This window comes from Nicotiana tabacum, chromosome 24 (genome assembly GCF_000715075.1).
Source record: "Nicotiana tabacum cultivar K326 chromosome 24, ASM71507v2, whole genome shotgun sequence".
Lineage (NCBI taxonomy): Eukaryota > Viridiplantae > Streptophyta > Magnoliopsida > Solanales > Solanaceae > Nicotiana > Nicotiana tabacum.
The window spans coordinates 47,840,200-47,984,378 of NC_134103.1; the positions used below are offsets into that span (position 1 = coordinate 47,840,200).

At 37.7% G+C, this 144,179-nt stretch overlaps 4 protein-coding genes and 1 long non-coding RNA gene across 11 annotated transcripts; 4 read left to right on the plus strand and 1 right to left on the minus strand.

Moving 5' to 3' along the window:
- The first annotated feature begins 38,597 nt into the window (after positions 1 to 38,597).
- Positions 38,598 to 39,267, plus strand: LOC142178133 (uncharacterized). Its single transcript, XM_075247464.1, has 2 exons — positions 38,598 to 38,748; positions 38,873 to 39,267. The coding sequence occupies exons 1-2, from the start codon at positions 38,598 to 38,600 to the stop codon at positions 39,265 to 39,267; spliced, it is 546 nt and encodes a 181-aa protein (XP_075103565.1).
- A 26,211-nt stretch (positions 39,268 to 65,478) lies between these two features.
- On the plus strand, positions 65,479 to 84,423 carry LOC107820569 (uncharacterized). The gene is made up of 4 exons (XR_012706557.1): positions 65,479 to 65,635; positions 70,263 to 70,329; positions 76,597 to 76,947; positions 84,224 to 84,423. It is a non-coding gene; the product is annotated as an uncharacterized LOC107820569 (long non-coding RNA).
- A 6,814-nt stretch (positions 84,424 to 91,237) lies between these two features.
- On the plus strand, positions 91,238 to 99,673 carry LOC107820583 (coilin). Of its 6 annotated transcripts, XM_016646925.2 has the most exons (17): positions 91,238 to 91,602; positions 92,772 to 92,836; positions 92,923 to 93,249; positions 93,338 to 93,511; positions 93,802 to 93,847; positions 94,178 to 94,250; positions 95,459 to 95,560; positions 95,671 to 95,772; positions 95,855 to 95,920; positions 95,993 to 96,167; positions 96,644 to 96,675; positions 97,796 to 98,248; positions 98,392 to 98,463; positions 98,548 to 98,688; positions 98,788 to 98,941; positions 99,044 to 99,091; positions 99,205 to 99,673. In XM_016646925.2, exons 3-17 carry the CDS (start codon positions 93,075 to 93,077, stop codon positions 99,387 to 99,389), a joined length of 1,998 nt encoding a protein of 665 aa, XP_016502411.1. In that variant the 5' UTR covers positions 91,238 to 91,602; positions 92,772 to 92,836; positions 92,923 to 93,074; the 3' UTR covers positions 99,390 to 99,673. The 6 variants fall into 6 exon arrangements, with proteins under 6 accessions (XP_016502411.1, XP_016502382.1, XP_016502389.1 ...); XM_016646896.2 differs by lacking the exon at positions 93,802 to 93,847; XM_016646903.2 differs by lacking the exon at positions 93,802 to 93,847 and having other exon boundaries at positions 99,053 to 99,091.
- Positions 99,674 to 105,459: 5,786 nt separating this feature from the next.
- Positions 105,460 to 109,782, minus strand: LOC107800181 (protein-tyrosine-phosphatase MKP1). Of its 2 annotated transcripts, XM_075247808.1 has the most exons (4): positions 109,659 to 109,782; positions 109,493 to 109,568; positions 106,285 to 108,930; positions 105,460 to 105,985 (listed from the first exon to the last, which is right to left on the minus strand). In XM_075247808.1, exons 3-4 carry the CDS (start codon positions 108,796 to 108,798, stop codon positions 105,908 to 105,910), a joined length of 2,592 nt encoding a protein of 863 aa, XP_075103909.1. In that variant the 5' UTR covers positions 108,799 to 108,930; positions 109,493 to 109,568; positions 109,659 to 109,782; the 3' UTR covers positions 105,460 to 105,907. The 2 variants fall into 2 exon arrangements, with proteins under 2 accessions (XP_075103909.1, XP_075103910.1); XM_075247809.1 differs by lacking the exon at positions 109,659 to 109,782 and having other exon boundaries at positions 109,493 to 109,646.
- A 6,825-nt stretch (positions 109,783 to 116,607) lies between these two features.
- LOC142178134 (uncharacterized) lies at positions 116,608 to 117,162 on the plus strand. Its single transcript, XM_075247465.1, has one exon. It carries the CDS (start codon positions 116,608 to 116,610, stop codon positions 117,160 to 117,162), a length of 555 nt encoding a protein of 184 aa, XP_075103566.1.
- Positions 117,163 to 144,179: the final 27,017 nt, after the last annotated feature.

The window sequence follows — 144,179 nt, forward strand, 5'->3', positions numbered from 1 at the left end:
TTGAGTTGACTTTGGTCAACGTTTTGAGTAAACGGACCCGGGTCTGTGTTTTGATGATGCCGGTAGGTCCGTATTGTAATTTGGGACATGGGCGTATGCCCGGAATCGAATTCTAAAGTCCCTAACTGGAGATATGAAATTTTTATGAAAAATTAAAAGTTTAAAAGTTTAATGATTTTAAGATTTTGACTGATGTTTGGTTTTGTTGATACCGGGTTCGTATATTGGTTCTGGAGCTCGGTACAGGTCCACTATAATATTTATGACTTGTCTGTCAAATTTGGTGAGAAACGGAGTTGATTTGACGTGATTCGGACTTTCGGTTGTGAAAATAGAGGTTTTAAAGTTTTCTTGAAAATTTCATTTGATTTGGTGTCTTATTCGTAGTTCTAGGTGTTATTTTGGTGTTTTAATTGTGCGAGCGAGTTCGTATGATGTTCTAGGACTTGTGTGCATGTTTGGTTTAGAGCCCCGAGGGCTCGGGTGAGTTTCGGATAGGCTACGGGATGATTTGAACTTAGAAAATTTGTTGGTTTTCACTTCTACTGGTTTCTAGTATTTCCTTCTTCGTGGTCGCAAATATACTCCCGCGATCGCGAAGGGTAAAATGGGCTGGGGGAGATTTTGTTGTACATGATCGCGAACGCGGAGCATTAGGGGGCCTGCTCTATGCGAACACGACCAGCCACACGTGTAGCGTTAAATAGACAGGGCAGGGGAGTTGAGGTAACTCTACGCGAACGCGAGCCCAGTCTCGCGAACGCGGAGGTGAGGCGGGCTAGACCTTCGCGAACACATGGAGTTACTCGCGATCGCGTAAGCCAATTGGGCCATGCTCTTCGCGAACGCATCAGGTTTCACGCGAACGCGATGAACACCTGACGCCAGTGACTTAAAACAGTCCCAATTACGGGATTTTGCCATTCTTTCAAAACTAGAAGACCTAGAGGCGATTTTCCCAAAAGATTTTCTTCTCCAATTTGTTGGTGAGTGATTCTAACCTACTTTCTTTCAATTACCCATTACATTTCATGAGTTTTCAACCTAAAATCTAGGATTTTCATGGTGGAAATTGGGGGTTTGGATAGAATTAGGAATTTTTGCATAATTGGAATTTAGACCTCGAATTGAGGTCGGATTTCACAATGAATTATATAATCGGGCTCTGGGTGGGTTTTGACCAAGCGAGCCCGGGGTCGATTTTTGACTTTTGGGGGGGAAGTTTGGGGAATCTAAATTTATGCATTGTAATTGATTTTTTTAGAAATATTTGATATTATTGAGTCGTTTGTGGATAGATACGAGTGATTTGGAGGTGCATTCTAGAGGAAAAGCGGTAATTGAGCATTGAGTGGCCTTTGGAGCGAGGTAAGTGTCGTGTCTAACCCTGATTTGAGGGGAATAGGACTTGTTTGTCTATTTGCTACATGTTTAGATGTTGGGGAACAACGTATATGTGAGGTGACGAGTTTTTATGCGTTATAGTCGGGTCAAAGCATGCGGGTGGGGGCTTGGTTTCTTGCAATTATAGCTTCCTTTATTCATGTTATCCATGTTTAGACTAGTATTGTTAAATTGATTGTTCTTATCATGTTTATGGATCTTCTGGTGATAATTGAGTATTGATTTCGGAGTTGAGGTTGGTATTGTGGAACCAAATGTTGAAGTAAGGCTTGTACTTGTTATTCTATCTCCTTGTTGTTATTTGTTCATTGCATTATGGTAAGGGAGAGTGTTATTGCACGAAGGGTGATGTCGTGTCATATTGTGAGTATTAATGCATGAAGGGTGATGTCGTGCCATATTGTGAGTGTTAGTGCACGAAGGATGATGCCATGCCATGTTGTGAGTGTAATGCACGAAGGGTGATATCGTGCCATCTTATGAGTGTTAATGCACGAAGGGTGATGTCGTGCCGTATCTATTGATTTATATTGTGAGGCTGAGAGTAAAAGCACGAAGGGTGATGCCGTGCAATTTTCTTCATTGTGTTTAGTTGTTTTTCACTGGTTAAAAGCATGTTAACTGTTCTGGTTATCATTTCCGCTGTATCTCCTATATCCTGTGCCCCTTTAGCATGTTCCCCCTTTCCAATAGTACATGTTTAGTTGTTACTATTGTTTTCTTGTACATATACTGTTATTTGCACATGTTTATTATGTGGGTGTCTTGTCATAGCCTCGTCACTACTTCGTCGAGGTTAGGCTCGACACTTACCAGTACACGGGGTCGGTTGTACTGATACTGCACTTTGCACTTCTTGAGCAGATTTTGGTATCGGTCCTAGCTGATCGTGAGGCTTAGCAGCTTGGATTGCTGTCAGGAGACCAAGGTAGATCTGCTGGCTTCCGCAGACCCTGGAGTCTCTTCCTAGTTTTTATCATTTACTGTTTCCTTACTCCAAAACAATGTATTTTTCCTTTTCAGACTCTGTTTGTAGTAAATCATAGTAGCTCGTGAGTTGTGACTCCAGATCCGGGTGGTAGTAATTAATGAAGTTTTCATATTATTCCGCACTCGCTGTATTTCATTTTAGCTTATTTGTTGTTATTTACTGAATTGAATAAGAATTGACTTAATAACTCTCTAACGTCGGCTTGCCTAGCAAGTGGAATCTAAGGCGTCATCACGGTCATGATGGTGGGAATTTCGGGTCGTGACATGTTGTTATCAGAGCACTAGGTTGCCCAGGTCTCACAATTCATGAGCGAGCTTAGTAGAGTCTGGGGGATTTGTACGGAGACGTCTGTCTTCTCTGTCGTGCGATTTTGTTCTCACAATGCTAATTGAACCCTTCTACTCTTATTCTCTCACAGATGGCGAGAACACGTATCGCATTTTCAGTCGAGCAACAGCCAGAGCCTCCAGTGGCAGCTCCTTCGAGGGGAAGAGGTCGAGGACGAGGCCGTGCCAGAGGCCGAGGAAGAGGTAGGGCTCATCCTAGAGCCCGAGCAGCAGCACCAGCGGTGGAGCCTCAGGTAGAGTTTGATGAGGAGGTTCCAGCCCAGGTTATGCCTGTCAGACCAGGTCAGGTCCCGGAGGGGTTCGTTGCCACCCTAGTGCTTCAGGACTCTTTGGTCCGTTTGGTAGGACTTATGGAGAGTATGGCCCAGACTGGCGCATTTCCCATGGCACCAGCCGTCTTTCAAGCTGGAGGAGGAGCCCAGACTCCTACTACTCACACTCTGGAGCAGATGGCTCCCTAGTATCAGACTTCAGCCGCTCATTCCGTCGGAATAGTTCAGCCGGTTGTTGCGACACAGATCGGTGATGGGTCAGTTATGTCTTCTGAGGCTTTATGGAGATTGGACAGGTTTACCAAGCTCTTTCCACTTCACTTTAGTGGTGCACCTTCAGAGGATCTCCAAGAGTATCTTGACAGTTGTCATGAGGTGCTACGGAACACGGGTATAGTGGAGACCAATAGGGTCGATTTTGCTGCATTTCAGATGACTGGTTCCGCCAAGAAATAGTGGAGAGATTATTTATTGACCAGACCAGCGGGGTCGCCTGCTCTTACTTGGGACCAGTTCTCTCAGCTCTTTCTAGAGAAGTTTCTCCCTATTACACTGAGAGAGGAGCACCATCATCAGTTCGAGCGTCTCCAGTAGGACAGTATGACTGTTACTCAGTATGAGACCCGTTTTGTGGATTTGGCCCATCATGCTCTTCTTCTGCTTCCTAGCAAGAGAGAGAGGGTGAGGAGGTTTATTGACGGACTTGCTCAGCCTATCAGATTGCATATGGATAAGGAGACTGGGAGTGAGATTTCTTTTCAGGCGGCTGCCAATGTCGCCAGGTGAGTCGAGATAGTTCTTGCTCAGGGAGGTCAGGGGTCTGACAAGAGACCACGTCATTCCAAGGGGTTCAGCGGTTCCTCATCTGGAGGCAGGGGTACTTTTGGTAGAGGCCATCCTCCCAGGCCGTTTCATTCAGCCCTACAGGCATCCCACGATGCCTCAGGTGGTCGTGGCCCTCATATGCCTTATTCCGACCAACTAGCCTATAGTGCACCACCAGCTCCTATTAGTGCACCTCCGCTCCAGAGTTTTTAGGGTAGTTACACAGGTCGACAGTGTTAGTTTTAGGATTAGCAGTCACAGCAACTGAGGTCATGTTATACTTGTGGTGATCTGAGGCACATTGCTAGATTTTGCCCTCGGGCATCGAGAAGATGACAGCATCGAGGTTCTCGTGCCATGGTTCTGGCACCAGTTGCTACATCGCCTGCTCAGCCAGCCAGAGGCAGGGGTCAGGCAGCCAGAGGTAGAGGCCAGACTGTTAGAGGTGGAGGTCAGGCCTTTAGAGGTGGAGGCCAGCCAGCTAGGGCCCGTCCTAGAGATGTAGTTCAGAGTGGTGGGGCCCAGCCCCGATGTTATGCTTTTCTAGCAAGGCCTGAGGCTGAGTCATCTGACGATGTTATCACATGTACTGTTTTAATTTGCAGTAGAGATGCTTCAGTTCTATTTGATCTGGGTTCTACTTATTCGTATGTGTCATCCTATTTTGCTTCATATTTGGTTGTGCCTCGTGATTCTTTGAGTGCTCCTGTGTATGTGTCCACACCTGTGGGAGATGCTATTGTTGTAGATCGTGTTTATCATTCGTGTGTGGTCACAATTGGGAGTCTTGAGACTAGTGTAGATCTTCTATTTCTCGATATGGTTGACTTTGATGTATCTTGGGTATGGATTGGCTGTCACTTTATCACGCTATATTGGATTGTCATGCCAAGACGGTGACCTTAGCCTTGCCGGGGTTGCCTCGATTAGAGTGGAAAGGGACTCCTGGCCATTCTACCACCAGGGTTATCTCTTACATGAAGGCTCCGCGTATGGTCGAGAAGGGGTGTCTAGCTTATTTTGCTTATGTCCGCAATTCTAGTGCAGAGGTTCCTTCCATGGATTCAGTACCCGTTGTTTGTGAGTTTCCAGAGATGTTTCCTGCAGACCTGCCGGGGATGCCACCCGACAGGGATATTGATTTCTGTATTGATTTGGCTCTGGGCACTCAGCCCATCTCTATTCTGCCATACCGTATGGCCCCGCCAAAGTCAAAAAATTTGAAGGAAAAGTTACAAGATTTGCTTGATAAAGGCTTCATTAGACCTGGTGTCTCGCCCTGGGATACATCTGTGTTGTTCGTGAAGAAGAAGGATGGATCGATGAGGATGTGCATAGATTATCGGCAGTTGAACAAAGTCACCATCAAGAACAATTATCCATTGCCGAGGATTGACGATTTATTTGATCAGCTTCAGGGTGCCAAGGTGTTTTCAAAGATTGATTTGAGATCTGGCTACCATCAGTTGAGGATTAGGGCATCCGATGTCCCTAAGACAGCTTTTCGGACTCATTACGGGCATTATAAGTTTCTGGTGATGTCCTTTGGGTTGACAAATGTCCCCAGCAACATTCATGGATTTGATGAACCAAGTATTCAAGCCTTATTTGGACTCCTTTGTGATCGTATTTATTTATGATATCTTGATCTACTCCCGCAGTCGAGAGGAGCATGAGCAGCATCTCAGGATTTTAGTTCAGACTCTGAGAGCCAGCCAGTTGTATGCTAAATTTTTGAAGTGCGAGTTTTGGTTGGATTTAGTCGCTTTCTTGGGGCACGTGGTATAAGCATAAGGCATTCAGGTAGATCCTAAGAAGATTGAGGAAGTTCAGAACTGGCCTAGACCCACTTCAGCTACAGAGATCAAGAGTTTCTTGGGTTTGGCGGGCTATTACCGTCGATTTGTGGAGGGGTTTTCATCTATAGCAGCCCCATTGACCAGGTTGACCCAGAAGGGTGCCCCGTTCAGATGGTCAGACGAGTGTGAGGCAAGCTTTCAGAAGCTCAAGACTGCTTTGACTATAGCGTCGGTGTTGATGTTGCCTACAGGTTCAGGATCTTATACAGTATATTGTGATGTGTTACGTGTAGGGCTCGGTGCGGTATTGATGCAGGAGGGCAAGGTGATCACATACATGTCACGGCAGTTGAAGGATCATGAGAATAATTACCCTGTCCATGACTTAAAGTTGGCAGTCATTGTTCATGCGCTGAAGATTTGGAGGCACTATCTTTACGGTGTGTCGTGTGAGGTTTTCACGGATCATCGGAGCCTTCAGTATTTGTTCAAGCAAAAGGATCTCAATTTGAGGCAGAGGAGGTGGTTGGAGCTATTGAAAGACTATGATATCACTATTTTGTACCACTCTGGAAAGGCCAATGTGGTGGCCGACGCATTGAGTAGAAAGGCAGCGAGTATGGGCAGCCTTGCGTTCATTCCAATAGGTGAGAGGCCGCTTGCCTCAGATGTTCGGACTTTAGCCAACCAGTTTGTGAGGTTAGATATTTCAAAGCCCAGCCGTGTTCTAGCTTGTACAGTCACTCGGTCTTCCTTGTTTGAGCATATCAGAGATCGATAATATGACGACCCTCATTTGTTAGTCCTTAGGGACACAGTGCGGCACGGTGGTGCTAAGAAGGTTACTGTCGGAGATGACGGAGTTTTGAGGATGTGGGATCGTGTTTGTATGCCTAATGTGGATGGACTTAGTGAGTTGATTCTTAAGTAGGCTAACAGTTCCCGGTATTCTATTCATCCGGGCACCGCCAAAATGTATCAGGACTTGCGGCAGCATTATTGATGGAGGAGGATAAAGAAGGACATATTTGCTTATGTAGCTTGGTGTCTAAATTGTCAGCAAGTAAAGTATGAGCATCAAAGACCTGGTGGTTTGCTTCAGCAGATAGAGATTCCTGAGTGGAAGTGGGAGCGTATCACTATGGATTTCGTTGTTGGCCTCCCACGGACTTAGAGGAAGTTCGACGCAGTTTGTGTCATTGTGGACAAGCTGACTAAGTCAGCGCATTTCATTCCTATGATAGTTACCTATTCTTCGAAGTGGTTGGCAGAGATTTACATCCGCGAGATCGTCCGTCTCCACGGTGTGCCCGTGTCTATCATTTTTGATCAAGGTACGCAGTTCACCTCGCACTTTTGGAGGGTAGTACAGCGTGAGTTGGGCACGCGGGTAGAGTTGAGTACAGCGTTTCATCCTCAGACGGACGGGCAATCCGAGCGCACTATTCAGATCTTGGAGGATATGCTTCGCGCATGTGTTATTGACTTCGGAGTATCGTGGGATCAGTTCTTGACCCTTGCAGAGTTTGCCTACAACAACAGCTATCAATCGAGTATTCAGATGACTCCCTATGAGGCATTAAATGGTAGGCGATGCCGGTTGCCAGTTGGGTGGTTCGAGCCGGGGGAGGCTCGGTTGTTGGATACAGATCTAGTACAGGATACCTTGGTTAAGGTCAAGATTATTCAGGATCGACTTCGCACAACTCAGTCTAGGCATAAGAGTTATGTCGACCGTAGAGTTCGTGATGTTGCATTCATGGTCGGAGAGAGAGTGTTGCTTCGGGTATCACCCATGAAGGGTATAATGAGATTCGGAAAGAAGGGCAAATTGAGCCCTAGGTATATCGAACCTTTTGAGATTTTGGAGAGAGTGGGCAAGGTGGCTTACAGACTCGCATTTCCACCTAGTTTAGAAGTTGTTCATCCTGTATTCCATATGTCCATGCTCCGAAAGTATCACGGCGTTCTGTCCCATGTGTTAGATTTCAACTCTGTCCAGCTGGACAAGGATTTGACTTACGAGGAGGAGTCGGTGGCTATTCTAGCCCGGCAGGTTCAACAGCTAAGGTCTAAGAGTTATCCTTCAGTTCGAGTGCAGTAGAGAGGTCAGCCTGTTGAGGCAGCTACTTGGGAGTCCGAGTCAGATATGCGGAGTAGATATCCATATCTTTTCACCAGTCCAGGTACTTTTCTATGTCCGTTCGAGGACGAACGGTTGTTTTAGAGTGGGAGAATGTGATGACCTGATAGGTCATCTTATGTTTTAAAACCTAATTTTGTAATCATAAGCCTTAAAAATCTTACTTTTACCCTCCTCGAGTTGTGTGCGCAGTCCGGATGTGTTTCTGGAATGCTTTTATGTTAAAAATTGTGAGCAATATGAAATTTTTCTTTAAAAACCATTTGAGTTGAGTTTGGTCAACATTTTGAGTAAACGGACCTAGATATATGTTTTGACGGTTCTGTTAGGTCCATATCGTAATTTGGGACCTAGGCGTATGCCCGAAATCGAATTCCGAGGTCCCTAGCTCGAGATATGGAATTTTGATGAAAAATTAAAAGTTTGAAAGTTTAATGATTTTAAGAATTTGACTAATGTTTGGTTTTGTTGATACCGGGTCCATATTTTGGTTCCGAAGCCCAGTATAGGTCCACTATAATATTTATGACTTGTCTGTCGAATTTGGTAAGAAACAAAATTGATTTGACGTGATTCAGACGTTCGGTTGTGAAAATAGAGGTTTTAAAGTTTTCTTGAAAAATTTCATTTGATTTGGTGTACGATTCGTAGTTCTAGGCATTATTTTGGTGTTTTGATCCCGTGAGCGAGTTCGTATGATGTTCTAGGACTTGTGTGCATGTTTGGTTTAGAGCCCCGAGGGCTCGAGTGAGTTTCGGATAGGCTACGGGGTGATTTGAACTTAGAAAGTTTGATGGTTTTCACTTCTGCTGGTTTCTGGTATTTCCTTCTTCGGGGCCGCGAATATACTCCCACAATCGCAAAGGGTAAAATGGGCTGGGGGAGATTTTGTTGTACACGATCGTGAAGGAGGAGCATTGGGGGGCCTGCTCTACGCGAACACGACCAGCCACACGCGAACGCATAGCGTTAGATAGACGGGGCAGGGGAGTTGAGGTAACTTTACACGAGCGCGAGCCCAGTCTCATGAACGCAGAGGTGAGGCGGGCTAGACCTTCACGAATGCGAGGAGTTACTCGCGATCGCGTAAGACAATTGGGCCATGCACTTTGCGAACGCGTCAGGTTTCACGCGTACGCGATGAACACCTGACGCCAGTGACTTAAAACAGTCCCAATTACGGGATTTTACCATTCTTTCAAAAATTTCAAAACTAGAAGACCTAGAGGCGATTTTCCTAAAAGATTTTCTTCCCCAATTTGTTGGTGAGTAATTCTAACCTACTTTCTTTCAATTACCCATTACATTTCATGAATTTTCAACCTAAAATCTAGGATTTTCATGGTGAAAATTGGGGGTTTGGGTAGAATTAGGGATTTTTGCATAATTGGAATTTAGACCTCGAATTGAGGTCGGATTTTGAAATAAATTATATAATCGGGCTCGGGGTGAATGGGTGAATAAATTTTGGTCCGAACCTCGGGTTTTGACTAAGCGGGCCTGGGGTCGATTTTTGACTTTTTGGGGGAAAGTTTGTGGAATCTAAATTTATGCATTGTAATTGATTTCTTTAGCAATATTTGATATTATTAAGTCGTTTTTGGATAGATACGAGTGATTTGGAGGTGGATTCTAGAGGTGAAGCGGTAATTGAGCATTGAGTGGCCTTTGGAGCGAGGTAAGTGTTGTGTCTAACCCTGACTTGAGGGAATAGGACTTGTTTGTCTATTTGCTACATGTTTAGATGTTGGGGAACAACGTATATGTGAGGTGACGAGTACTTATGCGTTATAGTCGGGTCAAAGCATGCCGGTGGGGGCTTGGTTTCTTACAATTATAGCTTCCTTTGTTCATGTTATCCATGTTTAGACTAGTATTGTTAAACTGATCGTTCTTATCATGTTTACGGATCTTTTGGTGATAATTGAGTATTGATTTCGAAAGTTTGGTATTGTGGAACCAAATATTGAAGTAAGGCTTGTACTTGTTATTCTATCTCCCTCTTGTTATTTGTTCATTGTATTATGGTAAGGGAGAGTGTTAATGCACGAAGGGAAATGTCGTGCCATATCGTGAGTGTTAATGCACGAAGGGTGATGCCGTGCCATATTGTGAGTGTTAATGCACGAAGGGTGATGCCGTGCCATATTGTGAGTGTAATGCACGAAGGGTGATGTCTTGCCATCTTATGAGTGTTAATGCACGAAGGGTGATGTCGTGCCGTATCTATTGATTTATATTGTGAGGCTGAGAGTAAAAGCACGAAGGGTGATGCCGTGTAATTTTCTTCATTGTGTTTAGTTGTTTTTACTGGTTAAAAGCACGTTGACTGTTCTGGTTATCATTTCCGTTGTATCTCCTATATCTTGTGCCCCTTTAGCATGTTCCCCCTCCCAATAGTACATGTTTAGTTGTTACTGTTATTTTCTTGTACATATACTGTTATCTTCACAGGTTTATTATGTGGGTATCTTGTCATAGCCTCGTCACTACTTTGTCGAGGTTAGGCTCGACACTTACCAGTACATGGGGTCGGTTGTACTGATACTGCACTCTGCACTTCTTGTGCAGATTTTGGTACTGGTCCTAGATGATCGTGAGGCTTAGCAGCTTGGATTGCTGTCAGGAGACCCAAGGTAGATTTGCTAGCATCCGCAAACCCTGGAGTCTCTTCCTAGTTTTTATCATTTACTGCTTCCTTATTCCAAAACAGTGTATTTTTTCTTTTCAGACTCTGTTTGTAGTAAATCATAGTAGCTCGTGAGGTGTGACTCCAGATCCGGGTGGTAGTAATTAATGAAGTTTTCATATTATTTTGCACTCGCTGTATTTTATTTTAGCTTATTTGTTGTTATTTACTGAATTGAATAAGAATTGGCTTAATAACTCTCTAACATCGGCTTGCCTAGCAAGTGGAATGTTAGGCGCCATCACGGTCCCGACGGTGGAAATTCCGGGTCGTGACAAAAACTACTCCATATAAATATAAAACTCTTTCACATTTAAAACCCTATAATTATAGTTCTTTAAAACACTATAGCTAGATTTGAATAAAGCGAATTTTTTTAAAATAAATGTAATATATATATAGTACACATCTATGTTTATCCAGAGAACAAAAAAGAGTTGAAAATTGAATAAAAGTTTAATTACATATATAATGAAGTAAATCTACATACTGGAGAAAGAAATATCACAAAAATCAGTCAATATTCGAAATAAATTATTTTTTTCGTTTTGAAAAATGTTTGTTTCAAGAGTCAATTTGTATAAATGGACATCAAACAAATAACAAAACTTTGGCTATACAATTAATGTCATTTAATTCAATTTAGCACCTTCTAGGAATTGAAGGGTATAAGCTGAAACATTTTCATTTAGCTGCAGTCAAGCCAACATTGCAAGGGTATAATATTTTTTTCATTGAAGAATATTAGTTTTGAATCATTAGATTATGTGAAAGGTTTTTTTCTCGAATTCAACAAGAGGGATATTGGTTTCTAATTAATAGTTTCTATAGCGATTTTCAAGTGTAACAAAAAGTATATTTAAAAAAAATTGGTATGACATGATTTTTTTTTAAAATGTAAACAAATTATTTCGAAATGGGATTATTTTTTAAAATATAATATAATTTTAAAAATAAAAGATAAGATATTTTTGAATTATAATAGAAGTCATATCATGGATAAAATCAAGAAACCAAAATCTTATGAAATATTTATATAAATATCCTGCCAAATTTATTGTTTAATTTTTATAAGTAATATACATAGATGATATACCGATAACACATGATTATACATATATTATATATGAATTATATATAAATTACACATCCTTCAATTTTTAATTTAAGTGGTTGAGTGAGCACATATTTAGGTTGATTAGATAAAGTCAAAAGAAAAATATGTGTAACGACCCGACCGGTCGTTTTGAGCCCTAGCGCGTTGTTCAACAGTTTGAGGCCATGAGTAGCTTCACTTCAGGTATTATGACTTGTACGTGTGGTCGGAATTGAATTTCGGGAAGTCCGGAGTTGATTTAGAAAGAAAATTCTCATTTCGGAAGCTTTAAGTTGAAAGAATTTACTAAGGTGTGATTTCGGGTAAACGACCTCGGAATCGGGATTTGAAGGTTCCAACAGGTTCGTATGATGATTTTAGATTTGGGCTTAAGTCCGGATCGGGTTTTGGATGACCCGGGAGCATTTCGGCGCCTATTGTGAAAAGTTGGCATTTTGGAAGGATTTCATAAATATGGGTTGAAGTGCATTTCAATGTTATCGATGTTCGTTTGGGATTCTGAGTCTGGGAATAGCTTTGTATGGTGATTCCGGTATTGGGAGCGCATCCGGACGTGGATTTGGAGGTCTGTAGGTCGTTTCAAGGTCATTTGGCGAAAAAATAGAAATTTGAAGTTTTTGGAAAGTTTGACCGAGAGTGGATTTTTTATATCGGGGTCGGATTTCGATTCCGGAGTTGGAGTAGGTCCGTAATGTCAAATGTGACTTGTGTGCAAAATTTGAGGTCAATCGGACGTGGTTTGATAGGGTTCGGCATCGAATGTGTGAAGTTTGAAGTTCTAAAGCTTATTAAGCTTGAATTGGGGGGTGCGATTCATGATTTTGATGTTGTTTGATGTTAGTTGAGGCCGCGAGCAAGTTCATATGATGCTTTTAGACTTGTGTGGACATTTGGTGCGGAGCCTCGAGGGCTCGGGTGAGTTTCGGACGTGTTCGGATGGTTGATAAGGCTATAGTTTTCTGTTTTTTCTTTGCTCGTGTCTCAGGTATCGCAAATGCGAGGATTGGTTCGCATTTGCGAGAAAGGCTTCGCAATTGCGAAGAAGCCTGATCTGGGCAGGACTCGCATTTGTGAGATTTCCAGTCGCATTTGCGACCAGCCTGCCTTCGCATTTGCGAGCTTTTGGTCGCATTTGCGAGCTTTTGGTCACATTTGTGAGCTTTTGGTCACATTTGCGACCTTGATAGTGGGGAGCTCATCTTCGCATTTGCGATGATTTTGTCGCATTTGCGAACCAGGTGTCGCAAATGCGACATCTGCGACCTGTGCAATAGTTTTTAATGCAGGACTTAGCTCATTTCCCTCATTTCCCACTTGGACTTAGGCGGTTTTTGAGAGCATCTTGAGAGGGGTTCCATCAACATCAAAGAGGTAAGTGATTCCCGTGTATTTTGAGTTAAATACTTGGATTATACCTAGATTTTAACATGGAAATTCATGAAAATTTGTAGAAATTTAGGGTTTTGGTGGAAAACCTAGAAATTTGTATTTTTTGGATTTTGACCACGAATTTGGGCACGAAACTGAGAATAATCTATATATTTGAGTTCGTGAGGCTATGGGTAATGTTTATCTTCGAAAATTTTTGGAATCCGGGCACGTGGGCCCGAGGGTGATTTTTATCGACTTTTCGAGCGGAGTTGGGAATTGTTGTAAATTGGATTATAATGAGTATTAGAGTATATATTTATGGATTTACACATTAATTGACTAGTTTTGGAGCGATGGGCATCGGTTTGAGTTGTTGGAAGGGCTTTGGAACCGGTTATGGAATTTCGGAGCGAGGTAAGTCTCTTTTCTAACCTTGTAAGAGGGCATTAACCCCATAGGTGAATTGAATTAAAAGGTGCTTCTATTTGTGGGGGCTACGTACGCACGAGGTGACGAGAGTCCGTACGTAGCTACTAATTATGCTATTGTCCGGGTAGTCTAGGACCCGTATCATGCTATACTTACAAATGTTTGTACCCTACTTGTTAATTTAATTGCTTAAATAATATTGAAACTTGGTAAAGGAATTGTAAAAGGTTAAACTTCATTTTCTTGACCGTTAATGAGAATTTGGTATTCCCTTGAATAAATGCCCCTTAATAAATCTTGAATTGGTTGTTGTAAATGTATTTTCTCTTTTGTGGAGCGGGCCGAACGCCTCGGTAGCAGATAGATGCATCTATGGTTCGTGTCGTTCGACCCTCGGCAGTGCACAGTTTAAATATTATGTTGGATCGGGCCGTACGACCTCGGCATGATTTGCGCAAGATAAATCTTTGGAACTAATAATAATTGATATTGCTTCATTGGCTTGAGATATAAATTGTTAAATGACGAAAAATAAATTTGGAAACTTCTTATTATTAAAGGAATGGTTTACTTACCTCTTGTTTATTGGGTTTTCAGCTGTTTTATACAATCCATGCTTAATTATAATATTGGTATCTTATTGTTAGCCCATAGTAAGTGTCGGAGTTGACCCCTCATCACTACTTTTGTCACGACCCAAAATCTATTAAAGGTCGTGATGGCCTGGACACCGCTGTCAGGCAAGCCAACCATAAATACTCGATTTGATTCTCGTTTTAATATTTTGAAATCATATTTTTCCTTCCATTAAACAGTAGAAGATGAAATTTACAGAGTAAATGATAATATTTTTAACAAATTTCAATACAAAATAACTCATAGTCACCCCAAAACCCGATGTCACAAGTGCATGAGCATCAACTAGGAATGTAAAATAAAATACAGCATATGTCCGGAATACAAATTTGGACAGGAGAAATATAAATCCTCTGAAGGAGACTCTGCCGGCTGCAGGTCGTAATGTGGAATGCAGCTCACGTAAGTCCCCGTATGCATACACGCCTCTGCTCTCACAAGGCCACTAGTCACATATGTACCTGCACAAAAATGTGCAGCAAGTATAGCATGAGTACGTAATCAACGTATATCCAGTAAGTATCTAGCCTAACTCTGGAGGAGTAGTGACGAGGGGTCGACATAGACACTCACTAGTGGTCCAATAATATCAAGTACAGTGAAGAGGCAAGTAAATATGAGGCAAGGTAAATAACTGAGGTAAACAAGTAATAAATCACGTGGTACAAATTCCCCCTCTTTACGAGGAACACAAGCTCTCCATTAGAAATTCCCTACTTAATCGGAGCATATATATATAGTGGATCTCATCAGATAGATCGTCATAACCCAAATCTCAGAATCTCAATCACCATACGGAGCTATTCCCAGACTCAGAATCTCAAACAGACATCGATAACATTGAAATACGCCTCAACCCATTTTAGGAAATTCTTCCAAAAATGCCAACTTCCATAATAGGTGCCGAAACGCTCCCGGGTCATCCAAAACCCGCTCCAGGCATACGCTTAAGTCCAAAATCATCATACGAACCTGTTGGAAGCTTCAAATTCCGATTCTGAGGTCGTCTACTTAAAATCACACTTTAGTCAAGTCCTCCAACTTAAGGCTTCCGAAATTAGAATTTTCTTTCCAAATCAACTCCGAACTTCCCGAAATTAAATTACGACCATGCGTACAAGTCATAATACCTGAAGTGAAGTTGCTCAGGGTCTCAAACCGCTGAATGAAGTGCTAGAGCTCAAAACGACCGGTCAGGTCGTTACATTCTCTCCCACTTAAATATACGTTCATCCGCGAATGTGCTAAGAACTGCTCTGGAGTTGTCTGAAATCGTTGTTTAGCACCTCGTGCACCTACCCGTGCTACCATAACCCATTTGAGCACATTTGCTCGAGCAAACCTGAAAATCCTCCCTTTTATCTAGTCAAATAAGCCTTAGAGCCAAATTCCAACATCCGAAATCCTCTACCATGTCTGTTTCCAACATATGAACGTTGTATTAATTACTACACGATGCACTAATACATGCTCGCATACCTTCGCAGAATCCACACCATGCACCGCATAATTCACATGACCATAATAATATCCCCTGATAACAACAGCCGAAAACCCACAAATCTGATGCTCACAACACACCTCATGACTCATATAAGTCATGTTCCAAATCTTGCAATACTGCCACGACAGAGAAGATGTGTAGACCTCAAAACCATCTACTGAATCACAATTTATGGAGTCTCTCCTCTCGACAAGAACCATGACCTCATTATGGACTGAATAACAATATTTACTCTTTAATATGCTTCATATAAATCTGATCGCTATGATCCCAGGTCCAATAATCTCGTCTCACCCAGTACAAGTTGCTCAGGCAGTAAGCCACCTCAGACACTGTCAAAAGTCTCATATAATGCCACAATGTGCCAACAAGCTACAAACTCGAATGTGATACATAAGGAATGAACTTAGGAAAGAACTACTCAACCCACGTAACTAATTTAAACAACCGAAAGGATGTTATGAACCTTCCTCAGGAAATGAGAAGCAGAACACTCAATAATAGATATGGGAAACTGTACTCAATAACACAATGTTGCGGCATGCAACCCAATCTACACATGATACTGTTGCGGCGTGCAACCCGATCCAACCATGATACCCGTGGCGGCGTGCCACCCGATCCAAACAACATATCTGTGGCGGCGTGCCACCCAATCCAACCATATACCCATGGCGGCGTGCCACCCAATCCAACCATATACCCATGGCGGCGTGCCACCCGATCCACACATAATAATCTAAAGAAAACACATATCGAGCCGTAATGCTATACTCACGAAATTCTCGAATATCAATCATAAGCACGCCAAGTGCATAATACAAATCTTGGGGAGACGGGTAGCGTCACGTGCTATAAAACCCAAGCACAACTAAGGTGCGATATAACTAAGAGCCATCCTTCTCACATAACACCACAAACTATACGGGATCTCAATACGAGTGTGAATACTCAAACCGTCTCACAGCCCACATGGCACAATAGAGTATTACATGAAAGAGCTGATGGCAGAAATAACATCCAAGGCCCGAAGACCCTTCCGAAAATAACGCTATGCTGAGATGAGCACATCCGGCCTGATATAGAGCCCACATTCACATTTAGATCCATCCACAGACCTCAAACCGATTCTGACCATACTATGCTTGGCTAAATAGCCTCTCAAGGACCCACAATGACCTATTTACGACACATAAGAACACCTGTCAAATCCGGAACAAACTTCCACATTCCACAACCAAACGAACCGAGCACCCTTCAGGCATAAATTCTCACATTAGCGATAGTACCATAATCTCCACAATTGGTTTTTGTTTTTAAAATCTTTAACCAATCAAGTGACTACATGTCACACTTATACAATTTTCCCATGGAATACACTCCCTCGACCCTCCGCACCAGGTAACAAGTCTGCATATCCATACCACCGGTCACACTAATGTTGTAAAGCAAATCAAGAAGCTGCAAATCAGTACACAAAGCTTCTTACACAGGACACCGATCTCATGTGATGCTAAGGTCAATACCAACTTACTCTAAACATCTGAATTTTTCCCTGCTTATTCGAGCTCGTGACATTCTTGTCGACATCAACTGCAACCTTGATCCACAACTTCCAATTCCCGTGCTGCTCACTGCTCCTAACATACCAACACGCAAGAGTACAAGAATTTCATCATAACTCCTGAACCACCAATACGGTACACACTTCATCATATAGAAACTTTTCACTTAACTCATTTCAGGATAACCATTGCCACATGTGACTGAATTTCCATAACCGCAGAAAAATACAAATCTCGAGTGGTGGTCTAAACCACCATAATTTTTCCGGGATCCATCTACACATAACAGGCCATAATACTCAAATGCCTTCAAATAAAATCAATTACGGCGGTCGTTAAACCTCGCACGTACCGCCACAAATCAAATGTATAACTCAACACGCTGAGGGAACTTATCATTGCCACCATCATGCCAATTCAACCATAGCTAACCGAATCCGACTTCTCCTAATTTACTCTGGACTTGCCTTAGAAACAATAATAGTTCCATTCATTAATGTAACGAAACCCAGCAACACTCATCCCGAGTGACCCAAACCACGAGACCACATCGTCTCAATACCCATGAACCGTCTCATATTCTCCTTAAGCGCTCAATAGCATAGCCAACTGTTACACCCGTTCTGCAAGACCTTCCGTGAATCCGGAGCTACTTATTCCCTTCCTCCAGTACTGCACTGCATACCCAATGATAACATAGAACATTCCAAGTCCTTAGGCACTGTACTCAAATTATTGAACCCACCAAGACCACTGTTGAGAGTCATCCACTCTGCCTTGGTCTCGAGTATAAGCCAAACTCTAGCGCTTTGCCAGTACGTGAACATCCTATCAAAGAAGCACCCAACTGAATTATTGGTGCTGTTGGGAAATCTGCACAGATAGGATCGCATACTTGGTCACCTGATGCTATGGAGGGTCCCACTCCAGTATCCGCTTTGATTCATGCAGCTACTATGGTAACAGCTGGCGTTTTCATGATAGCAAGGTGCTCCCCTTTATTTGAATACCCACCTACGGTCGGAGTTTACAAGCTGCTTTGATAGAAGCAGGTTAAGAAAGATAGCTGAAAGTGCTAGCATAAGGAAGAGATCTTTTCCCTTATACATTACTTCCACCAGAAGCAGAAACTCTAAGTCTTCTCAAAACTGAACATGAACTGATAAGGCCCAAGTTTAGCACACATTCCTCCAAATCCTTTGCTCAAATTACCACTAGTGTTTTCTTTCCTTAGTCGTAATAACCCACCAATATGTCGATAACCAGAAACCTCCCAAGTAAGAAACCATGCAATCCAATCGTAGATAGTGGGGATCTCCCACTTAGCTTGAAGCTACAATTACATAACCCCGAAACCCACCAATATTCCTCCTTCCTCATAGACATAAGCCTGCACAATCGACCTGCCAAATTTCTCGAAATCCTCCTGTTAAACATTTTGCGGACATTCTGAATCACTAGCCACATTTACATATTCGACCTCTTACTGGATAGCCAGTAGAATTCTTCATAGAAGCTCCATCAACATCACGAAATCAATAAACCATCCTGAGCCCGTGCTCGTTCACCAGCTGTGCAAGTTTGTTCACTCCCCATTAACATCAACTAAAGGTGCGATAATACATTTCTAATCCGAAGTCATGTTGCATCCCTCTTCATATCAAGCAACTCCTTCCTGTCGTATCCAATCTTCCTCAGTATAGCAGCCAATATTCCAAATTAGTCCGTAGACCCAGTCACTATCCACCATAAATCCCAAATCACTCTAAACTTTCCCCAAGGCGTGTAGCTATCCTACCACAGAACTCATATGATACTCTGCCACTCTCCCACTTTGGCCAAACCCTCTTCTTTAAGCAACTACTCGACTTCTGTTTTCTTACACTTGGCCTTCTAGAAGTTTAACCACCACAAGACACCTCCCACGTGTCCTTCCTTATCCTTCGATGCCCAGTTGTTGCCCCAATTCCAAATCTGTCTCTGTAATGCCCGAACAAATGAGTCGCTACCAACCCTAAACCTCTTAGAAGGTCATCTTCCTCGATCCATCAATACTAAAAATACTAATTCGATTTCGAAATCGCTACACTCCATTATCTCTGACAACCGTATCTCAGGCACCATTTCACAACACCCTGCCCCGAAGGCAAATTGAAGAAGACCATAACATCGGCGAACCTTAACGCGTTCAACACGGATGACAACACCACATCACAGATGAAAATTCCACCACACTTGAAAATACCAAGTCTCGTCACTCCATCAACCCAAACCTGAACATTCTCAGTTCGATTGCCTTTCCTCTGCCAGAAATAAAATATTGAATCTCGGAATCATGCACTGAGTAAAACCTCCTTTCAGGTCATTCACTGCCTTGACGCATAGACAGGCATCCTACCATTACACAAACACGGTGCGATAACAACGCACGAATCATCATAACAATCAATGCTAAATCTCAAAACCATAGGAAATACTGGTTCTGAGCTGAAACGACAGGACGGCCTTCTGCAAGGCGATGGTAATAGCCCAATCAAACACGCAGGCAGAGACATCCTGCACCACCTCTGTAGAACCATGACAATTCCTCCATTCCCAATCTATAACAAGCGCTTTACGTCGCATAAGATTGAATAGGAAAGAAATAAGGGTACAAGCCTCAAAAGAATCAATTCGCACGATGAGGAATCAAGAAGGGAAGTGCTCCTAACAGCCTTGTAGCCTCTCGAAGATAAGTACAGACGTCTCCATACCGATCCCTAAGTGAACCTAGTGCTCTGATACCATGTTGTCACGACCCAAAATCTATTAAAGGTCGTGATAGCATCGGACACCGATGTCAGGCAAGCCAACCATAAATACTCGATTTGGTTCTCGTTTTAATATTTTGAAATCATATTTTTCCTTCCATTAAACAGTAGTAGATGAAATTTATATAGTAAATGATAATATTTTTAACAGATTTCAATACAAAATAACTCATAGTCACCCCAAAACCCGGTGTCACAAGTGCCTGAGCATCAACTAGGAATGCAAAATAAAATACAGCATTTGTCCGGAATACAAATTTGAACAGGAGAAATATAAATCCTCTGAAGGAAACTCTGCCGGCTGCAGGTCGTAACATGGAATGCAGCTCACGTAAGTCCCCATATGCATACACGTCTCTACTCTCACAAGGCCACTAGTCACATATGTACCTACAAAAAAATGTGCAGCAAGTGTAGCATGAGTACGTAATCAACGTGTACCCAGTAAGTATCTAGCCTAACCCCGGGGGAGTAGTGACGAGGGGTCGACATAGACACTCACTAGTGGTCCAATAATATCAAGTACAGTGAAGAGGCAAGTAAATATGAGGCAGAGTAAATAAATGAGGTAAACCAGTAATAAATCACGTGGTACAAATTCCCCCTCTTTACGAGGAACTCAAGCTCTCTATTAGAAATTCCCTCCTTAACCGGAGCATATATATAGATATAGTGGATCTCATCAGATAGATTATCATATTTCAAATCGGATCAGGTAGACCGTCATAACTCAAATCGGGAAAACTCACAGATATACTGGCTTTTTGCCAAATATTATGCACGAATCCATGAGGATATGATATAGGAAATGCCGAGGCGTACGGCCCGATCCAACATAATAATAAAATTGTGCACTGACGAGGGTTGAACGACCTGAACCATATGATAAATCAATTAACCTGCCGAGGCGAACGGCCCGATCTCATAAGAAGTGAAATGCAATTTCCTGCCGAGGCGAACGGCCCGATCCCATAAGAGTAAGAAGCTTGACGGGTCCTTGACCCCACTCACGAATAAACGTGTGAGTTGTAATTTCTTTAACAAAACCCTTTCAATGAAGTGTATATATCGCGGAAACATGCCGTAAGAGGAGTAGAATTATTCGGTGACTAATCATGAACTCGTGAAGTCTCTACAATAACAAGTCTAGTCTCAAGTAGTAACGTAAAATAGAGGAATTTAATAAGCGAGAGACCGCTCAAATAATACAGTTATAGCATGATGTGAACCTAAGTCTACCCGGACAATAACATGAATGTAGCTACGTACGGGCTCTCGTCACCTCGCGCGTACGTAGCCCCCACAACAAGTAGCATAAATCAATAAACAACACTATGGGTAATTTTCCCCTCATAGAGTTAGACAGGAGACTTACCCCGCTCCGAAGTTCCATAACCGGCTCCAACGCCCTATAACACCTCAAACCGATGTCCGTCGCTCCAAAACTAGTCAATTAAGATGCAACCCAATCAAATGTACTCTAATACTCATAATTAATCAATTTATAACAATTTCCAACTCCGCTCGAAAAATCGATAAAGCAACCCTCGGGCCCACGTACCCGGATTCCAAAACTTTTCAAAGCGAAACACTACCCATAGCACTACGAACTCAAATATACAATTTATTCTCAATTTCATGCCCAAATTCGTGATCAAAATCCAAGAATACCAATTTCTAGGTTTTTCTTCAAAATCCCAAATTTCTATAAATTGTCATGCTTGAATCCATGTAAAAACCATATATTTAACTCACAATGTGAAGAAATCACTTACCCCATTATAGTTGATGAAGATGGCACTCCAAAATCGGCTCTCATGGACGAAATGAAGTGAAAATGAGCCAAAACCCCATTTTATAAAAACCTCACTGCCCAGCGATCTTCGCACCTGCGGTGCGTTGGCCGCATTTGCGGTACTTGGTCTGCTTCTGCGGAGGCCTTCAAGCCCAGGGAGGGCCGCTTCTACGAACGGGAGCTCGCTTATGCGGCAAGTGTGCCGCTTCTGCGCCCAATCCCGCACCTGCGCCTTTCCTCCTCGCACCTGCGCATTCACGGGTGCGCACAAATTTCCGTACCTATGGTCCCTGGCCAAATGCTTCATAGCCGCTTCTGCGACCGAACCCTCTCACCTACGGCCCAAAGCTCGCAGGTGCGATTACACCAGAACTGATGTAACCAGCAGCCCTTTTGAGTTTCCAACTCAACCCGCGCATCGTCCGAACGGCATCGGGGCCCCCGAGGCCCCGTCCAAACATACCATCAAGTTTGAAATCATAAAACGGACTTAGTAGAGCCTTTAAATCATATCAAACAATGCTAAAAACACGAATCACCCTCCAATTCAAACTTAGTGAACTTTGAAACTTCAACTTCTACAATCGATGCCGAAACCTATCAAATCACGTCCGATTGACCTCAAATTTTGCACACAAGTCACATTTGACATTACGGGCCTACTCCAACTCCCGGAATCGGAATCCGGTCCGATATCAAAAAGTCCACTCTCGGTCAAATCTCCAAAACCTTCAAATTTCTAACTTTCGCCAAATGACCCCGAAATGACCTACGGACCTCCAAATCCACTTCTGGACGCGCTCCCAATACCAGAATCACCATACGGAACTATTTCCAGACTCGGAATCCCAAATGGACATCGGTAACATTGAAATACGCATCAACCCAATTTAGAAAATTCTTCCAAAATGCCAACTTCCATAATAGACGCCGAAACGCTCCCGAGTCATCCGAAATCCGTTCCGGGCATACGCCTAAGTCCAAAATCATCATTCGAACCAGTTGAAACCTTCAAATCCTAATTCCGAGGTCGTCTACTCAAAATCATACTTTAGTCAATTCCTCCAACTTAAGGTTCTGAAATTAGAATTTTCTCTCCAAATCAACTCTGAACTTCTCGAAATTAAATTCCGATCATGCGAACAAGTCATAATACCTGAAGTGAAACTTCTCAGGGTCTCAAACCACTAATGAAGCGCTAGAGCTCAAAACGATCGGTCGGGTCGTTACAACTTCTTCGAGGTTAGACTGGATACTTACTAGGTACGCTACTCATACTACACTTGCTGCACATTTTTGTGCAGGTATATATATGTCTAGTGGCCTTGTGGGCGCAGAGGTGTGGTTAATGTGGGGAATTAGGCAAGCTGTATTCTATATTATGATCCGCAACCAGTAGAGTCTCCATCAAAGTTATTTACATCCTTCCTGTCTAATTTGTATTTCGGACAGATGTTGTATTTATTTTACTCCCTAGTTAATGCTCATGTACTTGTGACACCGGATTTTGGGAGTGGTTATGGGTTGTTCAGTATTTTAGTTGCGAAAATATTATCATTTACTTTGTAAGTTCTATCTTTTACTATTTAATTGAAAGAAATTACGATTTAAAAATACTAAAATAGGTAATTAAGTTAATTAATTATTGTTGGCTTGCCTGACAGCGGTGTTAGGTGCCATCACGACCTTTAATGGATTTCGGGTCATGACAATATGAAAGAATTTCAACCAAAGACTAAAAATATAAATAAAGTTCTTATGTAGACAATTTATATTAAAACTTATCCTTTTATAGAGAAATAAATTAATTTTTTCGTAAAAAAAAAAAGAAGAAAGAAAGACCTAAAACACAAGATTAAAGAAAATAAATATAGAAAAAATGTATGAAAAATCTAAAAACCTGAAATAAGAGATGGCAACGAATTTCTTCTTCTTTTTCATCTTTGTTGAGTGTAAAAATTTTGGAAGCTCATCTCATCGATTTCAAATATTATTTTCAACTCAAATACAAAGATTATAAAATAAGGATATCTTCGAATATTTTTTAAATTTACATTGTGTGTCGTTTTAAAAAGATCACTATTACTAACAAACTGATATGATATTCAAATTTGAATTTAAATACAATTTGAGTAGTTTGCATTGAGGTTAAGCCAAGTATGGTATCGAGAAAAAACTACTTATCAATTTTAAGACAACATATGCAATGTTATTTAATTACAATCAACTAATTTAACATTTAATGATTCAAAGAACAAAAAATCTGTATATATAGGATATTCAAAATTCAAAATCTGTGGCAAGAGATATCGATAAACTCAAAATGGAGTCATGCTGAAATAATATTTTTTCGGCTAAAGAATCATTTAAATTTTTAGATAGCCAATTAAAGTAGATTTTAAATTAAGGCTAATATCTTCACTTGTATCATTATAAAGACGATCATTATTGAACAATATATAAAGTTTTAGAAATTGATATTTCAAAATAAAAATATTTTTTGAAAGATATCAGCATACCAAATAAGAGTTCAAGTCGTAGTAAAAGAGTCATGTCATAACCAAAGAGTCGTTCATATTGTGCCAACCTTTGTGCTTTGCCATACATACGAGTTATTATTTCGCTTTGTGGCTATTTTTAGGTTCCAATGACACCAATGAGAATGGTGAAAAAATAAAATTATCACTGCGAAATTTGAGAAAATGTTAGTCTTTCTTCATGTAGTGCTTCTTAATTAATATCTAACGATTATCTATAATTATCTAGAAGGTTTAAATTTTAAGGTTATTTACACATAATTCAAATAACTCAGATATTTAATATGGTTAATGTCAAATATCAAAATGGAGTCATACTGGTAAAACAATTCACTCGCTAAAGAATTTTTTATATTTTTAGATAGCCGACTAAAATGAGTTTTGAATTAAGGATTGTAAGCATTTAAATTTTATCGGGTTTAAATTCATAAAATAATTTGGACCATATTAAACTCAAGATACTGGTCCAAACAAATATTGTGGCTAATAAATTAGGCTAATTATTTAAATTCAATATATATATGTTGGGCTAGTCCATCTAATTGGACTACAAATTAAATGATAAGTCCACTTCATTAGCCCAAGGTCCAAATGGCTATTAGTCCATCTTAAAGTAGGCTCATGCCACATGTCAAGTGATGTGGCGATCCAAGATAAATAAACGAGCCAACAAAATCATGCCACGTGTCAAATGATGTGACAATTCAAATCAAATAAATGAGCCACTGAAATCGTGCCACATGTCAAGAAGGGTGGCAATCCAAGTCAAATCAACAACCAATAGAGTTGTGCCAAGTGTCTAGATGGTATTGGTCAGTTCAAACGGACCAATCAAATCGCAGAGCCTCACCACTCCCTACAATTATAAATAGAGGTCTTCATAAAGCTAGAAGACACCAGAAGTGATAACAAGAAGCAAGTAGAGAGCTCGTGGATCAAACACCATAAATTTCGCTACAAGCTACAAGTTCAAGCACTTAAGCTACAAGTTCAAGTTCAAGATCAAGATCAAGAATGAAGCCAAATCAAATACCAAGGTGTTCAAGATCAAATTACTTGTTTGTGATCAAATCCAAATTCAAGCTCAAGAAGGAGATTCAAGACCAAGCTTTACAAGCCCTTGAATCAAAATCAAAATCAAGCTCATAAAAATAGTTTATATTCTTGAAAAATCGGAGGAATACCATAGAGATTGTAACACTTTCATTCGTTGAAATCAAATACTACATTCATTATGCAATTTTCCAGTCTTGATTATTTATTTTTCTTGTCGCGAAAATTTGTTATTACAAATTTCTGGCACGCCCAGTGGGATGATCTCTACCCTTCATCTCTTCAGTTACCAAATTTCAAGAACACAGAAATAGCTCCTAAGAAGATCAACTTCAAACTCATTATTGCTGCAAATTCCAAGTTTTCCTCTGATGTTGAAAACTTGTTGGATGCTACTGTGGAAAGCGTAGGACCCGTCACGAGGAACAAAGCAAACTTGCTGGGACGACAAGAATTTCAAATGTCGTCTGCATCAGTTCCTATCTTTGATTTTCGATCCTCAAAGGGGGAAATATCCTTTTCAACTGAATTCGAAGAAGGAGCGAACATTGCTGAAATTGTTGAAAAGGCATTGGCTCTACTTAGCCAGTCTAGATCTAAGAATCTCATCACACAAGATGATGATGATGTCTTAATCACTGGATCTGCTCCAATCACTCCATGTGAGTTATTCCACCCAAAGTATGGTGTAAGAGAAAATCCATGTTTTGCTCCACCATCCACGACGGTTATCCAAGCGATGGTGACTAACACTTCAACTGTTGAAGAACAACTCGCAAATTTAACAAAGGCAATTGAGGGGTTAATGAAGCATATGCAAGATCAAGATAATCAAATTGTCAAGCTGACAGATAGAATTGAAACCATGATGGAGGGAGATTCAAGTCATGTACTTGGAAAGCTCCCTATAATGCAAGATAAAGTAGACTCATCTGCAAGGCAGACAACGACTCCTAAAGAACTCAGATTTCATCTGACGGGGTTATTCCCATTGACCAATTGAAAGACTTCATCATGGGAACCATCAAAGATAAGTACTGCGAGAATTGATAGTTTGAAGATACCTGCAGGTTATCAGCCCCCAAAATTTCAACAATTCGATGGTAAAGGAAATCCAAAGCAACACATTGCACACTTCGTCGAAACTTGTAATAATGCTGGAATATATGGAGATTATCTTGTCAAGTAATTTGTTCGTTCCTTAAAAGGAAATGCTTTTGATTGGTACACTGATCTCGAGGCTGGTTTCATAGATAGCTGGGAGCAACTTGAACATGAATTTCTCAATCGCTTCTATAGCACAAGGCGCAATGTAAGTATGGTTGAACTCACAAACACGCGCCAATAGAAGGATGAACCGATTGTTGATTTCATCAATCGATGGAGGAATGCAAGCCTCAACTGCAAAGACAAACTTAGTGAAGCTTCTGGAATAGAAATATGTATGCAAGGAATGCATTAGGGACTTTGCTACATCCTACAGGGTATCAAGACTAAGTCTTTTGAAGAATTGGCTACACGTGCTCATGATATGGAGTTAAGCATGTCTTCAAGTGGAAATCAAGGGCCACCTGTTTATGAACCTCGCAAAGTGAAGGATAAAAAAGAAATAAAGAAAGGAGGAAAGTTTGTGTCGAAGTCTGAGAGCAAGGAATCAATGAATGTTAATGCCTCGCCATTAAAGGTCACTACAAAAATAAGTAAGAAGCAAAGTGTGAAGACAATGTCCTTACAGGATAAAGTTGGCCGAAAGCTAACTCTGAAGGAAATGCAAGCGAAAGAATATCCATTCTTGGACTCTGATGTCCCAATAATTTTTGAAGAACTCCTTAAGTTGAAACTCATTGAGTTACCTGAGATGAAGCGGCCAGACGAAGCTGGAAGGACTAATGATCCAAATTATTGCAAGTGCCATCGGTTGATTGGCCACCCTATTGAAAAGTGCTTTATCTTCAAGGAGAAATTCATGGACTTGGCCGCTGAAGGAAAAATCTTGCTCGAGGATGAGAAGGAAAGTTCGAATCAAGTCTCTGTCACTTTTGATTCACTTGATCCCATCGTTCTTTGCAATTTTATTGAAGTACATGAATGTGATGGCATCCAAACTGCATCATCACCAAATATGATTAAATTTGGTGACTTTGAACCTATCGATGTGAGCAAACCATTGTTTCTCCCTATAGTGAATAAACTAATAGTGGAGGAAAGATCTCAAGAGGAAAGTGAATCATGAGATGGTCAAACTGATGATGAAGGTTGGATTCGTGTGGCTCGGCGGAGACGCTGCAAGACAAGTAAACAAAGGGAGTCAAGTAAGCAATTGACTAGGGGAAAAATGGTGAAGAGACCCAAGAAGAAAATGATAAAGAAGAATTGGAAGAAAACAAAAATGGTGGAGAATCACTATCAAAGGCTATGTCGTCCAGTAACATTGGATGAATTCCTGCCAAGCTGGTTATGCATGCGAGCTTCATGTGAAGATATCAAGGCCTCATGTTGTAAGATAGATGAAGAAGAGACAAAGAAGGAGGATCCATCATTGTTGCCACCTCCCTTGCTTGAAAAACTGACTGAGAATTCTAAAGAAGTGGACATTTGTTATGCAAAAATCACATTTACTAATGATGATCTTTTGCTTGGTGAAACATACCATAATCGTCCCCTATTTGTGGTTGGCTTTGTGCGAGAACAGAGAATAAGTAGAATCTTGATCGATGATGGATCTGACGTCAATATTCTCCCAATTCGTACTGTCAAAGAGATTGGCATACCGATGGATGAACTATGTGAAAGTCGTTTGATGATTCGCGGGTTCAACCAAGGGGGGCAAAGAGCTATAGGGGCTATCAAATTGGAAATAAATATGGGAGATTTGCATTCGAGTGCATGGATGCACGTGATCGATGCAAAGACCTCATATAATAACTTGTTAGGAAGGCCATGTATACACGAGAACAAAGTGGTTTCATCCACCTACCATCAGTGCTTGAAGTACTGTGAAGATGGGGTCGTAAAGAAGATAGTTGCTGATGATAAGCCCTTTACCGAGGCTGAATCATACTTTGCTGATGCAAAACTATACTTAAAGAATTATGTCTCGAAGGAGGTTAAGGTTGATGACGTGACGCCAACCAAAAGTGTTTCAAAGAAGGTTGATGTCGCAACTGGCATGTCACGACCCAAACTAACCCTATCGTGATGGCGCCTATCGTGGAACTAGGCAAGCCGACTCATTTTCCAAAACAAACTGATATTTTTATTTCAATGATAATCTCAATGCTATTTAACATAAAACCTTCGTAAAGGAGTTCAAATCAAAATAAAAGTGCGGAAAAGAAAAGCCCGACATCGGGGTGTCACTAGTCATGAGCATCTACTATAATTTGTCTGGCAATATCGAGACTAACATAGTCTAGAAAAATAGCTAAATACAACTAAAGGAAGATAAGAGGGAGAAGAGCAGGGCTGCGATCGTCAGGCAACTACCTTGCTATCCCCGAGAAAATCTGTAATCGGAATAGTTAACAGCCGCTACCGTGTCCAGCTACACCTGGATCTGCACACAAGGTGCAGGGAGTAACGTGAGTATGCCAACTCAGTAAGTAACAACAGTAAATAAAGACTGAGCAATAGTGATGATCAACAAAGCATATAAAGTTTATATAATGAAATCTCGGTAAAATACATCATGTTTTAAAAATCAGTGTTTGAATCAAATCATCTCGTTTAAAACCCAGTTCCAGTAAAAATCATTTAAAGATATTTTTCAACAGTTTCAAACAGAGGCTCGAGCAAAAAAATGATGAAATCATAAACAGCACCTCGGGCAAAACATCACTCATATACAGCCCATCGGGTAAACCTCACAGCCACTCGTATACAGCCCCTCGGGCATACCTCACAATCACTCGTAAACAGCCCATCAGGCATACCTCACCATCACTCATGCCTCCCAGTCACTCAGCACTCGACACTCGCACTCGGCACTCGCACTTAGTAGATTCATGCGCACACTGAGGGTGTGTACAGACTCCGGAGGGGATCCTTCAGCCCAAGCACTATATCAAGCCAAATCATGGCGTAAATCAATCAGGCCCTCGGCCTATATCAAACATGCTGCGGCGTGCAGCCCGATCCCATAAATATCCTCACAAATCAGGCCTTCGGCCTCTCTCAGTCAAAACCTTTCAAGTCACTCGGTCTCTCAGTAAAATAGGGTATTCAGCCCAAAACAGCATTTATATGCATCAAAATAGAGTAATAAAAACTGAGTTATGCAGTAAACAGGTATAACCATGACTGAGTATAGATTTTCAATCGAAAACAGTGAAAGGGCCCCTAAGGGTCCAAACAGCACTGGCACAAGGCCCAAAACATGGCATTCAGCCCAATTTACAGAAACTCTTTCTAAAACATATAAGTACCATATAGTTTCAACAAAATATGCAACTTTATAGTTGCCACGGGACCAAGTCACAATTCCCAATAGTGCACGCCCACACGTCTGTCACCTAGCATGTGCATCACCTCAAAATAGTAGAACGATACGAAATCTGGGGTTTCATACCCTCAGGACTAGATTTACAATCGCTACTTACCTCAAACCGGTCAAATCTCTACCCCGCGATGCTCTTTCCTCTCGACTCGGCCTCCAAATGCTCCGAATCTATTCACAATCAGTACAATACCATCAATATATGCTAATGGAATGAATTCCACAAGAAAAACTATCAAATTAGCCCAAAATCCGAAATTGGCTCAAACCCATCCCCCGGGCCCACGTCTCAAAATCTGATAAAATTTACAAAACTAGAAAGCCCATTCACTCACGAGTCCATACGTACAAAATTTATCAAAATCCGACATCATTTGGTCCTTCAAATCCTTAAATTAAACTCTCCAAAATCTCAAGCCCTAACCCCTCATTTTCACCCCTAATTTCCACAATTTACATGATTAAGCAACGGGAAATCACCACATATACGAGTATTAAGGCTCAAGCAACTTACCTCACTGAAAATCTTTGAATCTCCTTTCAAAATCCCTCCAAAAGCTCCAAAAACCGACTTGAAAATGGTGGAAATGAACCAAAATTCGCGAAGTGTGCTATCTATACATTCTGCCCAGGCTTTCGCACCTGCGGCCAAAATCCTCGCACTTGCGAGAATCACTTAAACTCTCAGCCTCCGCACCTGCGCCCAGGTCTCGCACCTGCGAGCTCGCAGGTGCGGCCAATCCTTCGCACCTGCGCTCCAGCCTTGGCCTCCCATTTTCCGCATCTGCGCCCCAGGTTTCGCACCTGCGGGCTCGCAGATGCGACAGACTTCTCGCACCTGCGCATCCTGCCTAGCATAGCACTGTCTGCACCTGCGAACTTCCCAAGCGCACATGAGGCCTCGCACCTGTGACTCCCCTTCCGCAGGTGCAGAAACACCAGCAGAATTCACACCAGCAGCTCTCAAACACCAAAAACCAATCCGTCAACCATCCGAAACACGCCCGAGGCCCTCGGGACCTCAACCAAAAATACCAACAAGTCATATATCAATATACAAACTTAGTCGAACCTTCGAATCACTCAAAACAACATCAAAACACCAAATTATCCTCGGATTCAAGCCTAAGAACTTCAAATCTTCTGAATTCCACAAACAACGCCGAAACTTACCAAACCATGTCCGAATGACCTCAAATTTTACACACACATCACAAATAACACCACGAACCTACTCCAACTTCCGAAATTCCGTTCCGACCCTGATATCAAATTTTCCACTACCGACCAAAATCGCCAAATTTTGCCAATTCAAGCCTAATTCTACCACAGACCTCCAAATCATATTTCGGACGCACTCCTAAGTCCAAAATCACCTAACGGAGCTAACGGAACCATAAAAATTCAAATCCGAGATTGTTTACACATAGGTCAACATCCCGTTGACTTTTCCAACTTAAGCTTCTACTTTAGAGACTAAGTGTCTCATTCCACTCCGAAACCAGTTCGGACCCGAACCAACCAACCTAGTATAACATAATACAGCTGAATAACACATAAAGAACCATAAATAGGGGAAACGGGGCTATAACTCCCAAAACAACCGGTCGGGTCGTTACATGGCAAGGCAAAGGTTATGGTTGAAAAAGATCAAGTGATTTATGATAGAAGCAAGATAAATGAGGCATCTTCAAGTAAGTGTCACGACCCAATATCCTCTCCGTTTGGGTATCGGGATGGCACCTAGTCTTAGGGACTAGGTAAGCCTAACATTAATTGAAACAACAATATTATTCAAATAGAAATCTCTTACGATTTCCCAAAAACCGGTAGTACAAGTCATAAGCTCTACAGAGTCTCTACTAGAAAACTTCAAAAAATACAATTGTCCAGAAATAAGAATAAACAGTGCAAAAAGAAAACTTGAAGGTGACTCTGAAGCCTACGAACACAGTAGCAGGTTTACCTTAAGTCTCCACAGCAACAGTTCACACAGCTAGCTAACGAACAAGTACCTAGATCTGCATAAAAATGTGCAAAAGTGTAGAATGAGCACACCACAGCGGTGCCCAGTAAGTATCAAAACTAACCTCAGTGGAGTAGTGACGAGGAACATTCAAGACACTCACCGGTCTAATAAACTGAACAGGCATAAGTACATGAACAACAGAAGTATGATGTCTACATAAAGACTATGCAATATGGCTCACAATATAGTAATGGCAATAAGGAAGGAAACAACAAGTATCAGCGGAATATCATGAAAATGATACAGAAAAGTGAATGGAACATAACCTAAATCCGAAATCACAAATACAACAAGGACAAGTAATAACTCAGCGGCTACAACCGCTTTTACATCAGGTTTTAGTCAACAACTCCACGAGGTACCGAACCTCGGACAAATCACAACTCACGGGTCTCAATACCTGAACCCTAACCCTTGGAATCCTGTTCCCTCGTAACATCTCATAACCTCATTGACGACTCATGTGCCAATAGAGCCATTTTCACATAGAAGGCAAGTAAACAAGGGTGAGCATCCATGCTTAACAATATCAAGAAAACCTCTTATCCGATAAGAGTGCTCAACTACGTGTATGCTTGTGCAAGTGTCCTAACATAGTCCATACTAGCAAATAAGCATAAGGAAAAAAAAGAACGGACATCACGTAGAATATTTTCTCACAACTTTCACAAGATAAAGCTCACGCATGTAAGTGTACTACTACACAAACATCAACAACAAGAATGCCCCCAGACCATCACAAATCATCACAAATCAATCCCTGACACAACCCACCTTGTCTCGCCACGTGTGCAATAATAAAGTAAGTGCCCGCCTTATCTCGCCACCACACGTGCATAACAATGTTCCCACCTTGTCTCGCCACATGCGCAACCCACATATATATATATATATATATATATATATATATATATATATATATATATATCCCGCCTTGTCATGCCACATGTGCAAATATCAATAGTAATAATAGCACAGCAGAAACCTCGTGCAACCCCATAACAACAACCGCACGGCAGAAACCTCGTGCATCACAATAATAACAACTGCACGGCAGAAACCTCATGCATTACAATAATAACAACTGCACGGCAGAAACCTCGTGCATCACAATAATAACAACCGCACGACAGAAACCTTGTGCATCACCACAACAAGTACAACAGCAACAAAGGGCAATAATACAAAGTACGACAAGTAAATCAACTCAAGAACTTTAAATCACAAGAAACGGTAGAACCAATTCATAAGGAATAACCACAATAAGGAATGCTAGGCGTAAAGAGAACAGCTCAATGAGGGAAAAACTAATATGTAACAATGATCCCACAATACACATTTCAATAATAGGGAAGCTAACACGAGTCAGATAATTCCAAATAAAACAAGTCGACTAAGATATACGATATCTAAACTTCTTTTAAGGTTGAGAAATTACGAAGGATATTCAACAATTCAATTAAGTATAAGCAGCGTAAGGATAAGCATAATCTCAATTAAGACTGGTCAATTATAGGATGAGATAATAATAATTCCAAATAAAGATAAGCAGATATGAAAAGATGGCATGATAATAGAAGAGGTAAAATCTTCAGTTAAGTTAAATAGAGTGAACCCTAAAGCAATTAATTCTAATTAAAGCAGGTAGAGGTGAAACTAGTAAATAGGAACTTAATCATATCAAGAACAATTTCATACTCGGTGAATATAAGGACCTAAGAATCCTAAAAGGCCAACTTTTCACAAATAAGTCCGAGCACGCACTCGTCACCTCGCGTACATGGACTACAATCAACATAGAAGACTCAAATCCTAAGAGAAAAATCCCCCACACAAGGTTAGGCAAGATACTTACCTCAAACCAAGCTCAATCAATCGGTCACAATGCCTTTCCCACGAATATCCGGCTCTGAATGGCCCAAATCTAGCCAAAAGCAAGTACATATCATAAATACAACCATAATAGACTCATCTAATTAATGAAATCAATACTTTAACAAAAATTCTGAAATTCGCCCTAAAAGGTCGACCCGGGCCCACGTCTCGGAATAGGGTAAAAGTCACAAAATAGAACACCCATTCACTCACGAGTTCACTCATACCAAAATTATCCAAATCCGATGTCTAAATCACAATCAAAACTCAAAAATTTGGTTGAAAAACGTTTCTCCCATTTTCCCAACTTTTCAACCCAAATCTGAAATTAAATGGAGAAAACAACTATAGATTAATGGAATACAACCAAAAACAAGTTAGGAATCATTATCCCAAAGCTTCCTTTGAAAATCCCTCAAAATATCGCCAAATTCCGAGCTCTCAAGTCCAAAAACGAAGAATGAAATCAAACCCTCGAATTTCTCTTTTCTGCCCAGGCGTGACCGCACCTGCGACATAATTAGTCGTATATACGCAACCGCAGGTGCGCATGTCCAACCGCACCTGCGCTTCCTCTCACTTCTGCGTCCCAGAATTTGCTTCTGCGTAGCCGCCGATGCGCACAAATTCTCCGAACCTGCAGAGACTGCCTAAGTCCAGCTTTTCTCGCACATGCACCTCCATCTTCGCACATGCAATCATCGCACATGCGCCCAAGGTCCGCAGGTGCGATTACACCAAAACGCAGACCTCTTCACAATCACGAAAAATCATCCAAAACTCGTCCGAAATATACCTCTGGACCCCATCCAAGCATACAACCAAGTTCCATAACCTAACACGGACTCGCTCGAGGTCCCAAATCACATCAAACGACTCTAAAATCACGAATCACCCTCCAAATTCAAACTTAAGGAACTTGAAACTTCAAATTTCCACAATTGATGCCAAAACCTATCAAATCACGTCCGAATGACCCCAAATTTTGCACACAAGTCATAATTGACATTACGGACCTACTCTAATTTTCAGAATCAGAATCCGACCCTGATATCAAAATTTCCACTACCGGTCCAAATCTCCAAAAATTCGACTTTCGTCATTTCAAGCCTAAATAAGCTACGGACCTCAAATTTACAGATCGGACACGCTCCTAAATCCAAAATCACCCAACGGAGCTAACAGAACCGACGAAACTCTATTCTGTCCGTTTTAGGGACTAAGTGTCCCAAATCACTCTGAAACATCTGGTAGCTGAATTCAACCACGCACGCAAGTCTATACACATAATACGAAGCTGCTCAGGGCCTTATGGCACCGAACGGGACTTAAATTCTCAAAACGACCGGCCGGGTCATTACAGTAAGAAAATGACTCCCATTCTTCGCTATGTCCCAAAGGCAACGAAGGTTGAATATCCATCTTCTGAACTGCAAGGTAATGTGTTAGGAGGCTTGACGCTTCCTGTCAAGCGAATTGATGCAATTAAGGCATCCACAAAGTTGCTTAAAGGGTTTGTCAAATCATCAAACCCTAATTCGCTTCTAAATCTAGCAGTTCCTGCAAAGCGCACAAATGATGGCTTTGACCCAAATGCCTACAAGTTGTTAGCAAAAGCTGGATATGATCTAAATGAACCATCCAAGTTGGGAAAGCTCCCACCTGAAGCTTCAAACCCTACACAAAAGATGATGATGGAGAAAGGGTACCCCCTGAAGCAATCACATGAAGGTTTGGGTTACAAACAACCCCCGCCAATACATATCTCCATTAAAAGGGCAAGTTGTAACTACATTACTGCTAAAGAAGTGTCTACGACGCTTAACGAGAAGCCTTCTATGTTTGATCAACTTACAAAACCAAGGACCTCAGTATTTGATAGGTTGGGACCATTGAAGAAAGAAAATAAGCGTCATGGAGATAATAGAAGGATTGGAGCACCTATCTTCGCTAAAAGGGAGATTTTGACCACAGACTGCCCAAAGTCTGATTCCTTCTAGAATGAGGCGAGAGACCAAACTTGTAGTTTCGCGCGGAGAGGTCCTCAAAGCAAAGGCGCATACTATAGTCCACACTAAAGAATGGGAGGAAGATGAAGAAAGTGTGGGGTCATAATATCATATCACCATTCATGACAAACAAAATACTTCATTTTATAAGGAAGTCGAGGAAAAGTGCCTTGATATTCATGTATGTCATCACATATCTTTCAAAGATGGTGATCCTCAAGAGGATGAAGACGCTAAAGATGCACCACCTGATCTTGAAGAAGGGGTAAATATAATGGTTGATGCACTAAAAGAAGTCAATCTCGGAGTTATTCAAGATCCAAAGCCCACATATGTAAGTGCCTCTCTAACTGGTGATGAAGAGAGCAAATATATTGAACTACTTAAAGAGTTCAAAGATGTATTTGCTTGGAGCTACAAATAAATGCCAGGTTTAGACCCCAAGGTGGTTGTTCATTATCTTGCTGTCAAACGAGGTGCCCATCTTGTGAAGCAAGCACAACGTCGCTTCAGACTTGAACTGGTTCCCTTGATTGAAACCGAAGTTAACAATCTTATTGAGGCTAGTTGTATTCGTGAAGTTAAATATCCTACATGGATTTCAAGCATTGTCCCTGTAAGAAAGAAGAATGGTCAAATCCGAGTTTGTGTTGACTTTAGGGACCTAAATAACGCTTGTCCTAAGGATGAATTTCCTCTTCCTATCCCTGAGCTCATGATTGATGCCACGACTAGATACGAGATGATGCCATTCATGGATGGTTCATCTGGATATAATCAAATTCGCATGGCACCAAAGGATAAAGAACTTACTGCCTTTCGCACCCCTAAAGGTATATATTGCTACAAGGTAATGCCTTTTGGTTTGAAGAATGATGGTGCTACATACCAACGTGCCATGCAAAATATTTTTGATGACATGCTTCATAAAAACGTGGAGTGTTATGTTGACGACTTAGTGGTAAAAGTCAAGGAAGAAAGATGATCACTTGCAAGATTTGAGGATGGTATTTGAACGGCTTCGGAGATACCAACTCAGAATGAATCCGTTGAAGTGTGCCTTTGGAGTTACTTCTGGGAAGTTCCTAGATTTTATTGTTCGACACCGAGGAATCGAAATTGATCAAACTAAGGTGGATGCTATCTTAAAAATGCCTGAGCCTAAGGATATTCATGAATTAAAAAGCTTACAAGGTAAGTTGGTATATCTTAGAAGATTTATTTCAAATATGGCTGGAAGATGCCAACCGTTCAGTCGCCTCATGAACAAGGGAGTTCCTTTTGAATGGGACCAAGCTTGTAGGAATGCTTTTGAAAGCATTAAATCCTATTTGATGAAGCCTCCAGTACTAGCAGCCCCCATACCTGGAAATCCATTAATATTATACATTTCAGCACAGGAAAGGTCAGTAGGAGCGCTTCTGGCTCAAGGAAACAATGAAGGCAAAGAAAATGCACTTTATTACTTGAGTAGGATGATGACGCCAAATGAGCTCAAGTATTCACCTATTGAGAAGTTATGTTTGGCACTTGTCTTCTCTATTCAGAAGCTGAAGCATTACTTCCAAGCTCACGCTGTGTGACTCGTCTCAAAAGCAAATCCTATCAAGTTTGTCATGTCTAAACATGTCCTAAGTGATCGATTAGCGAGGTGGTACCTCCAATTTCAACAATTTGAAATTCCGTATGTTCCTCAAAAGGTAGTAAAAGGACAAGCATTAGCAGACTTCCTAGTTGACCATCCGATTCCAGATGATTGGGAGTTGTCTGATGAATTACCTGATGAAGATGCAATGGTCATAGAAATTCAACCTCCTTGGAAGATGTATTTTTATGGCATTGCACATTGTGAAGGAGCTGGTGCTGGAATAGTGTTTATCACTTCTCAAGGAGAAGTTTGTCCATATTCTTTCACTCTGACACAATGATGCTCCAATAATGTTGTTGAATATCAAGCGCTCATACTTGGGCTTGAAATGGCTGTGGATATCAAACAATTGCAACTACAAGTTTTTGGAGACTCCAAGTTAGTGATCAATCAGATTTAGGGTAGCTATGAGGTCAAGAAGCCAGAGTTGGTGCCATATCACAAATATGCTCAAAGATTGGTAAGTTGGCTTGGAGAGGTAACTATTCAACACGTGTCGAGAAAGGAAAATAAGAGAGCTGATGCATTAGCAGCCTTAGCTTCTACATTATCTTTGCTTGATCAGACACAAGTCGTTGTTTGCCAAAGATGGGTAGTTCCTCTACCAAATGACTATGAGGAAGAAGAAAGCGAAGTTGAGCATCTTGCTTCCGTTCTTGAGGTTGAAATTGAAGATTGGCGACAACCATTAATCGATTATCTTTGTTATGGGATATTGCCGGAAAATCCCCGAAGGAAGATAGAAATCCGAAGGAGAGCCCCTCATTTTCTTTATTATAAGAATACACTCTACAGACGATCATTTGATAGGCACTCCTACATTGTTTGGGGGATGATGAATCCCTTCAAGCCCTGCAAGAAGCACACTCTGGAGTATGTGGTGATAATCAATCTGGGCCAAAACTTCATTTTCACATAAAAAGAATGGGGTATTATTGGCCAACCATGATGAAAGATTGTTTAGATTACGCTCGAAGGTGTAAATCTTTCCAATTCCATGCTAACTTCATACATCAACCACCTGAAGGATTACACCCAACTGTTGCTTCTTGGCCATTTGAGGCTTGGGGTTTGGATGTTGTTGGTCTATTGCCAAAGTCTTCTGGTGGACATCTATACATTTTGGCCGCAACTGATTACTTCTCGAAGTGGGCTGAAGCTGTTTCACTTAAGGAAGTAAAGAAGGAAAATGTGGCTAACTTCATTTGAGTCAATATTATCTATCGTTTCGGCATTCCTCGATATATATTGATGGACAATGGTAAGCCATTTGATAACAAGCTGATGAATAAAATATGTGATCTTTTTGGCTTCAAGCAATGCAATTCCTCCATGTACTATGCTGCTGCCAATGGACTTGTTGAAGCATTTAACAAGACGCTCTGCAACTTGTTGAAAAAAGGTTGTCTCTAAGTCTAAGAGAGATTGGCATGAGAGAATGGAAGAAGATCTTTGGGCATATAGGACTATATATCGCACACCAACGCAAGCAAATCCTTACTCACTTGTTTATGGAGTTGAAACAGTCCTTCCACTTGAGCGCCAAATCCCATCGTTGTGGCTTGCCATTCAAGAAGGACTCATTGATGAAGAAAATGCTCGGTTACGCCTTGAAGAACTTGAAGTTCTTTATGAAAAGAGGCTAGAAGCTCAACAAAGCCTTGAATGTTATCAAGCTTTCTTGTCTCGATCTTTTAACAAAAGGGTGCGCCTTAGATCTTTCCAAGTGGGTGACCAAGTTCTTGTGGTCAAAAGGCCTATTATTACCTCTCGTCGATCCGGGGGAAAATTCTCTGCTAAGTGGGATGGACCATATATTGTACAAGAGGTATACTCAAGTGGCGCTTACAAGATAGTTGACTCAGAAGGTTTGCGGATTGGCCCCATAAATGGGAAATTCATGAAGAGATACTATCCTTGAAGAAAACAAATACACTCCTCGACGCACAAGTATAAATTGCATGTTACTCCTGGTCAGCAAGAGTATAAACTGTGCACAGCCCAAAACAAAAGAGTCCGCTAGGTTGAAAACCTCGAAATAGGTGGCCTAGGCAAAAGTTAGGACATTTAAAAAAAGAAGACTCACCTTTTTCGAACTACGGAATGACTTGATCCTCTTCACCGAGGAACGTAGGCAGCTTAGAGTTTCATTCTAAGTTCAGTCATATGAGTTCAAAAAATACATATTACCCAAGGCATTATTCAAATGATGCATGATGGGATATAATTCACTTGATTGACACTTGAAAATTAGGTGCACATGTATTCTTTCGTTGAACTCTCTGTCTAATCTTGATGGCTCAATGGGGGCAAGTCCTCCATGTCAAATTGAGGTTTTTTAATGAAATGATTGTAGTTTCTTTATAAGAGGCAAAATATTCAAGTTGAAGGCTCCAATTCTTGGTCAAGTTGATTTTGTCAAGTCTATTACATCATCAATTTGAAGTATTCAATCCCGCCAAGTCTTAAAGTTGCAGTATTCAAGTCCGCCAAGTCTTCAAATCCTTAAAGTATTAAAAAAATCACTTGTTATAAACTGCATAATGACTTGATCCTCTTCACCGAGATTAGTATCTTCGAGACAATTATAGTCTTTAGCAGGCTGCAAAGTTTTCAAGACCGTCAAGTCTTTGAGCTGAATTCTTCAAATTTGCTAAGTCGTCAAGTTGAATTCTTCATATTTTCTATACCATTGATTTGAAGTCTCTAGCATGCTAAATCTTCAAGTTGAAGTTGAGTTAAATTCTTCTAGTCCGCTAAGTCTTCAACTATCCAAGGCTGTTACGTCTTCAAGTTGAATTCTTCAAAGTGGCTACATCTTCAAGTTTAACTCTTATACTTTAACCTTCAAGTTGAATTCTTAAAATCTACCTAAATCTTCGAGTTGAAGTCTTCAAGTCCACCAAGTCTTCTGAATTTTTCAAACCTGCTAAGTGATGATGAGACCTTTGAATTCGAAAAATTTTCAAGTTAAAGTCTTCAAATTCACCAAGTGTCACGGCCCAAAATCCCTCCGAAGGAGTCGTGATGACACCTAGTCTCTAAAACTAGGTAAGCCTAATATTAACAGAAATAACAACAATATTTAGCTAACATCGAATAATTTCGAAATGGAAATCTTTATACAAAGTTACAATCCCAAAACCGGTAGTACAAGTCATAAGTCTTTCTAGGAGTAATTATACAAAATGAATACATCATTGTTCCGAAATAAGAGGAAACAATGGAAATAAATACAATAGAAGGTGACTTCGAAGCCTGCGAATGCCCAGCAGGTGTACCTTGAAGTCTCCAGCCTTACCAAGCATAAATATCAAACCAACTCGAACCAAAGTACCTGGCTCTGCACAAAAAGATGTGCAAAAGCGTAGCATGAGTACACCACAGTGGTACCCAGTAAGTATTAAGCCTAACCTCGGTAGAGTAGTGACGAGGCCAGGTCAAGACACTACCGAATATATATAACCTGCAGGATATGACTTAAATCTAACAAGAAAGGACTATCAAAGTAATACCAATAGCAGAAGGATATCAAATTGCAAACAGTAGTAACGATAAGAGGAAAACAGGAATGGCAACGAGAATTAACCAAGTAATTAAAAAACAACATAGTTGGGGTCCGGATGAAGCATAAATGGCACCTTATGCCCACATATTTCCATCTCGCTTTGCACGGCAAAATTCACGTGCTACTCAGTACATAATATCCGTGTCAATTGCTAATTAAGATGTTCAAGAGATTCCATTTATATATAATAGTACAGTTTCTAGACCAAGTAGGAAATCAGTGAGAAAGATGAGTTTATTTTAGAAATTATTTGAGTGAAGAAAAATATAACATTTTCAATGAAATACAACATCGAATAAGCTATTGAATTTAATGTAGAGTTTATTAAATTAAGATATAATAAAGATTCCTTTTTAAGAGAAGTAAAAACCTCACACAGGCTAAGGTTATTTAGTTGAGAAATCCATTGAAATATAACCACTATTAGAAATAGTAAATACCGAAATATACGGCGAGTCTTAACCTAGAAGTCACACAAGGTAGCATGATATTAGTTCTTTTATTTTAAATCACTACATTACTAACAACTCAGCAGGGCAGGAGGTAATGACTCAACGTAGTAAATTCACTTAGAAAATCAATTCACCAGAATAATAGTATTAGGAAAATAACTCGGGAAATGACGGCAAGGCAATAAGTCGATGACAATACCTCGATCCTCAGAACAGAGTGAAAACTAGGAATACAGATTATCAGAGTCTCGTACGAAGGAACTGAGTCAATACAGTAAATAGGGGATACCAAAATACAAGATAGGTTGCGGCGCACAACCCGATCCCACCATATAATGTCAATATCATAAGTCACCCTTATTCCACCATATCAATTCATCCTTATTTCACATGTTGCGGCGTGCAACCCGATCCCACCGTACAATATCAATATGATAACAATAAACATAATATGTTACGGCGCGCAACCCGATCCCACCATATAATATCAATATCATAATTCACCCTTATTTCACCATAACAATCCACCCTTATTTCACATGTTACGGCGTGCAACCCGATCCCACCGTAAAAAAATAATATCACAAATATAAATATCCTCCCTATTCCACTACCTCCCTTATTTCACCTGTTGCGGCGTGCAACCCGATCCCCCGTACAATAATTTAAATCAACAACAATTCAATAACTCAATTTACAAGAATTTCTACAACCAAGAGTATGAGTACACGGCAACAAGGGAACCATGTAAAAATCAAATGAATACAACAACCTATACAAAATAACAGGTCATATAAGGCACATGATAACTAAGCAGGCAATCACAACACTTTGGACATGTAGCAGATGTGCACATAGTCATAGAAGAACTCAACAATTAAGAGGTAACAAGACAATAAGGAAGGCAATGACTTCAACCATGGCATATAAGGGCCAAATAATGAGTAAGAGGTAAATAAATGCTAACCACATCATATAGATCATGTAAGAGTAGTCTAACAACGAGATACCACATGTTATGACAATTTAATCAAAAGCATGGAAAGAGACTAGACAATCTAAACCGATCAATACCAAATATAGGCTGTGTACCCACTTGTCACCTTGCGTACACGACTTTCACATAACAAGATAACACAATTAACTCAATTCCTAAGGGGTGGTTTCCCCCACACAAAGTTAGACAAGACACTTACCTCAATTCGGCCAACTCAATACTGAATTTAGCTTTTCCTTTAACAATTCACTATCGCTCGGCCCAATCTAGCCAAAGACGACTTAAATACATCAAACAATGCAAGAGAAAACAACTTCAATTAACAAAGTTATGATCCTTATACAATTTGTAAAAAGTCAACAAAAGTCAACTTCCCGGTCCCGCACCTCGAAACCTGACAAAATTTACAAAACCCGAATACCCATTCCGATACGAGTTCAACCATACAAAAATTATCAAGTTCCGATACCAATACATTCTTCAAATCAACATTTTACATTTTTGAAAGATTTTACAATTTTCCCCAAATTTTCCTTTAGGTTCTCATGTATTTGATGTTAAATATAATCACAAGATACAATTGAAAATTGATTAGAGGCACTTACCCAATGATTTGATATGAAAATCCTCTCTCAAAATTACCCACTCTCGGACCTAGAGTTCAAAATATGATAAAATAAAGCTAAGATTCGGAGTGCCCGGCTATTAGCAGGCTGCAGATGTCGCATTTGCGACATGGGGTTCGCAAATGCGAGCCCCGCAAAAGCGGCCATTACTTCGCAAAAGAGAAAATTGAACAGCCTTGTCTCTATCGCAACTGCGATGGAACAGATCGCAAATGCGAAAATGGGGCCTTCGCAAAAGCGGCCCAAACGTTCGCAAAAGCGAACTTCAACTGCCCAGTTCACCATCGCATTTGCGAGGCTAGCTCCGCAAATGCAAAGCCTGCCAGTCCCCAGCCTATTCGCAAATGCGATCCCAAGTTTGCAAAAGCGATGATCGCAAATGCGACCCTCAACTCGCAAATGCGAGATCAGACACCAGCAAATTCTAAACCTTCTGCCAAACATTCTGAAATGCATACGAAACTCATCCGAGCCCTTGGGGCTGAAACCCAAACACACACACAAGTCTAGAACCACGAATCGGATGCCAAAACATATGAAAATCGCCATGAATTTCAAGAACTTCTAGAATCGCAACTAATCATCCGAACCATATCAAATCAACTCTAAATGACACCAAATTTTGCAGGCAAGTCCCAAATGACATAACGAAGCTTTTCCAACTCTTGGAATTGCATTCCGACCCCGATATCCCCAAAGTCAACTCTCAGTCAAACCTCTCAATCTTCCAAAACTTCAACTTTCCAATTTTTGCCAAAATACCTCAAATTACCCTACGGACCTCCAAATCCTAATCCGGGCATACGCCTAAGTCCAAGATCACCACCCGAGCCTATCGAAACTATCAAAACTCCAATCCGCAGTCCAATACTCAAAAGTCAAATCTTGGTCAATTCTTTCAACTTCGAGCTTCTCAAATGAGAGTCACTCCTAAAAATATTCATTTTCGAACTTCTCAAAAACCAAAACCGATGATGCACGCAAGTCATATTACATTGTGTGAAGCTGCTTGTGACCTCAAACTGCCAAACCGGATGCAATTGCTCAAAACAACCAGTCGGGTCATTACATCTTCCCCCATTTAAACATACGTTCGTCCTCGAACGTGCCCGGAGTCATTCCAAAGCCATCAAACTACTGCATGAGCTCACCATACATACACCCGAGGGTGATTCCCTATCACCCAAACCTATGTAGGACTGACAACGCAACTTAATAGTAAGGACCCGTAAAACGTTTAACCAAAACTCGGGGTTTCGTGGTGCCAAGATAGATTCATGCATTACTATAGTAGAAATTCTTCGTGGCGGGCTTGCGAGTCGCGGTTCGGACTTTTTGGATTGAACAGTACCCTACGGACTGAGAGGAAAATGTTTCGCAGAAGAACGCGTTTCTGCGGCCCATTATGCGGCCGCATAATCACTCTGCGGGCCGCAGAGTGAAGCAGTAAGTTTGGCCAACTTGAGGTCCGTTTTGCGGTCTATTATGCGACCGCATAATCAATATGTGGACCGCATATCGGTCGCATAATTCCTCTTGAGTTTCTGCGGAGGGAGTTCTGCGGTGCATTATGCGACTGCAGAACAAGTATGCGGATAGCATAATGGTCGCATACCTGAGCCGAAAGTTTAGGCCCCAGAGGGCCATTTCTTCGGTCACTTTGTGGATCGCATAACCATTATGCGGTCGCATATGCGACCGTAGACCTGTGTCGGCCACCATTTTTCTTAATTTAAAAAAACCCGACCTTCATTCCGTTAAAACACCCATTTAGTCTATTTTGAAGCTCATTTCTGATATTTCTAGTGTGAGAGAGAGAGGGTTCTAGAGGGAGGGCCTAATTCCCATCAATTAAATTTCAACCATCACTCAAAGCTTGGAAATATTCAAGTAGAGCACCAGATTCTTCATCCAAAAAGGTAAGACTTCATCACCCCAGCTCTTAATTTCAAACATAGCTATAATGGGGTATTAGTGTGATACTTCATGGGTATGAGGGTGGTTCATCTTGCATGCATGTGATAAAGAGTGTGGGAAAAATAAAAAATAAACTAGAACCATGAACGTTTTCCTAATTTTGGGTTCAATTTGTATATTGCTAAAATAGATTGAGGTTGCTAAGGGTTCCGGATAATTGTAGAGTCTAAAGAAGCGCAATTGAGGTATGTATGGCTAACTCTCTTCTTCTTAGAATCGAACTCCTGGTGTCCGAATAATTGGTGTAAGTTCCAACTTGATTATACTAGAATTGTTTGCCTTTGTGTGTTTGATTGAAAGATTCATGTTCCCTAATTGTTTTAGATGGTTACCATGTCATCATGTTATTTGAGAACGTAATTATGTTTTTTCCAAGCTTCTTCCCTTATGTGTGAAATGCCTTATGTGATGGTATTTATCGACATGAATGATGATGTTATTTGGACGAATAAAAAGGGAAAGACTTGAATTGTAAAATGTTCCCAAGTGCCAAGAACTAATTAATAAATGAGGCTTTTGTGCCATGTAACGAAAGATGGGAAAGAAATGTGAATTGAGTGAACAATTGAAAGAGGTTATGTCTCAAGTGAGATGGCTTAGCCGATCGGGCCGAGATCGGATGCCATGTTGTACACATGGTGGCAATTGTGTTGGAATTATTGATTTACATTATGGATATAGATATGTCTTACTTGAGATGGCTTAGCCGGTCGGGCCGAGACCGGACTCCGTATAAAAACACGGTGGCATTGTGAGTTGTGGCTTTGGCACTAAAGATTATTAACCTAAAAAGATGGAAAGATTGAATTGGAAACTATGTGACCCTTACTTGGTGTTTTCTTTGTATTTCTGTGAAGTACTTATTGATTATTATGACCGCCTTCTCTTTGTTTCACTGTTCATTCTACTAAGATTGGTGTTTGCCTTACATACTAGTACTATTCGACAGTACTAACGTCCCTTTTACCGGGGGCGCTACATCTTTGAATAGATGTAGGTGGTTCCATCGAAGATAGTGCCGATCGCAGATAGTGGTGCTCTCTTTATCTCCTCATAACAGTCATGGTGAGCCTCATTTCTCCCAGGGGTCATGTAGTCCTTCTTTTGCATAAGTTTTCATATTTTGAGGTATAGCCGGGGCCTTGTTGCCGGCATTGTCATATTGCTCTTTTGTACTCTTAGAGGCTCCGTAGACGTTTATGTGGGTCATGTATGTATGTTGGGGTGGTCGTTGAATCGAGTTGTATTTTAGGAACCCAACTATGGCATATTGTATATAAGAAAAAATGAACTAGCAACGTTTATATATTTTTATAATTGATCTCTCCCTTGTTTTAAAATGGTAATGCGATCCCTTTTTGGATTATGAATGAGTCGGGTAGGAAAGGTTTAATAGGCTTGCTCGACCGGGTTCACTCGATTGAAAGCCGGTCGCGCTCCCCGAGGTTGGGGCATGACAAACTTGGTATCAGAGCCTAAGGTTTTAAAGTTTCCTAGGATGTCTCGGAGCCGTGTCTAGTAGAGCCCTTCTTATCGGTGTGTTGTCGACCACATCTATAATTAGGGGGCTACTTGGACATTTAAGAATGATACCCTTCATTATTGTTCTTTATCGTGCGATGGAGCGGAACGTGAGGTTGTTTTCCCCTAACTCGTGCATTGTTCTAACTTTCAGTAAATGGCACGTAAGAAGAGAGCGAGAATTGGACAAGAAGCCAATGCCACACCAGGAGTGGCTGTTGATCCCCTACTTGATAATACGGGTGAGGATAATCCCCCTACTATCACACTGCCTGATTCGTCTACTCCAGAATAGACTACCCCAGTTGCTACACCCATGGAGGGTGCCACAATCCCTCCCGTTGATATACCTGTTCCATCTCCAGCCCCAGCTCCAGGTCCCAGTATTTCTGATGGAGATCTTAGAGGAGCTATTCAGATGCTGACTCAGTTAGTAGCTTCTCAGGCCCAGAGGTCAAATGTTGCACCCACCTTATTTAGCTCGCAAGAGGATTCTTCTGGTTCCAGGGTAAACAGGTTCCTTCAGTTAGACCCTCCAGTGTTCATAGGTACTGATCCCGGGGCAGACCCTCAGGATTTCATTGATAAGATGCATAAGACCCTCCGAGTTATGTGTGTTACTGAAGTAGAGGGAGTAGAGTTGGCCTCTTATCGTCTGAAAGGGGTGGCATATTCCTGGTTTGAGATGTGGAAAGATTCTCGTGAGGAGGGGAGCCCTCCGGCGAGATAGAGTAAGTTCGCGGATGCCTTCATAGACCATTTCTTGCCTGCCGAGACTAAGACAGCCCGTGCTGTGGAGTTTAAGACCCTTAAACAGGGTAGTAGGAATGTGTGGGAGTATCACATGGAGTTCGTGCGCCTGTCGAAGTATGTTGTCCATATGATACCGACTTTGGAGGCAAGAGTGCATCGATTTGTGCAGGGCCTTAGCCCTTTGGTTATTAATAAGGTAGCCACAGCTGCTCTAAATTCTGACATGAACTATGGAAGGATGGTGGCATTTGCCTAAGCTACGGAAGCTCGAAAGTTAAAGCTCAGGATGGAACGGGAAAGTAGTAGTAGGGCCCGATCAGCGGGCAACCTTGGGGATTCATTCGGAGGTGGGAGATCAACTTTTCGGGGAGGATCATCAGGGCCGTCCCAGTCTTATGCTCAGTCTTCAGCTAGTGCCCCATCATCAGGGCATGGTCAGCAGCAGAGGAGTCGCTTTAGGCCCGGTCAGGGCAGCAGGGGGTCCCACCACCAGGGCGGATCAGGAGGGAGATTCCAGCAGCAACAAAATGCCCCATGCCCTAAGTGTGGGAGGATACATTCGGGAGTCTGCTACCTGGACATGCCAGTATGTTACGGATGTGGAATGAGAGGCCATATTTAGAGGGAGTGTCGTGCATCCCGTCAGGGTGCAAGCAGGGGCACATCTCAGTCATCCAGTCCTACAGCTGCTACATCTTCAGCACCCCCTCCAGCTCGAGGCTCTCCAGCACCCACATGGCGTGGTGCAGCTAGGGGTGGTGCACAGAGTTCGGGAGGAACCAGCCGATTCTATGCTATGAGTGGTCGACAGAGTGCAGAGGCTTCGCCAGATATCGTCACAGGTATATTGACTATTCAATCTCATGATATGTATGCCCTTATTGATCCCAGATCTTCTTTGTCCTATGTTACTCCTTATGTTGCTACGAGCTTCAGGATAGAACCAGAACAGCTTTATGAGTCGTTCTCTGTATCTACTCTGGTGTGCGAGTCCATTATGGCCGCACGGGTTTGTAGGGATTGTGTTGTCACAGTGCGTGGTCGGGATACCATGGCCGATATTGTTGAACTAGGGATGATTGATTTTGATGTAATAATGGGTATGGATTGGCTTTATTCATGTTTTTCCAAACTCGATTGCCGAGCCAGAATCATGAGGCTTGAGTTTCCTAACGAGCCAGCTGTTGAGTGGGAGGGGAATAATGTTATGCCAAAAGGTAGGTTTATTTCTTACCTTAAGGCCACAAAGATGATCAGGAAGAGGTGTATTTATCATTTGGTCCGAGTTACGGACACCACTGCTGAGGTACCTACCCTTGAATCTGTACCAATTGTGAATGAATTCCCCGATGTATTTCCGGATGAGCTCCCTGGAATTCCTCCAGACAAAGAGATTGATTTTGGGATTGATATGATGCCAGACACGCAGCCTATATCCATTCCACCTTATATAATGGCGCCGGCAGAATTAAAAGAGCTAAAGGAACAACTAAGGGATTTGCTAGAGAAAGGTTTCATCCGACCGAGTGTGTCACCTTGGGGCACACCGGTTCTCTTTGTCAGGAAGAAAGATGGATCGTTGCGCATGTGTATTGATTACCTGCAACTCAACAAAGTCACAATCAAAAACAAATACCCATTGCCTAGAATAGATGATTTGTTTTACCAATTACAAGGTGCTAAGTACTTCTCCAAAATTGATTTGCGGTCCGGGTATCATCAATTGAAGGTAAGAGAGCAGGATATTCCGAAAACAACTTTCAGAACCCGGTATGGGCACTTTGAATTTTTGATAATGTCTTTCGGGCTAACAAATGCCCCGGCAGCGTTCATGGATCTTATGAATCGAGTCTTTAGGCCGTTTCTTGACTCTTTTGTGATAGTATTCATTGACAACATCCTTGTATATTCACGAAGTCGAGAGGATCACGCTGACTACCTCAGGGCAGTTCTGCAGACTCTTCATCACCACCACTTATATGCAAAGTTCTCGAAATATGAATTTTGGCTTGAATCTATTACATTCCTGGGTCATGTCATCTCCGAAGAAGGAATTAAGGTTGATCCTCAAAAGATTGCAGCGGTGAAGGATTGGCCTAGACCTACTACTCCAACAGAGATTCGCAGTTTCTTGGGTTTGGCCGGGTATTATAGGAGGTTTGTGGAGGGTTTCTCCACTCTTGCCTCTCCATTGACTAAATTGACGCAGAAGGCGGTTAAGTTCCAGTGGTCCGATGCTTGTGAAAGGAGCTTCCAGGAATTGAAATCAAGATTGACTTCGGCGCCGATATTGACCCTGCCAGAGGGTACTGAGGGGTTTGTGGTGTATTTCGATGCTTCAAGGATCGGTCTTGGGTGTGTATTAATGCAACATGGTAAGGTTATAGCATATGCTTCAAGGCAACTTAAGAATCATGAAAAGAACTATCTAACTCATGACTTAGAGCTTGCGACGGTAGTTTTTGCATTAAAATTTTGGCGTCATTATTTGTATGGAGTCCATATAGATGTGTTCATGGACCACAAAAGTCTTCAATACATTTTCAAGCAGAAGGAATTGAACTTAAGGCAGAGAAGGTGGCTTGAGTTGCTCAAAGATTATGACATCGACATTTTGTATCATCCGGGGAAGGCTAATGTGGTGGCAAATGCTCTTAGTCGAAAATCTATGGGTAGTTTGGCTCACTTGGAGGCATGTCAAAGGCCCTTGGCCCGGGAGGTTCACTAGTTGGACAGTTTGGGAGTTCGTCTTGCGGACTCTAATAAAGGGGGAGTGATTGTGCAGAATAGGGCGGAATCATCGCTTGTGACGAAGGTCAAGTAGAAGCAATACAATGATCCAGTGTTGGTGCAACTGAAGGAAGGGATTCATAAACACAAGACTATGGCTTTTTCTCTTGGCATAGATGACAGTACAGTACGGTACCAAGGGCGGTTATGTGTTCCAAATGTAGATGGTCTTCGGGAAAGAATCATGGCAGAAGCTTATACTTCTAGATATTCTGTGCACCCAGGTTCTACTAAAATGTATCATGACCTCAAGGAAGTTTACTGGTGGAATAACATGAAGAGGGGTGTGGCGAACTTTGTGGAAAAATGTTCACACTGTCAACAGGTAAAGGCCGAGCATCAAAGGCCCGGTGGGTTAGCAAAGAGTATAGAAATTTCAATGTGGAAATGAGAAATGATTAATATAGATTTTATGGTAGGGTTACCATGCACTCCGCGTAAGTTTGACTCAATTTGGGTGATCGTGGATCGACTCACGAAATCAGCACACTTCTTACCAGTTAAAGCCACCGACACTGCGAAACAATATGCTCAATTGTATATCAAGAAAATAGTCAGGCTTCATGGCACTCCAGTTTCCATCATTTCCGATCGAGGGGCCCAGTTCACAGCTGATTTTTGGAAGAAATTTCAGCAAGGTTTGGGTACGCAGGTAAATCTTAGCACAGCTTTTCATCCTCAGACTGACGAGCAAGCAGAGCGGACTATTCAGACACTTGAGGACATGTTGCGTGCTTGTGTGCTTGACTTGAAGGGTAGCTGGGATGATCATTTGTCGCTCATAGAATTTGCTTATAACAACAGCTTCCATGCCAGTATTCAGATAGTGCCTTTTGAGGTCTTGTATGGTAGAAGATATAGATCGCCGATTGGGTGGTTCGAGGTTGGAGAATCTGAACTAATAGGACTAGACCTTGTGCATCAGGCTATGGAAAATATTAAGATCATAAAAGAGCGGTTGAAAACTGCTCAGAGTCGTCAAAAATCCTACTCGAATGTTCGTCGCAGAGACTTAGAGTTCAAAGAAGATGATTGGGTGTTCTTGAAGGTATCTCCCATGAAGGGGATCATGAGGTTTGGAAAGAAAGGGAAATTAAGTCTGAGGTATGTCGGGCCGTATAGAATCACTCAAAAGATAGGTCAAGTGGCGTACAAGTTTGATCTACCACCTGAGATGTCATTAGTGCACCTGGTGTTCCATGTGTCCATGTTGAAGAAGGTAGTTGGAAATCCGTCCGCTATCGTGTCGGTTGAGACCGTCGAAGTTAGTGAAGAATTGTCGTATGAAGAGATTCCAGTTGCTATCCTTGATAGACAGGTCCGGAAGTTGAGGAACAAAGAAATTGCATCCGTGAAGGTGTTATGGCGAAACCAACAAGTCGAAGAAGCTACTTGGGAAGCCGAGAATGAAATGAAAGAAAAGTACCCTCATTTGTTTGAATAGCCATGTAATAGTTCTATGAAGTTGTTTCCCCTAAAGTTTGCATCGCTTGTTCGGCTAATATAAAGACACTCCTTTCTAGTTATATGTCCCCCATGAGGCTTCGGTTGGTGTTATTTTGCATTCTGTTGTGTCATTTAATTCTATATATGTTGCTAAGGTGTGTTTCGGGGGCTCTCTGGCAGGTGGATAGGCCTAGATACAAAGGAAACTCTTGCGAATTTTTTAGGAAATTAGGAAGTTAGGCAAATTTGTGGTTGATGGTATGTGGCATAACTGAAACTGTGTTAAGTAAACCTTGATCCTCATTCGAGAACGAATGATCTTAAGTGGGGGAGGATGTAAGGACCCGCAAAAATTTAAACCAAAACTCGGGGTTTCGTGGTGCCAAGATAGATTCCTGCATTACTATACTAGAAATTCTTCGCGGCAGGCTTGCGAGCCGCGGTTCGGACTTTTTGGATTGAAGAGTACCCTACATACTGAGAGGAAAATGTTTCGTAGAAGAACGCATTTTTGCGGCCCATTATGCGGTCGCATAATCACTCTGCGGGCCGCATAATGGCCGCAGAGTGAAGCAGTAAGTTTTTCCAACTTGAGGTTAGTTTTGCGGTCGATTATGCGACCGCATAATCGATATGCGGATAGCATATCGGTCGCATAATTCCTCTTGGGTTTCTATGGAGGGAGTTCTACGGTGCATTATGCGACCGCAGAACAAGTATGCGGACCGCATAATGGTCGCATACCTGAGCCGAAAGTTTAGGCCCCTGAGGGCCATTTCTGCGGTCACTTTGTGGATCGCATAACCATTATGCAGTCGCATATGCGACCGCAGACCTGTGTCGGGGCACCATTTTTCTTAATTTAAAACCCGACCTTCATTCCGTTAAAACACCCATTTAGTCTATTTTGAAGCTCATTTATGATATTTCTAGTGTGTGAGAGAGAGGGTTCTAGAGGGAGGGCCTAATTCCCATTAATTAAATTTCAACCATCACTCAAAGCTTAGAAATATTCAAGTAGAGCACCAAATTCTTCATCCAAAAAGGTAAGACTTCATCACCCCAGCTCTTAATTTCAAACATAGCTATAATGGGGTATTAGTGTGATACTTCATGGGTATGAGGGTGGTTCATCTTGCATGCATGTGATAAAGAGTGTGGGAAAAATAAAAAGTGAACTAGAACCATGAACGTTTTCCTAATTTTGGGTTCAATTTGTATATTGCTAAAATAGATTGAGGTTGCTAAGGGTTCCGGATAATTGTAGAGTCTAAAGAAGCGCAATTGAGGTATGTATGGCTAACTCTCTTCTTCTTAGAATCGAACTCCTGGTATCCGAATAATTGGTGTAAGTTCCAACTTGATTATACTAGAATTGTTTGCCTTTGTATGCTTGATTGAAAGATTCATGTTCCCTAATTGTTTTAGATGGTTACCATGTCATCATGTTATTTGAGAACGTAATTATGTTTTTTCCAAGCTTCTTCCCTTATGTGTGAAATGCCTTATGTGATGGTATTTATCGACATGAATGATGATGTTATTTGGACGAATAAAAAGGGAAAGACTTGAATTGTAAAATGTTCCCAAGTGCCAAGAACTAATTAATAAATGAGGCTTTTGTGCCATATAACGAAAGATGGGAAAGAAATGTGAATTGAGTGAACAATTGAAAGAGATTATGTCTCAAGTGAGATAGCTTAGCCGATCGAGCCGAGATCGGACGCCATGCTGTACACATGGTGGCAATTGTGTTGGAATTATTGATTTACATTGTGGATATGGATATGTCTCACTTGAGATGGCTTAGCCGGTCGGGCCGAGACCGGACTCCGTGTAAAAATACGGTGGCATTGTGAGTTGTGGCTTTGGCACTAAAGATTATTAATCTAAAGAGATGGAAAGATTGAATTGGAAACTATGTGACCCTTACTTGGTGTTTTCTTTGTATTTCTGTGAAGTACTTATTGATTATTAGGACTGCCTTCTCTTTGTTTCACTGTTCATTCTACTAAGACTGGTGTTTGCCTTATATACTAGTACTATTCGACAGTACTAACGTTCATTTTGCCGGGGGCGCTACATCTTTGAATGGATGTAGGTGGTTCCATCGAAGATAGTGTCGATCGCAGATAGTGGTTCTCTCTTTCTCTCCTCACAACAGTCATGGTGAGCCCCATTTCTCCCAGGGGTCATGTAGTCCTTCTTTTGCATAAGTTTTCATATTTTGAGGTATAGCTGGGGCCTTGTTGCCGGAATTGTCATGTTGCTCTTTTGTACTCTTAGAGGCTCCGTAGACGTTTATGTGGGTCATGTATGTATGTTGGGGTGGTCGTTGAATCGAGTTGTATTTTGGGAACCCAACTATGGCATAATGTATATAAGGAAAAATGAACTAGCAACGTTTATATATTTATATAACTGATCTCTCCCCTGTTTTAAAATAGTGATGCGATCCCATTTTGGATTATGGATGAGTCGGGTAGAAAAGGTTTAATAGGCTTGCTCGACCAGGTTCACTCGGTTGAGCGCCGGCCGCGCTCCCCGAGGTTGGGGCGTGACATTAACTGAAGATCTCACTTTATCCTTAGTCTGTAGCCTTAGGACAGAACCCACCCCTCAACATGAAACTTATCATAGGACCCGAATCTTGCATCATCACACCGTATAAACCTGATCAAGCTGAATCGAGTCACACTCCAACCCAGAGTACGTTCACATGATGTTCCACACAACTCAAATGCCCGTAGTAATAACTTATGACCACCATAGCTGCTCAAATAACATTCTGGATGTCGGCAATACACTTCCCATTGAATAGAACCTTGTTCTGAACCTCCACAACGCTGCCCATGATAAAGAAACATGCGGGAACTCATAGCCACCCATGAAGTCAACAAGTAAAAAAGCTCCCTCATCCGTACACTAAGCAAGCAGCCCAAATGGCAACTTATCACTGAACCACATAGATTCTCACACAACACGGTCCGTACACCCAACCAGCAATAACTCAGTTATGCAGTACAAATAGAAGGAAATCAAGGTATGAGGATTATCTAACAAGTATAACATGTGTAACAACAAAAGTATAGTTTCATTAAATCACCCCACAGAGGGAAAACAAAACACCAAATAAACACAAAGAAAGGGTATCCCACATAACATCCGCTGCGGCGTGCTGCCCGCTCCCAGATACTCATCAAGCCAAAGTGCTCGGGTTCACTGATCACATAAATACTGATATCAAGCACAGTAGAGTGCACAAGTATAACTGTGGGAAAATGAATAGAAATAATAAAACATGGAAGAAAGCAAGCACAACTAAGATGCAATGAGAAAATCAACACCACGAGGGCCATCTCGCCCACATCGCCATAAGGCCTGAACGGAATTACAACATGCGTGGAGAATAATCATACAACCTCACAGCCCATCATAGCATAAGAGAGTAGCACATAACATAGGCCAGGGGCACAAATGATATCTATTCCGCCCGGTAACATAACCATGATATCAACTTCATAAGAGTACCCAAACTTGATCCGATATAAAGTACACATTCTCGATGAGCTTTCGAATAGCCCCCAAACCAAATCCTGATCATTCCCAAATAGGTAAATATCCTCCCAAAAGTCCATAGTAACCTATCAACAATTTATACCATCAGTTATGCCATTCTCAATTTTCTCTATCCAAAGCCTCCATGGTCGCTTCTGCGGTTCCTTTGTCGCTTCTACGACCATCGCACCTACGCAAACCAGCCGCAGGTGTGGTCATACCAGAACCAACAACAACCATCAATAACAACATGACACCTAACAACATCAAAACGACGAATCGCACCTCAAATCAAAATCTACGAACTTGAACTTTCAAATTCTATATCTTGTGGCGAAACACATCAAATTAATCCGGAATGACTTCAAATTTTGCACACAAGTCATAAATGACATAACGGAGCTATTCCAATTTCCAGAATCGGATTATGACCTCGATATCAAAAAGTCAACTCCCCGATCAAACTTTCAAAAATTCCCTTCACAATCCGCAAATAAGAAATAGTCCGCATATGAGGACATCCAGCCCCAAAACCTCATGAATACCAATATTTCCACACCCGAACTCAAATACGCTACTCGAATGACTGATACATCACTCACATCCAATCATCTTACTGAAGCATCCATATAGATTTTTCGGCCGTGTAACAAAACCTGAACCTCAAAGGCCTCAAAACCCAGTAATCACCATGCCACTAAGCCACGCACCCGCAACCCAAAACTCAAGGTTGATATCCAATAATGCCAATATTCTATTAACTCTAGTATCCATCCAGGAGAAAACCATAATGTACAATATATTCCTTATGCCCATAGCAGACCGCCGACTTAAGCCGTTGCCGAAACCATCGAGAGCTCTCCGAGATCCGCCCGCACACAACTAAGACATTAGGCCGCATCTCCCCAACTCAAACGGGTCACATAAACCGTCCAACCCAAGAGTACTGCCACAAATGCCAATATAGAATTCCTATTCAAAAGGACCAATTACTTCCATTGCTATGCTGACCCAACACCATAGAGCTGATCCATTTCTTCGGATACTCCTTGTTTTTCCTCCGGGGTAATACTTCTCCCTGTCGATATGCAATGATCCCAATCAAAGCCTAGATGCAGATAATCCTAGCATAAACCACGTAGCCCAGAAGCTCATAAACCACCGCATTTCCTCTGAAGCACCACATAATGCCGCAATCAAGATGCCCACGCTGAATAGACCTTTTGTGAATCTGAAGTTATTCCTCTGATCCCCTTTTGATACTGAAATGTAGATCCATTAATGACGCAGAAACACCGTAAGCCCCAATATCACCCCATGCAAGATATCAGATCTTAATCATACACAAATTTTGGGGAACCTTCCAATACCATATATACACATCTCAGGCCAATACTGATGTAAATCTGACTCTGCAATCTGAATGCCGCTAGTGGACTCCCCCACTTGGCGCGAAGCCATAGAAAACAACATCTGATGATCCGCAAAACTAACCTTCACAGCTCGTACAACACCAATCACAAGGTACTCCAAGTCATCTACTAAGCACACGTCCATTCTCGTGACAGTCAAACTCGCTTCCTTTAATGCCTTGAATGATAACATGTACCTTTCACTGAGTAGAAATCCCATACAAACCACATAGTCTCCAATACCACCAACTATCCTCAATTAACATCCACCTCATGACCCCACCACGATCTCGATGACTAGTCAACCAATTAAACCTTCCCAAGCTCGTACTCATCAACCAGATGTCGGGATCCGCTGCACCTCCATGTGAACAACTGAATAGTACTTCAATACCTCCGCATCTTCAGTCTAGACGACACGTTGAGATAATGTTTGAGCATCCCTGGCTCCCTCGTAGCCCATCTGCAACATCACGAACTGCTGGCAAATAGCTGATACCGAAAGCGCAATACCATACACGAGGGAATGCAAAGGAACGTAAGGTATATGCTTCGAGCTGAATCAATATCGCACGACAATGAATGAAAAAAGTGGGATTTCCTAATAGTTTTCGTAGCCTCTCGACGATAAGTACAGACGTCTCCGTACCGATCCGCAAGACTCTACTAAACTTGCTTACGACTCGTAGCACCTATGAACCTAGAGCTCTAATATCAACTTGTCACGATCCAAAATCCCTCCAAAGGAGTCGTGATGACACCGTCTCTAAAACTAGGTAAGCCTAACATTAACAGAAATAACAACAATATTTAGCTAACATCGAGTAATTTCGAAATGGAAATCTTTATACAAAGTTACAATCCCAAAACCGGTAGTACAAGTCATAAGTCTTTCTAGGAGTAATTATACAAAATGAATACATCATTGTTCTGAAATAAGAGGAAACAATGGAAATAAATAAAATAGAAGGTAACTTCGAAGCCTGCGAACGTCCAGCAGGTGTACCTTGAAGTCTCCAGCCTTACCAAGCATAAATATCAAACCAACTCGAACCAAAGTACCTGGCTCTGCACAAAAAGATGTGCAGAAGCGTAGCATGAGTATACCACAATGGTACCTAGTAAGTATTAAGCCTAACCTCGGTAGAGTAGTGACGAGGCCAGGTCAAGACACTACCGAATATATATAACCTGCAGGATATGACTTAAATCTAACAAGAAAGGACTATCAAAGTAATACCAATAGCAGAAGGATATAAAATTGCAAACAGTAGTAACGATAAGAGGAAAACAGGAATGGCAACGAGAATTAACCAAATAATTAAACAACAACATAGTTGGGGTCTGGATGAAGCATAAATGGTTCAAGTAGGGAAAATGATGTTAACTCAACCAATCGAAATGTTTCTAATACACAATTCCAACAATACCAATCCTCGTAATCTCATATCATAATCACAACTTCCAAACCTTTAACACACATGGCACCTTATGCCCACATATTTCCACGACAAAATCCACGTGCTACTCAGTACACAGTATCCGTGTCACATGCTAATTAAGGTGTCATATATATCATACAGTAATAGTACAGTTTCTAGACCAAGTAGGAAATCAGTGAGAAAGATGAGTTTATTTTAGAAATTATTTGAGTGAAGAAAAATATAACATTTTCAATGAAATACAACATCGGATAAGCTATTGAATTTAATGTAGAGTTTATTAAATTAAGATATAATAAAGATTCCTTTTTAAGTGAAGTAAAAACCTCACACAGGCTATGGTTATTAAGTTGAGAAATCCATTGAAATATAACCACTATTAGAAATAGTAAATACCAAAAATCACACAAGGTAGCATGATATTAGTTCTTTTATTTTAAATCACTACATTACTAACAACTCAGCAAGGCAGGAGGTAATGACTCAACGTAGTAAATTCACTTAGAAAATCAATTCACCAGAATAATAGTATTAGGAAAATAACTCAGGAAATGACGGCAAGGCAATAAGTCGATGACAATAACTTGATCCTCAGAACATAGTGAAAACCAGGAATACAGATTATCAGAGTCTCGTACGAAGGAACTGAAGCCAATACAGTAAATAGGGGATACCAAAATACAAGGTATGTTGCGGCGCACAACCCGATCCCACCATATAATTTCAATATCATAAGTCACCCGTATTCCACCATATCAATTCACTCTTATTTCACCTGTTGCGGCGTGCAACCCGATCCCACTGTTCAATATCAATATGATAACAATAAACATAATATGTTGCGGCGCACAACCCGATCCCACCATATAATATCAATATCATAATTCACCCTTATTTCACCATAACAATCCACCCTTATTTCACATGTTGCGGCGTGCAACCCGATCCTACTGTACAATAACAATATCACAATATAAATATCCTCCCTTATTCCACCACCTCCCTTATTTCACCTGTTGCGGCGTACAACCCGATCCCCGTACAACAATTTAAATCAACAACAATAATTCAATAACTCAATTTACAAGAATTTCTACAACCAAGAGTATGAGTACACGGCAACAAGGGAACCACGTAAAAACCAAATGAATACTGTACCTATACAAAATAACAGGACATGTAAGGCACGTGATAACTAAGCAGGCAATCACAACACTTTGGACATGTAGCAGATGTGCACATAGGCGTAGAAGAACTTAATAATTAAGAGGTAACAAGACAATAAGGAAGGCAATGACTTCAACCAAGGCATATAAGAGCCAAATAATGAGTAAGAGGTAAATAAATGCTAACCACATCATATAGAGCATGTAAGAGTAGTCTAACAATGAGATACCACATGTTATGACAATTTAATCAAAAGCATGGAAAGAGACTAGACAATCTAAACCGGTCAATACCACATATAGGCTGTGTACCCGCTCGTCACTTTGCGTACACAACTTTCACATAATAAGATAACACAACTAACTCAATTCCTAAGGGGTGGTTTCCCCCACATAAAGTTAGACAAGACACTTTCCTTAATTCGGCCAACTCAATACTTAATTTAGCTTTTTCTTTACCAATTCACCATCGCTCGTCCCAATCTAGCCAAAGACGACTTAAATACATCAAACAATACAAGAGAAAATAATTTCAATTAACGGAGTTATGATCCTTATACAATTTGCAAAAAGTCAATAAAAGTCAACTCCCCGGGCCCGCACCTCGAAATCTGACAAAATTTACAAAAGCCGAACACCCATTCCGATACGAGTTCAACCATATAAAAATTATCAAGTTCTGATACCAATTCGTCTTTTAAATCAGCATTTTACATTTTTGAAAGATTTTACAATTTTTTCCAAATTTTCCTCTAGGTTCTCATGTATTTGATATTAAATCTATGATATAATCACAAGATATAATTGAAAATTGATTAGAGGTAATTACCCAATGATTTGATATGAAAATACTCTCTCAGAATTGCCCACTCTCGGACCTAGGGTTCAAAATATGATAAAATGAAGTTAAGATTCGGAGTGCCCGGCTATTAGCAGGCTGCAGATGTCGCATTTGCGACATGGGGTTCGCAAATGCGAGTCCCACAAAAGCATCCATTACTTCGCAAAAGCGAAAATTGAACAGCCCTGCCTCTATCGCAAATACTATGGAACAGATCGCAAATGCGAAAATGGGGCCTTCGCAAAAGCGGCCCAAACGTTCGCAAAAGCGAACTTCCACTGCCCAGTTCACCATCGCATTTGCGAGGCTGGCTCCGTAAATGTGAAGACTGCCAGTCCCCAGCCTCTTCGCAAATACGATCCCAAGTCTGCAAATGCGAGATCAGACACCAGCAAATATTCCGAAACGCGTATGAAACTCATCCGAGCCCTCGGGGCTCCAAACCAAACACCCACACAAGTCTAAAAACATAATACGAACTCGCTCGCACGATTGAAACACGAAAATAACCTCTAGAACCGCGAATCGGATGCCAAAACACATAAAAATCACCATGAACTTCAAGAACTTCTAGAATCGCAACCAAGCATCTGAACCATACCAAATCAACTCCAAATGACACCAAATTATGCAGGCAAGTCCCAAATAATATAACGGAGTTGTTTCAACTCTCGAAATTGCATTTCGAGCCCGATATTCCCAAAATCAACTCTCGGTCAAACCTCTCAATCTTCCAAAACTTCAACTTTCCAATTTTTGCCAAAATGCCTCAAATTACCCTACGGACCTCCAAATCTAAATCCGGACGTACGCTTAAGTCCAAGATCACTACCCTAGCCTATCAGAACTATCAAAACTCCAATCCGAGGTCAAATACTCAAAAGTCAAACCTTGGTCAATTCTTTCAACTTCGAGCTTCTCAAATGAGAGTCACTCCTAAAAAAATCCTTTTCGAACTTCTCAAAAACCCGAACTGATAATGCACGCAAGTCATATTACACTGTGTGAAGCTACTCGTGACCTCAAACTGCCGAACCAGATGTAATTGCTCAAAACGACCAGTCGGGTCGTTAAACTAAGTCAAGTTGAGGCCTTCGAATTCTCCAAAAGTTGAAGTCTTCAATTCTGCAAAATTTTCAAGTTGAATCATCAAGTTAAATCTTCAAATTCACTAAGTATTCAAGTCGAAATCTTCAAATCTGTGAAGTCTTCAAGTATAAGCTTTCAAGCCTGCCATGTCTTCAAGTTGAAATCTGCAAGTTAAATTCTTCCGAGAACCAAGTCTTCAATTGAAAGCCAATAAGTAGCCCCCATAATAGTCTTGAAGTCTTCAAATTGATATAGCCTTCAATTCTTTAATTGGAAATTTCAGTATATCTCCAAGTGTATGAAAAAATATTCTTCGACTTTGAGGTTATCTTTACTAAAGTGGTATCTTTGGAAGTGATTTCTTCTTCTACCTGTAAAAAAAAGAGAAATATATCTATATAAAGGAGATTATAAAATTACCTATGAAGATTGAAATTGAAGAGATATTCCTAGTTGGTCAGTTTTTTTCATGCTTTATACAATCTCTGATTCGTGCATCTCGAAATGAGGATGAGTTTTCGTTCCTTTGCACCAAAAGGTCAATGTTTTTGGCGGTAAAGTAAAATCTGCATGTTAGACTCTATAATGATCTTCGCTGGTTTTTGTCTTAGATAAAATATAGTCTTCAGCTTAGACGGTATGATGGTCCTAGCCTCGGACAAAGTAAAGTCTTCAGCTTAGACGGTTGTCTTCGCCTTTGCAAAATATAGTCTTCAGTTAGTCGGTGTAATAGACTTTGCCTCGTATAAAGTAAAGTTTTTGGCTCAGACGGTGTAATGGTCTTCACCTCAGACAAAGTAAATTTTTGTCTCAGGCGGTATAATGATCTTCACCTCATACAAAGTAAAATCTTTGGCTCAGATAGTGTAATGGTTTTCGCCTCAGATGAAGAAAAGTCAAATTTGTAAATAAAGTAAGATCTTTGGCCCAGACGGTGTAATAGTCTTCACCTCAGACAAAATAAATTTTTGACTCAGACATTGTAATGATCTTCACCTCAAATAAAGTAAAATCTTTGGCTTAGACGGTGTAATGGTCTATGCCTTATATAAAATGAAGTTAAATCTTCAAACAAGATAAAGTCTTTAGCTTAGTCGGTGTAATGACTTTTGCTTCAGACAAAATAAATTTTTTTGGCTCAGACGGTGTAATGATCTTCACCTCAGATAAAGTAAAGTCCTTGGCTTAGACGCTGTAATGGTTTTTGCCTCAAATAAAGTAAAGTCAAATCGTTTCAAATTTTCTACTCTCTTGAACTCTACGAGCATGAACAAAAAAAAAAGAATGTCCAAGATAGTGGAAAGAAAAGAAGTTGTCGGTTGTAGTTATAAAGTAGATGATATCCAAAATGGCCCAACTCCTCATTACTAGTCTAATCTGAATAAGAAAATGGAAAGCATAAAGATTAAACGAAGAAGAGAAGTTAGCGAAGGACGAAGTTGGATCGTGAAACCGAATTCCTATTGACTAAGACAACTCCAAAGGCAAATAAAACTCCATATCTTTCAAGTTGCAGCAAAAGCTTTTGGATTACATGACTAGTTTCACTAGTTGGAGACAAAATTGCTTGACTATTTAAAATAAAATACTTATGGACCCTTGACTAAGCCAAGATAATCAAGCAAGTGTAATATTTCATACAAAGAAATTGGTTCAGACCATTAAAGGGGCTTTTGCAAATAAATTACTAGCAACGGAACAAAGGAGATAAATGATGCTCATCTTTTATTCTTACTAGCACGGTTCTTAAGAATTTTATAGCAAACCACATAAATGATTGAAAATATTACAGATTGTTTGTGTGCATAAAATAGAAGAAAAAGGGGAGTAGCTGCATGGAATAAAAACCTCAACAACAACAACAAAAGGAAGAAAAAAAAAAGACGAGCATTACCTAAGAAGAGCCGTGTCGAGACTGCCTTTGGTTATAAACCATGACGCAGAAAATAGATGTTGCTTAGTATTTGTATTTATAGGCGTGGATTCAATAGAGACCCGACGAGTTGATCTCCTTAAAATAAGGATTTGAGTTTATCAGATTGGACACTGTTGAAAGAATTACAGTATGATTGAAACTCAAAGACTCTGGAATCTATCTGTGCGACTCCATTCAAATTCAAATTCCATGGAATTAGGCATCAATTTGGAAGATAGTTACGTGGAGTTGGATGTGTTAATAAGATGAATTCAACTTCTGTTTCTTAGCCTTTTAGAAATTAAGTTAAAAAAATAGCTAAAATCATCAGATACTTTCACGTGGGGCCAAATATGTATTGACCTTAAATGAGGCTTTAAATCTTGAAACAAGACTACTAATTCTTTGATTATATAATCAATCAAACTCTCTCAAAGCAATTGCAAGAAGACAATTAAAAGTCTTTTGTCTTATTTCAAGGCTAGTCTTTGAGGATTAACAAGCTTATACCTCAATTAGCCTTGAAGTATGGGGCATTTGTAAGTATTTAAATTTTATCGGGTTTAAATCAATAAAATAATTTGGACCATATTAAACTCAAGATACTGGTCCAAACAAATATTGTGGCTAGTAAATTGAGTTAATTATTTAAATTCAATATATATACGTTGGACTAGTTCATCTAATTGGACTACAAATTAAATGATAAGCACACTTCATTAGCCCAAGGTCCAAATGGCTATTAGCCCATCTTAAGGCAGGCTCATGCCACATGTCAAGTGATGTGGCGATCCAAGACAAATAAACGAGCCAACAAAATCATGCCACGTGTCAAATGATGTGACAATCCAAATCAAATAAATGAGCCAATGAAATCGTGTCACATGTCAAGACGGGTGGCAATCCAAGTCAAATCAACAACCAATAAAGTTGTGCAAGTGTCTAGATGGTATTGGTCAGTTCAAACGGACCAATCAAATCGCAGAGCCACACCACTCCCTACAACTATAAATAAAGGTCTTCATAAAGCTAGAAGACACCATAAGTGATAACAAGAAGCAAACAGAGAGCTCGTGGACCTAACACCGTAAATTTCTCTACAAGCTACAAGTTCAAGCACTCAAGCTATAAGTTCAAGTTCAAGATCAAGATCAAGAACGAAGCCAAATCAAATACCAAGACATTCAAGATCAAATTACTTGTTCGTGATCAAATCCAAATTCAAGCTCAAGAAGGAGATTCAAGACCAAGCTTTACAAGCCCTTGAATCAAAATCAAAATCAAAATCAATCTCATCAAGATAGTTTATATTCTTGAAAAATCAGAGGAATACCATAGAGATTGTAACACTTTAATTTGTTAAAATCAAATACTATATTTGTTACGCAATTTTTCAGTCTTGATTATTTATTTTTCTCGACGCGAAAATTTGTTGTTACAAGGATATAAAAATAATTATTATTAAAAAATAAAGTTTTAGAAACTGAAATTTTAAAATAGAAATATTTTCAATAGATATCAACACACCAAATAAGAGTTCAAGTAATATTTAATTGAGTCACGTCGTATCCAAAGAGTCCTTCATAGTCTCAACCTTTGATTATTTTGCCATAAATATGAGTTATTATTTTGCTTCATGGCTGTTTTTAGGATCTAATGACACCGACGAGAATGGTACCAAAAAAAAAAAAATAGAATTATAACTAGGAGATTTGAGAAATTGTTAATTTCATGTAGTGTTTCTTAATTAATATCCAATGATTATCTATATTTATCGAGAAGGTTTAAATTTTAAGATTACTTACATATAATCCAAATAACTCAAATATTTGACATGGTTAGTGTCCGCGCATCCGCACGGGTGCTAATACTAGTACACCTAAAAACACGTTGTTCCTTGAGCCCATTTAATATTAGGACTTTTTACCTAAATAAGTAAGAATTTAATGTATAATATTTAATTGATTTAGAACCCCTAAATATTAGAGAAGAGCCTAAATGACAATTTTATCTTAAGTGAAATTTATTTTCTAAGGATTAAAAAAACGAACGGCATTCCGCTAAGAGCCTTCGCACTTTTAATATAGTATAGAATAGATATAAAACATAATGTGGCTATTAGGATACTAATAAGGGTGTAAATCAACATAGTTAAAATCACATGGAATGATGTGCATTTACACATTTTATTTATTCTCGTTAATCACGATTCTTAAAAAGAGAAACAAAATATCAAAAATTGCATATATATACTACTAGAATAGTGCAAAGTTCCCACAAAATATTATTAGTTCCCACCAAAAATTTGACAAAATCAGTGAAAAAGTGGGTACAAGAAAATTTTACCAAAATTTTAATAGTTCTCACAAACTCTCCGTGGAAACTATTTAGCGCCTAAATCTGTGAAATTCGTTTCCCACCCATTTATGTGGGAATATTATTGGAAATTAATTACATGAAATTAAAAAGAAATTCTCAAGGAAAACGGTGGCAAACTAAAAATAAATATTGATATTTTTAATATACCCACCGATTCTCTTGGAAAGTAAATATTAATATATTTTTTATTTTTTGCCAATAAGGATTTCCCACATTCTTAGGTCACAGACGCTTTTCTGTCTTTTCTCATTCAGTCATTCTTCATTCTCCTCTCCCATTGTCTTTATCTGTGAACTTAAACATCAGTTTCGTCCAGCAAGCTTGCGGTTCCGGGAATCCCTTCACTCTGACGAGTAGGTAAGTCGATCTCTCTTACTCTTTCTCATTTCCCCTTTCCCTGATTTCTCCCCAAAATATACCTAGGGTTCCGCCACTGTATCGAACCCTAGATTTTTTTATGCTTCCTCTATTTCATTTATGTAACTGAAGGCAATTCCGTGATCCTTGGGGCTGTAAAGGAAACTCAGCAATAGTAGGAAAAGGATTTTGGGGGTTTAGAAACCAAATCTTTGTAAAAACCAAATTCCTGTTGTAGAATTAGTTAAACTCGTTTCCATATTCTTTCTTTTGTTTCATGTTGCTTTTCCTCTTAGAGAAGGGCTTGACTGTGGCTTAATTAACAATTTGATGTTTTACACTAGATATTTAGGCTTAAGATGTGCATAGTTAGTTGATTGGATAAAACAATTTTAAGATGTTTAACCTAACTCGTGTGTTATTTTATTTGGAGGTAAGTTTATTTCAGAGTAATTTTACTCTCGTTATGTTTCAATGGACCAGCATTCTATGTTTGTCTTGCATTTGAAAATAGAAATAAGTCTTAACCGCCTCTGTTAATATATATATATATATATATATATATATATATATATATATATATATATATATATATATTAATTCAATGGTGTTACCGTTGAATTAAGAGGATAGTAGATACCCACTTGCTGCTATGAATTAGATGTATTCTCATCTCTGGCGATGTCTTTCTTTCTCTATTTGATCTGTAGCTATTATTTGCTTGCTAATCTCATTTTGAACTCAGAGCCTGGAATTATGTATTCATCATTTTAAGTTTCCTCTGTAAATCTTGAGTAGCACTAGTTTCACATATAATTTTATCTGCTTTTACCATTCCTTTAGGCATCTGATAGTTTTCTTGATAAGTAATAAAGAATTTTATTAATTAAATAAAAAGGACTAAGTGCCAAACATAGTTACAAGTTATGAAAATTTCCAATTATATCTAACAAGGCATTCACATCCTTTACCCAGACAAGGGGATCTTATAATTCACACCAAACAGAGTTTATTTTACCAGGAAGGTAAACTAGTTTGCTGCAATTAGTTTTGGCACAAGAATTGAATTAATATATATATATATATATATATATATATATATATATTATATCAGTAATGGCACTTGCTTCTGTAGAAAAATTTTAAGACTAAAGTGATCCCAAGTAAAAAGTTACAACATTCTAGTACAGACTCAGATAGTAGTTATAGTGGTTGAGTTAGATTTATTGAGCTTATTATTGATAAACATCACATGACAGCAGATTTGGTAATGTAGTTTGATGTATTAATGTTACAAAATTTCCTTAAACAGTATGAATAGTGGCAACGTTGCATCATGATGGTTGATAACTGTGGTTGATCATACATGCTGTGGTTGGTTGCTCTTTAAACTTTGTCAGCAAACAACTCTTGTGACATTTTCTCCTTTTATTCTTTTTGTGACTTGTCCTGCTGTCAGATTAAGTAGACTAGAAAAGGTACACAACACAGACCTGAAAAACAAAATATTTTCTCCATAATGAAGGGTAAACTAGCGACACTACACCCTTATTCGATTAACACGTCAACTTGCTTTATTCAACAAATTTCTGTTCTCCACTATGCATTTGTGGGCATTGAGGGAATTGTTATGCTTTCTGTTTGCTAGGACTGTGAGTTTATAATTTTTTGTCGTGATGATTAGAACTTCATATTTTTCTTTCCAACATACTCTGAATTAGTCATTCTTCTTTTCCCGCTGTAATTTGAAATCTGGTACATACATACATACATACATACATACATACATACATACATACATACATACATACATACATACATATATATATATATATATATATATATATATATATATATATATATATATATATAAAATAGAACTAACTACAAGGAAATGTGTGGATGTTTTGACTGCTTTTTATTATAATATGAAGCCTGAAGGGGCAACTGAGCTCCTTTGATTTTATTTTGTTGCGCCAACTTATGTTCTAGGCAAAGAGGAAAATGGTACAAGCCAATGTTGGATATATCTTTATTGAACGTGTAATGTGGTCAGAGAGCAGCAATGAGATTATATTCAACATCCTAAATCTCATATTGAAAAAGGAACCCCTTGATCACCTGATGAGATAATTAACTAAGAAATATCATTGATGTACTTGTTGTAACAGACTAACAGTAGAGAGCTTTCTGTCAGAATTACACACAGCTTTTGTAACTCATATTCTTCTTCTTTTCTCGGTATAGAATATCTGGTTCATGTCTGCTCTCTACTGTGTGCTTTTGTCATGTGTTAGTTAGGTAAATGCTCTTTTCAAAATCTATCTATATAGAATAGGAGAAGCAAAAGTATTATATTAAGACAAATGTCATAACCATAAAAAGCCAAGTGGCATTGTTAAGACAAAATAAACTACCTTTCTAACTTTTTTTTTTGAATTTTAAATTTTGAATTAATTGGTTACTCTACTTGAATTAACAAATGTAGATATCTTAATTGTCTATAAAAAACGAAAATATAAAAAATAAACTACTCATTCAAATTGGGGAGTAATTTCAAGTTGGAGTTTTAAAATAAAAAACAAAAAATAAAAACTACCAATTCAAATGTGGGAGTAATATATATAAAGAGAAGTAAATAATTATATGATCCAAGTGGCATAACCATAAGACGACAAGTGTAGCCAACAAAGTTGGAGTTTTAAAACTATTTTAAATTAAAATCAAAATTAAAAAAAACCCAATTCAAATCTATCTACCTATATAGAATAGGAGAAGCAAAAGTGCCATAATCTATCTATATAGAATATGATATCTTCTATCTATATAGAATAGGAGAAACAAAAGCACTATATTAAGACTAATGTCATAACCATAAAAAGCCACGTGGCATTGTTAAGACAAAATAAACTACCTTTCTAACTATTTTGTTTTTGAATTTTAAATTTTGAATTAATTGGTTACTCTACTTGAATTAACAAATGTAGATATCTTAATTGTCTATAAAAAACGAAAATATAAAAAATAAACTACTCATTCAAATTGGGGAGTAATTTCAAGTTGGAGTTTTAAAATAAAAAACAAAAAATAAAAACTACCAATTCAAATGTGGGAGTAATATATATAAAGAGAAGTAAATAATTATATGATCCAAGTGGCATAACCATAAGACGACAAGTGTAGCCAACAAAGTTGGCACCTGGACGACATGCCTGCCTCCCACTTCAAGGGTAATATTGTCTTTCCATCTAATTTTTATTAGCTTCGCTTGGATTATATCTACCACTTTGGAAAACCTGGCAATCACCGCTTCTTTGGCTTCTGTCTTCTTGCTCTTCTTGTTCTTATCAGTGCCAGGCAGACACCTCCTTGAGAAACTTGGCAGATGCAGGTTCTCTGTATCAAAAACCAATCTAGCAATAGCAGGCACCTGGACGACATGCCTGCCTCCCACTTCAAGGGTAATATTGTCTTTCCATCTAATTTTTATTAGCTTCGCTTGGATTATATCTACCACTTTGGAAAACCTGGCAATCACCGCTTCTTTGGCTTCTGTCTTCTTGCTCTTCTTGTTCTTATCAGTGCCAGGCAGACACCTCCTTGAGAAACTTGGCAGATGCAGGTTCTCTGTATCAAAAACCAATCTAGCAATAGTTTAAAAGCTCCAGCGTCTGGAATTGCAGCTTCCCAGTTCCACCTTTTTGTTCCTTGCAGTTCCTGATCTTATCTTCGCACTTTCGCCAATTTTTCTCTTTGGCTCATTGTTTCTTGTGAGTTTTCTTCTTCTTATCTTCTGTTTCTCTATTTAAATCTTTCATGGCATACTAAGGCTTTACTGCACGGAAAGTTTAATGTGTCTATCACCTTTGTTCTTTAGGTGTTCGACGCAATTCCTGAATGAACTACTATTGTTTTAGGTTTAACTACACCTAACAAGAGCTCCCTTCTCTTGTTCCTTTCGTGCACCCCAAATCACTAAGCTAAAGAAATTATATCGTTTTTGGATGACAAACAACTAAATGAACGTTGATGTGTTAAAGAAGAAGAAAGAAAGAAAAGAATAAATTGTGAACAATTTCTGACGGTAGGTGTGCTAAATGGAAGAAGACAAAATTCTACCTTACATTTGAATCACGTGGTTAGAAGTGAATGATTTTTTGGTCTTAATAAAAGAAAAGCGGAGCTCCTACGGCATTTGGGGCAGTTCAAAAGCAAATCAATTCCCCAAATTGAAACTTCTATTTCGTCGAATGGATCGAAGGAAGATTATGATAGGTTCAATATGTGTCCATCGCCTTTGTTCTTTAGGTGTTCAAGGCAATTCTTGAATGAATTAGGCTTTTTTTTTATTTCTACTATTTTTGGGGTTATAGCTGGTTTAACTAAAGGGCTCTCAAAAGTGTACGAATTGAACTAAGCTATCCATGCCTTGCGTCTTTTTCTCAAAAAGAAGAGAAATTTCAATATTAAGTTTGCGATAAGCTCTTTAATTGCCTGTTTTCGCCACTTGGTCTTTGTGGGTGTTGCTGGATTTTGTAGAAACATCAAGTTAAGCTCATTGAGCAGGTTGTCTTCTCGGATCCCTACAAAATGTCACAATATAATCACTGCACATCTCCTTATGTAGATGCTGATGCAAAGGCAGTTCGCAACAATAATGGTTTAAAGATTGAAGTTGCTGAGCTTAAATCCAAGTACGTTTGTGATTCTATCAGATGTTGCCTTATAGTCCATCTAATTCATGTGCTTGACTATTATTTGTATTGCTGATAATTTGATTGTTTTATTTGACTATACAACTGATGGTTATGAAATTTGTTAGGAAAACACGAATGGAAACCAATAGAATTTAAGTAGATCCTAATTTATGGTTTTACTCTCCTCTGTGCTAAGCCACAGACTATACATAAAGACTTTTTGACTACCATAGGAAATCACCACATGCAATGACAAACATATTAGATATATTGGGACATATAATCTTTTCTGCCTATCGAGTATGAAACAAAAATCTGATTCTTCTTTTTGAAGTCGATATGTTAGTTAAAGCAGATAGTAGTTTAATATTTTCAGCATGTCTGCCTAGGATTTACTGGATAATTTGGTTATTTCAGCTTTCGATTAATATTACTGCCTTATTAGCTGACTCCTTGTATATTCCTTTTTCCAAAGCGACTACGAAACCAAAAAGTGCTAAATCACCAACTGGCTTTTGATTATCACTTGATCGACTACTAGCTGTTCAAGCAACTTCAAAGAAAGAAAAAGTACACATTACAGTTTACAAGCTTTCTGAATACTCCTACCAATCTGAATGTTTAGATGAAAGCTTTAGTTTATTTTGTAATTCTAATCTAAACATTGATAAAACTCAAAAGCAGATGTCACTTCTTTTTACTTAGGTACTGTTGTTTTAAAGTGTTTAATAGTTGAATCATTTGTACAATATCAGGTATCTATATCATTGATACTAAAATTGTTTTCTGCAAATACCTTCTACACAAACACACTGACCAATATATTCAAAGGGTATTATTTTTGTTAGCCAAAGTTAACTGGTTTAAGATGTCCCTAGAGCCCACAGACAGTTGTAGTTTCTACTGGATGTCTTATTGCGCTTTGACAAATTTGAAACATTTGAAAATGAAGACTTCTCTTAATTATTTACAACTATGTATCAGCGGATGCCACAGGAAAGCTAGACGTTTTTGGATAACATATGAATTAGAAATAAAAGGATTAGAAAGAGTAGCATTTTTTTAATAGCTCTGTAGTCTTTTATTTCACTGTTAAGTAACATCTTTGTAGCAAATCTGTATCTTCTATTTCTCTTCTAGACACAAAACTTATTCCTTGCTGATAACAGTATAGCTTTGTTGATGTTGGGCCCGGGCAAAACCCGGGCTACGCCTCCACTAGTATATATATAAAGAGAAGTAAATAATTATATGATGCCAAGTGGCATAACCATAAAACGACAAGTGTAGATTTTTAAGACAAAGCTCCAACAAAGTTGGAGTTTGAAAACTATTTTAAATTAAAATCGAAATTAAAAAAAATAAAAAATTGCCAATTCAAATCTATCTACCTATATAGAATAGGAGAAGCAAAAGCATTATATTAAGATAAGTGTCATAATCTATCTATATAGAATAGGATATCTATATCCTATATAGAATAGGAGAAGCAAAATTACCTTATGTTTATGTTTATGGTTATGTTTATGCCATAACCATAAAAAGCCAAGTGGCATTGTTAAGACAAAATAAACTACCTTTCTAACTATTATTTTTTTTGAATTTTAAATTTTGAATTAATTGGTTACTCTACTTGAATTAACAAATGTAGATTATCTTAATTGTCTATAAAAAAAACGAAAATATAAAAAATAAACTACTCATTCAAATTGGGGAGTAGTTTCAAGTTGGAGTTTTAAAATTATTTTAAAATAAAAAGCAAAAAATAAAAACTACCAATTCAAATGTGGGTATATATATGATACATTGCATAGTCGCTTTTAAAATAACTAGTATCAATCAACGTGCGTTGCACGTTAATAATGACACGTGATGATTTAAACATTTATTTATATGAAGGAACAATAAAATTTAATTATTTAGAGAAATTTTATGTATAATAATACAACAATCATCTAAATGCCGAAAAATATTATTACATTGGCATAATACATGAATTTACAATAAAAGGACATCATCATAACTTACACAAATGTTCTTTTTTAGGATTTAGTTTTGATTGTGCTTCTTTAGACACTTGTATAGCATTTTGATTCTTAATAACATACTAACATTTTTACTTTGTGTTCTAACGCTCTTTTTATTGAATAAATTTATGTACCCTAAGATTTTTTTAACTTGAATAAGAATTTTACTCATATGATGAATTTAAAAAATAATTGAATTGGATTCTCTTGCTAAATAATTAATTAAAAGATTTAATTATTAGTTTTAGCATAAAAAATAATTTATTCTATGTTGACTCAGATCTTAATATTAGTTCATCTCTTGTTTTGAATATTTAATCTTAATTATAATTTTATCCACCATAAATTTTATTTTCAAAGAGTAAAATATTAATATGACATTTCACTTTTAGATCTTTATGTCTGTAGAATCATTAGTGGTATTGACTCTTACCAACCATTTTTTTCTCTTTCTCACACATTTATATTCTTAAATATTTCCTTAGTTGTTGTTTAATAATTGGGTATTTTTTAATATTACACGAAAAATGATAAAAAATATATTATTTGAGTAGAAAAATAGTTCAAATATAATATAAAAATATATTATCGTGGGGGTATTTTTTTTATCTCAATTTCAACTCTTTATGCGGTCCATTTAATATTAATTTTTTTTTTGGTATTGGATATTATGGAGTAATAATGTATTGCCAATACAGAGGATTATTATGAAATTGATTTTATTAAACCTTCCTACATATTTTTTTTAGTAAGTATTCAATAGACCAAATTTTATTAATTTTAAAATCTTAAATATTAAAAATTAGTATAGAAGGTATTGTAGTCAGTTATTGCAGTTATGTCCTTTCCTTATGAGTTCTTCCGTTTAATATTTTAGGGCTACTTTGGTATATTAATATTGTATTTATGTTTTTATAATAATATAGGCTCTCTTTTTTCTAAATGGATTTGGACAATATAATACATTCTCAAATTAAATTAGTAATAGGACATTATAATACGTTTTCAAATTAAATTAGTAATAGAAATTTTTAAGAAGCATATCCTAAAAGTAATAGGATTACATGACTAAAGATATTTACTTGTTCAATTTTATATGAATTAGACACCCCGAAAGTAATTATACTAATAGGATTCCTAACGTCTAGTATTATGTCCTAAAACTAATTGGATTATAAGGCTACAACAACAACAACATACCTAGTAATATCCACACTGTGGGGTCTGGGGAGGGTAGTGTGTACGCAGACCTTACCCCTACCTTGTGAGGATAGAGAAGATGTTTCCAATAGACCCTCGGCTAATAGGAGTATAAGGCTAATATCTACGATTATGACCTTTTATTATGAGTTATTATATTTAATATTATAAGGTTATTTTTATAAATCGACAAGTTAGGTTACTTATCATTAGGACATGACATTAGCTTTGAGTCACGATGTAATTTTTAAGAATTTTTTATTTACATACTATATTTCAAAATACATGAAAATAGAATAAGGAAGGATAGATTAATCTCGGTATGTGCATTGTGTATGTACCCCATCAATAACTATTCAATGTTGAAAACTCACGTAAATTTTACATTAAATATGTTTGATTTATGAGATGAAAAGTAAATAAAATTTTCTGTAAATGTTAAATGCTGATTCTATTTAAATAATTAAAGATAGAAAAAATCATGAAGATCAAACAACAAAATAAAATAAATTATTTTTAAAACTAATTTTAATTATAATCGACATAAAAACAACTTTTATGAAGGAACTGTATTTTGTTCAAAATAAAAAAAAACATTCCTTCAATTTCTAATATAAATAAAGAAGGTAAAATATATATACTATTATTAGTTTTTAAAACGTTGAGTCAAAGTGGACTCTTGAGTTTATAATCTTTCGATTTTTTTAACTTCAAATTTTTTCAAAGCCTTTCCATACGTATTTAGACCATTCTCTCTTTAAGTTCTTCCAATACAAGGTTAAATTTAATGTTTTATTTAAGAATTCTTACCTAGTTCAATAAGGGAAGATTTAATAACCAAAATTTAGTTAATTTTAAAGTCCTAAATATTAACGTGTAGTATTATATCCTAAAACTAATAGGATTATAAGGCTAATATCTAGAATTCCGGTTATGTTCTTTTATTATGAGTTATTATACTTAATATTATAAGGTCATTTTTGTAAACCGACATTGTATTCATGCTTTTATAATAATTTAGATATATAAAGAGAAGTAAATAATTATATGATGCCAAGTGGCATAACCATAAGACGACGAGTGTAGATTTTTAGGACAAAGCTCCAACAAAGTTGGAGTTTTAAAACTATTCTAAATTAAAATCGAAATTAAAAAAAAAAAAAGTTGCCAATTCAAATTGGAGTATTAAAATTATTTTAAAATAAAAAAAAAATAAAAAAAAAACTACCAATTCAAATTGGGGAGTAATTTCTTCCTAATATATATATATAAAGAAAAGTAGATAATTATATGATGCCAAGTGGCACCATAAGACGACAAGTGTAGATTTTTAGGAAAAAGCTCCAACAAAGTTGGAGTTTTAAATTATTTTAAAATAAAAAATGAAATTAAAAAAAATAAAAAGTTGCCAATTCAAATTGGAAGTAGTTTCAAGTTGGAGTTTTTAAATTATTTTAAAAAAATAAAATAAAGAAGTCAAAAACTTTCAATTCAAATTTAGGAGTAGTTATTATACTAAACTGGTAATTTATTAGGAATTCATGTCAATTTAGTAATATGAAGTAATGGATAATACAATTTGATAAGCAAAAGAAATAAATATAAGACTTATAATTAGAATTATTATGAGAAAAATCGTACATATACACATAACTAAAATCATAATAACCAAACAGTCATAAAGGAAGAATACTAAAAAAAAAACGCGATAGCGTAAAAATTTATATACTAATTAAATTTCTCATGTAGGAAATTTTAGCTAATAAATAGAACTCATAATTCCATAATGAAAAATACAAAAATATAAAGAAACTATTAGGATATTATACATAAGATAATATATTATATATAAAACACAAATTATTAATTATTAAAAATATTAGTATATTTTTTATAAACATAATAAAAGGTTTATCTCTTTATACTTTTTTATGAATTCAAAATTATAATTTGTAAAATAAATTACATTATTTAAATTTTCAGTGGAATACAAAATGAGAAATCTAATCAAATATTATCGTACAAACATTCAAGAAAATTATTGATAAATTTAGACAATTGAAGAATTTTGAACAATATAATATAAGTATTAAAAAAATATTTCCGGAATAAGAAAATATATACTTATGTTATATTAAAAGAGAAGTAGTATCAAAATATTAAGCCAATTGACAAGTTAATAAAAAGAAACATTAGTAAATGTATCGTACCAAGTACTTGCTAATTTAATAAAGATTAAACAAAGAATAAACAATTTATTTGATTACTGTATGATGTGTATCCTTTGATTTTGTATAGATTTTGTTATATTTTTGTAAACTACATAAAGTAATAAACAATATTTATTAAAATAATATGATATATTAGATTATATAATTTTATAAGATTAATATTCTGTCAAATTATCCGAGCATCGTGCGGGTTCTAACACTAGTAAGATATTAAATTGGATCTTAAGGTCAGATTTGTACAAGTTACAATTGAATGATCTTTTTTAATGTTTCTTTGGACTGAATCAAGCTGTTGCAACTATAATACTTGTGTTCGCATTGAATGTTGCAACCATAATACTCATGTTCACTTCTCCTATTATCAAAAGATATTTCTCTAGTTCGAAGTACTATGTGGCAGAATTTATGATAGTTCAACCGTAATCAGCAATTGATATTTTGAATTTAATACTCCTTGAGTCCTTGTAAAACTTGTCTTGCTAGGTTATCATTTCTTTGCTATAAGGAGATATTGATATAGGAGGCAGTTAAGCTTACACCCAATATACTTTGACCATTAAGAAACTGAAGTAAGTTCTCTATCTGATATTATATTCTAGTCCATTTGCATGTTGTGTTAATTTATTGAGAGACATTGCAATCTGTTAGAATTTTGTAGAGTGAGAATTACATCTTTACCAATTCCTTTGATTACAAGACTTAATATTTTTTTTAAGAGCCATGATATTGATACATGATAAGTATGTTAGAATCTTGATTAGACTTGGTATTTCTAAAACTGATTTCAAGCCCCAATTGCATTTCAGGACCAAACAAATCGAGAAACCCTAAGAAATGATGAGCTCAGTAGCGAAGCATGTATCCACCATCTTCAATCGACCGAACGTAGCCTTATTGAATCCACTAAGTTGGGAGCAACAACTACAACAATGGCGGGGCATACGGGTGAAGGTGCAGAACAACAACCTAGACCAAGCACTGTTCTTGATGCAGAGGAAAATGCAGTCCAGCGGAATGGAACGCCTCATAAAGCGTGAACAGCTTCACCACATCAAGAACTCGGAGAAGCGCATCTTGGCTCGTAAGCTCCTTGAACGTAAACTCCGTTCTCAAGACCTCGCTCGTAAGCTCAAATCCATCCTCATCAAGAAAGTCAGGTATGAAAAACAAAAAACGAATGATTTTCGACTTGGAGCGAAATAGATATAGAGGTTTCATATTGGCTCGTGGTGGATGTAGCCCTTTGGTTATGGGTTCATCCAAACCTAGTATTTTCGACTTGGAATATAAATATGTATGTGCATACCTACTAAAGTTTCAATAAATATAATATCTGAATCCATAATTTTAGAAGTGCAATGAGTTCAATGCTAAAAAATTTAAAAGTCAAATCCATCAAGTTTAAATCCTAGATCCTCCTTTGATATAGCTGAACCCACTAGTTTGGGATTGAGGGTGTAGGTGTTGTTTATGATGTTGCTAAAGTAAGGAAACGTTACTGGGAAGACTAAGAGTGTTGTGGACTTTATTAGTGCCAATGATGGACCGTGTTGGGGAGATAGCAAGCTGGTGTTATGATAAGCACAAGCTAGATGACATGAATTGATTGCTGCTATTGACTAGAATTCACAGAGATAGTTCTATTCCTGAAGGAGGGCATTGGAAAAAGTAGAAAATAGCAACTTGAGAACTTGTAGCTGACTAAGTTGTGCTATGATAGTGTAGGAAAGATTGCAATGCTCTAAATGGATCATGTTGGGAATGGAGCAAGCTGCTTTTATGTTAATCACATGCTAATTGCCAATGAATTGATTGCTGATGATGACTAAAATTTGCGGAGATAGTTATTTCCCTCAATGAAGGCAAAAGAGAAAGAGAAAGAAGTTGACTAATTTTTGCTATGATGTGTAGAAAAGATTACATTTATCTCAGTGCGAAAGAGTTGGCTTCTTAGTAAGCTTCAACTGCTTAGAGCGCATTGTTGCATATGAGTGGCTTACTGTGAGGAGTTCCAGTTTGCCCTACCTTCCGCACACAAGGTTTATTTTTGCTTATTTGAGATGGGTGAAATTGTTTTTTTTGAGAAGGTAAAATATTTGTATATTAATATATAGATTTCACTAAATTTGTGAAGTGACCCATAATTACAGAATGAGTGCCCAAAAGGAAAATTAAAATACTTATAATCCTTGGTCTTCTCACAAGGAATCTAGTACATCAAAAATGGATTCATGATCCTCCAAAAACTTTCCTTTACACTAAAAATAGAAAAGAGCTAGACATTTCATCTTCGTCTTCTGGATGTTACTGGATTTGTCTTCAAAATATCTTGGATTTCTCTCTTCCCAAATTGTCCACCATATGCATGCTGGGACAATTCTCCATCTCTCTTTATAACTAGAAAGGTAGCCCTCTTTATTCCAGCAAGCTAGAACATCAAGAATTCTTCACGGCATTGAGATGGGTGAAAACTGTAACTGATGTTTAGTTGCCAAGGAAGTTGATGGCTCATATTACTCATTAGTGAACAATCACCAATTTTCTGTACGTGAATGAAGTTATCATGTTTTTTTTTTATGAAGTTAGAAATTTCATTGATAAGTGTTAGACATAATTAAGTAAATAAAAAGTGTGTTCTCTCTAACAACTTATATCACTATAGGAAAAAAGGCTTTTAGCGAGGGAAAATTCGGTTGTTGAAAGTCCTGATCCTGTCGCGATTAGTCATTAACGGCCGAAAAATATTTGGTCGTCATCGGTCGTTAAAAGCTTCGACGTTAAAAGTTTACAACCGGATTTCGATCCGGTCGTTAAAAAATATTTGGCGACAACAAGAAATCCGGTCATTCTACCTACTTCTAGCGACCAAATTTTTCCTTCGCTAATTATTATTCCGGTCATGAAAATCCATTAATTACGACAACTAATCCAGTCGTTAAAAGTGCATCCGATCATTATATGGTAATTACTGTAAAGATACATAAAAACTAAATAGTAATTCTTCTTTCATATACATTACACTTGAGCAAATATGGAAAAATACAAAATTATCAATATTCATATAAAATTTCATAGATAATTAATTACAAGAGATAAAACCTCACATTACCAAAAATGTACCAACCTAAATTGTACGACATTGTAGCATTACAAATTAAAATATCTTTAAATAATGCCTAAGAAAACCAAAAACATGTCCCTTTTGTGCTTCAACTTGATCTTTAACATTTTCGGTTGTTGCTTATACTTGCTCTGCACTTTCTTCCTAGGCAGATTCTTCAAACTTCAAAATCTTGATCGGTCAAAAGAACAATGGTGAAATAATATACCAAGAAGAATTACATTTTCTAGAGATGAATATTCTACAAAATCCAATAGTCACTATATAGTTCTAATAAAAATTCTTATCGTGATATCAGTTTGCAACTGTGAACATATATTGCGACATCAACTGAGCTTCAATCCCGAACTAGTTAGGGTCAATTATATGAGTCTTCTATATTCACTCCATTCCATTTTCACCCTTTTCTTTCTTATACTCAAACAATCGAGAATATATGATCTTCCCAAAAAGAAGAAAAGCTGGCTGAAGGAGGATGCTTTTGAAAATTCAAAAAATTACCGTTGGATAAGGAGGAGGCTGGGGTTTAAATTTAGCTCCTACTATACAGGAACCAGCTTCTCTTGCAATCTGTCCCTGCAACAAAAAAAAAATCCATCCGAGCTTGCCAGAGGCATCAATCTACCTACATCTGGTATAAAATGAGGACCATCCTTACAATAGTTTGAACTCTAAAATATACCATCCTGTAGGAGCCCAAAATGTACCAGTTGAAGACTTAAAGTGCACCATGCGTATTTGAAAAGTCACGGATACAAACTCCACTAATGCTTTTCTTATTTTATACTCAATTCAACCTTCATCACAAACTAATTTTCAATAATTGTAAAGGTGTACATATTAAATATTCATTGAGTTTAAGTCATAGCAAACAACCTTGCAGGTTCACAACCAGTATATTCACTTAGAACATGAAATTTGCATACGCCATAAAACATCTTGTTGGAGATAGAGAAAATAAAGAAAGAGATTACAAGTTTACAGGATATAGGGTAGTGAAAGATTTGGAAGACTTATCAGTTTTTGAAAGCTAAAAGCATATGCTATAAGTTTTTGAGTTATTTGAGAAGAAACTCAAATTATCACAACACAATTCTGAAATTCTTTTTTTTTTTTGATTTTGCAAGTAGCTACAAAGTTAGTAAAGGTTCTAAAACTACAATCTAAAGTTAAGGCCTCATAAGTGATTCCGGCCTGTCACCCTATAGTTTCCTAGAATATATTGATATATACAAGTCTGTCTCCTGGTAAAAATTAAAGTATCTTTAAATGTCCATTTTAGTTTTGTAAACTACACCTCTCATTCCTAAGATGTTTTTTCTCAAAATATAATACATTTTAAAAAGAAAAGTATTAACCAGCATGTGTATCAAATGTGCACGTGTTCTAAAAGATTAACAACAAAGAGACATTACCGGCAAAGCAGGAAATTCTTTGGAGATGGAGTTCCATAGTAAGACTTCTAATATCGAAATACAAGTAGCAAATATATGAAATACTCATATCCAACTTAAGTTACTCAAACCCTGCAATTACCAAGAAAGTATTCAGAACACATTGATCTAGATCAAAGTTCACTAGTTAATACAAACTATAAGCACATTTAATTACATGTAAAGCCGTTCTCAGACAGTTTTTAATTGCAAATGATATTAACATGCTTCTAATTGGCACCCTGATTACAAATACTTGGAGAATTATCACTGTTGAACACCTTGATTATAAATCGATTAAAAATTAATTTTGAGGATTATTGTCAAACATCCACGCTCCGAAGCCTGAAATGACTTATCAAGGGTTTAGACTATGACAACTCCAATATAATGTAGAGAAGTTATGAATCTAAACTAATGGAGAAAATACCAACTACTGAACAGAAAAAGAAACCAGTGACATGACTATCAAAACTAAACTCGTGATGAAGTCACTACAGTAACATGTAATTAATTAGTCACTCTGTATAGCTCAGTCACTAGTTAATACGAAATATATACACTATGATTTATATAATAGATTTTTACACTTAGCTCAATATTTGGTTGTTGCGCAAGCTCTGTTGACTTAAGTGAGACTGATTTTTTTTTCTTTTCTGAAATTAACAGCTTACCCATAAAGTGATTATGTACATGCAATTGACTACTGAAAATTCTGTATACATGTCATTAAAAAATTAAGCTTGCTAGAATTTATGAAGAAAGATGAAATCTATCTCTTCTCTTCACTCTATAAGAAAACACATTCCTCCTTCCCTGTCTTTCTCCCCCTCCAGTGGCACACTAGTTTTTTGTACTTTCGTATATTTCATCTCATTTTTCTCTGCGCATGAAAAGTGGAGATTCACACAGTGATACACTGATTTTGTTTTCTTGCCCTCCTCTACTTTAGCATATTCAATATATAGTTACTTTTTCAAAAAAGAATTTCACACTCTCCTTAGAGCATCATTAGATAACGATGAGATAGTACTGAGTAGGCAGAGGGAGATTTGTGTTCCTAAGTCAGTTTTGCTTGTTCTAGGGCTTCTTTTATCTTTTATTTAGAGGGATGGGCTGGGAAAATTTGAGGGAAAGAATTGGCGCTTCTTTTTATTTTTTTTATTTTTTCCTATTCTAGTTTTTGCGACGGGAAATCATTACTTGCTTAAGACCGGGTATTATCCCCTGGCTATTGATGAGCAGAAATTGATTTTACTGACCGGAAAATAATTTGGTCGCTATAAATATATTTATAACGACCAGATTCACATCCCTTCATTAAGAAATGGTCGTTAAAAGTCAAATTTCTTGTGGTGAAATTAAGCTTTTAGATAAGATGGTCACACACTTCAACATGATATCATAGTAGCCAGAGGTCCTGGGTTCGAGTCTCATTGCCACCAATATTAAAAGAATTTTCATGTACTTGGCTCATCTAAAGGAATCAAGCCTGCACGTGAGGGGACGTGTTGAAGACAAAATTAAGTAAATAGAAAGTGTGTTCTCTGTTACAGCTTATGCTTTTAGATAAGATGGTCACACACTTCAACAATAAACATCCAGAAGATGCAAATAGTTACAAAAGGAAATTAGGTCCAGTAGGATGACACTAGGTAAAGCTTAGGGAGCTAACAAAATCTATGATCTGTTCGATACTATTCACATTGTATAAGTTGTTCCAACAAAAAAAAGCTTTAAAAGACACCTAACTTTTAAGGAGTGAATGGAAGTTGATATTCCATATCTACGGTTTCTCTCTTTCTAGGTACACCAAAAAAATGCGAACCATTATCCAGCATACCCCAAAAATACACCAGAACATGCTCCAAATATCTCTTCTACTTTATAATGGAGAAAAAGATGGAAGACATTCTCTGCTTTCTACTGGCACATGTAACACCTATTGCACAGTTGAATGCCTCTTTTGCCAAGGTTATCTTGACTCAAATAAGCTTGCCAAAGGGTTGTCCCCGTTTAAATATGCATGTGCATATCTAATTTAACAAAAGGTGGGGGTAAAAGGAGTCAAATACTAAAATCGTAATGCAGATAAGATCTAAATGTGTGCAATGTTTGCAGGTTGTTTAATCACTGAACTACTCTAGTGCCTTGTCATTGGGTGTATTTTATATAGTGATGACTGAAGGGCAATTTTATCTGATTTGGAATTAACTGTTTCTTTCGTTTGGTTTATAAGACAATGATTTAAGAAGTTGATTTCAGTTGCACTTTACGCTATTTACAAAAGAGAAGAGCTCAGGTGTAAACATCAGAAGTAACCACATTTTCTAACGATATGTGGAATTCATCTATAAGTGCTGAATTTAGATAAGTTCCTTAAGTTGAGATACAATGTATGCAAGTGTTTAGATTCTCTTATCTTTGTCGTGTCATTATTCCAAATTTGAATATGCTAGCTTCAGAGTTTAGGATCTCGCGGGCATTTCACTTAAATGAAGGGATTGGGGCATATGGAGAAATGCAAGCACTATGTAGTCTATTTGTTCAATCTTTCTGTCTTAGAACTAGCATTCGTTCACAAAATGACTAAAATTTTTCTGTTGAACATTAGCCATTTCTCGTCCTCGGTCACTGCTCATTGGATGTACGGGATATTAGACATACTAGTCTGTCGTCGGTGCTCTTGTTCTGGACTCACCCCTCCAACTGAAGGGAGTGGTGCATGGAGAGTGGAGAACTATAGGGTCCGAAAGGATATGAAGCTGAAAGGTAGGGTGAGTACGAGGTCATGGGTATCTAGCAAGCTAAAAAAAAGGAGGCTAGGAGCTTTTTGTTCTTGGAAGGAAGTGTAACTTTTCCTAGTTTTTCTTACTGAAGATCATGAGTTACTCATGTTGTTGGAATAAGACTAAGAAAGGATTATCTTATTCATCGTTGTACTCTAAAATATTAGAGGCAACAGAAAGCATGGTGTCCAAGGACAAAACTAGACACCGGGTGAAGAATTTCTGCAAAAATGGCATCTAATTGTTATCCACACCACTGAGCAAAAGAAAAGGGATATATTGGGAAAGATCTGTGCACTCAGCTGTTTTCTTTAGCTGACCGATGTAATTCTTTTCGTCTCACTCTAATTGGGCACAAGCTTAATAGTAGAGCATGAAAATATTGGAAATTAAGTCCTTGTAGAAAATTTTAGAGCAAATGAAAGTGATACATTCAGTCTGTAGAAAGGTTTCTACTTAACCTTTCTAATATAAACAACATTTTATAGCATATGCACATGGATTTAGAGGGAATATTGTGAAGCTTTTAATGCGTGAAGCTTTGACTCCCCATTTATAAGAAGAGTGTAAAAGGGGAAAAAAGCGTAGGTATTGCTAATCTCAAACTTGAAGATAGGATCTTGCATCTGTTGCCATCCTTTTGGCATTGCTCTTTCCCTTGTTCTTTCAAGTTTTGTGATGTGTGCCATGTATGGAGCTTCATGTCTGTTGCCAACTCCATCCACAGTTGCCTAAGCAAACTGCACTTGAGATGTTTGCCATTTGCAGATGAAATCTACTCACATTTAATTGTAAAATTATATTTTGAGCCAAAAGTCATTTTATGACTCGAAATTCTTCTCCCAGAGGGAAAAGGGAAAAATAAGATATGCATTTGTTTTCTGTTCACATTTCGTGGGTTTTGAAGCATTTTTTGTTCTCGACTCTCAGCTACTATAGCTTTGCATGGTTCTTTGTATTTTCAATTTTTTTAGCCAGCGGTCCTTCTGATTAAAGTAAAACACTTTTCTTACATTGCCAGTTTCCTATATATGACCATTCTAAACTGCTTTCATTTGTAAATTGACAGCCATGACTGCTCTGCCTGCAGGGGTTTATAAAGGAGGATGTTCTAGCAGAGTTTCTTCATTAACTTTCTGGACTTGGCTGGCTGATTGCTACTGAATCACCATTTTCTTGCACCTTCCTACGTGGACAACACTTTTGAGAATAATGTTTTGATTTCTATGAGATTTCTCTCCTTGATGTAGAATTTTGGCAAGTGTTAATAGAAGATCATTGCAAGTTTTCTACATAGTGTCTTTCTTTTTCCTTCGTGGGACTAATGCTTAATTCGTCAAATTAGATTGTAAAGAATGCAGCCAGTGGAGTACGAGAATGCATTAATCGCCATAGCCAAATCTGATGAGGAAAAATAGATGGAGAAACTGATGAAAAAGATAGTTATATTAATAAAAACAATAAAAAAGTTACCTTGATGCCGAAAATTATTAATTATACTGTGTATATTCTTCTAGCGTGTATGATGGTGTTTGAGCAATGCTTTTGACGTTAGGATTGACATTTTTTCGTAAAAAAGAAGAAATCCGCAACACCGGTTATTTTTTGGAATAACGGGCCAAGAATTCAAATTTCTCGAATAAAAATATCCATAAGAATTCAAACTTCTCAAATAAAAATATCCATCTGTTTTTGTTTTTTTTTGGGAGAGTGGGGTGGGTTGCTAAGTGAATAGGCGAGGCAAGAAAAGAAAGTTATGAATTCTTATTTTCCTTATTTCACAAAATCCTTTCAAAGTTCTTTCGGATGGGGATGATCAATGATGATGCAAATAAAGAAAGCTAAAAGAACCTATTTTTCTCATATTTCTCATAAAATTATCCTTGTTATAAAATAAAAGGAACTTCGTAAAACATGAACAAGAAATGGAGATAGAGAGAAGAAAGAGATTTTCTTCTTCAATTGTGTGTATTTTTCTATCTATTACAAGGCCTTTATATGCATGAAAAGTGAAGAAAAATATGTCATTGAATATGTCATTAAGCATAAAAATATGTCATTAAGCATTTGAGAAAATCATGGAGGAAGAGTAGACATCCACCATAATTTGATTTTTCTTATAACACTCCCCTTGGATGTCCATAGATAATGTGCCTCGTTAAAATCTTATTAGGAAAAAACCCTATGGGAAAAAAATCCCAGTGAAGGAAAAAGAGTACACATGTTTAGAAATACGCCTTTTGGTTGCCTCGTTAAAAACCTTGCAAGGAAAACCCAATGGGACAAAACCTTGTAAGGGAAAAAGAGTACAACGCGTATTAATTCCCCCTGATGAGAGCATCAATTCACATCCTTGAGCCTTCACATCCCAATCTTGTACACTAGTTTCTTGAAGGTTAACGACGGTAGAGATTTGGTGAACAAATCAGCCATATCATCACTTGAACAGATCTATTGCACATTGATATCACCATTCTTTTGAAGATCATGTGTGAAAAATAACTTTGGTGAAATGTGCTTTGTCCTATCCCCTTTTATGAATCCTCCCTTCAACTGGGCTATGCATGCTGCATTGTCTTCATACAAAATTATGGGTAGTTTGTCACACTTCAAACCACATTTGTCTCGAATAAGGTGTATTATAGACCTCAACCATACACATTCTCGACTTGCTTCATGAATAGCAATTATCTCAGTATGATTTGATGAAGTAGCCACGATTGATTGCTTAGTCGATCGCCAAGATATGGCAGTGCCTCCGTATGTAAACACATAGCCTGTTTGAGATCGAACCTTTTGTGGGTCATATAAATACCCAGCATCGGCATAACCAACAAGATCAGGACTGCAATCATTGCCATAAAATAATCCCATATCGGTAGTCCCTTTTAGATACCGCAATATGTGTTTGATTCCATTCCAATGTCTCCTTGTAGGAGCAGAGCTATATCTTGTTAAGACATTAACTGAAAAAGTTATGTCAGACCTTGTAATGTTAGAAAGATACATTAGTGCACTAATTGCACTAAGATATGGTACGTCGGGATCAAGAAGCTCTTCATTATTTTCATGAGGTCGGAATGGATGTGCTTTATCCATATAAAATCGCTTTAAAATTATTTTAGTGTATGCTGATTGATGGACAAAAATTTCATCTTTCATATACACAATTTGTAGACCAAGACAAAATGTTGTCTTTCCAAGATCTTTCATTTCAAATTCTTTCTTTAAATAGTCTATTACTTTAGGAAGCTTTACGCTCCCTAGGAGTTCCAATGATATTTAAATCATCAACATACACGGTGATTATAATAAATTTAGATCCAGATCTTTTTATAAAGACACACGGACAAATTGAATCATTCATGTACCCTTCTTTCAACAGGTACTCACTCAGGCGATTATACCACATGCGCCCTGATTGTTTTAATCCGTATAAGAATTTTTGAAGCTTTATTTAATAAATTTCTTGGAAACCTTAATACGCATATCATGTTTTTCTTGTATTGCTAGATTAAAATCTGAAATGGCGACATCCACCACAGGAGAACATGTCTCTATATAATCAATGCCACTATATTTATAAATCTTCTTGTAACACAAGTCGTCTTTATGTCTATCGACTTGACCTTTTTTTTTCGCACAATAACATATTTATACCTCCACAAGCTTTATACTTTCAGGTATTGGGACTATCCGTCCAACTTCATATTTTTCATGTGAAATCAATTTTCATTGCGTATTTTTCATTTGGCCAATCATTTATCTGTCCAAATTTTATGACAGATTTGAGCTCAAGATCCTCGTCAATATTAATAATATTAAGCGCTACATTATATTAACAATATCGTCGACGATCATTTTATATCGGTTCTACTATTACTCAATAAATACATAACTTATTGAGATCTCTTTATCTTATGATTTTCAGGTACCTGAGCCTCTTCCATAAGGTCTTATGAAGTATTATGTCGTGGTGCTCTTCTAGAGCACTTGCCTCCTTATTATGACCATATTGAACATTTGCTCCTCTCCTTCTTCAAGGAGTTTTATCTTTGGAACTGATTAGTCTATTATGCTTTATGCATGCCATGGACTCTATTCATTATGAACTTTATTTTATTTGGAGCATTAACAACTGAATTTGATATTTAGCTTTGGGTCAGCAAATACGTCTGGCAATATTTTGCAAATGAATTATCACTTGAACTTCAAGTTCACATTTTCTCGTACGAGGATCTCGATGTACTCATAATAATTCATTACATGCATTACTTTTTCAGCTGCCAATTTTCTCCCCCTATTATTGGGATCACCAACGCATATCCCTAGTCTTATTTGAGGATCCATCTTTGTGTATTGTGGTGGAATAATTAAATCATATAGCACATTCATACTTCTAGATGGAAATTATTTGGTTCCTGACCCTGAACCGATTGTGATAGGGAGAACTTATCATAACTTGGCTAGATGCGTACAAGTGCTGTTGTATATTAAATAATACATCACATACCAAATTTTATTTTGGCAATTTTGTTCTCATAACCAATGGTTTAGATATAATTGGAGGCATACAATTTCTTCTAAACCAACTTGGATTTAAACCAGTATTATCAAGATAAATTATCATAATTTATATCATGGAACTGTGGTCTAATAATTTGAGCAATCAATCTTGCAAAAGCCAAACTACAAGTTGATAACAAATGCACATGTGACCATAGAATAGATGCATCTATTAAAATCATATAATAGTAAACGGTCCACATGGAAGGTGACTGAGCCCATATATTTATCACCTTTTATTTGTTCCATAAATCAAGGGATTCAATCCCAACCTTAACTGGTATATCATGAGAATAAGCAGCACAAGAGAATTCTTGAAGAATCTTATATTTCTTCAATATATGCCAATGTAATTCTCAATTAATTTTTTCGCATCATAATTGAACCGAGATGGTCAACCGGTCATGCCAACTAATATTTATTTCAGTAAATCTCTAGTTTACTTGTGGCTTGTGATTGCATCATCGTGCTTATACTTGTGTAATACAAATAGAAGAAAAGTCAGGTAACCTTTCATATTTACCCGGTATGATTATAGTAATATAAAGATATTCAATCTTCTTTTCATTTATAGTCTCAATATGCCAACCACTTTGGCTAATATATTTGTAAATTAAAATATTTCTTTTGAGACTTACTACAATATTAATGTCATGAACAATTTCATTCATCCGGGTAGTAACAAATTAGTTCTTTCAGAGCTCTTAACTGCTTTTGTACTACAAGATCTTTTGTCACACCATCCATATAATGAATGTCTCCTTCACAAAGAGAATCATATCATAATAATTGTCATGTTCAAAATCATCACAAGCAAAATAATTTCTTGCTTTAATTTTGCTTTTAATAACTTTCATAAGGCATGACAAAATATTTTTTGGCGTATCACATGCATGCGACCAATGATATATTCATGTAACTACACAATAATAGTCATTATCTTTCTTTGTCTCAAACCTCCCTTAGAGGTGAGTTGTAGTATTTATCCAACTATGCACAAGTACATTATTATGCATAATCTTTATCATATATATATTTTCACATTCACTTTTAGGAATGAGTATGCAATCTCAATGTTTATCACAAGTCACATTCTCCTCAAAGAATTTCTCCCTTTTTATAATTACCATAGTGATAACTATTATTATTTTGGCCTTTCGCACGCCCACATTCATTGGTCAACCACTTGTCTTTATTTAGACTTATCATGCACTGTTATCACATTCACTTCAAGAATTGAGGAAATCAAGCGAGACAAGTTTCATGCTTTTTCATGAAAATTACATTATTTTTTCTTTAGTTATTATTATTATTATCAATATGGTGCATTAGGATTCAAACCCAATGTCTTACTCATATAAAGGCATGCTAGGCCATAATGCGTTGGAACTTGAATCCAACATCTTTTCATCAACATAGTGCGTTGGGACTTGAACGCATCGTCTTACCCTCAATCTTTGGCATAATAGGCCAAAATTCACTAGGACTCGCACTCGAGCCTTTAAAATATTATTACTTCATAATTGTAGGCATAAGTAAATTAACTTTCAAGAAGACATATATAACTATTTCAATCTTGAAACAGTTCCTCCGCAACAAAAATGCTAGTTAGGATATATGTCAATTTTGCTTTCAATGAAATACATCATGTTATGGTAAAAATATTATTATTAAATTACCTTAATAATTATCTATCATAGTATGTAAAAGGTCAGAACATATATATATGTTGGAATATTATCTTTGTCCTATAAGAGATGTAGCAAATAAAGATATACCTTTCCAGTTCTTTATTTCACTGGATACAATTGAAAAAAATATTTTTACTAAACCTGCACATAAAGTTAATGCAAAGATATGAAAGTATGAATGAGTTTAGATGGATGTAAAACTTATCTTTGTATTATCATCCAAGATATTTTTCATTGTATTTGATCTCATTGTCTGCTTATAATTTGCATAGTCTTGACGTAGAAGATCATGAAATGAGCAATTCGTGCTGATAACGTGTTATAAAATAAAAGCAACTTAGTAAAACATGAACAAGATATGTTGTTATGAAATAAAAGCAATTTAGTAAAATATGAACAAGAAATGGAGATAGAGAGAATAAAGAGATTTTCTTCTTCAATTGTGTGTATTTTTCTATCTATTACAAGGCCTTTATATAGGCATGAAAAGTGAAGAAAAATATGTCATTGAATATGTCATTAAGCATAAAAATATGTCATTAAGCATTTGAGAAAATCATGAAGAAAGAGTAGACATTCACCATAATTTAATTTTTCTTATAACAATCATCTAATTCTTTATTTTTTCAATTTTTGGATGAGGATGCATAGTGAGTAAGTGAGACAACAAAAAGAAAAGTAGCAGGTAGACTTAGGTATAAAATAAAGGACGAATGTCACTCACTTTGGCCAAGCTCAGATAGAAGAGTCCAATGAGTCCACTAGTCCATCAATAAAAATTTACAATTCATTGAATAAGATCTGACGTGAGAGACTTTTAAAGTCAGTATGGGATAGCTACTTGACAATCTTTAAGCAGCCACCTAAGGGGTCGTTTGGTAGGGTATATAACAATAATGCTGAATATGATGTATTAATAATGCTGGCATTAGTTATACTGACATATTTCTTATCCATTGTTTGATTTGATGTATTAAAGCATAACATAATTTCTAAAAGAATTATTTGTTTACAAAAATACCATCATAACTAGTCCTTCACTTTATTTTTTTAAAAGAAACATATGTTGAGGAATGTTTTTAAATGAACAAGGTTTTAAAAAAAATTATTTGATTTGTCTACTTATGTTGTAGTATAGAACTAAATATTTATTTATAAAAAATAAAATATGCTAAGTATTTATTTATTTACTAGAGATATAATTTTATTTCCACCTTCTTGGATTATTTCAAACTTGGATTAATATAATAGCATTTTTTAATCAAGCATAAATTTTAAAGGATAAATTGTCTTTAACTAAGTTAATGCATGCATTAAAACCCATTGTATTATTAATACCATGATTTCTTATGCATTAGTTATGCATATGATAATACCAAATAGGGTGTATAACTAATGCTTGCATAACTAATGCATAGATTCAAAAAGTGTACCAAACAAGGTATTATGAATACACAAAGCTAATGCATGCATTATTTTTTCTAATGCATCCTACTAAAGGACCTAAGTGATATAACACATGTTAGAGCTACAATCACTGAATTGCAACTAAAATTCCAGCTGATAATCCATGGACTTTCAATCCTATAAAATTTGAGAAAAAAAATAGGTTCCATCTATCACCTGATAAAAAAAATTCTCCTGATATTTTAGTAGAGTTGGAATTATTGTATTCTAATTTTATAAGCTGGATTTGTTTTAATAAGTACTTAAATCTTTCCTCTACACTTGTTAAAAGAATTTATAACATATTTAAGAATGGATGCCTTATTTTATTTTTTAGCCAAATAGCTCAACAAAAAAATGTTTTTGACACTCTAAAAGGTTGGCCAAACAGAACATAAGGTGAAATTAGACTAGTTGGGCAATTTAGTGAGGGTTTTGCCGGAAACAGCGAGGGTTTATAACTGTTTTAAGTAGAAGAGGGTCTTTAGTCTTTACCACCAGAAATTGCTCCTTTCTTTGTCTGCAAAACCCCAAAACCATAGTCAGCGATAGTCTTTGGGTTTGCATGTAACAAATGGAGGGCGTTAGGCTTCGGTTGTTGTTCAAAGACCCTGACATTCTAAGTGACTTGCAAAAAACTGAGGGTTTCAAAAGGATTTGGTTCCTTCTCAAACCCCAACTACACACAACCATCAATGATCTCTCTTCTTATCTTCTCCGCACTTTTCAGCTCCATGCTTCTTGTCCTCATGGCATCCTGCTCTCTGTAAAAATTGAATCTTTTTATGTTTTACTTCCATTCTTGAATTTCATCCCTTTTGTTTGCTTCAATTGTTGCTTCTACCTTAATCATTTATGTATTCCATGTTGTGGGTTTTGCTTCTTCATTTTAAGTTTAACTCCTGTGCCCTAAGATAATTTTTTTTAATGTTTTTCTTCCATTCTTGATTTTCTTTTTCTGTGCATTACTCATTTTGTTTCCGTCAATTATATAGCTTATTATTTTTGGATTCCATGCTGTGGGTGTCTCTGTAATTCCCTCCCTCTCCTTTTTTTTATTTTCTGCATGTGCCCTAAGTTAAAAGAAAATGTTGAATCTTTTTGATTCCCTACATTCTTGAGTTGTTTACTGATTTTGTTTGCTTCAGTTATTGCCTATAGCTTATCTTTTCTCTAAGTTAAAAAAGAAAAAATTAAACTCTTGTTGTGTTTCCCTAGATTCCCAAGTTCTTTTTTTCCTGCTGATTACTGCTTTTGTTTACTTCAAATGTGTCCCCTACCTTATAGTAGTAATTTTTGGATTGGGTGTCTTTTTGGTATGGAGTAAAAAAAATAAAATAAATGGAAAATGCTTTCCTTGGTGAAATCAATTTGTAGTGTTTGGTTACCTTGAATTGGGGAAAACATTTTCCCAGAAAGAATTTTCGAAAAATGACTTTGTTCACTTATAGGCGGAAGTTATTTTCATTTACAAATATCTCCATTCTTACTCCATATTTACTTGCTTCAACCAACACTTTGACATCTTTGTTAACCTTTGATACTTGAAAATAACGCCAAACCCCATAATTATTCCCCATCTTCTGGACACGGGTATATACTCAACCTCAATCAAGCACTAACGTTTTTCACGGTGAATGTCTTCCTCTGCAGCCCAATACACCTTCAATGTTGTGGATTTTCTTTTCTGAGCACTATGGTTCTCATGTGCACTTGATTAGTTTGCATTGTTTCTGTAACCCCCTCATTCTGTTCTTGAGTTGTTTCCTCTTGATTACTGCTTTTGTTTGCTTCAACTCTGGCTCCCAGTTATCATTTTTTGATTCAGTGCTGTGAGTTTTCTTCTCTGGTGCACTTGGTTAGTTTGTGGTGTTGAGGGGAACTGAAAAGAACATTATCTCTGGTTTGTGCTCACTTTCTTGTCATCTCATGCAGATGGATGGTTTTGTCTTGCCTCCTTTTGAATCAACATATATTTTGAAGGACAAAGATGTAGTCAGGTTTTGCTTGATTTTTGATTTGTCTCCCGTGGTTTCTCTGTTTCTCGTGTAGATTGAACTGCTCTAATCTGATATTTTTGCTTTAGTGTGGAGAAGAAAGGAGGCCATTTAGCTGTCGACGGAAATAATGGACAAAAGGTGATTTTAGCTGTCGAAGGTAATGATGGTCCCAATGCAATTGAGAATCTCCAAATTGTTGAGAAGCAACCTGAAATAGACGGACCACTGTTATTGGCAAATGAAGCGTTTGGCCATGAATCTTCTGACAGTGAAGATGAGTCTTCTGACAGTGAAGAGACTGAAGATAATTCTGAAAAGGAAGAAGAGGCAGAGCCAAAGGAAGATACTTCACACCGGGAAAATGCTACAATTTCCAAGAAAAGAAAAGCATCAGAAACGCTTCCTTGCTCAAAGTAATTCTTGATTTCTTGTTTTGGTGTTTCTGACTTGCCTAGATTTGTGGCTTTAAAAATGACTTGTTGATTCCTTTGTTCATCATAGGAAAAAGAAACACTGTTCTGATGTTAAGAAGAAGCTTGATGAGCAGACCAAGAAACAACAAGATCTTACTAGCAAGAAACAGAATAGATCTGATACAAAAAACAAAGATATGGAGAATAATAGAGGAAATGCTGAGAGTAGTGAGGACAATCCTATTACTCCCAGCACGAAAAAGTATGTCCTTTGGAAGCTGTAATCCCTTTCTATGAGTTATTATGGCAGTATAATTTTTTGGTTTTATATGTTCTCTTTCTGCTAACTTTCTTGGTGCATTACTTTTGTATCTGGCTCTGTGCTCACTTCTTGATTGAGGATCCATTTCCTTCGTATAGTTGTAAATACTAAAAGATAATTAAAGGTATTGACTCTCTTGGTTTCTTCATTTCTGGCTTTGATTATATATGCTCTTTGCTAGTTGCTCTGTTGTATAGAATATGATCCTTTTTTGTGTTTGTACTTTACAGTCCTATTTAAAAGGCAAGAACCCATTTTTCCTTCCATGTTCTGCAGGTGAATATTTTGAATTCTTTTTCTTCTCCATATACTTCAAATTTCATCCGTAATTCAACTTTTGGTTGTGGTGGCTTGACAAGGTTAATCTGACATTATCATGCAAAAGGGGGTATCTGAATTATAAAGTACAATTTGACATTCACGTTTAAAATTGAGAAATTGCTTATCCCTTGCTGTGGAGACCTCTTCTCTTTCGTGCAATGTTTACCTTCTCTGACTCTTGGCTGGTAGAGGCATTTGCAAGTGCGAGTTTTATCTCTTTCTTTATCTTGCATAAATATATCTGATGTGTCTCTAGCTTGTCTCAAAAGTTCTCTCTTTTTATAGAAATGACGAGGTTCAAAAAAGCAGTGTGGAGAATATAGAGACAACCCCCAACTCTGATGCAACTAAAAAAAAGGTTCGTAATATTTTGTTACCTTCTCAAAAAAAAAAAGGTTCATAAAATAGCTGTCTTTTTCCATCCATTTTCTGTTTACATAGAATTCTTTACACAATTGCTTCTATTGGTCGGCAGAATTTGGAAGAAATAGTCATAAACTTTGAAAGATTAATATTTGATCTTCCCTACACATGAGATGCTTAGTTAGAAAGGCGAGAAATGGGTCTGCTGTTGTGCAGTGGAATTGGTATTGAAGACAATGTTCATTTTTTACTACAAAATGCACAGTGACTTGTCAGCTGAGGGATCTAGTTCTACCGATTGTTGATTGAGGAAGGACCTGTTTCATTGCTTTGTTAAAATAACTCAGGACCTGTTTCATTGGTGGCAAGGATGCAAGCTCATAAAGGAGCTGAAGAACATTCAGTTCAGGAGAAACTTCCAAGATTGGGAGCTACCAAATTACTTCAACATTCTGGAAAAAATGGGGGGCTATTCACTTGTGCAAGAATCTGCTGATAGCTTGAAGTGGAAGGATGGTCTTTATTCAGTAAAAGCAGGATACTCTCATTTGTGCTCTTTTAATGAGATTATTGACAGATGGCCATGGAAATATATTTGGAAAAGCAGGATGGTCTTTATTCAGTAAAAGCAGGATACTCTCATTTGTGCTCTTTTAATGAGATTATTGACAGATGGCCATGGAAATATATTTGATCTTCCCGTTTAAGCTTTTCAATTGTAGCATTCCATATTGCATTGTGTACTTTTTAATCAATCAAACGGCTCAATCCCAAACTAGTTGGTGTTCGCGGTATGAATCTTCTGAATCCATTCAGAGGATTCATCATAGATTGATTATAATTGTGCTGGCATTTTGTACAACAATAAACTCAGTGTAATTCCACAATTGGGGTCTGGGGATTGGGGAGGGTAGTGTACGCAGACCTTACCCCCACCTAGAAGGTAGAGAGAATGTTTCCGATAATCTAAACAGATTATATTGCATTGTGAAGTTAGTAAAATACTAGTGTTTTTGGCTAGTTGGAAGTTGTTAATGGTTTAAGTTACTTTATTTAGTATATTAACATCGACTTGTGCACATTGATAAATACCTTGGCTGGTCCAGAAAACGAAAAATCAGGGTGAATTGCATTTCTCAAATTTACTTTTGAAGATCTAACTTAATTGTCTTCAAGTACTTAAATGTCAATTCTCTCTGTCAGGGTCCTAGTAGAACTGCCAGGAGAAAAAAGGCTAAAAGGCAATGGTTGCGAGAGATGGCCAAAATTCAGGAGAAGAACACACTTGTTGAATCAGAAGGACTGGTAAGTAATCAAATGGCGCAGAGATGCCAACTATTACTGCCATTTTTTAAAATAAGGATGCCAACTATTACTGCCATACAATGTAACTTTTGTTGGGTAAATTCTTACAGCGGAACTGGAAAGAATTGCAAGCTGAAGCTGGAAGAGGAGAGCCTAGCCGCCAACCAGAGGGGCGAGTGAATGATGAGGCTAATGGCCAACCAAAGGGACACGTGAGTAGTAATATATTGATAAAACTTACATTCCCGTTGCTTCTATTTCATGTACTGGAAACTTAAATCACAAACGGTGCAGCGAAATTGGAAGCAACAGAAAACTAAAGCTAAAAAAGAAGAGGCAACTGGCCAACCAAAAGGACTAGTGAGTGATCTAACATAGACAAATCTTTTATTTCTACTTCTTTTTTTGTTGACAACAGTCTCATGTGTGTAGTTGCATTGGAAGCAATTTCATGGTGAAGATCAGAATAGAGATACAGACCAAGAAAAGCATGCAGAAGAAACAAGCAAATCGTCTGGAAAATCATGTCAAAATATTGACACAGAAGATGAAGTTGTTCCAGTTGAGATAAGGCCTGGGCATATTCGCTTTGAACCTCTGGGAAAAGGTCTTGCGCCGCTCTCTGTTTTGATTACGCGTTCTCGCGATACACACATATTTACCTGTAGCTCTTTCCCACTTCAGTAACTATTACACAACCTTGTATTTTATCAAATATAAGCTGATTGATTGTGCTGAAAAGTTGAAGTGGGTCATAATTTGGTGCTTGTAATTGGGAATTGGCATTAATCTTTGTTTTATGTCCGCGCCAAGGGAATATATACAACATGCTCAAATTTGGTGGCATAGTGATTGGTGCAGTGGGACTTGGTTTAATACAACTTGTGGATTCTTATCTGTTATTGGTTTTCCCCGTTCGCTAGTCTTCTTTTCCCCTCTCCCTCTTTTTTCTTGGTGACGGGTTTTAGATTGTGTATTAATTCCTTGCCCACTCTAAAATACGAATCTGATTCAATGGTGTCAGTCTTGCATCTTCTTAAATTTTATGGAAAAGCTCTAACATAAATCTTCTGGCTGTTGCAGAACTAGTTTCGAAGCAGAGTCGAGTAGAAGTGGTATGTTTTGCTCAAATTGTACTATGATGCTCATTTTCTTGATTTTTCCTTGAAACTCTGTACTCCCTCTGTTCCAGTTTATGTGAACCTATTTCCTTTGGTCCGTTCAAAAAAGAATGACCCCTTTCTAAATTTGGAAACAATTTAGCTTAAACTTCCAACTCTACCTTAATGAGAAAAATTTATAACTACACAAATACTCTGGACCCCTTTTTGACTTGTTTAGAACCACAAATTCTAAAAGTCTTCATTTTTTCTTGAACTCCATGCCCAATCAAACAAGTTCACATAAATTGGAACGGAGGGAGTATCTTATTCCGAATGAAAAGTTTTAGATCTTGAAATCCAAGTTATTGAGCATACCCTTTCTCAAGAATGTGTTACGGATAGTCCCGAAGTGTCAAGCAATTACAATTTAACTTCAGATCGCTTAAAGGCTTAGTGGATGGTTAGCTGAAAGGTGCACCAAAGAGGGAAAATAAAGGGGAGGACTCATGCATATTCGTCAGTTTTTACTTTTTCATGATGAACATGGAATTAAACGAGTTTGTGCTGCGAAATAAAGTTATGCAGCTATACTTTGTAGAAGCTCACATAATGCTATTAATCTTATTGATTTTCACCATATTTCAGATGTTGTATTATAGTAAACGATTGGAGAAAAGAAAATACTTTGGCAACCGTATTTTCATCCAATTGAATAATCGTGTTCTATCTGTTATAATCATTATCGGTTTTTCGTTAGTGTTTCATGGTTGGTGGATATTTCAGAAGTGCTTCACTAACTGTTGTAGCATAGACATGTTTATCCTTTACAAAGTAGTGACTATCTGCTGTGATAGGTATCAATAATCTTCAGTAGGATGCTTGATCCTCCTTTTCCTTTTTTCTTCCATTCTTTTTAGATGTGACGGCGCAAAAACCAGAAAATTGGTTGCCTTTGTAAAACTTATTTGATACATTTGCTGCTGGAAATTGCACCATCTTTGATTAGCATAATGATATAGGTTACAGTGTGGGAGACAGGGCTAGTTGTAGGCATGTTGCATGAAATGAAATACATGCACTTAATGGGATAACTTTTCTTTTCTCAAGTGATAAATTTCCATATCATGTGCAGGAAAGTTTCAGGTGGAATGGCATGATGAGCAAGAAAAAGGGTCAGAAATGGGGCCAAGAGAAAGTCTCATTTTCCCAAAGGAATGATTCTCCTGGTTCAAACAAAGAACGTCCTGGGATGATGAATTGTGAGAGACAGAGATGGGGCCAAGAGAAAGTCTCATTTTCCCAAAACAATGATTCTCTTGAGATGATGAATTGTGAGAGACAGAAATGGGGTCAAGAGAAAGTTTCATTTTCCCACAACGACTCTCTAGGTTCAAGGAAAGGACATCCTGAGATGATGAATCGTGAAAGACAGAAATGGGGTCAAGAAAAAGTTTCGTTTCCCCAAAACAATGATTCTCTAGGTTCAAACAAAGAACATCCTGAGATGTTGAATGGTGAAAAAGAGCCTCATTGTCATGAATCAATTGACTTCAATACACTTCCTTTTCTTTCTGGTGTGCCCAAGGTTTGTTCTTGTATTCAATGCATCTGTTGCACTGATATATTTGGTTAATTGAGACTCACATAACGCACTCACAGTCTAGTATTTATTGATTTGAGTAACACGCAATTTTAGTATTTAGACAAACTGTTCTTCAAATTTGGCAGGAAGGTCTTGTGATTGCATACCGGTTGCTAGAGTTATCATCAACTTGGACCCCTGAAGTTTCCTCCTATCGGGTATATAAGTTATCTCCATCATATTATGCACTTCTGATTGATAGGCTCATGATAGTAAATTTGATATTCCCTTCTGTTATATAGGTTGGGAAAATATCGTGGTGTAATTCTGAAGCAAATAGAGTTCTACTGATGCCAGTAGCTGAATTTCCAGTCATTTTTAGTGAGGATGAGTCTTCAAAGCAACCAGATAGCTCTATTTATAATGAAAACGGATCTCTGGAGGTACTTCAGTGAAAGCTGGCTGACTCACTCCTATGCGTGTCAATCTGGTATTATTATGCATATTTTGAGTGTCAATACTAAACCACATCTTTTTTGCAGATAGATTTTTCAGCACTTCTTGAAGTGCGTCTGCTGAAAAATGGTACTCCAGACTCAGCAGGAGTTCCTGGTCGGGTTATTGAAGGTTCTGCTGCCAATGGGTCCACTCCAGTGATTGGAAGCAGTAAAAAGAAAACTGAAACCCCATCTGCTGGTAATTTTCATTGTTTTTCCCATGCTTAAGGAATGTTATTGTTAAACATAAAGTGTGTTTTTTTATCCTTTTCTTTTGGGACCTTATATCTGACTGTTGTAGGAGCTGCAGAAGTAAACAATGGGAAAAAAACACAATCTACCCCTTCAGGTGGGAACTACTAATGTTTTACCTACTACTGAGATGATTACTGATTTATGAATTCATTATTGTAGTTTTAATTTCATAGCTAGATCATGACGACTAGTTCCTCTGATTTGCAGGAAACGGCAGAGTGAACCTGTGGGAGCAATTCAGTGAGACTCTAAAGGCCAAGAAGACAGAATTATCTCAGGAAGGTAGTTGGGGTAAGCCGAGTTCTGGGAAGAACTCGTGGTCATATCGATCCATGAGAGGCGGTGCGCTGGGCCCTACAATGGCCATCCTAAGATCCCAAAACAAAATATGAGATGAAGTTGAACTTGCATATTTTGTTGTTCATATTATCATATGTTGATATGCTTCATTCTCTAATTTTGAAAAATTCTCAATAATGAAGAGAATGAACTATGTTTTAACTTCTCGATTATGAAAGTATCCAGGGAAGTTATCTGTAGACTGTTGATTAAATTCTGATGAGCTTTGTTGTAAAGGAATTCAAGGATGTGAATAGCCATTTACATCTGCATTCAAGTAAAATTCTGGGATCTTGTTAAAGTATTGGAATGCAATATCAGACTGTTTCAATTTGAATATCCAAGTTTAGTATTTGCCGATAATGGTTTGACCCTATTTGACGAATACAGATAGAATATTTTCTCATGGAGGAAAGAAAGATGGGCCGAATCATGCGTGTAAGTGTTAAAGAAAAGGATTTTTTTGTTTCTATAAAATATTTGAAACTTTCTAATTTTGTATATTACCCGCCCTAAACAAGATTACTTATAAATTCTATACATTTCACCTTAAAAGGCTCTCAATCCATTATTAGTGCCTTCAATCAAGGAGTTTAGTTACATCATTTTCCTTTTTTCTCTCCTCTCTCCCCTCTTCTTTCCAGATCGAACTTATATTTAGGAAAAAAAAAACTTATATTTAGGGATTTCTATTTGATAATTGTTTCGTGATACATTCGTCAAAGCCATGAGATACTGTTGAAGTTGTCTATCTTTCTTTTTTTGTGTCTTTTTTTGTCAAATAGCAGAAATTTAAATTGCAAATAATACAAGCAAATAAGTCTCAGTTTTGAATATTAACACCTTTGTATCTAATGATCTCGACACCCAAGTAGTCAATAGACCCTTGGACAAATTTCAATGACGTGTGTGGTGGTGGTTGTCACGTCCCAACCTCGGGAAGTACGACCGGCGCTCAACCGAGTGAACCTGGTCGAGCAAGCCTGTTAGATACTTTCTACCCAACTCACCCATGATCAAGAGAAGGCATGATTTCATTAATTAGACAGTAGAAAGATCATATATACAATACTAAATCGTCTAATTGGTTACATCATTTTAAAGTCCAAAAATACACACATTCTTATTATTCGAGTAAAACAAGAGATCAAAACACAACATAATCTGTTTGACATTTCTAGCACCAATGTACAACCCACATAGTGTCTACGGAGCCTCTAAGAGATACAAAAGAGAGTTATGATAGTGCCGGCAACAAGGCCCCGACTATACCTCAAAACGTGATAATAATATGAACAAAAAATACAATACATGACCCCAGGATGAAGTGGGGCTCACCAACTCTGTTGGAAAGAGGATGTACCACTATCGCTGATCAACACTGCCTGCTATGGAACTATATGTATCCATTTAAAGATGCAACGCTCCCGACAAAAGGGACGTTAGTACTGTCGAATAGTACTAGTATGTAAAACTAAACACCATCTCAATAGAATGAATAATGATACAAGGGGGAACAATCAAGAATTTAATAAGAGCTTCAAATGATACTAAAACATCAAGTTAAGGATCACATAAGTTTTCAAGTCCATTTCCATGTTATTAGGTTGGGTGATCTTTAGTGCCGATATACCTTAATTCACAATACCACTGTATTCTTATACGGAGTCCGATCACGACCCGACCGGCTAGGTCGTCTCATTTGAGATATCAACCATAACCACAAATTCAATTATCATTTCCAACACAGTCACCACCATGTGTGCGGCATGACGTCCGATCACGGCCTGATCGGCTAGGCCGTCTCACCCAAGACATTACCTTTTTCAGTCAATCATCTCACATCATACTTCTTTCATATCCTTTCAATTTATTGGCACTAGTGGCCATAATTATAAAGTTATTCTTGGCACTTGGCCGTATTTCATAATTCCAGTCCCTTTTTTCCACATTCAAACATCATTATCATTATCAACAACAATAAGGCTTTCCATTCAAGACATTAAATTAACATACGAGCAATTTGGGAATCTTAGGCACATAGAGGCTTTTCATACAGGTTGGCATACCAATCTTTATTTCGATCTTGACTTGAAGTCTTAACATTTCTAGCACATATTCCACATTTTGAACACATACTCAAATGACAAGATAACATGATGAAGCATTTTGAATAAATATTGAATATACATCCTTCAACACAAACACATTAGGAATAGCCAATTCTATAATGATCAATTTGGGACTTACACTAATTACATGAACACCGTGGGATTCGATTCTAAGAAGAAGGGGGTTTAGCCAACATACTTCAATTGAGCTTCCTTAAACTTTTAAAATGTTCTGGAATTCTTAGCAACTTCAATCTATTTTAGAAATATAACAAGTTAAACCAAAATTAGGAAGATGATCATGATTCTAGCTTATTTGAGTATATTATCAAGCACTAGGTGTGCATTAAGGTTTTTAAGGCCCTTTTGTGAAAGATTCCATCATTCCCCAACCCATTCTCTACCATTTTTAGCTCACAACCTTCTTACACCCTTTGATAACACATGCATGCAAGATGAACAACTCCTATGCCCAAAAATTATCTTACTTAACCCAATTCTAGACAAAATTCGAAATTGAGGGTTAGAGTGTAGAATCTTACCTTTAGGATGAAGACCTAGTGAGTTTTCCTTGTTAATCTTCAAAGATTCGAGCAAGAATTGAAGGACAATTTGTTGAAGATCACTCTCTCACTCTAGGGCACTCTCTCACTCTCAAAATGTCAGATTTTAGCTCAAAAATGGGACAAAACGTCTAATTAACGAAGTAGGGTCGGGTTATAAAAACTCAAAAATGAAGCTCCGGAACAGGGTATGCGGTCGCAGAATGGATATGCGGTCCGCATATCGGCCGCATAATTTGGTGCCAAAAACTGAAAAAAATATGCCTGAGTTTGCTGTAGTTATGCTGCCCGCATACCTGTTCTGCAGTCGCATAATGCGCCGCAGAACCTCTATCCGCAAAAATTCTAAGGCTGATTGTGCGACAAAAGTGCGGCCCGCAAAATGGTTATGCGGTCACATAATTGACCGCGAAATTGACATAAAAAATGGTCCAAGTAGCTGCTCCACTCTGCGGCCCGCAGAGTAATTATGCGGCCGCATAATGGGCCGCAGAAATGCCTATTCCTGTAAAATATTTTCCTTCAACTCCCCAACGCACTGTTCAATCAAAAAAGTCCGAACCGCGGCGAGCTTACGAGCCGCGAAGAATTTCTACTATTATTAACCTCTACGCCTACCCCGGCATCACAAAACCCCGGTTTTAGAAAAAAATTCATGGGGCATTACAATGGTTTTCTTTTCTCTTCTTCTAAGAGCAGTTAATAGTAAAAACTTTTATTTAAAGGTTGCAACAATACAAGAGCAATTTTTGGGACAAATTAGATAAAGAAAACAAGGAGCCACCTTATAGGAACTTTTAACAAATGAAGAAAGTTAACACTAAAGAAGGAAAAACTGATGTCTTCATGTTAGATCGAGTTGGTGATAAAATTGTGGGGAGTATGCAGGTCGGTTAAAATTTTATTTTTTGTTTTTTAGGAACTGAAAGATTGGTCCAGAGCAAATAAAGAAAAGAAAAAATTAAAAAGAAAAAAAAGGCCACTAATGAAAAGGCCAATTGATGCACACTCGTCTAGTATTTTTTTACTCATTCTATCTCATGGAATACTCCATCAATCATAGAGTGATATAAATTATTAAATAAGTTTTTTAAATTAAGAAAAGCTATTGGTACAAATTTCATACAACTAATTATATATTATACAACTTATTTACAACTCATCTATAACTTTCATACATTATTTTTATCCAGTTAAATACAACTACAATATCATACAACTTAAATATAATTTTTATATAAATTTTATACAATATGTCTTTTGTATATTTTGTATCTGATTTATACATAGTAAAAATAAATTTCATACAACTAATTATATATTATACAACTTATTTACAACTTATCTACAGCTTTAATACATTATTTCTACCTAGTTAAATACAACTATAAAATCATATAACTTAAATATAATTTTTATACAGATTTTATACAATATATCTTTTGTATATTTTGTATCTGATTTGTATATATTTTGTATGTGGTGTGTGCTTCGTCCTCTCTAAAATTTCAATCAAAACTTACTCTCTTAATACAATTTTGATACATATCAACAACTTTATGTAAAAAGATATTATTGATAACTTAAATACAAATTTTATACAACGATTCATACATTATACAACCATTTTTTAACTTTCATACAACATTCAAATAAAAATATTTATATAACTACAACAGAATACAATTTACATACAATTATACTACAACTTTACTACAATTTCGTAAGTATATTGTATGTCATGTGTTCTTCTTCTTCTTCTTCTTCGACGAGTTTCAATCTGAAATTCAGCCAAAATCAAGTCTAATCTTCACCAAACACCCTCAAAATTGAGATATAAACTCCAAATAATATTTTCAATTATTTGAAACAACACCCAATCCAAATAAATAATGGTTTTTGAAAACCCAAATTCGAATTCAAAGATTCAAAGCTTTTTAATCGCTGTCAATGGTGGAGAGCCAAACACCTTCAAAATTTATTGATTGACAATTCCAATTTGAACACTAATTGTGCAACATGAAAGGAAATTGCTGAGTTAAAACTCTATAGTAAAACGATTGAAATCCATTGATGAATTCCATTAAAAATATATACAATATGAAAGGATAAAAAATAAAGGACATCACAGGAAGAAAAATTGGGGAAAGAACAGAGAATGAGAGATTGAGAGAGAGAGACGGATAGAGAGAGAGCGCAAGAGAGAGAGAGAGAGAGAGAGAGAGAGAGAGAGAGAGAGAGAGAGAGCAGGAGGGAGAGAGAATAATGATGAAAAATATTTGATTCCTTATTCAATTCCTAATATAAAGGGATACTCATTTAATTACCTAATTGGTAAATTGTATATGCCTATGTAATTAAATTGAAACTTGAGTAAGGAGGCTAATAGAGTTTCAAATAGTGTATAGGAAGGTAAAAATCTCAGATTACAGTATTTCAAATACAGTATTTCCCATCTTTAAAGTTTCAAATAGTGTATGGTTTGACCCTAAGTATTTGACGAATACAGTAGAATGTTTTCTCACGGAGGAAAGAAAGATGGGCCGAATCATGCGTGTAAGTGTTAAAGAAATTTCATGTTACTCCCTTCGTTTTAATTTATATGACGCGCTTTCCTTATTAGCTCGTTCAAAAAAATATGACACTTTTTTATAATTGAAAACAATTCAATTTTAAACTTTCATTTTACGCATTTTACCCTTAGTGAGAAGCTTTTATAGCCATGCAAAAAATATAATAACCCTAAAAAACTTTTACCCTTTAAGCTTTTAAAAATACAAATTTAAAAAAAAAAAAATTTCTCTTCTAAATTTCGTGCCGATTCAAACTACCTCATATAAATTGATACCGAAGGAAGGAGTAGCTATTTCTATTCTCATGGAGGAAAGAAAGATTAGTCAAAATCATACGGTTAAGTGTCCAAGAAATTTCATAATAGCTATTCCCACTAGTGTCACCCCTAAGTATCACAATATTTGCGAGAGTTTGGCATTTGAAAGAAAGACACCCTTGACTATTTCAATTACGCAGTACTTATGATTCTAACTTTTTTCTTAGCAACTGGCTTTCATAGTTTTCATGTGATTATATGTATCATTTTCTTCGAGCCATGTGGTATTTGCCATGTTTTATGTGAAATATTGGTTCACTCACAATTGCAATTTGCTTTTCAAGTGAATTTATGTCCAAACACAATAAAAATATGAAGAACTAACCTAAAAAGCTGTCCACCAACCGCTTAAACTAAAAATAGCGACAAAAGTATAATATATGTATAATATGTGTATTACTGTGAATAGTTACGTAGGAAAAATAAGCAATAAATCCAAAAAATATTTCAACTTCAATTAGATACTCTCATTTTTTTCCAAGTTCAATCAAACATTGTCCAAACACCTCGTGATGTCAGTATAGAAATGCTAAATTCCATAAGGAAGAAACAGTTGATATTTTTGTTACCAGTTAAATAAAAAGAATGTCTAATTAAATATCTTACAATAGGCATGTAAATTCCAAGAGTGAATTAAGAAGCTTTGGAGTCAAACAAGTCCCCTCCTACATTGAACAATTTATGATGAAAACATAAAAGAGAATTTGGGGTATGTAACAATGCTAAAAGTTCCACGCACATATTGTTGGTGAGTGTACTAGGAACAGGGATAAAGGACCAGTACACGATCTCCCAACAAAAAGTATATATATATATATATATATATATATATATATATATATATTACTTATATACAGCAGCTTGTTGCACTTCCTCAGAGAAATTTGTATCACATCACACAAGCAGAAACCTTCAACTTTCACTGCCTGGGATGCTCACACTAACCAAGATCCTAGCCAGACATAGGATTGAAGAAGCAAAGATCAGATGGTATCAACAACAGTGTTTTATCCTAATGTCTTCTCAAGTGAGAAACAAGGCACATGCTTAAGAAGCTGCTCAGGTTCCTCACCTTCTTTCACTATCTGCATTCAACTCAAAATAACAATAATTATATTTCAAACAAAATTACACACCCAAGTTGCACAACTAGATTATTCTTCTGCACCCAGAGATTTATTTTAAAAAGACAAGAAATTTAACTTAAGCTAAGCTAGTCTATCTACATCACTTGCTGGAAAAGAACTTGAATACAAGTTACAAATTTTTAAACAAAAGACCTTGCAGATATATGAGACATTAAAGGAAGCAACAACTAACAAATAAGGAAAGATCACACATTATCAATTATTTCCCATTTGAACTAAAAAAACGGAGTAAGTACCTGAACAAGAGAGCTAGTAGCCAGGCCCTTCTGAATAAGAAAACGGCGTCCAACTTTCTCCCAGTGGACATGACCATCCTCACACATGGATTCATTGTTGATCACTTGATTTGGACTTTCATTCCATTGCACATCACGCCCTACCCAAATGTACAAACTATTGGAACTATTTTCATCTAAACTCAAGTCAGGAATGACTATGATATAAACGGACCTCGAATCAAAAACCCCAGAAGCCAAGCCTAATTTATGCATACAAGGCCATTGGTAAAGACCTAAATCAGTTGTTTCTGCAACTATAATTGGATGGTCATAGAAACTGCCAGATACATCGTCAGGTTGAACTCCATTTGGGAGTTGATTGTCAGTAGTTGAACTCTCAACATCCAACATTAGCTCCTCTTTACTAGTATCAACAAAATCTCCGTCATTAAGGTTGTCACACTCAAGACACTTCATTGTATCGTCTCCAAAGCTAGGGAGAGAAAATGAGGAAGTTCTCACCAACTTTGCTGAAATTTGAGTGGAATCATCATTGCATCGTAACATCATCCTAGGAGGAGGATGACTGCCTCTGCGCTCGGCTAGTGAGGGGAAAGCTTCTTTGTACTGTAAACAACTATTTGCCCGTCTAAGAGCACGACAGGTTGGAAATGCTTCCTCTGCTGGAAGGGAAGTTTCTTTACAAAGTAAAGATGAACTTTCTTTGAAGGAATCATTCTTCACAAAGTTAGGATCTTCGTATTCAAATCTTGTAGGTGAAGGCTGTGCAGATAGGTATGCCAAGTCGGACCAATTAGAAGATGAGGGAGAAAAGGTGAAAGAACTGGAGTAATCTGAGGTTGAAGGTGAGAGTGAGGGGGATGTGGTATCAGACTTTGGTTTATTAACAAGAAAACAAGAGAGAGAATCAAGTGAGCTAAATGAAGGTGATGGCGATAGCAAAGGCTCAGAATCAAGACCAGAGTTCCCCGCATCTCTAAAACTTGGACTGCTGGTTGCATAAGAAGAAAAGGAATCTGGTGAATCCCACTGAGGACTTGAAGGTGATGAAGGCAAGGCAGGAGAGACTTCTTTACTTGTGTCCATTTTATCGAGTACAGGACTCGCTTGGCCACCAGTATGACTGTACAATTTGGAGGCTGTGATAAATTCTTTCATTATTCCACTGGAAAACTTCCGCCTCAATCTACTCCATCCATTCTCTCTTGCAGGAAGACGCATCTCAGATTCAGTACCTGATAATGGAAAAGGTGGAACAACCCCACCAGCAAGTGCTTTGTAGAAAATTTCAAAATCAAGGTCATATTCACCAACCTTCTTTTGACCAATATACTGGATGATATTATCAGTAATCATGCCAGTAGTTCCAGCTAACAAACTTGCTTCGACCTTGGTCTTTTCTTTGCTGCAACCACCAGTGAAGAAGCTCCCATGGCTAAGAGCACTCCAAAAATCAGAAGGCTCTTTGCCTTCGTTGATAATTATAATAGGACCTTGAGCCTTTTCATAGCGGATTACCTGAAAGGCTGCGGCCCTGGCGTTATCTGACATTACAGAGTCACAATGCTTCCCAATCCACACGTATATAGCAGAAGGAATAAGAACAAGGAAGGCTCCGCGAGAATCAAATCCTTCAGCCCCTGCCTCATTCAGCATTTTTGGCACCAAATGAAGGGGATCATATGGGGAGTGAGGTGCCATCCTGTACATTCTAAGCACAGAACTCGGACTCACAGGTAGGGCATGCACTCGTTTCTGGCACTGCAATAGTTGGCAAGCAAAACCCATATTCGGGTTTGTCACTCCTCTTGCAGCTTTTACATGCTGGAATGCATCTTCAAAGCTCAACCCCTCTTTCCACATAAGATATGCAATAACCAAAGAGGTTGATCGGGACACTCCCTGGTAGCAGTGCACAAAAACTCTCCCACCTTGTTCACGAACATCTTCAAAATAATCAAAGACATCATAGAGAATACTTGTTATATCCTCAGTTGGACTATCCTGCAGCCAGAGTGTCTTGTACACAAGATCATCCTTAAAGTATTCGGGACAACTAAACCCTACACAGTTTAAGACATGAGTGATTCCATTCTCATGGAGAATATCACGATTCTTTGCCACGGTGTCACTTCCTAAATAAATGTGATCCACAATCTTAGAGCATTCCTTATTGAAGAAAGCAAGCTTGTCTTTCTTGAATTCAAATTCTCGCGGAGCCTGCTTAGTAGCTGAACCTTCACGGGTGCTGACTGGTCCAAGCCTACCACCTGGAGTAGGGGGATTATTAGGCCATACGCCAAGATCATCCGACCCAGCACAAGGCCACTCCTCAGCACTTGGTCTGGTAATAGAAAGAGGCTGAAGGGGTGGCAAACAAGCCCTTGCTTTACTATTCCATTGTGGTTTGGCACTGGACTTAGTAGGGGACCTATCAGACCAGGAAACAGACCGTGCATAAGTTTTCCGATTCCCACCAGGTACCCTGTCCTTCTCATCTAACCCCAACATTTCTAGACATCAAAATAACCAATCACAGCCATATATATAGGGTTTGGTCTAGGAAGGCTCAATTAGGGATGCTGACCATCCAAGTCTCAACTGAAATTCAAGAAATCCAATGATAACCCAGCTGAACTATACCTATAAGAAACACAAAGAAAGCATCAAAAGTGAACTTGAGGTAAAAAGATCAAGTTTTTATCTAAAATTCAAGAAATCTGCATTCTAGGAAAAGTAACAAGAAGCATAAAATGAAAATGTTCTTTCTGTGGCTGCTCAAAGTGGAAAGCATCAAAAGTGAACTGTGAGGTGAAAAAGATCAAATTTTTACCTATAATTCAAAGAACCCCATATGAGGATCCTTCTAAGGAAACATAAAATTTCCTTTTTTGTGGTTGTTCAAAGTTGAAAAGAAACAAACAAACAAACAACTACCATTCAAAGATTCAAACTTTATGACAATATTTCCCAACCTAAATCCCTTGGAACATTTCTCCTCTATTTTTTGCATGCTTAAAGCAGAAAAACTAAGAGCAAAATCAAACACAAAAGACGACTTGGTAAACGTCCTAAAACACATAATAAAAGAATAAAAAAAGTGCATAGAAAACTCCATTCAAATATTCAGGATATTGAATTGCATAAAATATACTCCTTATAATTAATTTAAAACAAACAAAAACAGTAGTCAGAAGAAACTCACTGGACATAACAGAAAAACTCTGGTAGTTGGCGTGCTTATAGCAGACATTTGATTCTTGAAAACCCCAGGAAAATCACTGCAAAATTGTATAAGAAGAAAATGATTGATGATGAAAAATAAAGGAGAAAAAAGTGAAGGAGAATGAAAAATGAAATGGGAAAATTACCAATTCAAAGCTTTGTGAATAGGAAGAAGAAGAAGAAGGATGAGAGAGAAGAGGAGTCGCAGGTAAGCCAAACAAAAAAATGAAAATGACAGGGTGGCAGTTTATAGACTCCAACAGAATCGGTCAAACTGCCATGTCACACATGGGATGGGAATTTTCTTTTAATTTAATAATAATCTAGCAATCAAGAATAATCTCATTTGATCACAGGATAATACAAAAAATTTAGTCGTATCTGTATTTATTACACCAAAGAAAACCATGCATTTTGCATAAAATTTTATTATTTAATCAAATTTAATTGACATAGATTTTCATTTTAATTTTTGACTGTCACAATTAAATTATTTAATTTAATGTAAATAATCAAATATTTCCTCCGTTCTAATTTATGTTTGATTGTTTAAGAAAGAAAAGCAGACTTTTGAAATTTGAGGTCTAAATAAATCATAGATATTTGTGTAGCTATAAATTAATTCATTAAGGGTAATTTTTTAAAAATATAAATTAATTTTTAAATAAAAAAATGTGACATTATTTTTTAAATTGACTAAAAAGAAAAAAGTACTACATAAATTGGGACGGAGGGAGTATGTGTTTTTTCCGAGACTAACTTTAGGTTAGTCTTTGAATTTAGAATTCAAATTTGATTTTGTTAATAGCAAATTAATTTTAACAAAATGTTTGAATGTTGAAAATATATTCTGAGGCAAAAGTTTTGGATTAATATTTGAGAATTTTTGTCTCCCTCGGGGTAAGGTTTGCGTACTCACTACCCTTCCCAGATCTCACTTGTGTAATTTCATTGTGTTGTTGTTGTATTTGAGAATTTTTGTGCTTAGAAAGAAAACCAAAATGTTTTTCTAAAACCAAAACAACTAAAAACATATTTTGCAGTATCAAAATGTTATCCAGAAAAGCATTTTCTCAGAAACTACCTAAACACGCAACTCTTTTCAAAATTATTCTTCAAAAACTATTAATCAAACCAAATTCAAATAACATTTGTTGGGATTGAGAATCCTCTCGAACAACCTTTCAGAGATTTCATAATATAAATATCTTAACTTTTGTTCATGTTATTTGTAAATTATTTATTATTCTTTTTTCTTTTATAGTAGTTGCGGAATAAATATTTTGAAACAATAAGTCAAAAAAAGTTTTAAATGTACGATAATCACAAAAAACTTTTTAATGACTAGTTAACAGAAGAAAGTTTTTAATTCTGTTTAACTAGGCAAAACAGTTTCTTATTCTTAAGTTAACTATTGAAAGAAAAAAAAAGGAGGAAGTTTAGGCGGTCTGCTTAAAAAAATCATTGGATTAACCTATTGCGTAGGATTAAAATTCATGAAAAAGGGGGAGAATAAGAGCTCGTTTGGCCATGATTTTTTTTTTTTTTTTTAAAATCAGTGTTTGGCCATAAAATTTTCATTTTTCACTTGAAGATAAACTTTGGAACTCAGATCACTCACAAAAATTCAAAAACAACCCAAAATTATATTCATGTCCAAACACAACTCTAATTTTTAAATACCATTTTTATTTTTTTTCGGAATTTTACATTTCTTATGTCAAACGCCCACTAAGAAAGACAACCACATGACAAAAGGAAGAAATTTTTTAAAAAAAAACAGATAAGAAAATTGAGTTATTAGAGTCAAATTTAAACTGCCGACCTACATCTTGGACTTTCTTTATAATCAACCTAAGGCGTGGAGAATTAGAGAAACCAAGAACATAAGAATTAAATAATTTTATTGCAGTATTATTGTTTACTCATATACTATTATAAAACTTTGGATTTAGTGAAGAAAAAAATATTTTTAAAGAAAGTTTTTAGTAGGAGTTGTTGCAATCAATAGTCAAATAAATTGATGGGCAACGTTCAAAGTTCTAACCTATAAGGCTAGTAGACTCAGGGCTGTGGACTACAACTGGAGTTTGATTTGACATTCAGTATTTCACTTACTATTATAATTGATCTTCCTAAAAAAAGGAAAGAAAAAGAGCAGTTGGGACTTGGGAGTTTATTTAACTAGAGAAAAATTTAATCAAACAAATACTCATTGTTAAGCTGGCTATGGAAAAGATAGTTTTCGATTTTTGGAAATAATTTTGAAGTAGTTTTACGAGACTTTTGTTTGCGAATAAAATAAAATTTATTAAGTCATAAATTAATATTCAAACCGTTTTCTTAAACTTGCTCACTGTTTGACAAAAGTTTTTTTTTTTTTTTGAAAAAAAGTTGATTTCCAAAAATATGTCTGAAGATTTTACCTTTTGACCCAATTATTTAAACTTCTAATAGGAGTAGTTATTATCTACACAATTTCTGCAGCGGAACCATGCATGAATTTAATTATATTTGCCGCAAAAACTTTTTCCTTTCCCCAAAAGCGAAAACTAGTTTTTAGAGTTTTTCAGATTTTGAAAAATTGAAGGAGTTTGGAAATCTTAAAAGAAAACTTATGATCGTTTGGTCATAGATTTTGTCAAAATAAATTTGAATTTTATTTGGCAAACACATGTTTGGCCATAGATTTTGCCTACATTTTGGCCAAATCCCAAATCCCAAAACCAGGTCAATAGCTGGTTTTGTGCCAAAATATCACTATTATATTTTTTTAAAATTGCCTCAAACTTTTGTATTTTATAAAAGAGCCCACCATTTATTATTTTATAACGATATTGCTTCGTCTTCTCGGTCATGCGATAGTGTATCAGGTAGTTCATTATAAAAATGATAATTTTGTATCAAATTTATTTATGTTCATGACTATGGTTTGCGATAATATAATGAATGTTATTGATAATGATACTGTTGGGTATTTGTGATAGTTATTAGAACTTGTCGGTATAAATCATGTTTCATGTTCTTCCAAACCAAACTTCACTCAAAACAAATGTCCAAACACATTTTTATCTTCAAACCAAACTTCACCCAAATCATAATTTTCAGAATAAATTTGAGAATCTATGGCCAAACGCTAGTTTAATTATTTCCCTCAAGATTTAGCTCAAGAGAGCTGCTAAACGGCCACATTAATTTGGCCCAAATGTGGCCACACTCGGAAACCTAAATGTTAAGTCAGCAACACTTCCAAATGCCACTTCTTCCCGTCGCATCCGTCTTCAGGACGATATAGCCATAAAGATGCACGTCTTAGTGGGGAAAAGATTTTGTCCCCGATGTAGCTCGAAAGCAGAAAGAGTCGAATTCATTCGAGAGAGCGCCCCGACCGGCAGCTGCTAGGTTTCCCCATCTCTTCTAAACTTCCCCCGGTCTTCGGCTCGAGCTGTATGAGCAAAAACTCGTCCCACGTATGGTTCGGAGGCCGAGCCCCACCCCAGCAGTAAGGGTGCGGCTTAGGTCAACTAATACAAAAAAGATTAAAAAGACTATCATAACCTTATTCAGTTTTGCAATCTTTCCCCCAAATAATTTTTCCTCCAAAACACACTAATAAATATAGTAACTTATCTCTATTCCCAAAATACATTGAGCAACTAAAATTGATACATATTTTCATACATATGAAGATGAAAAGTCTCTATATACTTTGTGTATTTTATGTGTATAACAAATTATACTGTATATTTAATAAAAAATAATTATATACTTGATTTAATAAAAATATACGATCTACACATCAGCAAAACAAACCTTTCATTTTTTTATCCTTAAACTAAACATGAATTCAAACTAAGAAACTTGGTAGTACAAGAAATGTTAGTTTGTTTAATTTAATCTTTATTGCACCACACTCATTTTAATATAATACAAATAAAAACTAAAAATTATTTTAAAAGAAACTTTGACGCTATTGCTCATATCCAAAATATGATTTTTCTTATTATATATATATATTTTTAAAAAATCTCATCTCAAATTCAAATAAGTCATATCCTTTTATTTTTTAAATTGGACCCCATTTTTAAAAAATCATCTTATGCGTTCAGACTTAAAGTAATCGCTCTCAATTAAGATATTAATCATAAAAAACTATTTTCTTATTTTTAAACACATTATATACAATATCGTAACAACGTTCCTACTATTATTTTTTTCTCAATATAATATTTTTAAAAAATTATTAAAAAAAAGTGGAATGGAAGAAAATGGATCACATGGTTAGTGAATAACTATTAAAATAAGAATCTTAATTTTTGAAAGCTTGCAAAAGTTATTTACTATAAAAATAGGAGTCAATCATAATTAGTTTTCACCATAAATGAAATTTGATCAAAACTTATTTTCTTAATTCTTATTAGATTTGTCTAATTTTTCTTAGTCAATGGACTTATATGGTTGCTATGAATAACTAGTGGCCGATACGTATGACCTTAATGAATGAAATTATGTATTGGCTAATATATAAACGGTCAATTCAATATAACAATGAATCGCGACGATATAATTAACATAAGTTATATGACTAAGACCTTAGTCAATGGACTTATATGGTTGCCATGAATAACTAGTGACCGATACGTATGACTTTAATGAATGAAATTATATATTGGTTATTATATAAACGGTCAATTCAATATAACTATGAATCGCAACGATGTAATTAACATAGGTTATATGACTACGACCTAAGTCAATGAACTTATATGGTTGCTATGAATAACTAGTGGCCGATACGTATGACCTTAGTGAATGAAATTATATATTGGCTATTATATAAACGGCCAATATAACTATGAATCGCAACGATGTAATTAACATAGGTTATATGACTATGACCTTAGTCAATGGACTTATATTATTGCTATGAATAACTAATGGCCGATACGTATGACCTTAATGAATAAAATTATATATTGGCTATTATATAAACGGTCAATTCAATATAACAATGAATCGCGACGATGTAATTAACATAAGTTATATGACTAAGACCTTAGTCAATGGACTTATATGGTTGCTACGAATAACTAGTGGCCGATACGTATGACCTTAATGAATGAAATTATATATTGACTATTATATAAATGGTCAATTCAATATAACTATGAATCGCAATGATGTAATTAACATAGGTTATATGACTATAACCTTAGTCAATGAACTTATATGGTTGCTATGAATAACTAGTGGCCGATACGTATGACCTTAATGAATAAAATTATATATTGGCTATTATATAAACGGTCAATATAACTATGAATCACAACAATGTAATTAACATAGGCCATATGAATAAAACCTTAGTCAATGGACTTATATAGTTGCTATGAATAACTAGTGGCCGATACATATGACCTTAATATGAAATTATATATTGGTTATTATATAAATGGTAAATTCAACGCAACGATGTAATTAACATATGTTATATCACTATGACCTAAGTCAACGAATTTATATGGTTGCTATGAATAACTAGTGGCCGATACGTATGACCTTAATGAATGAAATTATATATTGGCTATTATATAAACGACCAATATAACTATGAATCACAACGATGTAATTAACATAAGTTATATGACTACAACCTTAGTCAATGGAGTTATATAGTTGCTATGAATAACTAGTGACCGATACATATAACCTTAATGAATGAAATTATATATTGGCTATTATATAAATGGTCAATATAACTATGAATCGCAACGATGTAATTAACATAATTTACAAGAAACATTGAATGTAAAAAATTCTTCAATAGTTTGCTTAATAACTATAATCATTTGTTATGATAAGATAATATAGCCACAAAATTCGAAGAGACAATAAACTCCGCTAGCTAGTTATAACTTTTTGTCATGCATTTACCATATCAATAGTATTATTTAACTATAATAAATAGTTAAATAAATATTATTCTTTGATTACCAAAGTCATTACAAGAGCTAGTCCAAAAAGAAAATAGAGATATTTTAGGAATAATGAATTTTAAATATAAAAATTAGATTTTTCTAATAGATTTTTCTAAAATATAAACTATTTAGTAATTGTATTTAATCAAAGAATTCACTAATTCTCAAATAACAAAATTTAAAATATAAAAATTAATCCTAAGCAATAGATCAGTAGACTTAAGGCCTCAAAGCTTATCAACTGACTCCTTGACTTATCAATATATATGTGTTTGTGTGTGTTGTATGTAAGTTTGGTCCTTTATTATTCTTAAATAAGTCTTTATAGTTGCTAACTGTACCAGTCAACTGCTCACAGTTGTAAAGTTGCTGCAACTGTTCCTCTGCACACACGCAACAGTGTGATCAATGCAGCAGCCACCTTCTAGGACATGCCTTGTACCGGATATTGCTTGCATCATCCAAGTGACATCACTTGTACAATATTAACATGAAGCAAAGGAAAAACAACACACTTGCACATTCTAGAATTCATCAAACTTCCTCTCAAGTATGTTGCCGACTTGCAAGTGATTCCCAGGCTTCAAGAACAAAGAACAACATAACGACGGACATGTTTCCAGCATTGTATTATTACATGTCCCTAGTTGTATTATACCTTTGTTAATATGATCTAATTGTAATTCCTACTTGGCTTAGCTAGAAGCATTGTGTAGGAAACAAATTGTAAAACCATAAACCTTGTGGTTGTGTCTTGGCTAGAGTTAGTCGAGTTGTGAACTTTGTAATAGAGTTATTACAAAGAGGCTTATAATAGAGTAATTACAAGTGAGTGAGGGATTAAGAGTTTAATTTCTAGGTTACAATAGGTTGTAATCTGAAAGTTGCTCGGTTAGTAAAGTTAAAATCCTACGAGTGTAGGTCGTATTTTTTAATCCCGCGAGCTGAGAGTTTTTCACGTAAAACTCTGTTGTGTCATTTACTTATCTCTTTGTGTGTGTTTTGTGGGAATTGATAGAGAACCCGGTTCTCTATACAGTTTGGTGGACCCTAAGTTTCTATCAATTGGTATCAGAGCAGGTTCTTTCTACCAGGTTAATACCTAGAAAGGATCCTCATGGCTGCTCCATCAAACTTTAAAGAAGGTCAATCTACCTACAAACCACCAAGATTCAATGGCCAATACTACGAATGGTGGAAGACAAGGATGCATGATTTTATCATGGCTGAAGATTCAAAGCTCTGGGATGTTATCTGCGATGGTCCTTTCATTCCTATGAAGACCATTGGGGAACCAGCAGTGACAGTTCCCAAGACCAGGAAGGAGTACAACGATGCTGACTGCAAGTCTATAGAGAAGAACTTTCGAGCAAAAATGATTCTCGTCTGTGGTATTGGACCAGACGAATACAATAGGATTTCTGCCTGTCAATCTGCCAAGGAGATGTGGGAAGCTCTCCAAACAGCACACGAAGGGACAACTCAAGTCAAGCAGTCAAAGATTGATATGCTAACCACTGAGTATGAACTCTTTAGGATGAAGGATGATGAGTCCATTCAGGACATGTACACTCGCTTCACCTCTATCATCAATGAGCTCTATTCTCTGGGAGAAATCATTCCAAGAAACAAATTTGTCAGGAAAATACTTAGTGTATTGCCTGGTTCCTAGGAAAACAAAGTAAATGCTATCAGGGAAGCAAAGGATCTATAAAAGCTGACCATTGATGAACTCATTGGAAATCTGAAAACTTATGAAATGAAGAAGAAGAAGGATCATGAGAGAAGAGAGCCCAAAAGGGAGAAGACCCCGGTCCTCAAGAAAGACAGCAATGACTCAAGTGGTGCGGATGCTGATATGGCTTACATGACAAAGAGATTTCAGAAGATGATTCGTAGAATGGAGGTATTCCAAAAAGGGGTGGCTCCAGCAAGCCAAGAGGGTATGACTTATGTCATAAGTGTGGGAAGCCAGGACATTTCATCAAGGATTGTCCTCTCCTCAAGCAAGACTAGTACAAGCACAACACAGACAAAGCAGCTAAGAGGAACCCTATTCTTGATAAAAGATTCAAGAGAAAAGATGCCGCTGACAATGTTGTGAAACAAGCTCCTACTGCATGGGGAGACTCTTCCATCGAATTTGGAGAAGATGACGAACAAGGTGATAACTCCATGATGGCAGTTGAAAGTGAAGCAACTGATTATGACTCTATCTTTGCCCTGATGGCAAAATCTGACGATGATGAAGATAATGATGATGATGATGAGGTAAACTTTCTAGACGTTCAAAGAAATTTGAAGTCTTATTCTCAGAAAAAGCTTATATCTTTAGAAAATGTTTTAATTGATGCTTATCACAATCTTATAAATGATAAAAATGCTTTAACTATGGATCTAGGAGAGGTAGAAAATGAGAGAGATGATCTAGTAATCGTAATGGCTGACCTAAAAGAAACCATCGAGGATCTAATAAAAGAAAAGAATATTCTGATTAAAAAAGTTGAAGACATAGAAAATGAGAGAGATGACTTATTGATAGTAGTCATGGACCTAAAAGAAACAATAGAGGAATTAAAAAGAGGAAACAATTCTGGGACTATCCAAAAGGGAAAGGAAGTTGCAAGTGAGGCACACATTAAGCTTGAAAATAAAATCAATTCTGTGAAATCTAGTCTGTGTGCTGAATTTGAAAGAAACAGACAACTTCAAGAAGATCTAGGAAGAGTTAAAAATGACCTAGAAAAATCTCTAAAGTGGACATGGTCCTCTGATAATATTACTGCCATGTATGCAAGCAAGGGTGGGAACAAGTAGGGAGTCAGATTCCAAAAGGAAAAGATTCCCTACAATCCACATAACAAGTATGTTACTATCCCTGAAAATTGGCTTTGCACTCACTGTGGCAACACTGGTGACTTTAAAGAAAACTGTAAGGCTAAATTACAGTCTCAACAGAAAAACAAGGTATTTGTTGAAAAGGTAACTAGCGCTAAGGAACCTGGTCCCTCTATTAAAAGGCGTGTATTGCCTTCCTGGACAAAAAGAAGTTTAATTCACCCTTTTACTCACTACAAGGGACCCAAACTTGTTTGGATTCCTAAGTCTAATCCTTGATTCTCTTGTGCAGGAAGCAGTGAAAGAAAGCAGCCAAAAATGATACATGGATAGTGGTTATTCTAAGCACATGACTGGAAGTATCGATGATTTCCTTTCACTCAAAGCCCTACAAGGAGGGAGTGTGTCCTTTGGCAATGGCAAAAAGGGATACATTCTGGGAGTAAGAAGAATTGGGAAATCACTCATTCACTCAATTGAAAATATGTATTATGTGAACGGCTTGAAATATAGCCTACTGAGTGTGTCCCAAATCTACGACAAAGGAAACAAAGTAAAATTTGTGTCACAAATCTGCACAGTCACAAATCTTGTGATTGGTGAAGTGGTCCTGATGGCAAAAGATACAAAAATATTTATGTTGCTGATTTTGAGTCCTTGCAAAATGGGAACCTCACATGTCTGAGTTTTGTTGATGATGATGCTGAACTATGGCACATAATATTAGGTCATGCAAGTTTTACGTTGCTGAACAAATTGGTCAAGAAGGACCTGGTTCGTGGCCTGCCTATGTCAAGTTTCAAAGACCACAAGGTGTATGATGCATGTGTAAAAGGAAAGTAAGTCAGGTCCTCCTTCAAGCCCAAGAAGGAAGTTAGCACCTCAAGTCCACTTGATCTCCTCCATATGGATCTGTGTGGACCTATGGGGGTGCCAAGTAGAGGAGGAAAGAAGTACATTTTTGTTATAGTGGATGACTATTCTAGATTCACCTAGACCTTGTTCCTGCGAACCAAGGATGAAACTTTTCCAGTGGTTGTTGCTTTTGTGAAGAAGATCCAAGTGAAGATGAGCCATAATGTTGTGTGTATAAGATCTGATAACGGCACAGAGTTCGATAATGCAAAATTTGATGAATTTACTGCTGAAAATGACATAAGTCATAATTTTTTAGCTCCAAGAACACCTCAACAAAATGGTGTTGTGGAGAGGAAAAATAGGACTCTTGAAGACATGGCAAGGACAATACTGATTGACAGTGGCATTGCAAAGGGTTTCTGGGCAAAAACAGTTAACACTTAACACTGCATGATCAAGTCCCTCCTGAACAAAACTCAGTATGAACTGCTGAATGGAAGGAAACCCAAGCTAACACATTTAAGAACATTTGGCTACAAATGCTTTGTCCTCAACAATAGCAAGGAAGCACTTGGAAAATTTGATGCCAAAAGTGATGAAGGAATCTTTCTGGGCTATTCATCACAAATCAAAGCCTACAAAGTCTACAATAAAAGAACTCAATGTGTTGAGGAAAGCATACATGTGATCTTTGATGAATCACACCACCTATGTGGGAAATATTCACATGATAAGACTGATCAGGACGGAGAGCAGTTAATAGTTCCTGGTGAAGTCATTGATATGGCAAATGGAAAGGATGACATGATGAGTCACGTGTGAAGATGGTGTAGCTGTACCTCCAACTGATGTAGAGGAACCTGATCCCTCAATCATAACAACTGAAGCTAAGAACAGAGTTGCTGATGCTGTGCAAGGAACCCCAGATGCTGAGCTGAGAGGCAGGACCCATGTCAATAAAGGAACACGTTCAGAAGGAACCTGGATCTTCTCACAATGAGATTCAGGTGTCTAACTGGAAGCACAAAAGTTCACATCCTCTTTAAAATGTGATCACTCCTCTTGACTCAGGGATTCGAACTAGATCAAAGTCAAGAAACTCACTTGCCTTCTCAGCCTTTCTTTCTCAATTGAGCCCAAAAATATCAAGGAAGCATTGAAGGATGATGACTAGATCACTGTTATGCAAGATGAACTCCATCAATTTGAGAGGAGCAACATATGGCACCTGGTTCCTCGACCTACTGACAGAACTGTTATATGAACTAGGTGGGTATTCAGAATCAAACTTGATGAGTTTGGAAACACAACAAGGAACAAGGCAAGGTTAGTAGTTTAAGGCTACAATCAATAAGAAGGGATTGACTATGATGAAACTTTTGCTCCAGTTGCTCGAATTGAAGCCATCAAAATTCTCATTGCCTTTGCATCTCATATGGAATTCAAATTGTTCCAAATGGATGTGAAAAGTGCATTTCTGAATGGATATCCAAAAGAAGAAGTCTTTTTCAAATAACCACCTGGCTTCGAATGTCATGAGCATCCTGAGCATGTATTCAAACTTGACAATACTTTATATGGGTTGAAGCAGGCTCCTCGTGCTTGGTATGAAAGGATGTCCAAATTCCTCCTAGAAAATGGCTTTACAAGATGAAAAATCGACAACACCCTATTTCTAAAGAAAAGGGGGAGGAACCTGCTCATTGTGCAAGTATATGTTGACGACATCATCTTTGGTGCAACAAATGATTCTCTGTGTGAAGAGTTTACAAAGCTCATGGGCAGTGAGTTTAAAATGAGCATGATGGGAGAATTAAATTTCTTCTTGGGTCTGCAAGTCAAGCAAACTCCTAAGGGCACAATGATAAGTCAGCAGAAGTACATCAAAGAGGTTATAAAGAGATTTGAGATGGAAAGTTCAAAGATCATTGATACTCCTATTGCCACAGCCACTCGTCTAGACATGGATGGACCTGGTTCTCCTGTGAACGAGACCATGTACAGAGGTATCATTTGGTTCACTCTTGTATCTCACAGCAAGCAGACCAGATATCGTATTCAACATAGGATTATGTGTTAGGTTTTAATCCAATCCAAATGAATCTCATCTGAAGGCCGCCAAGAGAATTCTAAGATATCTCAAAGGAAGACAGGACCTGGCTCTCTACTACCCTTCAAGAGATAATTTTGACTTGATTGGGTATGCTGACGCTGATTATCTGGTGGATAGAAAAAGCACTTCTGGCATGGCACATTTTCTGGGATCGTGTCTAATTTCATGGGGTACGAGGAAACAAAACTCAGTGGCTTTTTTAACTGTAGAAGCTGAGTATGTGGTAGCTGCGTCTTGCTGTGCTCAATTGCTATGGATCAAGCAGCAGTTGGAGGACTTTAGTGTATTTTTGGATTGTGTGCCATTACTGTGTGATAACACCAGTTCTCTCAACATGGAAAAGAATCCAGTTCAGCACAAGAAAACAAAGCGCATTGATATGCGACATCATTTTCTCAGAGACAATGTTGAAAAGGGGCTTATCTACATGAAGTTTTGCAGCACAGAAGACCAAATTGCAGATATCTTCACCAAAGCTTTGAGCAGAGAGCACTTTGAAAAGAATCAACTGGCACTTGGGTTGATAAAGTCATACTAAGCACCTGGTCCCTCAATGATTGGCTATGAAAGAAATGAACAGGTAAAACAGTTAAAAAGTGTTTTCTAGCAATTTCTAACTCATTTATATACTGTTACAGGTAGACACGCATGACAATTACAGAGCAACTAAGAAGCTAGTGGTACTGCATGTTGGTAAAAGGACGAGGCTCATATTTACAAAACTTGTCAGGGAACCTGGTTCCCTTGACACAGGTTACTAGTTCCTTTGTACTCTCATACACAACTTTTTAACGGCTGAGAAAGTGCCACATCATTAAAATGTCAGTTTCTCTTTCTTCCCTTCTTTAGAATCCAAACGTCGTACCCGTTACTAAACGACCCGTCTACCGGTCCCTCACCCTCTTTAAATAAACCCAAATGTTGTCTCTCTCATCACCGTTTACATCAAAAGCCAAAATATCCCTCTTTCTCTCAACAACCAAATACTTCTTTTCCCTTAAGTTCTTATTACAAATCCCCACCATGTCTGAGAATCTAGAAGCCTTAAATGTTCCCAGTGTAGTCCTCACTGTGTCTTCATCTCACGAAGCACATGCGACTGAGTCTAAGTCCCCCATGCCACCAAGTCCAAACCCTACACAAGATTCCTAACCACCCTCTGCTTCTTCTCCAGCCTAATCGAGTTCCGGTTCTCATCGGAGTCGCAAAACTCCGAACACAAAGAGGTTTGTGGCTATAACCTATCCTTCTGCCTTGTCGAAAATAATGGCTGAAGGCGACACAGTAGAGGGAGAAGAAAATCAAGAAGTCTCCAGTTTGTAAGTTGAAGAGAGCTCTAAGGCCCAACAGAGTGTGCTCCGTAATGGTAAAAAATCAGCACCTAGCTTTGATTTGAATATTGCCAACCCTACATGTAATATTTCTCCTGAATCTACTTTGGGGTTAAATGAACAAGAAGCCATAGAAAATATATTGTTAATAGCTACTGAGGGAGTTTTGGTTGGTGGTTGTGAGGAGGTTAATGAGACTGTTGGGTGTCAGGGGGAAGGTGAAGGTCATCCGGAAGAGAGTAGGGAACTAGTGCCTTTTGAAAGTCTAACACCTGGTAGTACTACTGGGGAAACTAATAAGGGACCTATTCCCTTTGCTCATGAGGAGCCCTCTGCTCCTACTTGGGACGAAACTCCCTGCTCTACAAAAGATCCCTAGGTCAGTACTGATCCTGTTGCCTCTTCTCACTTCGATGTTGAGCCATTAAACTTTGTCATTCCTGAGATGAGATCTCTATCTGAAGAGGAAAATAGTGAGGAAAACTATGATGATATGCCTGTAGCAAGCTTCATTCCTGCTAGAAGTGGAAGGGCAGTTCCCAATGCACCTACTCATAAAAGACCCACTACTAGGTTACAAAAGAGGGAGGCCTTAAGTTTGTCCTGAAGAAAAGCAAAGAAGAGAAGAAAAGGAAGAGGTTAGTAAAAGGGGGAAAGCTGGTGAATGAAGAGGAAGTGCCTCCAGCACTTGTTGTTGATGTTGATGACGAGGTGACTGAGGAACCTAGTTCCTTAACTCGTAAGTCCTCTAAGAAACCTACAGTTCCAAGAACTAGGAGCGAATCATCTGTGAGAATGATAGAAGCTAGCAATGTTGAAGTAGAAAAGTCTGGTGAAAAGGTGGTTGAGGAGTCTGGTGAGAAAGTGTCTGAAAAATCTGGTGAAAAGGTGCCTGAGAAATTGTTCGAGAAATCTGCAGAGAAAGAGAAAAGTGTGAGAAAATCTGTGAAAAGGAAGGCTGGTGTCAATGAGGAACCCGGTTCCTCCAAGAAAACCAAGGCGGGTGAGTCCAAGGATGAAGGAAGAGAAAACCTAAGAAACCAGAAGGTGCTTTGGAGCAGAACATTTGCCCCTGATATTCTTGACATGACAGGGATGCGCCAACTGGTTGATATCTGCGAATTTCAACAGTGGGCACATTTGTTCACCACTGAGAGTCCTAAGGTGTATGAGGCAAAGGTGCGCAGTTTCTATGCCGACATGTTCATGGTAGAAGATGACAACATATGCCTGAAGGTGAATGGTGTTGATTTTGTGATGGATGAGGTTGTGTTGGGCACAATTCTGGGAGGGCCTACTAGCGGCATATCATCTATTGAGGGGACTTGTTCTCCAAACTTCAAAAATGCCATTTTGAAGGATGATGTAGTACAACAGAGGGAATGGGTACACAAGAAGACCCTCCTTCCAGTGTACTAACTGTTGTTTGAGATGGTGAACAAGGTTTTTCTCCCACGCGCAGAAAGGCACTCCATTACATCCCGAGCAGACTTGTTCCTCATGGAAGCTGTAACGATCCGACCGGTCGTTTTGCTTCTAGATTTCCATTCCCCTAAATAAGACTTCCAGTACATGCTTTTACTGTTTTATGACTTGCGGGGATGGTCGGTTCGGGATTTGAAAGGGTTCGGGTTGAAATCGGAATACTTGGTTCCTTATGTTGGCCTTAAAAGGCTAAATTTGACTTTGGTCAATATTTTGAGTAAATGATCTCGAAATTGAGATTTAATGGTTCCAATAGGTTCGTATGATAATTTTGGACTTGGGCGCATGTTCAGATCGAATTTTGGATAATCCGGGAGCGTCTTGACGCCTAATAGTGAAAGTTGGCTCTTTGAAGGTTTTAGAAATTCTTTAAATTTGGTTGGAGTGGATTTTGGTGTTATCGAGGTCCAAATAGAATTCCGAGACCGGGAATAGCTCTGTAATATCATTTAAGACTTACACGCAAAATTTGGTGTCCATCAGAGTAGTCTAAGTACGTTTCGACGCATTTTGAGTTAATAGAAGAACTTGAAGTTCACAAGTTTGATTCAACTGGTTTTGGGATGTGATTCTTAGTTTTAATGTTGTTATGGGCATTTCGAGAGTTTGAGAGAGTCCGTTTTATGATTCTAAACTTGTTGATATATTCGGGCGGGCCCCCGGGGGCCCCAAGTGTCGATCAGACGAGGCTCGCACCAAGTTGGGAGCATGGAGCCACAGCTGAAGCTCCCAGATCTGTCATAATCGCACCTGCGCTTAGCTAGCCGCAGGTACGGGCTCGTAGGTGCGATCCATGAGCCGTAGAAGTGAGATATCAAGGGCCGCCTAGGAACCACAGATACGGAAGATTGGGCGCACATGCGCGACCGCAGGTGCGAGAGCTTTGGTCGCAGGTGCGACTAGGCCCGCAGAAGCGGCCCCTTCTGTCCGCAGATGCAGAGACTAGATAGGTGAGGGAAAAGCGCACCTGCGAGGCATTTGCCGAAGTTGCGAGAACGCAGATGCGGCCAAGGCATCGCAGGTGTGAAAGTCGATGGGCAGTGAGGGTTCATTTAATCGTAGGCCATTTTTATCATATTTTCTCTCACTCTTGGGTGATTTGAGAGATTTGAAGGAGGGGATTTAGACCTAGCTTTGTGAGATAAGTAATTTCTACTTAATGTGAGTTTAATACATAGATTAAGGGTAAATCTTAACATTAAAATTTGTAGAAATCATGGGTTAAAAGAAAAATCTAGGTTTTGATTAAAATGGGATTTTACCACGAAAATGATTATAGAACTTAGTGAAAATCATTATTTATATTCCTAAGGTTATTGGATAACAACGTTCTTCGAAAATTTCCAAAATCTGGGCACGTGGGCCCGGGAATAAATTTTAGGAATCTTGCATTTAGGGTTGGGTGATTACTTTAATAGCGGGGGTATGAACTTTTGAGAGTTAATTGATTAATTTATATAATGTTTGACTAGTTTCGAGTCGTTTGACACCAAATTTGGAGGTTGAGGACGTTCTTGAATCGAGAAGTGGGATTTGAGACGAGGTAAGTCTCCTTTCTAACCTTGTAAGAGGGAAATTTTCCCATAGGAGAATTAACTAATATATGTGACTATTTATGGGGGGCTACGTACGTACGAAGTGACGAGAGTCCGTGTGTAACTACTACTTATGCTAAAGTTCGGGTAGTCTAGGACCCCCATCATGCCATACTTGAAGTAATTGCGCCTTTACTTGTCAATTGAATTGCTTAAATCATAAATTCCAAAAATTTGTAAGAGGATCCCAAAGGGATAAGTTTCACTTAATTGAGGGTATGGATAGAACACTTGACTGCTATTGAAAAACTTGTGTTTCTTTAAGTATTTTCTATTAGTGGAGTGGGTCGAGTGCCTCAGCAGATTATTAGATGCATCTATGGTTCACGTCGTTCGACCCTTGGCAGTGCACAATTTAAATATCGTTATGTTGATTCGGGCCATACGTCCTCGACATTATTTGCGCATGAATATTTTTTTTGTATTTTATACTCATAACTGATATTGCTCCAATGTTTAAATGAAAGATAAATTTGGGATTAATAATTGTGAAAAAGGGTATTTGCCATCACTTACTGTTGAGTTTTAGTATATTTATTGTAAGCTATGCTCGGTTATGCTTTAAAGTTATTATCATTAGCCTTAGTAAGTGTCAAGTCGACCCCTCGTTACTACTTCTTCGAGGTTAGGCGGGATACTTACTAGGTACATATTATTTTATGTACTCACGCTACACTTCTGCATTTAACAAAGTTTTTAGACAGATGGACTAGACTTCACCCTCCGGTCTTTGGGGGTGAGCGACATGGGGATCCTCAGGACTTTATTGATAGGTGCAGGGACAAACTGCACAACATGAGGATATTGGAGTTTCACGGGGTAGATTTTACTACCTTTTAGTTGGAGAGCCGAGCACGTAGGTGGTGGCAGTCTTATCTTCTTGGTAGACCATGAGATTCTCCTCCCATGACTTGGGGCCAGTTCACACGCCTATTCTTGGACAAGTATATTCCACCCTCTCAGAGGGAAGAGTTGCGATTCCAGTTTGAGCAGCTCCAGCAGGGTCAGATGTCCGTGACCGATTATGAGGCGAGGTTCCCCGAGCTATCTCGCCATGCACTTATGATACTCCCTACTGAGGCGGAGCAGGTGCGGAGGTTTGTTGCGGGGTTGCACTCAGGTATTTAGGCTAGTATGTCCCGAGAGGTAGATATAGGGACTTCCTACCAACTAGTAGTGGAGATTGCTCGGAGGATCGAGGGCTATCGCCAGAGGGGTAGGGAGAAAATGCAGCAGGACGAGAGGGTCCGTTACTCCGGGGAGTTCAGAGGTGCCCCAACTGGGGGCAGAGGTCAGTTCAGGAGGGGTCAACCCAGTAGGCCCCCATATCCAGCACTACCGCCTCTACGAGGTGCTCCAGTGCGACCCTATTTCAGCGCTATGCCAGAGAGTTTTTACCAACTGCCAGGTGTTATCCTTCCAGTGGGTACTCTGGTCATCAGGGTTCTTCTAGTGCTTACTTCAGTGCCATGCCAGAGAGTTCATATCGCCCACCAACTATTCAGGGTTCTTCCGGTGGGTATTTAGGCCATCGGGGTCAGACTTCAGGGCAGCAGATCACCGCGCCGAGAGATTGTTTTGAGTGCGGGGATCTTAGTCATGTGCGGAGATTTTGCCCCAGGCTTTGGGGTAAGGCAGTGCAGCAGGGCCAGCAGCCCATGATTACAGCTCCAGTAGCCGCACCAGCCGTCCGAACGCCCAGAGGCGGATGGCAGGCGGAGGCCAGCCGGGGGGCGCTCCAGCCAAATTTTATGCTTTTCCGGCCAGACCAGATGTAGTGGCCTCAGATGCCGTAATCACAGGTATTATCTCTATCTGCGGTAGGGATGCTTCAGTATTATTTGATCCAGGATCTACCTATATGTATGTGTCATCCTTGTTTGCTCATTTTCTGGATATTCCTCGTGAGTCCTTGGGTACTCCTGTTTATGTGTCCACTCCTGTGGGTGATTCCGTTGTTGTGGATCGGATCTATCGGTCCTGTGTGGTTACATTTTGTGGATATGAGACTAGGGAAGATCTTCTGTTTCTTGATATGACCGATTTTGAGGTCATCTTGGGCATGGACTGGCTATCCCCATATAATGCCATCCTTGATTGCCATGCTAAGACTATTACCTTAGCAATGTTAGAGTTGCCGAGGTTGGAGTGGAAGGGTTCATCTATCAGTACATCTAGTCGGGTTATATCTTTTATGAAGGCTCAATACATGGCCGAGAAGGGTTGCTTGGCTTATCTAGCCTATGTTCGGGATACTACCGCAGAGTCTCCGATGATTGATTCAGTGCCAGTAGTTCGGGAGTTCGGCGATGTGTTTCCCTCTGACCTCCCAGGCATGCCACCAGATCGTGATATTGATTTCTGTATTGACTTGGCTCCAGGTACTCAGCCTATATCTATCCCACCTTACCAAATGGCTCCAAAAGAATTGAAGGAGTTGAAGGAACATCTTGAGGAGTTGCTAGAAAAGGGGTTCGTGAGGCCGAGTGTATCACCTTGGGGTGCACCAGTATTATTTGTGAAGAAGAAAGATGTGACTATGCGGATGTGCATTGATTACCGCCAGTTGAACAAAGTCACCATTAATAACAAGTACCCATTGTCGCGTATTGATGACTTGTTTGACCAGTTGCAGGGTGCTAGGGTATTTTCTAAGATCGACTTGAGATCGGGATACCATCAGTTAAAGATTCGGGACTCAGATGTTTCGAAGACTGCCTTCCGTACTAGATATGGCCATTATGAGTTTCTAGTGATGTTCTTCGGCTTGACTAATTCCCCCAACGATATTTATGAATTTGATGAACAGGATTTTCAGGCCTTATATCGATTCCTTTGTTATTATCTTCATTGATGACATCTTGATTTACTTACGTAGCATGGAGGAGCACGAGCAGCATTTGAGAGTGGTGCTTCAGACCTTGAGGGAACAAAAACTATATGCTAAGTTCTCCAAATGTGAGTTTTGGTTAGATTCTGTGGCATGTGGTATCAGGCGAGGGCATTAAGGTGGATCCCAAGAATATCGAGGCAGTTCAGAGTTGGCCTCATCTTACTTCGGCGACTGAGATCAGGAGTTTCTTGGGGCTAGTAGGTTATTATCGCTGATTCGTAGAGGGCTTCTCATCCATTGCAACACCTTTGACTAGATTGACCTAGAAGGATGCTCCGTTCTATTGGACCGATGATTGTGAGGTGAGCTTTCAGAAGCTCAAGACATCTTTGACTACAACACCAATTCTAGAGTTGCCTTCCGGTTCGAGGATGTATATGGTGTATTGCGATGCTTCACGCGTTGGCTTGGGTTGTGTATTGATGCAGGAGGGGCGAGTTATTGCATATGCTTCACGTCATTTGGAGTTGGCCGCGATTGTTCATGCTCTTAAGATCTGGAGGCATTACCTTTATGGGGTGTCCTGTGAGGTTTACACTGATCATCTCAGCTTGCAGTATTTGTTCAAGCAAAGAGATCTTAATTTGAGGCAGCGCAGATGGCTTGAGTTACTGAAGGATTATGACATCACTATTCTTTATCATCCGAGCAAGGCGAATATGGTCGCGAATGCCTTGAGCAGAAAGGCAGAGAGTATGGGTAGCTTGACATTCATTTCAGCAGAGGAGAGATCACTAGCCTTGGATATTTGGTTCTTGGCTAACAGACTTGTGAGGTTGGATATTTCAGAGCCCAGCCGAGTGCTTGCATGTGTTGTTGCCCAGTCTTCACTATTGGAGCAGATCAAGGCTCGACAGTTTGATGATCCGCACTTGGCAGTTCTCAGAGAGACGGTACTATATAGTGGTTCCAAGGAGGTTTCTATTGGCGAGGATGGTATTCTGCGATTCCAGGGTCGTTTATGTGTTCCTAATGTCGATGAAGTGAGGGAGAGGATTCTAGAGGAGGCGCACAGTTCTCGATATTCCATTCACCCAGGTGCTACGAAGATGTATCGCTACCTGAAGCAGCATTTTTTGGTGGCAACGGATGAAGAAAGACATAGTTGAGTATGTAGCTAGATGCCTGAATTGCCAGCAGGTTAAGTATGAGCACCAGAGGCCAGGAGGCCTACTCCAGCAGATGACTATACCCGAGGGAGCACATCACTATGGACTTCATAGTTGGGTTGTCGTGGACCTTGCGGAAGTTTAATGCAATTTGGGTCATTGTAGATAGATTGACCAAGTCGGCACACTTCATTCCTGTGATGACTACATATACTTTAGAGAGATTGGCCCAAATTTATATCCGGGAGATAGTTCGGCTACACGGTGTGCCCGTTTCCATCATTTCAGACAGAGGTCCTCAGTTTACTTCACATTTTCGGAGAGTGGTACAGAGTGAGTTGGGAACCCGCGTAGAGCTCAGCACAACATTTCATCCGCAGACCGACGGTTAGTCAGAGCGGGCAGTTCAGATATTGGAGGACATGCTTAGAGCATGTGTGATTGACTTTGTAGGGCAGTGGGATCGATTCTTTCCTTTGGCCAAGTTTGCTTACAACAACAGTTATCAGTCTAGCATCGAGATGGCTCCATTTGAGGCTTTATATGGTCGGCGATGTTATTCTCCTATCGGGTGGTTTGAGCTCGGCGAGGCTAAGTTATATCGTACTGATTTGGTAAAGGATGCCTTGAAAAAGGTAAAGTTGATTCAGGAGCGACTTCGCACAGCACAGTCCAGACAGAAGAGTTACGCGGATCAGAAGGCGCGTGATGTGTCATTTATGGTAGGCGAGAAGGTTTTCTTGAAAGTCTCGCCGATGAAGGGGGTCATGAGATTTGGGAAGAAGGGCAAGTTGAGCCCAAGGTTTATAGGCCCATTTGAGGTGTTGAGGCGGGTTGGGGAGGTTGCTTATGAGCTTGCTTTACCTCCCAGCCTATCGGGAGTTCATCCGGTCTTCCACGTGTCTATGCTCCGTAGGTATCACGCTGACTTGTCACATGTGTTAGACTTCAGCACGATTCAGTTAGATGAGAGCCTGGGTTATGAGGAGGAGCCAGTTGCCATTGTTGCTAGACAGGATCGCCAATTGAGATCCAAGAGGATTTTCGCGGTAAAGGTTCAGTGGAGGGGACAACCAGTCGAGGAGGCGACCTGGGAGTCCGAGGAGGACATGCGGAGCCGATATCCTCACTTATTCAGCACTCCAGGTATAATTCTAAACCCGTTCGAGAACGAACATTTGTTTAAGAGGTGGAGAATGTAACGACACGATCGGTCGTTTTGCTTCTAGAACCCCGTTCCCCTTAATAAGACTTCTCGTACGTGCTTTTACTATTTTATGACTTGCGGGGATGGTCGATTCGGGATTTGAAAGGGTTCGGGTTGAAATCGGAACACTTGGTTCCTTATGTTGGCCTTAAAAGGCTAAGTTTGACTTCGGTCAACATTTTGAGTAAACGACCTCGGAATCGAGATTTGACGGTTCCAATAGGTTCGTATGCTGATTTTGGACTTGGGCGCATGTTCGGATTGGGGTTTGGATGACCCGGGAGTGTCTTGACGCCTAATAGTGAAAGTTGGCTCTTTGAAGGTTTTAGAAATTCTTTAAATTTGGTTTCGATGGGATTTTGGTGTTATCGAGGTCCAAACGGAATTCCGAGACCGGGAATAGCTCCATAATGTCATTTAAGACTTACACGCAAAATTTGGTGTCAATCCGAGTAGTCTAAGTACGTTTCGGCGCATTTTGAGCGAATAGAAGAACTTGAAGTTCACAAGTTTGATTCAATTGGTTTTGGGGTGTGATTCTTAGTTTTAATGTTGTTTCAGGCATTCCAAAAGTTCGAGCGAGTCCATTTTATGATTCTAAACTTGTTGGTATGTTCGGGCTGGGCCCCGAGGGTACCGAGTGTCGATCGGACGAGGCTCAGACCAAGTTGGGAGCATGGAGCCATAACTGAAGCTCCCAGATCTGTCATAATCGCACCTGCGCGTGGCTAGCCGCAGGTGCGGGCTCGCAGGTGCGAGCCATAAGCCGCAGAAGTGAGAGATCAAGGGCAGCTCAGGAACCACAGATGCGGAATATTGGGCACACCTGCGCGACCGCAGGTGCGAGAGCTTTGGTCGCAGGTGCGACTAGGCCCGCAGAAGCGGCCCCTTCTGTCCGCAGATGCGGAGACTGGCCAGGTGAGGGAAAAGCGCATCTGCGAGGCATTTGCCGAAGGTGCGAGAACGCAGATGCGGCTAAGGCACCGCAAGTGCGAAAGTCGCTGGACAGTGGGGGTTCATTTAATACGAACTTAGGCCATTTTTATCACATTTTCTCTCACTCTTAGGCGATTTGAGAGCTTTGAAGGAGGGGATTTCGACCTAGCTTTTTGAGGCAAATAATTTCTACTTAGTGTGAGTTTAACACATAGATTATGGGTAGATTTTAACATAAAAATTTATAGAAATCATGGGTTAGATGAAAAACCTAGGTTTTGATTAAAATGAGATTTTACCATGAAAATGATTATTAAACTTAGTGAAAATCATATATTTATGTTCCTAAGGTTATTGGGTAACAACTTTCTTCAAAAATTTCCGGAATCCGGGCACGTGGGCCCGGGGGTGAATTTTAGGAATCTTGCATTTAGGGTTGGGTAATTGCTTTAATAGCGGGGTTATGAACTTTTGAGCGTAAATTGATTAATTTATAAAATGTTCACTAGTTTAGAGTCGTTTGGCACCAAATTTGGAGGTTGAGCATGTTCTTGAATCGGGAAGTGGGCTTTGAGATAAGGTAAGTCTTCTTTCTAACCTTGTAAGAAGAAAATTTCCCCATAGGCGAATTAACTAATATATGTGACTATTTGTAGGGGGCTACGTACGTACAAAGTGACGAGAGTTCGTGCGTAGCTACTACTTATGCTAAAGTCCGGGTAGTCTAGGACCCCCATCATGCCATACTTGAAATAATTGTGCCTTTACTTGTCAATTGAATTGCTTAAATCATAACTTCCAAAAATTTGTAAGAGGATCCCAAAGGGATAAGTTTCACTTAATTGAGCGTATGGATAGAACACTTGACTGCTATTGAAAAACTTATATTTCTTTAAGTATTTTCTATTAGTGGAGCGGGCCGAGCATCTCGGCAGATTAAATAGATGCATCTATGGTTCGCGCCGTTCGACCCTCGGCAGTGCACAATTTAAATATCGTTATGTTGGTTCGGGCCATACGTCCTTGGCATTATTTATGCATGAATATTTTTTTTGGATTTTATACTCATAACTGATATTGCTCCAATGTTTAAATGGAAGATAAATTTGGAATTAATAATTGTGAAAAAGAGTATTTGCCATCACTTACTGTTGAGTTTTAGTATATTTATTGTAAGCTATGCTCGATTATGCTTTAAAGTTATTATCATTAGCCTTAGTAAGTGTCAAGTCGACCCCTCGTCACTACTTCTTCGAGGTTAGGCGGTGTCACGCCCCAAAACCGAGAAGCGCGACCGACGCTCAACCGAGTGAACCCGACTGAGCAAGCCTGTTAGATTTTATTCTGCCCAAATTCATTCATGAATAAAGAGGAGATGTACTCCGTTAATCAAATACTTAAGAGATTTCATTAACCGCTTCCATTTCATTCCCATTAACAACATCATTCAATATTTCCAAAATAGTACGAGTTTATAAATTTAATGAAAAATATGTTGCCAAATACCAACAGTTCTAATCCAATTCCCAATATCAAGTACCACCCACATCCTGTCTACGGAGCCTCTAAGTACAACTGAAGAGTAATATGGAAATGCCGGCAACAAGGCCCTGGCTATACCTCAACCACAAAGTACATGAGAAACAAAAGATACATGACCCCGAAATAAAGTGGGGCTCACCAAATCGGCTGAAAGGAGTGTACTGCTATCACTGATCAATGCCACCTGCTGTAGAACCACTTACATCCATTAAAGATGCAGCGCCCTCGGCAAAATGGACGTTAGTACTATCGAATAGCACTAGTATGTATAGCTAGAAATCCTCTTTCAAAATAGAATGCCCATATGATCTATACGTGGAACACATAATATAATGTAATTGAAACAACTTGTACAAACAAGGACAACAAAAGGGGCACCTATTGTCTGCATTAATAATGTGTCTCATTAGACCGTCCTTAGTATTCACATATCATATTATACACTTATGCGTTTCATAAACCGTCCATAGTGTTTATTCATACCGTACATCTATACCTCTTATACACAATGCACCTATGTGTTTCATAGACCGTCCACAGGATTTCATATCATAATGGATTTCATAACACAATGTACCTATGCGTTCATAGACCGTCCACATGATTTTATATCACAATGTACCTATGCGTTCATAGACCTTCCATAGGGTTTCATAACACAATATACCTATGCGTTTCATAGACCGTCCATAGGGTTTCATAACATGATATACCTATGCGTTTCATAGACCGTCCACAGGATTTCATATCACAATGGATTTCATAACACAATGTACCTATGCGTTCATAGACCGTCCACAAGATTTTATATCACAATCTACCTATGCGTTCATAGACCGTCCATAGGGTTTCATAACACGATATACCTATGTGTTTCATAGACCGACCATAGGGTTTCATAACACAATATACCTATATGTTTCATAGATCGTCCATAGGGTTTCATAACATAATATACCTATGCATTTTATAGACCGTCCATAGGGTTTCATAACACAATATACCTATGTATTTCATAGACCGTCCATAGGGTTTCATAACACATTGGAAATTACTTACAAAGCATAGCATTAGCTAAAACAGCCACATTTGGGCATCATTTGAGTTCATAAACTCTTAGCCGATTATATTGTCGAAGTCAAGTTGGGAATAGTTGAGTCAAAGCTCATTTCATAATCTTTCTTACCTTATTTCATTTCATTGGCACCATTGGTCACAAGTATAACTTTCACTATTGGCACGTTGGCCACACTTTATATTCCCAATTTACTGATTTTACTTCCAACCATCTTTATAGGTTATCAACAATAAGACATTCCCAATCCAGACTTTAGGTACACATATGAGCAATTAAGAGTCTTAAGAATATTAAGATTTTCTTACACAATTTGGCATACTAACTTTCATTTGAAATACGATTCAAGCCACCACATTTTGATCTGTAACCCATACTTTGAAACTCATGGAAACATTATGGAATTCAATTCCAAGAGAGAAAGTTTAGTCAACATACCTCAATTGAGCTTTCCTTAAATTACTACAACGTTTCGAAAATTCTAGCAATCCCAATCTATTTGAGACATAACAAAATTGAACCACAATTAGGAAGATATTCATGGTCTCAGCTCATTTGAGCATTTTATCAAACACTAAGTGTGGATTAAGGTTCAAGGTCCTTTTATGGAGGATTCCATCATTCCACAACCCAATCTTTACTATCTTTAGCTCAATAATTTTTCTACACCCTTTGATAATACATGCATGTAAAATAAACAACCCTCTTGCTCAGAAATTATCTTGTTTATTATCCATTTCTATACAAAATTCGAAATTGAGGGTTATGGTGCAGAATCTTACCTCTAGGATGAAGACCTAGTGAGTTTCCCTCCTTAATCTTCCAAAGCTTGAGCAAGAATTGAAGAACAATAATTGAAGAACACCTTCTTACTCTAGGGCACTCTCTCTCACTCTAAAATATCAGATTATGTCTAAAAAATGGCCCAAAGAGTGTATTTAACAAAATAGGGTCGGGTTTTAAAAACCCAAAAATGGAGCTCTGGAACAAGGTATGAGATCGCATAACCGATATGCGCACCGCATATTGGTCGCATAATTGGTGTTCAAAATGACTAAAAATTTTCCTGAGTCTGCGGTCACTATGCGGTCCACATAACTGTTCTGCGGTCGCAAAGTACACCGCATAACAGTTATACGGTCGCATAGTCGACCGTATAATTGTTTCAACTGACCCAATTAACTGCCTCACTCTGCGGCCATTATGCGGTCCGTAGAGTGATTCTACGGTCGCATAATGGACCGCAGAATTGCACTTTTTCTGCCAAAAATTTTCCTTTACTTTCCCGTGCATTGTTCAACCCAAAATGTCCGAGCCGCGGCGAGCTTAATTTCTACAATCCTCAAACACGTAATCCTAGTCCGGCACTATGAAATATTATTTTCTTTGCAAATTTTACCGGGCTTTACACTTAAGTTCTTCAAAACTTTACGGGGTGTTACAGGTGGGATACTTACTGGGTACATATTGTTTTATGTACTCACGCTACACTTCTGCACTCAACTGTGAAGGATCTGAGGCAGGTGCATCTGGATATCCATCCGACGTGCATTCTTGATCTGGGTTCGAGATTCCACGGTGAGCTGCCCTTCAGAGACGTTCAGTAGCATGCCGGAGTCCCCCTATTATTTTGTTTTTGTCTATTCCTTTTCAGGCAGTAGGATAGATATCTTTTGTATATTCTACTAAGTTGCCCATATACTTGTAACACTAGATCTTGGCACGTATTAGTAGACTTGTGATTTTGGGTTTTGTTCTTACGATTATTAATGTTCTCGTTGTTTTCATTTAATAATTTAAATCGGTTTTCATTAAAACTTGTAAGTAAAAGAAAAAGATCACTACGTGGAAAAAAATCATTAAAATGGGAAATCATTAGGTTATTCATTGTTGGCTTGTCTAGCAACGGGGCTGGACGCCATCACGACCTGATATGGAATTGGGTCGTGACAGAAGCACTGGATGCCTACTCCACTATCAATCTGCCGGGTATCATGATTGAACATATAACTTCTTCAAGGTCCCTTTGGGAAAAGCTACAGTGGGTACTCACAAGCAGACCTTCTCCAAGACCACCTTAGAAGAGTGTGAGTGCATCGATAAGAAAGGAGGGGTTGGCAGTAATTCCACTATCTCTCAACTGATTGAAGCTTAGAATCTTGCTAATGAAGAGATAAGGAAGTTGAAGGTACAAAATGTTATTCTTGAGGGACAACTTAGTTAGACCCAGGAGGCACCTGATTTCAGCAGTACACAAGGTGCAGTGGTTGCCCGTCTGACCAAGAAAAATACTGATCTCAGAAAACATGCCGAGGACTTGAGGGAGAGGTTGTTTAATGAGCAAGTGTCAGCAAATGCTCAAATATATATCCACCTTAGGACCCTTGCCTCTTCATCTCTGCCTCCCCCTTCCAGTGCTCCTTAAAATCGTTCCCTTCCCAGTGTCCAGTTCAAGTTGTTTGTCCTCTGTTTTGGTCCTTTTATTTTGTTGTGTTTAGTGGCTGGTACTTTTTAAGTTATTTTATTTTGTGAATGGTTGTGTAACAAATGGTACTGCTAATTCTGCTCCCTTTTATGAACAATTTATGAGAATCCCGTCCTTTTTACTATGCATGCTATACTCTTATGCTCTATTTTTAGCCATGTTTGTGTGCACACATATGGCATGAGTTAACCATGCTAGACTTCTTTTTGCTTATCACTTGTGAATAATCTTTTTATGATGCCAAAATAGGGGAAAATAATTGAGGGGGAACAAGTTCAGGGGGAATACAGGACATACTGTGGTACTTTGGTTCTTTGGCTCTCAGGGGGAATTGTTCTCAGTAGGGGTGGGCATTCGGTACTTCGGTTCGGTATTTAAAAATTTCGATTCGGTATTTCGGTATTCGGTTTATAAATTATGTATAACAAATACTGTACCAAAGTATTTCGGTACGGTTCGGTATTTCTTATTTTGGTTCGGTACGGTTTCGGTTTAAACCATTTTCTGCTTCATGGACCACAACAAAGGTATAGGTTTTGTCTGGTGTAGCTAGAGGAGTGTTCAGTAAGCAGAATGTTTAGTTTGTGTTGTAATATTTTTGGTAACTGTTAGAACCTTTGCTGGTATGGTTGATCCACTTTTTGCTTGATCTTTTGCCTTTAAACCAGTGAAAATGAAAGTTTAAGCAGGTATTTTTATCAATTTTTTAAATTTTTCAAGGACGATCTTGATTTTTTCCTACTTGTATTTCACAATTAATATATTAGTTTTATTGCTATTATTATTACTCAATCACTACATTATTTAAATTTTGGTACTTGTTAAAAGATGAGCAATATTGTGTACTAGTCCTATTAAGGAAGACCAAACAAAATGAGTACAAAGAAAAGATCATAATATTTTCAAATAAACATAATTGTAGCAAGCATCAACTACTGTCTCAATTTATAAACTATTTCGGTATTTCGGTATACCGAAATATCAAAAACTCAATACCGTATACCGTACTGAATTATCGAAATACCAAAATTTCTGTACCGAAATAAACCGAAATACCGAAAAAACCGAAATCGAAATACCAAATTAATTCGGTTCAGTTCGGAATTCGATTTTTCGGACTTTATGCCCACCCCTAGTTCTCAGGGGGAACTTCTATTACAAGCTTGTCATCATCAAAAATGGGGAAATTGATAGGTTTTGTGCCTGTTATGTTTTAATGATCTAACAAATTTAATGATGAGAACCAGATGGGGAACATGTTACACATCCTCAAAGTGCTCAAGAACAACAAGTATCAAGTCAGACACAAGTTCCAACAATCATAGTCAAAGAGACGGCAGGAGGAACAGATGGACATCAGTTCCCTTGCTGACTGTACCAGTCAACTGCTCACAGCTGTAAAGTTGCTGCAATTGTTCCTCTGCACACACGCAACAGTGTGACCAGTGCAACAACCACCTTTTAGGACATGCCTTGTACCGGATATTGCTTGCATCATCCAAGTGACATCACTTGTGCAATATTAACATGAAGCAAAGGAAAAACAACATACTTGCACATTCCAGAATTAATCAAGCTCCCTCTTAAGTGTATTGCCGACTTGCAAGTGATTTCCAAGCTTCAAGAATAAAGAACATAACGAAGGACATGTTTCCAGCATTGTATTATTACATGTCTCTAGTTGTATTGTACCTTTGTTAATGTGATCTACTTATAATTCCTACTTAGCTTAGCTAGAAGCATTGTATAGGAAACAAATTGGAAAACTATAAATCTTGTGGTTGTGTCTTGGCTAGAGTTAGTCGAGTTGTGAACTTTGTAATAGAGTTATTACAAAGAGGCTTGTAATAGAGTTATTACAAGCGAGTGGGAGATTAAAAGTTTAATTCCTAGGTTATAATAGGTTGTAATCTGAAAGTTGCTCGGTCAGTAAAGTTGAAATCCTACGAGTGTAGGTCGTGGTTTTTAATCCCGTGAGCTGAGAGTTTTCCACGTTAAACTCTGATGTTTCATTTACTTATCTCTTTGTGTGTGTTATGTGGGAACTGATAGAGAACTCGGCTCTCTATACAGTTTGGTGGACCATAAGTTTCTATCAGTAGACACTGCTGATGTTTGAACAGTTCCACAGACACCCCACACCTATTGTTTTTAAACGAGCTACTAACTTTCAAATTAATTAACTAGTTTGGTTTTATTTTAATTTTAAAAAGATTAATTGTGTTATTTAGCTACTTAAACTGAAGTAAAATAGGTTCTGGCATATTTTGATTGGCACTTTTCATTTATCGCAAGTCGATTTAATAAATATCTGGACCTAAATCAGACAAACGGAATCATTTAAAAATCGATTAAATGATAAATTAAAGGTTTTATCATAGAAAAATAGCAAAATGATAATACTAGTTACGTAGCAAAAAGTGATAAACATTTGTGATAGTGGGGTTATTATTATTTTTTAAAATAAGGATTGTGATGTGTGAAGAATGGGATAAAAACGAATATGCGCAGTGCACTATAAGCTTAGTGATGTAGTGATTGTCATTCTCTGGAATATATACAGTTTCCCATTTGGATTATTGCATACATTTTCCAGTCAAGGAAAGTGGGCGACGAAACTTCCAACTTTTGTTTATATTCTCCCTTACCCAAGATAAAAGGCTTTAGAATAATCTTCGATATATAAATATCTATATATTATTAAAAGGAAAAGAGAAAACCTTATCCTTAATTTAAGTGGCAGTCTAGAAAAAAAACCACATGCCATAAGAAGTTAATAATTAGTTATTTAGTTAATAATTAGTTATTGGTTATTATTTTTTAATTTAAATATTTATAAAATAATAAAATAAAATATTTTATAATAAAAAACGAAATTTAAAAAAAAACTGTCCATTCGAATTGGAGAGTAGTTTCAAGTTGAAGTTTTTAAATTTTTTAAATTATTTTAAAATAAAAAACAAAAATTACAAAAAATAAATATCTGCCAATTCAAAATTTCTTTATTTTTTAAATAATTTTTGTTTTTCTTTTAAAAAATAAAAAGTTTCTTTATTCAAAAATCTTCTATTATATTTTAAAAAGAAAGTAGAATACAAAAATATAAATAAAGTAATATGCTAATAAAAGTTTCTATTAACAATGAAAAAATACTAAATATTGGATAATATAAAAAAAAATACAGAACAAAAAAGTTATTCGATGCCTATATAAGTCTCATTAATTTAATAGAGATTTTATTCATTAAAATTCAGAAAATATTATTGAAAACAATAGGATAAAATTTAAAATAAAAAAAATATTTCAATAGTAATAAAATATATATCTTCTATTATATTATTAAAAAATTAGTAGACAAAAATATTAAATAAAATAATATGCTAATAAAAGTTTCTATTAACAATGCAATAATACTAAATATCGGATAATATAATAAAGAAAAATACATAACATAAAAGTTATTCAATGACTATACAAGTCTCTTTAATTTAATTGAGATTTTATTCATTAAAATTCAGACAATATTATTGAGAACAATAGGATAAAATTTAAAATAAAAAATATTTCAAGAGTAATAAAATATAGTTCTTCTATTATATTACAAAAAGAAAGTAGTAGACAAAAATATTAAACAAAGTAATTTGCTAATAAAAATGTCTATTAACAATGTAAAAATACTAAATATTGAATAAGTATAATAAAGAAAAATATAGAACAAAAAAGTTACAATGACTATACAAGTCTCTTTAATTTAATAGAGATTTTATTCATTAAAATTCAGACAATATTATTGAGAACATTAGAATAAAATTTAAAATAAAAATATTTCAAGATAATAATATATATATTTTCTATTATATTACAAAAAAAAAGTAGTAGACAAAAATATTAAATAAAGTAATATGCTAATAAAACTTTCTATTAGCAATGCAATTATATTAAATATTGAATAATATAATAAAAAATAATACGTAACAAAAAAGTTATTCGATGACTATATAAGTTCCTTTAATTTAATAGAGATTTTGTTCATTAAAATTCAGATAATATTATTGACAACAACAGAATAAAATTTAAAATAAAAAATATAATTTAAATTAAAAAATATTTAATATGTATATCTTATATTACAAAAAGAAAGCGAGCAGACAAAAATATTAAACAAAGTAATATGCTAATAAAAATTTCTATTAACAATGTAAAAATACTAAACATTGGATAATAGAATAAAGAAAAATATAGAATAAAAAAGTTATTCAATGACTATATAATTCCCTTTAATTTAATAGAGATTTTATTATTGGGTATACCATATTGACAAATAAGTCTGCAATTGAAATTTATTAAAGCAATACGATCTAATATGTTCAAACAAGCCCTATCACAATTTAATTTAATTAATCTTTTCGCCCATCGCGTGGATACGACTACTAGACTGAATTACATATGCGAGTTAACTTTTGCTTTTCCTATCGAATAAATAGACAAAAATGACGGTCTTGGCATAATAATAACCATTGTTATAGCATGACCAGGAGATTACTGATTTAAATTGAAAAAATAATCTATCGCAAGACTGTAATAAATTACAATAGACTCAATATCAGGGCCGACTGGAGCCTAATGTCACTAAGGCAATGGCCTTAGGCCCCCAAAAATATTTAGGGCCCCAAAATCTATAAATAATACATATATATAATATTTAATAATTGTGCACCATTGATAGCATTTTTAAATCATTTGGTTACAATAGTTATAGCTAAAAGCTTTACACATCTTAAATTGTAGTTACTAGTTGTTTCATGTCTTTAATTCGTCCCAACTTAAATCGATCTTCTTACATGTTATTAGAACAATTTTTCTTAATTCTTTGAGTTTCTTTTTAGGCATTTTTCAAGGTACTTTGATAAATAACTATTAAAATTCGGCATTAACATTGAATGACTCTTGAAACATAGTAGTGACTACAATATTATTTATTTCAACTTATATTTAGAATTAAAAGTGCTAAGAGAAATTGTATAAGTAAAAGAATACTCTAATTGGCAAACTCAATCAGGTAAAAAGTGTAATTCAATTATCGTCAACAATTTCTATAGAGATCAGTTGCCAAAATACGAAGAGAATTAGACCGGAAAGGAAGGAAAAACATACTTCTTCTTTTGATATTGAAGAGTATATACAAGTTAACAACTAACCCTAAAATCCCTAATTAATATGAAAAAGATTACAAGGGATCGTAATTTCCTAGTTTAATACAAACACTAAATATTTACACCGCTCATATTTTGTGATTCGCATATATGTTATGCGAGCCGCATATCAGTTCTGTGGCAAGCAGAATTGCTTGCAAATTACTCCAAGAAACTGGTAGGTTTTGGATAACTCCGCGGTTAATATGCGGCTTATATATCGATTATGCGGTTCGCACAATACGCTTCATAATACCTCCCTTAAGTTGGTGCATGAAGATTTCGAGTGCCCAATTTGCGATTTTTTTTATGTCTTTATAAAGATATCCGCCAGTTGTTCATTTGAAGGAACAAAACTGGTACGAGCATTTTTACTATCTCGTCACAAACGAAATGATAGTCCACCTCAATATGCTTGGTTCGTTCATGAAAGACCGATTTTTTGGCTATGTGTCATGCTGCTTGACTGTCACAATAAAGATGAATAGGAGCATTACAATCTACTTTTAGACTAGATAAAGTTTCTTTCAATCATTTTAGCTCACCAATCATCATCGCCATGGAGTGGTGTTCTGCCTCTATAGATGAGCGAGATACCATTTGATGTTTCTTAGTCTTCCTAGATATGAGCGAGGCACCCAAAGAGATAAACATGTCTGTAAGAGATCATCGAGTAAAAGGGAGACAAACCCAATCAGAGTCATACCACCCATATAGATGTAAATCACATGTACTGCTCAACATAATACCTTGTCCCGGACTCCCATTCAAATAGCAAACAACTCGCAAGGCAACTCCCAATGTTCTTCCTTCACTGTTGCAAACATAAACACAATAAGATAGTTTTGGCCGTGTGAAACAAAGATAGATGAAGCGGCCAACCAAATGGCGATAACATTCCGAGTCATTTAGAGGTCACCCATCCGATAATGCTAGTCAATGTTTTTTACTCCCACAAGCCTAGCACCCAACAAACCAACCTCCGAAATGATATTCAGTGTATATTCATATTGACTCAAGAAGATTTCATCAAATTTTCTTGAAACCTCAATGCCTAAAATATATTTCAAACCACCCAAATCCTTCATGTGAAACACTCACTCAAATATGTCTCGAACTATTTGTAATGACCCAATCGAATGTTTTGAGCTTTAGCACTTTATTCGGGGGTTTGAGACTTTGAGTAGTTTCACATTATGCATTATGACTGCGTGTATAGTTGATTTTGATTTTCGAGAGGTTCAGAGTTAATTAGGAAGAATAATTCTCAATTCAGAAGCTTTAAGTTGGAAGAGTTGATCAAGATTTTACTTTTGAATGAACGATCTCAGAATCGGGATTTGATGGTTTCAATAGGTTTGTAGGGTGATTTTGGACTTGGACGTATGTTCAGATTTGAATTTGGATGTTCCTAGGTTATTTTCTAACTAATTGGTAAAAGTAAGAAAGTTGAAGGTTTGAAAGGTTCATAAGTTTGATCATGAATTGGCTTTGAGGCTATCGGGGTCGAATTGTTGTTCTGGAAGTTGAAATAGGTATGTTATGTCATTTAGAGCTTGTGAGTAAAATTTGGTGACATTCTGAGTTGGTTTGATAGGAATCAGACGCTTAGTTTGAAGTTGGAAGTTTATAAACTTAAGAGATTGATCTCGATCGTCGATTCTTGGTTTTGATGTTATTTGTGGTATTTCGAGCCTTTGGATAAGTTTGAATAATGTATTTGAGCTTGTTGGCATGATTGGACGGTGTCCCGTAGGGCTCAGATGAGTTGTGGGGTGGTTTCGGACCATTTTGGTTGTGTTGTATTGCTGATTTCTGGTGTTGTTCTGCTGAGAATCGCGATATCACTTGGAGCTTCGTGATCGCGAAGTGTGTTTTGAGGTCCTTAGTAGTTTGTGCATCATGTTCACGCTGAGGTCATCGCGTTCGCGGAATTGTGTGGTAGCTGGCCATCGCGTTCGCGAAGTACTGGGGGAGGATGGTTAACAGGTCATCGCGTTCACGTCTTGGGTCTCGCATTGGTGCCGTTG

Bases quoted from the DNA above. Each gene is read 5' to 3' on its own strand.
- LOC142178133 (XM_075247464.1), top strand. From the start codon at position 38,598: ATGGACAATGGTAAGCCATTTGATAACAAGCTGATGAATAAAATATGT. The intron at 38,749-38,872 runs GTTGTCTCTAAG...GAGTTGAAACAG, and splicing joins CTGCAACTTGTTGAAAAAAG to TCCTTCCACTTGAGCGCCAA.
- LOC107820583 (XM_016646896.2), top strand. From the start codon at position 91,411: ATGGAGGGCGTTAGGCTTCGGTTGTTGTTCAAAGACCCTGACATTCTA. The intron at 92,837-92,922 runs GTTTTGCTTGAT...TTTTTGCTTTAG, and splicing joins AAGGACAAAGATGTAGTCAG to TGTGGAGAAGAAAGGAGGCC. The intron at 94,251-95,458 runs GTTCGTAATATT...TCTCTCTGTCAG, and splicing joins CTGATGCAACTAAAAAAAAG to GGTCCTAGTAGAACTGCCAG.
- LOC107800181 (XM_075247808.1), bottom strand. From the start codon at position 108,798: ATGTTGGGGTTAGATGAGAAGGACAGGGTACCTGGTGGGAATCGGAAA. The intron at 105,986-106,284 runs GTACTTACTCCG...AGTTGAATGCAG, and splicing joins CTACTAGCTCTCTTGTTCAG to ATAGTGAAAGAAGGTGAGGA.
- LOC142178134 (XM_075247465.1), top strand. From the start codon at position 116,608: ATGGCTGCTCCATCAAACTTTAAAGAAGGTCAATCTACCTACAAACCA.